Source organism: Oncorhynchus mykiss, chromosome 5 (assembly GCF_013265735.2).
Source record: "Oncorhynchus mykiss isolate Arlee chromosome 5, USDA_OmykA_1.1, whole genome shotgun sequence".
NCBI lineage: Eukaryota > Metazoa > Chordata > Actinopteri > Salmoniformes > Salmonidae > Oncorhynchus > Oncorhynchus mykiss.
This window is the reverse complement of record NC_048569.1, coordinates 74912345-75056523: the sequence shown is the minus strand read 5'-3', so window position 1 is coordinate 75056523 and position 144179 is coordinate 74912345. Positions and strand designations below refer to the sequence as shown.

The following is a 144179-nucleotide window of genomic DNA, read 5'->3' as shown; positions in this document are numbered from 1 at the left end:
TGACATGCTTACATACAAGCTCTTAACCAACAATACAGTTTTAAGAAAAATAAGTCTTAAGTAAAAAAATAGATAAATAAATAAGTGTAAATAAAAATAAATAAAGAGCAGCAATTAAATAACAGTAGCGAGCCTCTATCCAGGGACTACCGGTACAGAGTCAATGTGCGGTGGCACAGGTTAGTTGAGGTAATTGAGATAATACAGTGGGGAGAACAAGTATTTGAGACACTGCCAATTTTGCAGGTTTTCCTACTTACAAAGCATGTAGAGGTCTGTAATTTTTATCATAGGTACACTTCAACCGTGAGAGGCGGAATCTAAAACAAAAATCCAGAAAATCACATTGTATGATTTTTAAGTTATCAATTAGCATTTTATTGCATGACATAAGTATTTGATCACCTACCAACCAGTAAGAATTCCGGCTCTCACAGACCTGTTAGTTTTTCTTTAAGAAGCCCTCCTGTTCTCCACTCATTACCTGTATTAACTGCACCTGTTTGAACTCGTTACCTGTATAAAAGACACCTGTCCACACACTCAATCAAACAGACTCCAACCTCTCCACAATGGCCATGACCAGGGGGTAGTGTAAGGACATCAGGGATAAAATTGTAGACCTGCACAAGGCTGGGATGGGCTACAGGACAATAGGCAAGCAGCTTGGTGAGAAGGCAACAACTGTTGGCGCAATTATTAGAAAATGGAAGAAGTTGGGATGTTTACAGACCTCTACATGCTTTGTAAGTAGGAAAACCTGCAAAATCGGCAGTGTATCAAATACTTGTTCTCCCCACTGTATGTACACTACTGTTCAAAAGTTTGAGATCAATTAGAAATGTCCTTGTTTTTGAAAGAAAAGCACATTTTTGTCCATCAAAATAGCATCAAATTGATCAGAAATACAGTGTAGACATTGTTAATGTTGTAAATGACTATTGTAGCTGGAAGCAGCTGATTGTTTATGGAATATCTACATAGGTGTACAGAAGCCCATTAACAGCAACCATCACTCCTGTGTTCCAAAGACACGTTGTGTTAGCTAATCCAAGTTTATCATTTTAAAAGGCTAATTGATCATTAGAAAACCCTTTTGCAATTATGTTAACACAGCTGAAAACTGTTGTTCTGATTAAATAAGCAATAAACTGACCTTCTTTAGACTAGTTGAGTATCTGGAGCATCAGCTTTTGTTGTGCGACTGGCTTCCGGGTTAAGTGGGCATTGTGTCAAGAAGCAGTGCAGCTTGGTTTTGTTGTGTTTCGGAGGTCGCATGGCTCTCGACCTTCGCCTCTCCCGAGTCCGTACGGGAGTTTTAGCGGTGAGACAAGACTATACCTACCACTTGGATACCACAAAATTGAGGAGGAAAAGGAGTAAAAATAAATTCAAATGTAATTAAATAGAACTTGGATTAGCTAACACAACATGCCATTGGAACACAGGAGTGATGGTTGTTAATAATGGGCCTCTGTACGCCTATGTAGATTTTTCATAAAAAATCTGCCATTTCCAGCTACAATAGTCATTTACAACATTCACAATGTCTACCCTGCATTTCTGATACATTTAATGTTATTTTAATGGACAATTTAATGGACAATTTTCTTTCAAAAACAAGGACATTTCTAAGTGACCCCAAACTTTTGAACGATAGTGTACATGTAGGTAGAGTTAAACTATGCATAGATAATAAACAGAGTCTAGCCACAGCGTAAAAGAGGGGTAGGGGACAATGCAAATAGTCTGGGTAAGGACCAAAAAACTGACAGCTGTGCCATATAAATTGCCAAATAGTTGGGAAGAGATTTTCGATGTACCCATCCCATGGCACATGGTTTATGAATTGATACGCAAAACAACGCCGGATTCAAGACTTCGAATTTTTCAATATAAATTACTATACAAAATTCTTGCAACTAATAGAATGTTATATATATGGGGGATACAATCTTCCCAGCTCTGCAGATTCTGCTGTGAGGAGTCATTAGATCATTTATTTTGGTATTGTCCATATGTAGCTCATTTTTGGTCACAGGTCCAGGAATGGCTGAAGAATTGCAACATTTGCCTAGAACTAACGCTACAGATAGCAATACTGGGTGATTTGAAAAGCCATAGTCAATCAATCAATAATAAAATAATTATTTTAGCAAAAATGTTCATTTTTAATTTACAATCTGTAGAAGCTATGAGAATAGGAAGGTTCAATTATTTTGTGAAGCATCACAGCATCAGGCCACTGTTGTGTCGTCAGCAAACTTAATGATGGTGTTGGAGTCATGCTTGGCCATGCAGTCATGGGTGAAGAGGGAATACAGGAGGGGACTGAGCTCACACCCCTGAGGGGCCCCCGTGTTGAGGATCAGCATGGCAGATGTGTTGTTACTTACTCTTACCACCTGGGGGCAGCCCGTCAAGAAGTCCAGGATCCAATTGCAGAGGGAGGTGTTTAGTCCCAGGGTCCTTAGCTTGATGATGAGCTTTGAAGGCACTATGGTGTTGAAAGCTGTGCTGTAGTCAATGAATAGCATTCTCATGTTAGGTGTTCCTTTTGTCCAAGTGGGAAAAGGCAGTGTGGAGTGCAATAGAGATCGCATCATCTGTGGATCTGTTGGGGCGGAATGAAAATTGGAGTGGGGTCTAGGGTTTCTGGGATAATGGTGTTGATGTGAGCCATGAGCAGCCTTTCAAAGCACTTCATGCTACAGACATGAACGCTACAGGTCGGTAGTCATTTAGGCAGATTACCTTAGTGTTCTTGGGCACAGGGACTATGGTGGTCTGCTTGAAACCTGTTGGTATTCCATATTCAGTCAGAGACAATGTCAGTCGAAAATGTCAGTAAAGTCACTTGCCAGTTGGTCAGCGCATGCTCAGAGTACACGTCCTGGTAATCTGTCTTGCCCTACGGCCTTGTGAATGTTGACCTGTTTAAAGGTCTTAGTCACATTGGCTACGGAGACTGTGATCACACAGTCGTCCAGCACAGCTGATGCTCTCATGCATGCTTTAGTGTTGCTTGCCTCGAAGCAGGCATAGAAGTAATTTAGCTCGTCTGGTTGGCTCGTGTCACTGGGTAGCTCACGGCTGTGCTTCTCTTTCTAGTCTGTAATAGTTTGCAAGCCCTGACACATCCTACGAGCGTCGGAGCCGGTATAGTACAATTCAATCTTAGTCCTGTATTGATGTTTTGCTTGTTTGGTGGTTTGTCTGAGGGCATTGCGGGATTTCTTAAGGGTCCGGGTTAGCGTCCCACTACTTGAAAGCTGCAGCTCTACCCTTGAGCTCAGTGTAGATGTTGCCTGTAATCCATGGCTTCTGGTTGGGGTATGTACATACAGTCACTGTGGGGGGACGTCATCGATGCACTTATTGATGAAGCCAGTGACGGATGTGGTGTACTCCTCAATGCCATCGGAAGAATCCCGGAACATATTCCAGTCTGTGCTAGCAAAACAGTCCTGTAGCTTAGCATCTGCGTCATCTGTCACTTATTTATTGACGAGTCACTGGTGCTTCCTGCTTTAGTTTTTGCTTGTAAGCAGGAATCAGGAGAATAGAATTATGGTCAGATTGGCCAAATGGAGGGCGAGGAAGAGCTTTGTACACTTCTCTGTGTGTGGAGTAAAGGTGGTCTGGAGTTTTTTTTTCTTCTGGTTGCACATTTAACATGCTGGTAGAAATTAGGTAAAAAAGGATTTAAGTTTCCCTGCATTTAAGTCCCCGGGCACTTGGAGCACTGCCACTGGATGAGCATTTTCTTGTTTGCTTATGGCCTTATACAGCTCATTGAGTGCAGTCTTAGTGACCGCATCGGTTTGTTGGGGTAAATAGACAGCTACAAAAAATATAGATGAAAACTATCTAGGGAAATAGTGTGTCCTTCAAATATACAAAGACCGCCACCCCTTGTCTTACTGGAGGCAGCTGTTCTATCTTGCCGATGCAGCGTAAACATCGCCAGTTGTATATTATCCATGTCGTAGTTCAGCCACGACTCGATGGAACATAACATATTACAGTTTTTTATGTCCTGTTGGTAGGATATTCATGATCGTAGCTTGTCTATTTCATTATCCAATGGTTGTACGTTGGCTAATAGGACTGATGGTAGAGGCAGATAACCCATTCGCCGTCGGATCCTTACAAGGCACCGCGACCTACGTTGCGGATATTTCTGTCTCTTTCTCATGCGAATGACGGGGATTTGGGCCTTGTCGGGTGTCTGAAATAAATCCTTTGCGTCTGACTCGTTAAAGAAAAATCTTTGCCCAGTACGAGGTGAGTAATCGCTGTCCTGATATCCAGAAGCTCTTTTCGGTCATAAGAGTGGCAGAAACATTATGTTCAAAATAATGTGAAAAAAACACACACCATAGCACAATTGGTTAGGAGGCCATAAAACGGTAGCTATCTACTCCGGCGCCATTGTTCTATATAAACCAAGTGATTGTCTAGGTAGGTATTGCTCCTGAGCCACACTTCCAAACCACCTCTTCAGTTCTGAAGACATTGGCTCGAATCTAGGTTGTACCTTTAGAATTCAAGAAAATTAACAACTAAAGAATCATTTTTTACTTCTCAAACCCCAGGACCATAGGCCGTAAAAACAAAACACTGGTTTTCCAATGTCTGTGCATGGATATGAGATTTTGAAAAGTAGCCAATTCCTTGAACTAGATGCTAAATTTTTTCGGAAGGGCGGTATGGCGGAAGTTTCTGATGAATTACCAGATAGATACCAGTGCTGTAAACTTTTTGTGGTTTAGTGAGGTCCAGCCTATACTCTGGTGTTTGACACAATGGTGGGTGAGACACTTAGCATTAGCAATAAAAGAGCACATGATAAACTACGTCAAGATTGAACACATAATGTGGAGGTAGCAGCATGCATGCATACATAGTCACATCTGAAATTATTGGCACCCATGATAAAGATGAGCAAAAAAAACAGAGCTATAGTCGTTTTGTATGCAATTTTGTTGTGGGGAAATTCTATTATTTTATAGTGTAACAATTGCCCAGAGAAAAGCTTTATTTAACAAGCAAAAAAAAACAGGTGTCAAAATTATTTGTCAACCCTAATGATTCTTATAAATACAATTAACAAAAATGTACTCTGCATTAACATTCTACTTTTTAAAATTAATCTCAGTTTTAAGGAACTGTATTTTATTGGAACTTTGTGGGCTATACTCAGCCTTGTCTCAGGATGGTAAGTTGGTGGTTGAAGATATCCCTCTAGTGGTGTGGGGGCTGTGCTTTGGCAAAGTGGGTGGGGTTATATCCTTCCTGTTTGGCCCTGTCCGGGGGTGTCCTCGGATGGGGCCACAGTGTCTCCTGACCCCTCCTGTCTCAGCCTCCAGTATTTATGCTGCAGTAGTTTGTGTCGGGGGGCTAGGGTCAGTTTGTTATATCTGGAGTACTTCTCCTGTCCTATTCGGTGTCCTGTGTGAATCTAAGTGTGCGTTCTCTAATTCTCTCCTCTCTTCCTTTCTCTCTCTCGGAGGACCTGAGCCCTAGGACCATGCCCCAGGACTACCTGACATGATGACTCCTTGCTGTCCCCAGTCCACCTGACCGTGCTGCTGCTCCAGTTTCAACTGTTCTGCCTTATTATTATTCGACCATGCTGGTCATTTATGAACATTTGAACATCTTGGCCATGTTCTGTTATAATCTCCACCCGGCACAGCCAGAAGAGGACTGGCCACCCCACATAGCCTGGTTCCTCTCTAGGTTTCTTCCCAGATTTTGGCCTTTCTAGGGAGTTTTTCCTAGCCACCGTGCTTCTACACCTGCATTGCTTGCTGTTTGGGGTTTTAGGCTGGGTTTCTGTACAGCACTTTGAGATATCAGCTGATGTACAAAGGGCTATATAAATACATTTGATTTGATATTGTGGCCTTTCATGGCTTTCTGTTTCACTGGGATATAAAAATGAGGTAAAACATTTCAAATTTCTTAGTTCTAGCCAGGTCAGGTCATACACAGTTTAATTGTTCTCGCTATTTTCTTAGTCACACACACACACACATTTCTACTTGTCTCGACCAAACCTTATTAGACTGAAGTTTATCATTCTAATTCATTATACATGTTACAGAATCTAATAATTACTAATAGTTACGTTTGTCTAATTATTCTTTATATACCTTACATAATGTCATAATTACTTTTCAGGGTGGAATTCTTTAGTCATTACCTTTAAACTTATAAATTCCCTTATCAACATGTAAAATCCATTTGTCATCCATCACCATGGGGAAAAGCAAAGAACTCCAAAAATTAAGAGTCATATACCACTTACCACTACTATGGTAACAATTAGAACCACTGGAACAGTGAAAATTGCCTGGTAAAGAACCCAAGTGTATCTTGTATTTGTGTATAAATCAGTACTTGTATTATCTATTTTATAGTCTTATTTTCTATCTTTATTAAGGGTGCCAATAATTTCAGACGTGACTACAATACATTATATTGCCATAGTCAAATATGGGTAGGAAGTATTTCCTTAATGTATATGAGGGAAGGGTCAATGCCGCGTTGGTTCTACTTTTGGCAATACTTTTGGTTCTACTTTTGGCAATTTTTGTATTTAATTCCATTGTCCTCCAAGTGTTGCTGAATCTCCTCTGTACTTAATTTACTATTAGAAACAAGACCCCCCCCCCCCCAACAAAATAACAAAAAAATTAATTACGTTTCTTCAAGCAAGAAATTCAGTCACTTGAAAAAAAGTCACTGCCCAACTGCCACACAACTGAAAATAACTACCCAGTTGTCATAAACGTCACATTCAACTGAGATAAATGTCAAATTGCACTAACATCTTATAATATAAAGTGATTTCCACTTCCAAATGTATGTTTTATCTCAAATGGACCACCCCACATAGGTAACAACTGATGACAGTTAGATTGAATATGTAACCCTAATGTACAGCAGTCAAGTTCTGAAACTTTGGCAACAACTTGTTTTTCATCACAGAGTCAAATGATAATGAAGAACAGGAGATTATTTAATCCTTATCAGGACATGACAAGACTTCTTGTTTCTCAAGAATCTGATAAAAAGAGGAAGAATGTGATCTATATAAACCCAGTGATGTGTCTAGATAGAGGTATTGCTCCTGAATCACACTCTGAAACCCCTCTTCAGTTCATCACCTGATTTTGAATCCAACCAGGTGAGTAGTCTTCTTCTAATTGTCCAATTCATCCAGATGTGTTATCTTTATTAATCCTCTCTGTCCCATTTTCCTTCTCTATGCATATCTGCTTTTTACACTTGAATACTTGATTACAGTGGTTTAAAAGTGTCAGTTCACAGATCACAACAATCACATTTTTGTTAGTGTACTGTTCATCAAATAATTATTATGTTTCTCACAGCTGCAGCAATGGGAAATACAGGTACCCACATTGCCAATGCAACAGACGACAACATTAAGATTTTCTGCAAAAAGTCCAAGTTGGAACTCCAAGACACCACTGTTGACATTGGTGGAGAAATCAGTATAGGGCTCATGGACGTCCATGCCAAAGCTACAACAGCATCAACGTTGAACTTTGCTCGCAGTAAAGACGTTTCCATCCAATTCATCCCAGCGAGAGACTACATCGACTGCCCTGCCTTCGAGGTCATGTTTGTCACTGGAAAAACAGACAATGGATATCTCTTCGAAAACTACAAGGCGGTTAATTTAATTGAACAGCCTAGATCCTTCATCATCACCGCTAACAAAGCCATCAAGTATGCCAAGTCAGGAGAGATCTGGGTGGATGACCAGGGAAAAGATCACAAGCCTAAAACAACATTTGACGTTTTTACTCAAAGTAAACCAATAACAGAAGATAAGGCAGTACAGATGTCTGAAAAATAATCTTTTCTGCAATCCAAGCCAGAGATTTTCTCCAAAACCTAAATTTTTAAACATTTGTAAAATGTATTTTTCAGTTACATGTGTAATTTGGGAAAATACACTATCAAGATGATCTTGCATTCTTGATAGTGTCTGTGATATTGTCACCACTTGAAATTCTAGCTAATAAAAACATTTATGATAAATGTGTGTAAATGTGTTACTCTTAATAATGTATGTCCAACAGGAAATACAGTGCATTCGGGAATGTATTTAGACCCCTTGACTTTTTCCACGTTGTGTTACATTGCAGCCTTATTCCCCTCATCAATCTACACACAATACCCCATAATGACAAAGCAAAAAAAGGTTTTGACCCAGATGCAGACACAGGAGGCAGATGGTTCAGTTCTCAGATAATTTATTATAACACGGGGGCAGGCAAAGGACAGGCAGAGGTTTGTAACCAGGTCCGACAGGTACAGGACGGAAGACAGCTCAGGGTCAGGGCAGGCAGAAAGATAAGAACCAAAATGAAACAAGACGAAATGGCAACAGACAAACAGAAATCAGGAGACAAAGGGCTGTAAGACAGAAGTTTAATCCTAGACATGTGAAAGTTGGGATGTATACTGAGGGTGCGGGGCAACAGAAGACGAGCAGCAGAGGGGCTAAGAATCTTAGAGATTTGGAAAAGGCAGATAAAATGGGGGGAAAGTTTATGGGAATCCACCCGGAGTATACTGGACAGCCATAGCCTCTGCCCGAGACGATAGCGGAGTGCAGGGGTCCGGTGGCGGTCCGCCTGTCGCAGATACCTGGTGGTGGTCTTGAGAAGAGGGGTGGTGTTGCTATCTGATGGAGGGAGACCAGTAACGAAGTCCAGGGATATATAAAGACCAGGGGCATTGAGGAACAGGTGGCAGACGGAGCTTGCTGCAGTCTTATTCTGAGCACACACAGTGCTGACGGCGACGAACACGGAGACATCAGGAACTATGGTGGGCCACCAAAAACGTCATTAGAGGCCAGGGTCCGACAGGAGCCAGGATGGCAGGCAAGTCTGGAGGAACGAGCCCATTCCAGGACCAGGGAACAGGGCAGAGTCCAGGACAAACATCCGGTTAGCCGCCCCCCCCACCCAGGGAATGCTGCGCCTCACGGACCTGGTTCTCTATACCCCAGATGAGCGCAGCCGCTAGACAAGAGGTAGGGAGGGTGGTCTCTGGGTCCAACGGTGTAGCAGCGGGGCTATAGAGGCGTGAGAGCGCATCCGGCTTCACATTCTTGGACCCCGGACGGTAGGAGATGGAACAGTTGAACTGAGTGAATAGTGTCGTGGAAATAGTTCTTAAAAATATATTTGAGTTTGTGAGTTCAGAATAGGCTTTATTTCAAAAGTAACAAGCCGAGCTGTTCCGCGGGCAACTGCCGGTCCCAGACTCTGAGATGTCTTTATATACAGTGCCTTGCGAAAGTATTCGGCCCCCTTGAACTTTGCGACCTTTTGCCACATTTCAGGCTTCAAACATAAAGATATAAAACTGTATTTTTTTGTGAAGAATCAACAACAAGTGGGACACAATCATGAAGTGGAACAACATTTATTGGATATTTCAAACGTTTTTAACAAATCAAAAACTGAAAAATTGGGCGTGCAAAATTATTCAGCCCCTTTACTTTCAGTGCATCAAACTCTCTCCAGAAGTTCAGTGAGGATCTCTGAATGATCCAATGTTGACCTAAATGACTAATGATGATAAATACAATCCACCTGTGTGTAATCAAGTCTCCGTATAAATGCACCTGCACTGTGATAGTCTCAGAGGTCCGTTAAAAGCGCAGAGAGCATCATGAAGAACAAGGAACACACCAGGCAGGTCCGAGATACTGTTGTGAAGAAGTGTAAAGCCGGATTTGGATACAAAAAGAGTTCCCAAGCTTTAAACATCCCAAGGAGCACTGTGCAAGCGATAATATTGAAATGGAAGGAGTATCAGACCACTGCAAATCTACCAAGACCTGGCCGTCCCTCTAAACTTTCAGCTCATACAAGGAGAAGACTGATCAGAGATGCAGCCAAGAGGCCCATGATCACTCTGGATGAACTGCAGAGATCTACAGCTGAGGTGGGAGACTCTGTCCATAGGACAACAATCAGTCGTATATTGCACAAATCTGGCCTTTATGGAAGAGTGGCAAGAAGAAAGCCATTTCTTAAAGATTTCCATAAAAAGTGTTGTTTAAAGTTTGCCACAAGCCACCTGGGAAACACACCAAACATGTGGAAGAAGGTGCTCTGGTCAGATGAAACCAAAATTGAACTTTTTGGCAACAATGCAAAATGTTATGTTTGGCGTAAAAGCAACACAGCTGAACACACCATCCCAAGTCAAAGTCCAGACCGGAATCCAATCGAGAATCTTTGGAAAGAACTGAAAACTGCTGTTCACAAATGCTCTCCATCCAACCTCACTGAGCTCGAGCTGTTTTGCAAGGAGGAATGGGAAAAAAAATTCAGTCTCTCGATGTGCAAAACTGATAGAGACATACCCCAAGCGACTTACAGCTGTAATCGGAGCAAAAGGTGGCGCTACAAAGTATTAACTTAAGGGGGCTGAATAATTTTGCACGCCCAATTTTTCAGTTTTTGATTTGTTAAAAAAGTTTGAAATATCCAATAAATGTCGTTCCACTTCATGATTGTGTCCCACTTGTTGTTGATTCTTCACAAAAAAATACAGTTTTATATCTTTATGTTTGAAGCCTGAAATGTGGCAAAAGGTCGCAAAGTTCAAGGGGGCCGAATACTTTCGCAAGGCACTGTACAGTTTCAGTTTGACACATCATACATAGTCACTCCTCTTTATGTAAATGACCAAAACCTTTTGGCTTTCTGCCTCTATTGTTTCCTAGTCTTACTTCTAATTTATCTAAGCCCATCGTTTCTTGGCGTGACCATAGTAATGATTCAAAAAATAATACACATTTACACACATAATGCAGGTGCATGTGTGAGGATAATTATAAGATTATGTATTAGCTTCCCTTAAACCCATAATGATTCTGTTTACTACTTTAAGATTTCACAATACATGTACTGGAAAATTACCCATAATAGCAGGGCCCATCGAGCTTGCCTAGAGCCTCCACTCCTCCAACACCATTTTGACGCAAGTAGTTCTCGATTTCCCACGTCGTAGTTTCTCTCAGCGGGGTTAAGACAATGGGAAAGGAAAGCGCAGGGATGCAGCTTTTGGTCCAGGGCAGAACGCTGGGACAGGACGGCCCCCCCTCCGACGTCCGAGGTGTCAACCTCCATCACGGAAGCTAAGGTGCTGTAACCTGGGAGTAAGCGGCAGTAGAAATGAGCAAACCCCAGGAAACGTTGCAGCTGCACTCTCGAGGTGGGTTGAGACCAATCCCCCACCGCTCTCACCTTGTCAGAGTCCATTTTAATATTTCCAGCAGCAATGGCCTACCCTAGGAAGGAGATGGTGGAGTGATGGAATTCATAATTTTCTGCTTTAACAAAAAGCTGGTTCTCCAGGAGATGCTGAAGGACTTGTCTTACGTGGAGGACAAGTTCTTGAACTGAACGGGAAAAAACAAGGATGTCGTCAAGGTAGACAAACACGAACCTGTTCAACATGTCATGGAGCATGTTGTTGACTAGGGCCTAGACAACTGCGGGAGCATTGATCAGTCTGAATGGCATAACAAGGTACTCGTAGTGCCTGCTAGCCATGTTTAAAGCTGTCTTCCATTCGTCTCCTTCCTGTCCCTGAACCAGATGGTAGGTGTTCCGAAGGTCCAACTTTGAGAAGTATTTGCCCCCTGGAGAGGCACGAAAGCCGAGGAGATGAGTGGTAGAGGGTAACTTTTTTTTTAACCATGATGTCATTCAGGCCCAGGAGGTCGATACACGGGCGCAGGGTTTTGTCCTTCTCCACAAAGAAGAACCCTGTGCCGGTGGGGGAGGCAGATGGACGAATACTCCCTGCAGCAAGAGAGTCCTCAATGTACCTTTCCATGGTCTTGGTCTCCTGACCCGACAGGGAATAAAGCCGCCCCCGAGGAATGAGTAGTTTCCGGGAGAAGGTCCATAGCGCAGTCGTAGGGTCAATGCGGAGGGTGACATGTAGTGTGGGCCTTGTCAAAAACCTCCCGGAGGTCATGGTACTCTGCGGGAATGGCGGAGAGATCCGAGGAAGACGTCCCGGGGCAGGCTGCGCCGACTTCAGACCAGTAGCCCAGTCGATCAGAGGATTGTGCCTCTGGAGCCATGAAAACCCCCAAACTACGGGTGCGTGAGGGGATTCAATGAGCAGGAACTGCATAGACTCACTGTGATTACCTGACACTCTCAGGTTAATGGGAAACGTATTGTGAGTGACTCTGCCAATAGAGCGCCCATCCTGCGCTCTGATGTCCATGGGAATGGAGAGGGGTTGTGTGGGGATTCCCAGCTCGGACACCAGGGTAGCGTCTATAAAGCTCTCTTGTACCCCAGAGTCAATGGGCACCCGGAGAGATTTGGACTGGTCATCCCAAAACAGGATAGCATGGAGAGGGGTACGAGTAATGGAAGATGGGAATCTTCCCGTACGGCTCACCAGCGTACCTACTTGATGAGCCTGGTCTTTTAATAGATAGATTGATATGTCCTGTTGTCCACAATACAGACAGCTCTTGGTGTTCCGTCTGCGTAAGCGTTCAGCAGGAGACAATCTGGCCCTGCACAGTTAAATGGGCTCCGGAGGAAGAGATTCCAAAGCACCTTTGTTATTCCCAAGGGTACTCGGGTGACATCGGAATCTCCCGGGGACTTCTCAGATTCCTCGGAGGTGAGGTCGGCACAGTGGATGAGTGAGTGTGACCGGGAGCAGACCTCCTCTCCCTCCTATGTTCCCGTAGCAGCCCATCGATCTGTATGGTTAAGGCTATGAGAGAGTCGAGATCCATGGGAAGCTCCCAGGCTGCGATCTAGTCTTTAACCACCTCCGATAATCCATGCAGGAACATGTAGAACAGAGCTTCCGGGTTCCAGGTACTCTCGGCGGCCAAAGTGCATAAATCTACAGCGTAGTCTGCCATACTACAGGAGTCTTGACGCAGTAGCTTACGAGCAGCCTCTCTCCCGGACAACGAAGAATCAAACACCTTTCTAACCTCCACCACAAACTCCTCCAGACTGAGGCAAAGAGTGGATTGTCGTATCAAGTACGTTATCCTCAAGCGATCCGAGAGAAACAAAGAGGGCTGCAGCTCAAATATGAGAGAACACTGGGAGAGAAACGCATGGCAGGATCCTGGATCCCCAGCATAGTGCTCTGGAGGAGGTCAACAGGGTTCTCGGGAAGCCGGGGTAGATTGGGGAGAAGCGCCACTGGTAGCTGGGTAACTATTCATGAAAATCGCAAATGAAATGAAATAAATATGCTAGCTCTCAAGCTTAGCCTTTTGTTAACAACACTGTCATCTCAGATTTTCGAAATATGCTTCTCAACCATAGGAAAACAATCATTTGTGTAACAGTAGCTAGCTAGCGTAGCATTTAGAGTTAGCATTCAGCAGGCAACATTTTCACAAAAACCAGAAAAGCATTAAAATTAAATAATTTACCTTTGAAGAACTTCAGATGTTTTCAATGAGGAGACTCTGTTAGATAGCAAATGTTCAGTTTTTCCTGAAAGATTATTTGTTTAGGAGAAATCGCTCCGTTTGGTGCGTCACGTTTGGCTACCAAAAAAACCCGAAAATCCAGTCATCAAAACGCCTAACTTTTTTCCAAATTAACTCCATAATATCGACTGAAACATGACAAGTTCAAACCCCCGAGCTGACAAGGTACAAATCTATCGTTCTGCCCCTGAACAGGCAGTTAACCCACAGTTCCTAGGCCGTCAATGAAAATAACAATTTGTTCTTAACTGACTTGCCTAGTTAAATAAAGGTAAAATAAAAAAATATTTATTTTTCAATCCCTGAACTTGCTTCCTGACTCTGAGTACATCGTTATATTGCATTAACATTCTACTTTTTAAAATTAATCTTAGTTTAAGGAACTATATTGTGGCCTTTCATGGCTTCCTGTTTCACCATGGGGAAAGGCAAAGAACTCAAATGAAGAGACAAATGCCAATTACACACTGGCAACAATTAAAACCCGAACACCACTTGCCTGGTAGAGGACCCAAGTGTATAGATCAGTATTAACTATTTTATTGTATTAACTATTTTATACAGTATTTTGTTGTTTATCTTTATCAAGGGTGCCAATCATTTTGGATGTGTCTGTACAGTACATTGCCATATTTAATTATGGGTTGGAACCTTCCCAGCAAGTCAGTTCATCAAATTTCTGTCCTGCTAGAGCTGCCCAGGTAAACTATAACTACTGTTATTGTGAAGTGGAAACGTCTTGGAGGAGCAACAGCTCATCCGCAAAGTGGTAGGCCACACAAGCTCAGAACGGGACTACTGAAGCGAGTAAAAATCTTCCGTCCTCAGTTGCAACACTGACTACCGAGTTCCTGCCTCTGGAAGCAACGTCAGCAAAATAATTGTTAGTCGGGAGCTTCATGAATTGGGTTTCCATGGCCAAGCAGCCCCACACAAGCCTAAGATCGCCAAGCGTCAGCTGGAGCTGACATTGGACAAAATGTGTTCTCTGGAGTGATGAATCACACTTCACCATCTGGCAGTCCGACAGACAAATCTGGGTTTGGCAGATTACAGGAGAACACTACCTGCCCCAGTGCATAGTGGCAACTGTAAAGTTTGGTGGAGGACAAATAGTCTGTGGCTGTGAAATTCTAGACGATTCTGTGCTTCCAACATTGTGGCAATAGTTTGCGGCAGGCCCTTTCCTGTTTAAGCATGTCAATGCCCTGTGCACAAAGCGAGGTCCATACAGAAATGGTTTGTCGAGATTGGTGTAGAAGAACTTGACTGGCCTGCAGAGCCCTGACCTCAAAGCAATCGAACACCTTTGGGATGAATCGGAACGCCAACTGCAAGCCAGGCCTAATCGGCCAACATCAGTGCCCAACCTCACTAATACTCGTGGCTGAATGGAAGCAAGTCCCTGCAGCAATGTTCCAACATCTCGTGGAAAGCAATCCCAGAAGAATGGAGGCTGTTATAGCAGCAATGGTGGGAACCAACTCCATATTAATGACCATGATTTTGGAATTAGATGTTCGACAAGCAGGTGTCCACATACACTACATGACCAAAGGTATACTGTATATGAAATAGAAAACAGATGTTTATACACATTAATCACTTTATTAAGGGAATGATTAGAGAAATGTGTTGTAGGGCTGATTTTACATGGCAAATATTTCATTAGACATGACACAGCCAAGCAGTGATCCTTCACAATGCCCATCTTAGAGAGCTCTGGTAGGGTTTGGAATGGTACAGTACAGGTGGCTCCTTACAGGCTACAGGCCTGCAGCTTCTTGTCAGCCTGCTTCAGAGACAGCCAGGTGTTGAGCATGGAGGCCCGCAGTTTGGACCACACCAGGTGGTCACTGAGCCCAAAGATCTGAGCTGCAAACTGGGCTGCAGCGTCAGGGGAGAAGACTGTGGAGCAGCCAAGACCTTTGGGAGAGAGGAGCAGTCAGGGTTAGTGTAAACACACAGATTAATTTCAAGGAGAATAACCATACATTACTGTACACACACAGCAAGACAGACCACATGGAGGGATGTACTCACCGCTGGGCATGCGAAGAGATGACCAGATGTCCTGTGCCCCCCAGTCAGGGGTGATAGGAGGGCAATTGATGACTGGGTAGGCTGTGTTTCCTGACATCACTGGACCAAGGCCATTGCTTCTGCCCGCCACAGCCACAAACACAGTTGGTACTCCGTCTCCTGGGAAAATACTGCACATTAGCCCACCCATACAGAAGAGTAAAATGTATAATGTTTTATATTAGATAGGCATTATTTTAGCCAGTATACTGCACAGTTACTCCACATACCGAGCCATTATTCAAAATGTATGTACCACATAATCTTCCACTTTCAATAAACATAAGCAGGCAACGGCTTGTACAATACTTGAACAATCTATGTAGAGAGGGGTAGCTATGTTCTTGTTTTTTTGTCCACCCACACCAAACGCGATCAGGACACACAGGTTGAAATATCAAAACCAACTCAGAACCAATTATATTCATTTAGGGACAGGTCAAAAGGCATTAAACATTTAGGGCAATTTAGCTAGCTTGCTGTTGCTAACTAATTTGCCCTATTTAGCTAGCTAGCTAATTTGTCCTGAAATGCACAAGGTTCTCTACTCTGACAATTAGTCCACAGATAAAATGGTCAACCGAATTAATTTCTCGTCATCTCCCCTCCTTACTTCAGGCTTATTTTTCTTCTTTGGACTTTATATGGCGATTGGCAACCAACTTTAATAAGGTGCATTATCACAAGCGACCTCCGTTCATCTTTCAATCACCCACGTGCGTATATACTCCTAAATTCCAACGAGGAGATGGGAGGCAGGACTTGGAGCACATTGAGCGTCACAAATAGAACTAACTTCTATTTTAGCACCTGGCAATGCAGATGCTCGTTGGCACGCGCGAGCAGTGTGTGTGTAATGATCGAATATCATGTATGTGTACATTTATTTTGCAACGCTCGCACATGCAACACAAGTGGCATGGTCAGCATGTTAGGGGTTGCCAGTAAGGTTAGGGCTATAAGGCTGAGCTTAGCCCACCTTCATATTCAGCTTTGATGCGAAGAGTCTCGTCTGGTCCTTTGTGTGCAGAGGTGACTCGGAGGACACAGTGGATTCCGTAGGAGCCACAGGCCTTCCTGATCTTCTCACAGTGGGCTAGGTCAGAGGTGGAGCCCATCAGAACCACCACTCTGCCACAGGCCTTGGGCTCCAGCAGAAGCTAGGGACACACAGACACCCCGTCAGTCTCTACTGAATGCCAGACCTAAACTATTTCACTATGGGCTGTACATGTGTCATGTGACAGACTAAAACAAACTGGGTTAAATTGACAGACGTTGTGAGGGAGTATGCAAATCTGAGATTACTCGGGTTGATCAAAGACTGGTCACAAAAAGGTTGAGCTATTTTAAATGCTGGGATTCACGTGAGAATCGCATAATGTATAGGTTATAACACTGGAATGGACCTCAATTAACAGACAAGTTCATGTTAAACTACCTGGGCCCAGATTCACACATTTCTTAACTGCCATTTTTTCCTTAACAATAGATTTAAGTTACTATTCTTCAAAAAGGTTCTTAAGTATTTACATTTCGCCTTAGAAATTAGATTATTGAAAATAAAGTTATTGGAAATGTTGTTAATTCCAAGATAGCTAAACCCTTGTCTTAAACTCAGGGCAGTGAGATAAAAAGCTCATGAAAGCAATTGTTTAATTCACAAACTTAATCTGAAAGTTTCAGTATTGATCATTTTAAACCCAAGAACATGTTTTAGAACAGTAATCTCAGTAAGAAATAAGATAACATGATTGCCATTGCTAGCTAAAATAGTTGCATAGCAACACATCTTAAAGACATTTAAGAAGTTTGTATGAAAATCATTAATCCTTAAAATATTGAGGAATTGCACTTACGAAGTTCTTATTTTTTCTTCTTAAGAATCTTTAAGTTTTTGCATAAGAAGTGCTTTGTAAATCTGGGCCCTGATCCTCTATCATTACAGTATGTTGATTCAAAACAAAGTAGTGGCTGTCGTCCTGATAAGAGATACAGCTAGTCAGCTCCTGTTATTTTAGGCTAAAGGGCACCGGACTAGTGGGATACACAAAGCTAGCCTACCTTCACTCTTTCAGAGACCCACTCAAAGTTTTTCTTCACCATCTGCATGGCCTCAGGAGTCACCTCCTTCAGGTCCCGGTACACCTGCAGAGAAGAAGACACAGGTTTATACTACAGTTAACATGGTGCAACTCAAAATCTGAGGTGGTTAAATTATGGCAACATTAGCATTTTTCCATAAAGGGAAGGCAGGATAGCAGCATTGGACAGAGCTATGCAGCAGACCATCTCACCTGTTTGTCTTTCTGCTGACTCCGATCTCCCGCAGGCCACAGCCTCCAGGAATCATTGTCAATCACATCAGCAAGCACAATTTCTTTGGTGCGCACATTCACACCAAACTCAATCTGTCAAACAGTCAGAGAAATGCATGTTAATTAACGGGAAGACATTCAATTCAAAACTTCCAGAACTAACTAAGAGCAAAACAATGGTCCACTTCATTACCACCCCTGACCATCTGAGGGTGGTGCTGAGCCACATACCTTCATATCCACCAGTGTGCAGTTCTGGGTGGCCCAGGCCCTCTCCAGAACCTCAAAGATGGCAACAGTGCTGCGGTTCATGATGTCCACCTCACAGCGGCCGATGTTGAGCCCAGCCAGAGAGAACTTAGTCTCCAGCAGCTGCTCCTCCGACCACTGAGGGTCATTGTTGGCATCATCCTAAGACAAACAAATAGTAACCAAGATTTCAGATAACGATGTAAACTGTAGAACACGGAAATATTTGTATGAAGATTGATGATGGATGAAGCACCTAACTTGCAATGTTTTCACTTGAGCGGAAAATGAATGTGTGCAAATTAAGCAGGAAGATTGGATTATCAGAGAGACTTTCTCTGCTGGGCATGATTGGACAGATACAAATACACACAAACACCTTGAAGAACATCTCCATTTTCAGAGGGGAGAACCTGTAGCCCTCCTTGACGCCTGGGTTCCTCTTCAGGAAGGATCCAGTAGCCACCCGCCGGCAGACCCACTCAATGGGGATCATCTCACAGTGGGCTGCCACGAACGCAGTCTCCGACTGCTGCCTTACAAAGGCTGTCTTAATGCCTGAGGTATAAAAAGAACACGAGGACTTATTCAGCCATTGGTGATTAAACAGCACCACTACTACAGCTGTGAAGGAAGCCAATTATCAGTCATTCAGGGAAGCCATCGTCTTAGATGAAGGGGAGGAAAGGGGGCTGGGGTGGGTCACGTTCTGTTTGATTAACAGAAGCATGTTCCGAGTCACAAGGAATTCATTTCCACGGTTTAGCTTACATCATGAGGGACACACTGGATGCAATTACCCCCATTTCTTTTAAAATTGTTGTGATATGGAGAGTCATTTCTGAACAGAGAGTGTTTAATAATGGACTACTGTGATCTCAAGGTCAAAATACAGGAATGCAACATGACCTGGATACCCAGGACAGCCCCCACTGTGGTCAGTTACAGACAGAAAACTCACTAATCATAGCTGTTTGTTCGCATTCTAGCTTGCATTCTAGCCTGTGGAAAAATGCACTCATGAACGTTGGCACAGCCAGACACACATACATACATACATACATACATACATATATACATACATACATATATACATACATACATATATATATATATATATATATATATATATATATATATTCTCACATTACCATAAAGCTTTAAAATTGATTACAGAATATTATGAATATATGGAGGAGGGCACATCTAAACTAGTTATCACACTCACCGACACAACCAAACTAATCCGTAACATTAACAAACTACAATCATGAATGATAATTGAAAACACTGTAGCCAGAAGACTCACCCGCTTCCTGCAGTAGCTTGAAAACACAGCTCGTGGTTCTGTTTGCTATCGCGGCCTTACCCTCCATCTGGTCCTTCCTCACCGCATTCCCGGCCGTAATTTGGTCCTTGGACTGGACCAGAACATGGCCTGGCTCATCCACGAGCTCGAATATCTGCTTGGTCTTTCCCTCATTTAGTTTCTGTCCAAGTTTCAGCACTTTAACAGAAAGCAGAAAAACATCAGTACGAAATCGACGCTGCAACACTTATTTACGGAAACGCGGGTTTTACAATGGGAATCCAATTATATTGTCACTCCGACTTGATGCTGTTTGCAACTAAAGAAAAATATGTTGTACAAGTTTTATTTTACACGAAACCATACCTGATGCAGGTGCCATGTTGGTAGATAATCTGAAACCCTGAAAAATAAAGCAAGTAAAAAGTTAAATTAAATCAACAGTGTGGGAAATGTACACCAAAAATATCTTACTTTCATCTATAATTCTCGCCACTTTACCTGCAACTCGTGGATTCGGCGCAGAAAGAGAAATGTGCTGCAGGAGTCACGACTGATTTTCTGAATCCAGAAAAGCCAATTACAATTTAGTATTGATTCAGGAATAACCAATTATAGTAATGTAGGCCTCACCACGTGGGGAAAACTTTTTTCCTTCCGCTGCTCACCCCAACATATCAGATCATCCCAAACACTGACCTAGTTGTAAAATAGGTGTCTTTGATTTTGAATTTTTTTTTTTACTTACTATCTGTTGAATACTTTCAAATAATTCTAATAACTTTATCACCAAAAAACATAGGGGGAATGACTACATATCGGTTCTCAGTCAAAGTCCTAATCGATATGAGTTTGTATTACTTTCGCAATTTGACACGGAGTCAGGGACGTCAATGAAGTTCCCCATTTTGTATCCCTGTAGGTTGAGCCCGTTCGTTAAGCCGTAGCTCTGTTGTCAACACGTGGCCAGTGTTTGAAGCGTGGAGATAGATACACGCTGTGTGAAGTAGACAAGCACCGGAGGCCCAGGAACTTAAGAATGAGCGAGTTCGAAGAATCTGGCATCGGAGAAGAGTGCGGCGTTTTCGGCTGTGTTGCCGCAGGAGAATGGCCAACACAACTAGAAGTTGCCCAAGTGTTAACTTTGGGACTTGTCGCGCTACAACATAGGTGAGTTGATGTTTTCTAGGTAGCAAATTTAAATAGCGTCGTTAACTTTTTTATAGCCATCCGCTAATCACAAATTCCCACTATCTTGCCCATAATTGATTAGCTACACTGCTATAATGGTTACAACTTTCATCACTTAAAAAATGCATTGTAGTTCGCAATGTCTCAAAACAACGTGGTGTGGCGTCAACGTTCCACATTGCTTTTCAACTTTTTTATTTATTTAACTAGGCAAGTCAGTTAAGAACAAATTCTTATTTTCAATGACGGCCTGGGAACAGTGTGTTAACTGTCTGTCTGTTCAGGGGCAGAACGACAGATTTGTACCTTGTCAGCTCGGGGGTTTGAACTTTCAACCTTCCGGTTACTAGTCCAACGCTCAAACCACTAGGCTTCCCTGCCGCCCCAACTTTGTACATTGTGTTACGTTGTTTCCCGTTAAAGTATGGCGATCTCTGGACTTCTTTGGATTCCAGACTGCTACATTTCTCCAATGCAGACTCCACTCAAATCTTTCTTAAAGGTATTGTGTGCCACAACTTTCAGACACATTTACTCCTATTATATACAACAGTCAACTGGTTACAATGATAACATCATTTGTAACATTCGGACGTGATTAGGCCTACCTGTTTTTGTCGGACAGAGGCTGCCATTGAGTAGACTGAGTTGATCTCTGTAATGGGAATGTTTTGTTGTTCCTCCAATTTGCACTGGAAATCAATACTCTCAGCACAGCTGCTCCCAGTATCATTTTTCTTCACAATTCTACAGGTATCTAAAGAAAACAAGGATTCAAAAGGGCTAATACATGAGAGATTGAGTTGAGGGGTTAAATGCCTTCATCATTGATTCATCAATCACTTTTGTGTAGAAGTCTGATTCTTGACCTTGGTCCTCTCAAGTTGATTGTGATGATGTGTTCTAAGAAAACATTTCAAAATGTATACTAAAGAATGTGCAGATTGCAATCTTATTGTTCTGCGTTTTGAGCATATGGATACACTGAATTCAAATTGCAGTTTTGTAAAGAAGGCTAGTGTTTTTGCACATTCTCAGCAGTTTTGACTCCTCTCACCAGCCCACTCTCCCATGATTAGATCAGGACTCTTATTGGTAAGTCACAGGACTGACTCACAGTCACACGTCCATCATTATTCTGTTACTGAGCCTTTGGTCGCGAGTGGATTTAAAAATGAGATGAGACATAATTGTGGAAGGAGGAGGTACAATTTCAAACCTTGAATCAATGCTTTCCTTTTCAGTCCTCTTTTTGCAGTCAGATCCTGTCTTTTATCGGTATCAGAATTGTCTGGAAGGAACACAGAGGCATGCAACATCACTAATGCACAATTTCATAACTTATTTTCCCCAACCAGGTTCTACTGGCTCAAACTACCAGCATTGGGGCTGATGGGGTTTATTTTTGTTATGTTATAGTTTAGCTTGTTATAGGCAACAAAAGATGTGGGATATGTCTGAAGATGTAATGGCTTGCATTGGAGTGTGCTATTTTTTTTTTATGGTCACCACTAAACTACAGCTGTGAAGGAAGCCAATTATCAGTCAATCAGGGAAGCCATTGTCTTAGATCAAAGGGGGCTGGGGTGGGTCACGTTCTGTTTGATTAACAGAAGCATGTTCCGAGTCACAAGGAATTGATTTCCACGGTTTAGCTTACATCATGAGGGACACACTGGATGCAGTTACCCCCATTTCTTTTAAAATTGTTGTGATATGGAGAGTCATTTCTGAACAGAGAGTGTTTAATAATGGACTACTGTAATCTCAAGGTCAAAATACCGGAATGCAACATGACCTGGATACCCAGGACAGCCCCCACTGTGGTCAGTTACAGACAGGACACTCACTAATCATAGCTGTTTGTTTGCATTCTAGCCTGTGGACAAATGCATTTAGTGGTGACTTTTATATAGTCACCACTAAATGATTTGGAGTGACCTTAGGTTGCTCTACAAAGGAGTCACTTTCTTACCTGTGTGTCTTTGTTTGTCCTCATTCTTTGGGATAACCTCATAGCTTTGAGCTGTGTAAGAGTTAACTGGACAAGTCATGGCATCTGTGTCATCCTCATACCCCATCATGGCCCCAGCCAAAATGGTGCCAGCCTCTGCTTGTTCCTCATATCCCATAGCAGGTCCACTATCTGACCTGGTCAAAATGGCATCCACTTCATCATAGAACCTCATGAGACGGCGTGGGTCTGTGCTGTCAGCCCTGCCCCTCTGTAGGGAGCGATACAGGTACTTGAGGTTCTTGTATTTGGTGTGACACTGCTTCCAGTCGCGCTCCACCCCCTGCTGCAGTAGCCGGCAGGAGATCTGCACAAAGATATCCCTCTTCCTGGTGGAGCTCTCCAGCTGCCTGCACACACCCTCCTCCGACCACACCTGGATCAGAGCATGCACCTCCTGGTCACTCCAGTTCCGGCCTGTGTCAGACACCGTTACCACGTGGAACTGCTCGGAGCTAGATTGATCCAATGGTGATAGATAGACTCCTAGGATGGGAGACAGAATGTAGAATAGAGTGAGCATAAGCAATTATGCCAAGCCCATGTACTGCACATCATTTCAGAAGGCTTTTCTGCTATAGGTTATTTGATTATACATACCTGATTCCCTTTGGTTTTGGTCTGTGTCTAGCTCATAATCGTCACTGTTGTCATCTGAAAGATGCATTGTTCTAGAAATGTTAAAAGTAGGTCTAAGCAATGTATTCATTCAGTATCTCATCACCTGCTATAAACTTGTAGTATTATTTTTTTTGTTAAAATCTCACCATCGTCTATCTCAATGACCAGGTCTCCTTCAGGTTCTTTAGACTGAGTCTTGCCTTCCAGAGGGCCCAGCCTCCCAGCTCCCTGGTCCCCTTCAGGTCCTCCCTGCATATCCTGGCCCCCTTCAAATCCATTGTCCAGCACTATGGCCTCTACCTCATCAAAGAACTTCATGTACCTTCCTGGGCCACTTCCACTGCTGCCTGCAGCGTCCTGGGCACTCTTGGCTGTCTTGTACTCATACTTGAGGTTCTTGTATTTAGTGCGGCATTGTTTCCAGTTGCGCACCACTCCGAAGCCCCTCTGCATGCAGCGGGCCATCTCCTGGAAGATGGCCTTGTTGCGTAGCGTTCCTTTGAGGCGTTGGCGGACGTGGCGGTCAGACCAGACACAAAGCAGAGCTCGCACCTCCTCATCTGTCCAATGGCGGCCCCCCTCAGGGCCCACGTATTGGGCATAAGGGAGAGCCTCGTGAAGAATCTGACACAGGCCTCCTAAACAAACACACATGCATTTTTAAAGGAATGTCAATCAGGGGGTCCATTTTTTATATTGTCTGTTACTGATACTCTGGTTTATTTAGATTCAGTGTAACCCTTTTTCTTGGCTAATGGTATGTGACTCCAGTTATGTCTGAGTCAACATTTCTGTCATGAAGCGGCCTCTTTATCTAAATTAGGGATACCTCAAAGATTATGCTAATTAGACTGCTTTTGTGTATACTAAACATCTTCCGATTTTATTCTATTGTAAATTAGTCTATAAAAGTCCAGTGTGTCAGCATTATACTATTTTTTTCTCAGCCAGTACACTGTTCCAGTTTACCTTCCTGTATTATGACTGAGGAAGAGTGAGCCTCTTTCTCACTGGTAAGATCCTCCTTTTCCTCCCAGTCACTTTGGTTCATTTGGGTGTCCATCATGGCTGCTTTCCCCTGGCTGTAGTTAGTGGATGTGCTTGGCTGTTCAGCCTTCCTGCCCTGAAGTCCCAGCCTCCTGCACTGGGCCTGGCACTCCCTCCAGCCACGCAGCACGCTCAGCCTTTTCAGCTGCTCTGAGATGCATTCAAATGTGGCTCTACTGCATACACCTGAATTCTGAGCTGCTCCCAGCTCCCCCCACACTGACAGAAGAGCCAGCACCTCCGTTTCCCTCCACTGCCCTGCTGCACCTGTCTCCTCCAACTCTAGAATCTCCTCCTCTTCACCTCTTTGTCTCCCTGCTCCTTTCTCCATGTTTGAGCTGACCTGGAAATGCTTCTTTCTCTCCCAGCCCCCCTTCCTCTGGTGCCTGGTTCCCAAGGCAACCAGGCGGTTAAGCCGAGAGGAACGGCCTACCAAATCAAAGCAGCCTCACTACTGGCTTAAGCTGTGTGGTGTGGGGGAGGAACTGATGGACTGTAATCCGAGAAGCAGCTTGGCAAATTGGCTGAGGCTGCAGTGCAAGGCCATTCCATATAAGGCAACTCCACTGCAGATACACATACCCCATCATTTTTCCTCTGTTCTAAAACACTTCTCCTTTACCAAATCGGTTAAGTCTGCCCTAAGACAGTATACATACAGAAAAGCTAGCGTCAAACATGTTGCATTAAGCAAATTGTCTTAAGACTAGAACCTAAATGTTATTCAAGCAATTGATTTGTCTTTGTTTATTTAGGGGTCAGGAAAGTGCTGGAATCGTCACAAGTAATGGAGTCAACCCACCAACGTACAACACCCTCAAGGTAAAAATGTGTGACATACAGAACCATTCAGTACGAAAACATGAAAGAGAAACATGGCTATAATCACTCATTCCAGATAATGATGATAACTCAACATCCTTTCAGTGTCCTCAAACTAAGCACAATACCACCACTTTTCCCCCAAAACACATTAACATGTCAACTAAAGTCTCAGACAGGGAGGGAACCTGCTGTACAGAAATAAGACAACAGTTATGTCATCACGTTAAAGCTTTACTAAGCACATTTTGGCTACAATTTGTATTTATTTTTATGAATGCACAAGCTTTTAGTTCAGTATGTGTGTCCAAGATGTCTGCATGTGTTATTGTTCTGATTTGGTATGTCGCTTCCCTTCACAGGGGATGGGGTTAGTGAACAATGCCTTTCCACCTGAGGACCTTCTGAAGCTGCGCTATGGTAACCTGGGCATCGGGCACACACGCTACTCCACCACGGGCATCTCTGAGCTGCAGAACTGCCAGCCCTTTGTAGTGGACACACTGCACGGCAAGATAGCTGTGGCACACAACGGGGAGCTGGTCAATGCAGCCGCACTGCGTAAAAAGGTGGGCCATGCTGTCATATGACTGTGTGTGCATTTGTTTATATTGTAGTTGATTATTGTGTATTTGTGTATAAGCATACATAACTGTGTGTGTATGGCAGGTGATGCGTCACGGCGTGGGTCTCTCCACCAGCTCAGACAGTGAGCTCATCACCCAGCTGCTGGCTCTGACTCCGCCCATGGAGGAGCTGGATGCCCCTGACTGGGTGGCCAGGTCCATACTATGGCCTTCTAATCCATTCCAATAATACCCCATTTCTTTTATGCCCTGTAAAGATCATCTTGATTGATTGTTATTCTTTCTATTGCAGGATAAAGAACCTGATGCATGAGACCCCTACATCCTACTCACTGCTGGTGATGTACACAGATGTGATCTATGCTATCCGTGACCCGTACGGAAACAGACCGCTCAGCATCGGACGCCTCGTCCCCATTTCTAAACTCCACACTGCAGGTGTTTTTGGTGCTTCCTTAGCGCTGCATGGTATTTGTGTGTCTTTGTCGTGTGTATTTTTGATGTAACTCATCTACGAGCAGAGTTATTAATCTATGTACAGTTAGTCAAATATATTTTTTTGCACACCAAATTATGATTCAGTCATTTTTTGACTAAAGTGAAAATTCTAAATTGTTTTTTTTGGTCCTGTGCAATTTGTAAATCAAAAAAATACTTGTGTGAACACAAAGTTTAAAAAAATATATAAATAAGTCATATTGTTTTAGAAGAAATAGTGAGTCGTGCAAGTGTGCCAATATATTTGACCGCAGCTATATACAGCTCTGGGAAAAAAGAGACCACTGCAAAATTCAGTTTCTCTGCTTTTATTATTTATAGGTATGTGTTTGGGTAAAATGAACATTTTTGTTTTATTCTATAAACTACTGACAACATTTCTCCCAAATAAAAATATTGTAATTTAGAGCTTTAATTTTCAGAAAATAACAACTGGTCAAAATAACCAAAAAGATGCAGTGTTGTCAGACCTCGAATAATGCAAAGAAAATAAGTTCATATTCATTTTTAAACAACACAATACTAATGTTTTAACTTAGGAAGAGTTCACAAATCAATATTTGGTGGAATAACCCTGATTTTAAACAAAATAAATGTACCCCCTTTTTCTCCCCAATTTTTGTGGTATCCAACTCCAGCACGGACTCGGGAGAGGCGAAAGTCGAGAGCCATGCGTCCTCCGAAACACAACCCAAGCCGCACTGCTTCTTAACACAGCGCGCTTCCAACCCGGAAGCCAGCCGCACCAATGTGTCGGAGGAAACACCGCACACGTGGTCAGCGTGCACTGCGCCCGGCCCGCCACAGGAGTCGTTAGTGCGCCATGAGACAAGGATATCCCTGCCAGCCAAACCCTCCCTAACCCGGACAATGCTAGGCCAATTGTGCGTCGCCCTTGGGCCTCCCCGTCGCGGCTGGCTGCGACAGAGCCTGGATTCGAACCCAGCCACCCGGGAGACCCCATAACCCTGATTTTCAATCACAGCTTTCATGTGTCTTGGCATGCCCTCCACCAGTCTTTCACATTGATCAAATCACATTTATTTATATAGCCCTTCATACATCAGCTGATATCTCATAGTGCTGTACAGAAACCCAGCCTAAAACCCCATTGATGTTGGGTGACTTTATGCCACACCCGGCGCAAAAATTCAAGCAGCTCGGCTTTGATGGCTTGTGACCATCCATCTTCCTCTTGATCACATTCCAGAGGTTTTCAATGGGGTTCAGGTCTGGAGATTGGGCTGGCCATGACAGGGTCTTGATCTGGTGGTCCTCCATCCACACCTTGATTGACCTGGCTGTGTGGCAGGGAGCATTGTCCTGCTGGAAGCATTTTCCTGCTGGGAAAACCGATGTTAATTGAAATGCATTCCAGGTGACTACCTCATGAAGCTGGTTGATAGAATGCCAATAATGTGCAACGCTGCCATCAAGGCAAAGGGTGGCTACTTTGAAGAATCTCATGTGAAATGTTTTTATTTGTTTTAACATTTTTTTTTTGGTTACTACATGATTCCATATGTGTTATTAAAAATAGTTTAAAGAAAAAACCCTTGAATGGGTAGGTGTGTCCAAACTTTTGACTGGTACTGTATATAAAATTGAGAGGATGGATGATTGACAAGGCCATATTGTGTCCTCTGTCAGGTGCTGGCGAGAGAGACACAGAGGGTTGGGTGGTGTCATCAGAGTCCTGCAGCTTCCAGTCAATCGGTGCCAAGTGAGCTCTCATCACCAGTGACCAACCTCTTATTGCCATGGCAACATGTGGTCCTGTGGCTCACAAGCTTCTCTCTCTCTGTCTGTTCCTTAGGTACTACAGAGAGGTGATGCCTGGAGAGATAGTCCAGATCTCCAAACACGGTGTGAAGTCCCTAAGCATTGTCCCTCGCCCCGAGGGAGACCTCCCTGCCTTTTGCATCTTTGAATATGTTTACTTTGCCAGACCAGACTCCATATTTGAAGGTAGGCATAGATAGTAGTTGTCCTGGCTAATAACACAAAAACGTTTTAAGTTGTAGTACTGAGTCAGTGAGAGTAGTAAATAGTTTGGCTGGGAGGTTACAGCACATTACTTGCTTTTTAGCTGATGCCAGACTAGCTATAGTTTCCTCAGTGTTTCCACCTGGTGTTGCAGGTCAGATGGTGTACACAGTCAGGCAGCGCTGTGGACGGCAGCTAGCCATTGAGGCCCCTACAGAGGCAGACGTGGTCAGCACTGTGCCTGAGTCTGCTACTCCTGCTGCACTGGGATACGCAGAGCAGGTGAGTCGTGGCACCTATTGAATGTTGATAGCAATAGGGTGCATATTCTGACTCGTGCATATTCATACAATATTCTAGGCTTCAGTTTGTACTCTTCTGTTCCATCTCTGCAGTCGGGACTGCCGTACGTAGAGGTTCTGTGTAAGAATCGCTACGTTGGGAGGACATTTATTCAACCAAACACACGGCTCAGGCAGTTGGGGGTGGCCAAGAAGTTTGGTGCGCTGACAGACAACTTTGCAGGCAAGCGGGTGGTGCTTGTTGATGATTCCATCGTCAGGGGCAACACCATCGCCCCCATAATCAAGTTGTTGAAGGAAGCAGGAGCCACAGAAGTGAGTGGCCCAGAGTTGATCATTATCAGTCCTGCTCTTAATATAAATTATACTGCATGTTAGTCTCTCTCTCCTGTTTATAATGGTTGATTACTCAAGTTTCAGTTAAGTTTTATTAGTCTTATGTATGTGATACGCATGGTATACATGTCCAATGAAATTCTTACTTGCAGGTTCCTTCTCGACAATGAAAGACGACATCTGGTCTCACATTGTCTGTCTGTAATGACCACTCATTTTGGTTGCTGACCTCCCCTCCCATAGGTCCACATCCGCGTTGCCTCCCCACCCATCAGGTTCCCCTGCTACATGGGCATCAACATCCCCACAAAAGAGGAGCTCATTGCTAACAGGCCAGAGTTTAAGGACATTGCTGGCTACATTGGTGAGATCCGGAATACTTATTATTCGACGTGTGTGTGTGGTCCAGATCTTAAAACGATGTTCTGTAATTCTGTAATGTAGGTGCCACCAGCGTGCAGTATCTGTCAGTGGAGGGCCTGGTGTCAGCTGTGCAGGGGGGAATCCCCTCCCTCCAGAAGGATGAGCGGATCAGCACCAACACCAAGGCCAGCAGGAGAGTGGGCCACTGCACCGCCTGCCTCACAGGCAAATACCCTGTGGAACTGGAGTGGTGACCGCTGACCCCAACCTCAAACCACAACCACTATCTTGACCACACTACTGCTGTTATTGTACTTAACCTAATGTCTAAAGTGTGAACCTTAACCATACTCTAACCAAGGAAGTGCCTCTTGGAGCCTACTTGGTCACAGTATGGGTGCCTGAGGCACAGCCTCACCTTGACAAGTAAACACAGAATTGCTGTAGCTACTACATTTTTCTTGAAAGCTGTTACGGTTTGAGTGGTGCCTGGCCTGCTTTGGTCTGAAACCGTTGGGCCTTGATGCTTCCACTCTGGCAACACAACAACCTTATGCACGTCAATGTATTACATTTCAACCAGCCTTTTCATTCCACATAATATTCCATTGTTATTAAAAGCTAGCATTCTGACCCCTTTCTCTCATTGGAGAGCTTAGTTACAAGTGGCCTTATCAGCTGTAAGACGCACAACTTCAAACCAAAAACGTTATGTGAAAACAACTTGCTTCCATTTAATTTAGCCTTAAACCTCTACTAAATTGACCTGCAAATGTATTTTGCTTATATCCTGTTTACAAAGTGGTTGAATCCTGTTTCCCTACTTTCAGACTAATCACTGTCCCTCCTGTAAAGTGCATACTACACTGAACAAATATAAATGCAACAATTTCAAATATTTTACTGAGTTAGAGTTCATAAGGAAATCTTCAATTGGAATAAAATCATTAGGCCCAAATCTATGGATTTCACATGACTGGGAATACAGATATGCATCTGTTGGTCACAGATACCTATCCTTTGCATAGAGTTGATCAGGCTGTTGATTGAGGCCTGGCGAATGTTGTCCCACTCATCAATGACTGCAAAGTTGATGGGTATTGACAGGAACACGCTGTCGTACACATCGACCCAGAGCATCCCAAACATGCTCAATGGGTGACTTGTCTGGTGAGTATGGAGGCCATGGAATAATGTATAGGCCATTTTCAGCTTCCAGGAATTGTGTACAGATCCTTGCGACATGGGACTGTGCATTATCATGCTGAAACGGGTTGTTGGCAGCGGATGAATGGCACAACGGGCCTCAGGATCTCGTTCAAATTGTAATCGATAAAATGAAATCATGTTTGTTTTCTGTAGCTTATGCCTACCCATACCACAACCCCGGCCATGGGGAACTTAGTTCACAACGTTGACATCCGCAAACCGTTTGCCCACACTCCATACACTGCCATCGGCCCGGTACAATTGAAACCAGGATTAATCTGTGAAGAGCACACTTCTCCAGCATACCAGTGGCCATTGAAAGTGAGGATTTTCCCACGGAAGCCAGTTACGATGCCGAACTGCACTCACTTCAAGACCCTGGTGAGGACGCGCTTGCAGATGAGCTTCCCCGAAATGGTTTCTGACAGTTTGTGAGGACGTTTTTCAGTTGTGCAAACCCAGTTGCATCAGCTGTCCTGGTGGCTCATCTCCAACCATCCTGCAGGTGAAGAAGCCGGATGTGGAGGACTTGGGCTGGCATGGTTACACGTGGTCTGCAGTTGGATGTACTGCCAAAACCGCGGGAGGCAGCTTACGGTAGAGAAATTAACATTCAATTTCTGGGATCTTTTATTTCACCTCATAAAACATGGGAACAAAACTTTACATGTTGCATTTATATTTTTGTTCCATGTAGGTTGAAAGACTGAACATTTAATTTGTTAATTGTGCTTTCATTTTCCCCATCATGATAAACAATTCATGAATATGTAAGAAAACAAAAGCAATTAATATAAAATACTTTTGAAAACCTTGTATTTTTTTATTACAATTTAAGTCATTCAGTATGTATTATGCACTCAGTTATGAAACACCCATGGCAGTTATAACATCTATAGGAAATTCAATATACACTGCTCAAAAAAATAAAGGGAACACTTAACACAATGTAACTCCAAGTCAATCACACTTCTGTGAAATCAAACTGTCCACTTAGGAAGCAACACTGATAAACAATACATTTCACATGCTGTTGTGCAAATGGAATAGACAACAGGTGGAAATTATAGGCAATTAGCAAGACACCCCCAATAAAGGAGTGGTTCTGCAGGTGATAACCACAGACGACTTCAGTTCCTATGCTTCCTGGCTGATGTTTTGGTCACTTTTGAATGCTGGCGGTGCTTTCACTCTAGTGGTAGCATGAGGCGGAGTCTACAACCTACACAAGTGGCTCAGGTAGTGCAGCTCATCCAGGATGGCACATCAATGCGAGCTGTGGCAAGAAGGTTTGCTGTGTCTGTCAGCGTAGTGTCCAGAGCATGGAGTCGCTACCAGGAGACAGGCCAGTACATCAGGAGACGTGGAGGCCGTAGGAGGGCAACAACCCAGCAGCAGGACCGCTACCTCCGCCTTTGTGCAAGGAGGAGCACTGCCAGAGCCCTGCAAAATGACCTCCAGTAGGCCACAAATGTGCATGTGTCTGCTGAAACGGTCAGAAACAGACTCCATGAGGGTGGTATGAGGGCCCGACGTCCACAGGTGGGGGTTGTGCTTACAGCCCAACACCGTGCAGGACGTTTGGCATTTGAGAACACCAAGATTGGCAAATTCGCCACTGGCGCCCTGTGCTCTTCACAGATGAAAGCAGGTTCACACTGAGCACGTGACAGACGTTACGGAGTCTGGAGACGCCGTGGAGAACGTTCTGCTGCCTGCAACATCCTCCAGCATGACCAGTTTGGCGGTGGGTCAGTCATGGTGTGGGGTGGCATTTCTTTGGGGGGGCCTTTGTGCTCGCCAGAGGTAGCCTGACTGCCATTAGGTACCGAAATGAGATCCTCAGACCCCTTGTGAGACCATATGCTGGTGTGGTTGGCCCTGGGTTCCTCCTAATGCAAGACAATGCTAGACCTCATGTGGCTGGAGTGTGTCAGCAGTTCCTGCAAGAGGTAGGCATTGATGCTATGGACTGGCCCGCCCGTTCCCCAGACCTGAATCCAATTGAGTACATCATGTCTCGCTCCATCCACCAACGTTGACGTTGCACCACAGACTGTCCAGGAGTTGGCGGATGCTTTAGTCCAGGTCTGGGAGGAGATCCCTCAGGAGACCATCCGCCACCTCATCAGGAGCATGCCCAGGCGCTGTAGGGAGGTCATACAGGCACGTGGAGTCCACACACAGTACTGAGCCTCATTTTGACCTGTTTTAAGGACATTACATCAAAGTTGGATCAGCCTGTAGTGTGGTTTTCCACTTTAATTTTGAGTGTGACTCCAAATCCAGACCTCCGTGGGTTGATAAATTTGATTTCCATTGATAATTGTGTGATTTTGTTGTCAACACATTCAACTATGTAAAGAAAAAAGTATTTAATAAGAATATTTCATTCATTCAGATCTAGGATGTGTTATTTTAGTGTTCCCTTTATTTTTTGGAGCAGTGTATATACAGTACCAAACGTTTGGACACTACTCATTCCAGGGTTTTTATTTTTACTATTTTCTACATTTGGAGAATAGTAGTGAAGACATCCAAACTATGAAATAACACATATGGAATCATGTATTAACAAAAAGTGTGAAATAAAAATATTTTATATCAAATTAAATATATTCTTTCCTTAGTTATTTTAAGCCAGTCAGTGTTGAGAAGGATGGTATACAGAAAATAGCCCTATTTGGGCTCGAGCTGTTTTGCAAGGAGGAATGGGAAAAAATGTCAGTCTCTCGATGTGCAAAACTGATAGAGACATACCCCAAGCGACTTACAGCTGTAATCGCAGCAAAAGGTGGCGCTACAAAGTATTAACTTAAGGGGGCTGAATAATTTTGCACGCCCAATTTTTCAGGTTTTGATTTGTTAAAAAAGTTTGAAATATCCAATAAATGTCGTTCCACTTCATGATTGTGTCCCACTTGTTGTTGTTTCTTCACAAAAAAAATACAGTTTTATATCTTTATGTTTGAAGCCTGAAATGTGGCAAAAGGTCGCAAAGTTCAAGGGGGCCGAATACTTTCGCAAGGCACTGTATGTCGGTGCCGCCAGGCCTCTCCTACCTGGCTGACCATGCTGGGATACTGGTCCAGTAGAGTGCTACATTGACTGCTCAGAGAGCGCTCCAGCTCCTCTGGCGCACCCCACAGGCTACTCCTAGTCCCATTCAGTTTGGAATTATCCACCACTGATGGAGGCAATATAAAGACAATTTATTAAATGAGAAATGTGTAAATTAACATAAAAAATGTTGTTGTAATTGTATTTTATGTGTTTACTTTGACATGCTCAATATATACACTACCGCTCAAAAGTTTGGGTTCACTTAGAAATGTCCTTGTTTTTGAAAGAAAATCATTTTTTTTGTCCTTTAAAATAACATCAACTTGATCAGGAATACAGTGTAGACATTGTTAATGTTGTAAATGAGTATTGTAGCTGGAAACGGCTAATTTTTGATGGATTATCTACATAGGCGTACAGAGGCCCATTATCAGCAACCATCACTCCTGTGTCCCAATGGCACATTGTGTTAGCTAATCCAAGTTTATCGTTTTAAAAAGGCTAATTGATCATAAGAAAACCCTTTTGCAATTATGTTAGCACAGCTGAAAACTGTTGTCCTGATTTAAGAAACAATAAAACTTGCCATCTTTAGACTAATTGAGTATCTGGAGCATCAGCATTTGTGGGTTCGATTACAGGTTCAAAATGACCAGAAACAAAGAAAGTTATTTGTTTCTGGTCATTTAGAACCTCTGTACACCTATGTAGACATTCCATTAAAAATGAGCCATTTCCAGCTACAATAGTAATTTACAACATTAACAAGGTCTACACTTTATTTCTGATCAATTTGATGTTATTTTAAAGGACAACATTTTTGCTTTTCTTTCAAAAACATGGACATTTTTAAGTGGCCCCAAACTTTTGAACTGTAGTGTCCATAAGTCACTAGGGTTAATGTTCAAATAATTTACTTACAGTGGCTGTTCTCTGCAGCCTGCTGCATAACATAATCATTACTGTTGACAGGGCCAGCACCCTCATCTACACAATCATCGTTGGGATCATCCTGGTGGTATGAGATGTACTTCTCATGTTTTTTAACAGATGGACATAAGCTACAATTGGGTAGGTTACTTTCTAAATGTAATCCGCTAAAGTTACCTGTCCAAAATTGTAATCAGTAATGACATTTTTGGATTACAAACTCAGTAACAAGCCGATTACATTCAGTTACTTTTAGATTACAATCCCTTTAAGAGGCATTAGAAGAAGACAAAAATATGTGTTTCTAATTTAATGACATCTATCGCAGGATAAATCAATGTTAAAGTTTACATAGCTGGCCATATATGGATGCTCAATTTTACTTCATGGGTTGGTTATGTAGGCTTCTTCAATCTAACCAATCGCTTTCTACAACAATAAATTATATGTTTATATTAATATATTATTTATAAATCCAAAAATGGATGTAGCAACTACAGATTGCCCCTTTAAGTCTATAAAAAGTGTGCGAGTTTGAGCGTGTGTCCATCTGGCTAGCACGGTTAACGATAATTATTTAGGTAACTATCAGCACATTTTCCACATACCTTTTGAACTATTCGCTCCAAAGTGTTACTGTAAATCTTGGCATTGCTCTTAAGCTTATTTTTGACCACGTCATCCATGTCGTCAGACAACGTTTTATCAATTAAACATTACAATTCAAGCACTTTATTCCCCTCATTCGTTTGGTTCTCTTCGGGCCCAAAGCCGACGGACGTCTTACATTAGTCTCGAAAACCCGACGTTGGCAACAAGGATCGGGTTTTCGAGATTAACGGACGTCGACTGCGACGTGAAAAATGTTCACATTTGCCACAATAAAATACTAAATTATGATTGGATATTTCACGATGTGACGCAATATTTTCTACAGGCTGTCATCTTCATGCGACAGCACGTACTGTAATGAAGCAGGCAGGGAGCAAGTCTCAACCCTCGACCTTCTAGCCCGAAGTCCAGCGCGCTAACGACTTTGCCCCAAGAGCATGCTCAAGCGGAATAGTCGATATACGCGCTTATAAACCCAGGGTCGTTACACTACTCCCTCCTTTCAAACAGCGCGACCTCGCGCTAGCTTGCGATTCTACGTCTTTTAGGAACGCCCCGAAATACTTTGAAGTACTACTTAAGTTGTTTTTTGGGGTATCTGTACTTTACTATTTATATTTTTGACTACTTTTACTTTTACTTCACTACATTCCTAAATAAAATGACATACTCTTTACTCCATACATTTTCCCTGACACCCAAAAGTACTTGATTTTGAATACTAAATTTGAATACTTAGCAAGACAGAAAATGTTCAAATGTATATACCTATCAAGAGAACATCCATGGTCATCCCCACTGTCTCTGATCTGGCAGACTCACTAAACACAAATGCTTTATTTGTAAATTATGTCTGAGTGTTGGAATGTGACCCTTGTAATTGGTTAAAAAAAAAAAAAAAAAGTTTAATTGTTGTCTTGTTTGCTTAATAATATAAGGAATTTAAAATTATTTGTACATTTACTTCGATACTTAAGTATATTTTAGCAACTACATTTACTTTTGACACTTAAGTACAAACATACAAACAAGTCAGTATCCCTTTTACATCAAGAGTTTACATATTTATACATGTATATTTGTGTATGTCAGGAGACTTTATAGGTCAGGCGGAAGATGAAACCATCCAGGAGGACTCCAACTTCCTGTTTAGTGGAGGCGACTCACTGCAAGCCGTGCATCTCTGTGATGACGTCACCACCACCGTAGGAGTGACTTCATCTGGGCTTCTGGAGGCTATACTGGACGGATCCTTCGCAGACGTCCTGTACCATGTTGCCACAGAAACACTGACTCTCCAGTTAGAGCACAGCTGGACGTCCCATCCTGTGGACAAGAAACATCCAGCAGACCCTGTCTCCCCAGCACAGCCCAAGAGACCGCATACAGACCCTGCAGAGACACCACTGGGAGTTGTCATTTATTCTGTGAAGAGGGATTTAAGATGTACTGTGGTAAGGAGACCAGAGGAGGTTGTAGAGATGGGTCATTCAGACCCTTTGAGGACCAATGAAAACTCAGACTTAGAGGGACCAATCATAAGAACAAGAAATACACTCACATAGGAAAAAAGAGAGCACAGAATCCAGCCACTCCCAGACATTTGGGTCCAATAAGAGGACATAACACAACCATTCCTAGGCAGTGGATACCAATGAGCCCAGTGCTAGCAGTGTTATCCCTCTCCTTAGAGAGGCTGTGGGTCTGGAGATGAGGGTGAGCTTGCAGTCAGACAGAGAGGTGTGTGGATGCCTCTCCAGTCCTGCTGGTCCAGAGAGGAGGCCCCAGGGCCACAGTGTTCATTGGTTCCCATTCCCACATGATGCAGGCCCTGGACCTGTCACTGGGGGGCTGTTGTGTTATAGAGGGTCTCAGGACAGGATCGAGTCCTCTGCTGCTGTGTCCCGATGTGGAAGACTCATCGTGGTTGGTCAGCATCCACATAAAGCATCTGTTTTTTTGGTTATGTTTAATTTAGTCTTCTATTCTATTCTACAGTGTATATTGAGGATCTATGCTGTGTGTTATCTGTGTTTAATCTCAGGGTGCTATGATGGTTGTGTGTGTTAACTGTGTTTAATCTCAGGGTGCTAAGATGGTTGTGTGTGTTAACTGTGTTTAATCTCAGGGTGCTATGATGGTTGTGTGTGTTAACTGTGTTTAATCTCAGGGTGCTATGATGGTTGTGTGTGTTAACTGTGTTTAATCTCAGGGTGCTATGATGGTTGTGTGTGTTAACTGTGTTTAATCTCAGGGTGCTATGATGGTTGTGTGTGTTAACTGTGTTTAATCTCAGGGTGCTATGATGGTTGTGTGTGTTAACTGTGTTTAATCTCAGGGTGCTATGATGGTTGTGTGTGTTAACTGTGTGTGCAGTCTGGGGAGACAGTGGGTGTTTGAGACTGGAGATGCTGTGAAGAGCTGTCCTACTGTGGACCCCCTCGCAGGCTTGGTGATGGTGGGGTCGCAGGATGGCCACGTCTATGCCCTTGACCCACAGGTGTGTGTGTGTGTATGTGTGTGTGTGTGCGTGTGTGTGTGTGTCAAGTGTAAATCTTGAATCACATGCTCAGTACTGTATAATTGTGTTTTTGTGTGTATTCTAGGTTTGGCAGTGTGTGTGGACGCACCACTGTGGGAGTGGAGATGTGTTCTCCTCACCCTGTCTCCATCCCTCTCTGACAGCAGTGTGTCGCCACCCTTGGTGGAAACTTCCTCTGTCTCCATCCTGTGAGTGTCCATGCCTTCTTGCCTGCAAAAATCACAGATGCTTGTGTGTGAATGAGAAAAGATTCAAACTCTTTTTCTGTTTCAGGACACAGGTATTGTCCTGTAGATGTATTCCAGGAAGACTACATTTTTCTCCATCCCAAGCTGCTTCATTGGAAACCTAATCATCAGCTCTGTGGATGGAAACATCTGCTGCCTCAGACACACAGGGAAAATGGTGAGAGGAAGAACTGGCACTAAGATAATGTCCATTTTTAGTCTTTCTCCTTAACATCTTCATTTTCACCAAGTAACTATTGATATTGCTCACTTATGTGTTTCATCTTTAATACTGTGTTTTCTGCTGCTGTGGCAGTATGTGACCAAGGGAAGTCTTCTCATCCCCCTGCATCACACCAGACAAGCAGAGCATTGTGTGTGGGTCACATGGCGGGTGTGTGTACTGTCTAAATTGTGCTGACGGCTCATTGATGTGGCTCTACCAGAGGGTGTACTCCAGCCCCTGTGTGTTTGAGGGGTCACCCTGAGGTAATGAAGGTACATTAGTGGGCCTGGCCTCCACAGATGGGACCCTGTGTGTTCTGGATGGAGAGAATGGAACTCTGAGAGCCTCTCTCTGCCCAGGGAGCTCCTCTCCTGTGGTGTGTCAGCGCTCCTGGTGGTCGAATGACGCAATGACTTTGTGTACTGTGTGGAGCCGACAGATGAGCTCGAATAGTTTCCTGAGATGACATGTATGACATCATGTATTTTTGTACTATGTTATAATATTTAAAAGTAATATAGGAAACAAATGCAAACTATTGATACTAATTTGGAGGAGAAATATGACTTGAGGCTTTGAGTTCAGACATCAGTATTTAATTTATAATTCATAACATTTGCATCACTTTAAAGATGTTCTCATGAATACCTTTTTTAAGTGGGACAAAAAAGTGCAATTATTACCCCAATTATTTTTACATACAACACTTTGTATACTACACTATTGCACACGACCAAATGTAAAAAAAAGAATAGAAATAAATGACAAAGTGACTGACTGAGCCTTACAGGCTTTTTTTCTGACCAATGTCCTGGTAAAACCGCCTCTAACACACATCCATACTTACATCCATACATACAGATCATTACATTGAGTAGTGAGAGGAAGATAATGATGGAAGAAATATCCATACGCTGTCAGTCACCAACAAACAGCCCAGCAGAGGTTCTCACAGCAGGGCTGATTGGTTCAAATCACACTGAGGTAAATTAAGAGGATGTGATATAGTTTAACTTGTCCAATGATGGGATTCAGAGAATGTGACTTTCCAAATGCTGGAGGACCATGTAAAGGCCTTATGGATCATCACATTAGCAGTGACTTGAGCACATGGGATGTTACAGCAGGCAGGTAGTCTCATTCCATAGCAAAGCTAAATCCATGACACATTAGAATGGTGAGAATACTGTGCAATTCAACCACTTGAACCTTGGTCTTTAGTGCTGTGTTTCAGTGCAGTCGACGTTTGATTCTGACAGATTTTAGTGTTATTTTACAAACTGCGGTGATTTTCAAACAACTTTGTTAAGGGATTTTTTTTTTCTTTTTTTTTTCTTTTTTTTTTCTGCAATATAGTATCTTAGACAGCTGTCACAGTCATCACGGGCACAGTGAGAATAGTTATACTAAGTACTGCTTTTGAATACAAGTTTTAAAAAAAGAAGCTTTTGTACAACGCAGACAAGGCTCAGAGATTACAAATATATTGTTTCATCACTGTTAAAATCAGTGCTTGAAATAATACCCACGAGATAAGGTAACAGAAATATTGTGGTTCTAAGGGTGATACAACTGGGTGATCATCTGTCAGGTTGGTTTATTGGTTACTGGTAGCCCTTAAAACACTGTTCCCAAAGTACCCTTGAATGAAGAATCTATATCCCTTTTCAGACCTGTGGGATTGATCTTTTCAATACATAAGCTTTTTTATCTTGTATTATGTTATGCATGATCTATTTACAGCCGTGGTGCTTTGATTGGCTACTGTTGGGAAGTAAGGGTTGGGATTGGCTATTGCAAAGGCCAGCAGTGGCCATGATTGGCTACAGTAGGATCTTTTGACTTGTTGGAAGATATTATATAGTTGATAACATACAGCCAGGTAATCTTAAACTTTGTGTTTTCAGGTGTTTGTATAAGTGCATGCTTGTACTGAGTGTTCGTGTTTGTAAATGTGTGACTGTGTTTATATTATGAATGTGAAACACACTTTTAATCATACAAGTACATGGTTATGGTGAAATAGGGGGAGGCTTGGGTTGAGGTTAGAGTGCAGGGGCAGATCAGGGGCAGAGAGGAGAGGTCGGGAGGGTTTGGGACAGGGGTCATAGTTCATGGGCAGTGTGTGTACAGTACTGATGCAGTGTAGAGGTTAGAGAGGAGGTTATTTGATGATCTGAGGGCAGTCACTCCAGGCCTTGGCCTTGCGCTTGGCCAGAGCTAACCAGGCCGGCTCAGTGGACACCTGGGGAGAGTCAGTGGACGGGAAGCGCTTGGTCACCTCCTTCACTGCAGGGGGCGATGGTGTGGAGTCTGCAATCTCAACTGTAACACAAGACCCAGAGAGAAAGGGTTATAATGCATGCTGAGGACACCATAAAACTGTATAACCCAGTTTGATAACAGATTTGTTTGATTATGATGATCCAGATGTAATAGAATCATGTTTCATATGTGAGATATCCTAACTGTCTGATCTGATCTTGGGAAAGTGTGATGACAAACAGTTGTGAATATGAAAGCTCTTACCTGTGACTGTGCTGGGCAGAGTGTTGGCTTTCTTCAGGTGGTCCCGGCGCTCAAAGCAGCCCAGGAGGGTGTCTGGTCTCTTGGCCTCCTCCGGTGTCTGTGATTTGGGAGGGCTGGTGTTTCCACTCCCCTTACCCTCTGAAGGACTAACCAACACACACTGTGAAACACATGTACCTTTTAGCGGACTGTCCCAGTCTCTCCTACTGCCCTGAATGCATTTCTCTCTCTGCATAAGCATAATCATAATGGTATGAAGGTAAGGACAGGAATGTGTGTTAAAGTGCAGTATCATACGCTGTCTTTGTCCTTGGCCTGTTTCTCAGGCAGTTTGGCCTCTCTATTGCTGCGGCGCTCGTCTCGGCTCTGCTGGTGCTCTTTGAAGCCCTTTTGTTTCTGCAGCGCCAGAGTGATCCACGGAGGGCCCGCCTCCTTGTCCTGGACCCGTACGCTGTCTAACGAGTGCCTGCTCTGCAGCGATGGCTTCCCCTCTGTAAGTGGTGAGATGAGACAACCATCATACTTGACATCATACACACAAAATCACTCAAGTAATTAAAATGCAGGTGTGACATCCCTACTCGCTTTAAAAAAAACTATCCATAAAATCTCTGTCATGGAGATTGGAGCACTAGCAGTACATGCACTTCCCAAGATGACACTAACCTTTCCTGATGAGCTCCGTTTTCCTGTCAGCCTTCTCCCTCCAGGGCATACTGATGGAGGGGAAGAAGGTCCTCTTCTCCTTGGGCTCCTCCTCCCTCTGACCCCCCTGTCCCTGGCCGTTCCTGTGGAGCTGGGCCACAGCTGAGGTTTCTTCCCTCCTCTCATCTCGCTCCTCATGGCCAGCTGAATCAGCCCCCACCCTCGTCCTCTGGACCACTGCATCGCTTGAACCCCCTCTGCCCACCTTGGGGAGTGGAGAGGGGGGAGGGGTGGCAGGTTTAGGAGATGTGCTCGGTCTTTGGTAGAGTGAGGGTTTGGAAGGCTTCTCCTCCTCGCTGTGCATGGAAGGGGTGGGAGACTTGCCTGCCTTGGCCCGGGGCTTTGGAAGAGATACAACCATATGTCCAGGCTTTACCCCGGGAATGCTCTCTCTGAATGGAGACGCAGGGCTGGATCTATCAGAGAAAACTGAGGTGTCAGAGTCAGGGTCAATGGGGGTCAGAGGTGAGGGGACACCGTTGAAGCTGTCACCGGCGCTGTACCTCTTCTTCCTCTTATCTGTCGACTGATCACTGTGGAAGCGGAGGGAGTAGTTGGTCCTCCTCAGCTTGATCCCAAACGGAGAGGGCTGGCCCTGCTCCCTCCCTTCCTCCCGGCCGTCAGAGTCCTCTGATTCTCCTCCCAGGCTCACAGCGTCTGTCACTGACCCCTCAGGTCTGGGGGACCACTGGGAAGACCTGGGGACTATGAACGATGGGAGGTCTTTGGCAAACATGCACTCCCCTTTTCCGTCTGCGATCCGGACGGTCTTACCACCCCTGCTCTGGGCTTTGCTGCCTGGGGCTGGTGAGGCTGCAGAGGGAACAGAGGTGCTGGAGGAGGTGTTGGAGAGAGCAGAGGCTGGGCTTCCTCCTTCCTTCTCTTCCGGTTTCAACACCTCAGAGTTCCTGCTGGAGTCGGAAAACTTCTTCCTGGCCGGAGTGATGGAGAACTTGGCGCCGGCGGACATGGTCTTCCTGAGGTTGGTATGGGGGAACGGACTCTGGTCCTCACTGCTGGGTCGGCTTTGGCTATGGGGGTCTGGGTATTCCTCATACTTCCCCTCCTCTGCCCCCTTAAATATCTTGCAGCGGATACTGGCCCACTCTGCAAGAACGGCTGCACTGGACTGGTCTGTGGACTCACTGAGGGATTTGGTTTTTCCAGACTTACGTACTGGTGGGGTCTTGCTCTTGGTTGGTGGTGGGGTTCCCATGGCAGCTTTCTTTTCATCTGCCAGACCCAGGAGAGACTTACAAGCGATTTCGTTGATATGGTCCAGGTTGACAGCAGTCCCACATAGCTGGGAACCTGTCACCAGGATGGCTGTGTGGCGGACATACTGAGAAGACAGGAGGGTGGGGGAGTCAGCTCCTCCAAGCGATGAGGCCTTGGCTCTCTCTCTGTGTTCAGTCACAGCGCTCCCCTGCTGACTGGAGGCCGGTATAACAGGCGTTAGGTTGACCTTCTGGAACAGGATCTGCTTCTCCCCAGAGGACCCTTTGACGGTGAACGGCCTCTGTCTCTTCTCCATCTCTCTCCAGCGCACCTCCTCTGCCCTCCTCTTCCTCTCAGGGTCCGAGCTGCTCGCAGCCGCTTCTGCACACAGCCTCTTCTCCTCCTCCTCCTCCTCCTCATTTTTCTTCCTCTCCTCCTCTGCAAGCAGTTTTCTCTTTTTCTTCACCTGCTTTGTCATTCTCTCCTCCTCTTCTGCCTCTTTTAGTCTCTTTTCCTCATCTACACGAAGACACTCTGCCTCCAGTTCACACTGCTTCCTCTCCTCTTCTTCTTTCCTACTCCTTTCCTCTTCCTCTTTCTCCTCTTCCTCCAGTGTCCTCTCCTTCTCCTCTCGTTGCATAAGCTCCAAATCCTCTCTCATCCTTCTTTCTTCTTCTTTCTCTATCCTTTCCTCCTCTTCTTTCATCCTCCTCTCCATCTCCGCTCTCTGCCTCCTCTCCTCTTCTTCTTTCATCCTCCTCTCCATCTCCTCTCTCTGCCTCCTCTCCTCTTCTTCTTTCATCCTCCTCTCCATCTCCTCTCTCTGCCTCCTCTCCTCTTCTTCTTTCATCCTCCTCTCCATCTCCTCTCTCTGCCTCCTCTCTTCTTCTTCTTTCATCCTCCTCTCCATCTCCTCTCTCTGCCTCCTCTCCTCTTCTTCTTTCATCCTCCTCTCCATCTCCTCTCTCTGCCTCCTCTCCTCTTCTTCTTTCATCCTCCTCTCCATCTCCTCTCTCTGCCTCCTCTCTTCTTCTTTCATCCTCCTCTCCATCTCCTCTCTCTGCCTCCTCTCCTCTTCTTCTTTCATCCTCCTCTCCATCTCCTCTCTCTGCCTCCTCTCCTCTTCTTCTTTCATCCTCCTCTCCATATCCTCTCTCTGCCCCCTTTCCTCCTCCTTTTTAAGTATACGTCCCTCCTCTTGTTCGCAACATCGCTCCTCCTCTAACTCACACAGCCGCCACTCCTCTGCTTTCTTCTTCCTATCTTCCTCTTCCTCTCTGTGCCTCTGTTCCGCCAGTTCTCTCTTTCTCCTGGACTCCCATCTCTCCTCCTCCTGCAGTTTCTGCTTCTTGGTTTTCTCTGGGGGTGTCTCCTCCTCAGCGTTCCTGTGTTGGCTGTCTGCTGCATCTTTCTCCTCCTGCTGTATGCCAGGGATATCCACCTCTTGCAGATCCTGGAAAAAAATATGTATTTTGATTTCTATTGGTGAGCTTTATCTCACTATATTCAGTCTACATGACAATTCTATGTATGCACATTCAAACCAAAGAAAGACCACCAACTGTAAGGACCATGACCCCCTCTCACCTGTGTATACCGGTGGTGCTTGCGGGAGATCCTCTGGTTTTTGGGTTTGACAGACAGCTTATGCTTGGCAGCGGTGTTGTCCAGCCGAGGGACAGACTGTGAGACTTCATCCAGGTCGATGGACTCAATGGTGCCGATGGCTGGAAGAACTTGTTTGGACCTGGAAGATTTCACTGGAGTGCTGGGGACTTCAGCCTGGGGAGCTCCATGGCTCTCACCGGCCTCTTGGTCCTGACTGGCCCCCTGGTTGTCATGGAAACAGAACATTTTCATTCTCTTCCTATATTTCCAACAAAAATTATTTGTGTTAATACGGTATCATTATAAGCTAACAGTGAACCAAACATTATGCAATTAATGATCTGCTATTACCCTTGGCTCTGTGTCCACTGGCTCAGCCTCCACTTGGGCTAAGACCCTCAGAGGGCTATTGGGCACCTCCTCTTCATCCGAGCTGCCCTCGTCTCCCTCACTCTTCCTCAGAGAGGGGTGCTTCTGGCCAAACTTGATATTCTGTGCTATCTGCCGCTGCATTTTCCACACACACACAGACACACACAGACACACACACACACACACACACACACACACACACACACACACACACACACACACACACACACACACACACACACACACACACACTCACTGTTAACATTGAAGACAGCAGTAACGTTACAGTGTCTTGTTATCTGGGAGCAACAGTTGACTTTCGAGTACATGGTAATTAGAGTCATCAACCAAGACTGTGAACATACATCTGAATGTGTGTTTAAGGCCCACCTGCAAGTTCCTGACTTTATCGGAGACGTTTTCCTGGGACATGGTTTGTTCTGGGCTGAGCTCCTGTACTGCTTCTTCTGGGATAAACACACTGTCGTGGGAGAGGGCTTGAGACCCAATGGGGTTCAGCTCCCTGCAAAGACATAACGGGAGCTACAGTTATAGCATGCTATTACAGTCAGTCACTCATTAATTCCTGACAAGATGTAGTATCCCTGAGCAAATTCATTTGCACAAACAGAAACCATTTCACACACTCTAAACTCCACCAATTCAAATCTAAAAGTCAGTCAAGCAGTTTATAGACCACATTTCAACTGAACTGCACCCCTTTCTCACCAGACTGAGATTTAGTCGAATCTGCCGTCTCGAAAATAGATAACATTGCATGCCAAACAAGAAGCCACATGATAATATATGTGGGATCCACGTTGGGTCTTAGCGGAAATAGTATTGGGTGTGGCTTACTGGAAGGGATTAAAGACAATGTGCTCAAGTCCATGCAGTCTAAGTTATTGATAAGACCTGTGTTCAGAGCTTGTTTCATTTTGAGGTGGGGACCTGTACAAGCAATAGGGGGAAAACGGCAATGTAGAGCAACTCAACTGCATTGCATGTCCTCATGACAACATTATGAAGTGTATAAATGCAACCTGGACTACTGGAGTATTTCTCATAATATCAAACAGAATGCATGGATGTCCTGTTTACCTCAGATTTTGATTGGTCTCCTCATCATCTGAGATGACTCCGTTAGACACTTCCCCTGTGGAGAAGCTAGCCTTCAGCTCTGCTGTATTGAAGTCCAGCTCTGCTGCCTTCTTCTTCCTCTTCCCAAACACGCGTCTGAACGGCTGGAATTTGCCCTGTCGTCGCCTCTCTGCAGGCAGAAAGAGAAATGATAACCAAAGCTACACACTATCACCTTATCGCTCTTTATTATCACATCCGTGGTGGACTGTATAATCACATCTAAATGAGTGGCCCGTAGTGTGAGTGTGTGTGAATCTACACAAAAATAACTCCACAGCAGATGAGGTGAAGAGAAAACCTTGGATCGGTTGATAATACTTACCTTGAATAACAGAATGTGCTAAATAAAGTAGGAATAGTCATAAGGACATGGAGGAAAACCAACATTCGAATCATAAAAAGCCAGAATCATTCTGACCTGACTGGACCATTGGAAGTCATTCAGGAAATCACTCACTCATTGAACGACTGTCTCTCTTTCTCATTTGCAAACATACATTTGTTTCACTTGAACAGATACTCAAGGCTACACAGATACTCTTATCCAAAGCAATGTTAGACAGTTCAATACTGTTCATGTTATCTACACACCATGGTGTGCTGTGGACCTTTGAGGTTCCAGGTAGTCTAATGTGGACATAGATGTGATTTATCACTGACGTTTGCACATGCTCCTTCATCACATAAATACTCTTCTATCGTGGCTTGTGCCAAATTGATTCATAAATTGTCCCCAAGGAGAGTTATTATACCAACTTCACTATACCAACAGCTGGGTCGTTTGGAGTAGAGTATTCACCACCCCAATTACTCATTACAAATCAACCTTGAAAATCCCAGCTATGTAATCGCATAACCAGAAGTTTACTACAAACGCAGAAACAATGGCGGTGAAGCTCATCATGACTGCCTGCTTATCATGACTGTCCTGTCTCTTGTGACCTTGTCAGATGGTGTTTCATCTGAGCAGCAACTTAGCTGACCAACATATATCTTATTAAAGTGTAGGGAGCTCCTAATGTCAACAGTAAGGTTATTATATTTTTGTTTTTATTTCCATTCGTTTTTTTTGTTTTTTCTTTCCAAATCAGTTTAGTTTCAGTGAGTTTTCAGACCTGATTTTCTAGTTTTTATTTAGTTTAACTTAGTTTTTATATTATTTAGTTTCAGTTTTAGGTTTAGTGTTAGGGACAGAAAGCATGAGTGGGAACCTAGGAGGCATTTGGGTTATATTGTTTTTTGTTTGTTTTTGGGTTGTTACTTTATGCAACTGCACATAAGGTCAAAGACAGAAGAGAAAGCGAGACATCTCACTGACACATTTTTTTCTGGTCGGGCAGGTATGGCGACTAGGGAGAGGACACAAAGTAGACCAGAGCCAGCTGTTCCCTCTCTCCTGTGAGCATGTCAGATATTATGGAGGAACTGTGTGTCATGCCCTGATCTGTTTCACCTGTCCTTGTGATTGTCTCCACCCCCTCCCGGTGTCGCCTGTGTTTCCTGTCTCTCTGTGCCAGTTCATCTTGTATGTTAGTCAAGTCAACCAGCATGTTTTTCCCATACTCCTTTTGCTCTTCTCTTTTTGATAGTCGTCCTGGTTTTGACCTCTGCCTGACTCTGGACTCTGAACTGGTTTTGACCCCTGCCTGACTCTGGACTCTGAACTGGTTTTGACCTCTGCCTGACTCTGGACTCTGAACTGGTTTTGACCTCTGCCTGACTCTGGACTCTGAACTGGTTTTGACCTCTGCCTGACTCTGGACTCTGAACTGGTTTTGACCCCTGCCTGACTCTGGACTCTGAACTGGTTTTGACCCCTGCCTGACTCTGGACTCTGAACTGGTTTTGACCTCTGCCTGACTCTGGACTCTGAACTGGTTTTGACCCCTGCCTGACTCTGGACTCTGAACTGGTTTTGACCTCTGCCTGACTCTGGACTCTGAACTGGTTTTGACCCCTGCCTGACTCTGGACTCTGAACTGGTTTTGACCTCTGCCTGACTCTGGACTCTGAACTGGTTTTGACCTCTGCCTGACTCTGGACTCTGAACTGGTTTTGACCTCTGCCTGACTCTGGACTCTGAACTGGTTTTGACCCCTGCCTGACTCTGGACTCTGAACTGGTTTTGACCTCTGCCTGACTCTGGACTCTGAACTGGTTTTGACCTCTGCCTGACTCTGGACTCTGAACTGGTTTTGACCTCTGCCTGACTCTGGACTCTGAACTGGTTTTGACCTCTGCCTGACTCTGGACTCTGAACTGGTTTTGACCCCTGCCTGACTCTGGACTCTGAACTGGCTTTGACCCTTTTGCCTGTCCACGACCATTCTCTTGCCTTACCCTATTGGATTAATAAATATTGTAAGACCCCAACCATCTGCCTCCTGTGTCTGCATCTGGGTCTCGCCTTGTGTCATGATATCATGAGCTCATGCGGGAAAGCATGCTCACGCGAGAGAGGGAATGCCCACTTACACAGACGGAACCTTAAAAAACATTTAAATGGTAAATGGCCTGAGTAAACTATCTTATTTATCCACCATATTTGATAAGGTGATGGGTCAAGTCATCGGTTAGGTTAGCCCTTCTCATGACGCCAATGCTATATTGGAGTAATTCCACATCCCATTTGATTAGCTGAGGTGATTTTGTCAAGTGTGAAACGCTCTATCTAGAAACAATTGATCCTGGATTGCTATACGGTTTTGGAAACCCTGAACGCTCAACTTAATTATAATCCAAAATACCTTTACACTTGCTGTTTTACCACAGATTATTTTTTTGTGTAACACAGTTTTGAATTGACAGGTTTTTTAGTTCCCTCCCGAGTTTCCATTAGCTCAGGAAGTGCAACACAAAACACCTCTGTGGGAATCTGTGTTAAAACGGTGCACAGTAAGTGTATCTTTGTATTTGTCAAATTATTTTGGTGATATGAAAATAATTCCGAGTTTTCTAAAACTGCATTGAACACAGTGATTAACGGTTAATCAGAGTGTCGGGACTGTTGTACACATTGGCCCTGCTATGGTCAGTTCAAATGAAAACCATATGGCTGTGTAGCTTTGCGTAAGATGGGTTCTCGAGGGCTAAGGTTAGGTTCAAATCTTTAAGTCATTATCTGTGACTTGGATTTAAAAGGAATAGTGCGCCAATATGGTGGAAGGATTTTTTTGTACTTAAGTAGTACATGTAAGAAGAATCAAGTTAACTAACTAGACATTTTTCCGTGATAGCTAGTGATAGTGATGCACACGCTAGGACTATTTAAAACATGGCTATATACTAGCAGCATTTACCCTCCAGATTCAGTAGCTTGAAACCCCATTAGATTTTTGCCCAAAGTTGAGAAAAAAACTCAAACTGAACATAATTCATTAGGGTTATTATTTTAGTTTGTTTTGGAGTCAAAGATAATATTGTCAGTATCATTTTTGTTTATTTTCGTTTACTTTTCATGATTTGTTTTCGTTTACTATAATAACCTTGGTTCACAGAGCATTTCAGAGCTGCCATGTTGTAGAATGCTAGCACTCCAGGTAGCCCACAAAACAAACCTATATATCTACAGAATCCCCTGTAATAATATAGAGTGAAGCTCTACCACACAGGAAATTATATTAAGATCAATTTCCTGTTTATCTGAGTACAAAATGCGCTTCCCTGAGTAAAGAAGTTTATCTCTGGAAATGACAATGACAATGTGCACAAGGACACATCAGTGTCCATATAGTTTCTATCTCCACAAATTAATTGGAAAACCACACACACAAGATATTAACCTTATATTGCACAAATATTACTGCTATTTTAGTTACAGCTCTTATGAAGGAAGCTTGCTGTTAGTTTATCTACAAGGTGGTTGCTTACTGCTACTATAGCATAATGATTACATTACAAGAGCAAAATATAATTTTGTTAGTATTGGCTATGTGATTTATTGACCAATAACCGGGTGTGAAATATTGTATCATTAAATTACTGTCAAAAACATAAATCATAGCTACCTGCTACACAACCCTGGCCGATGCAACCCCCTTCACTAGCAGACACTGACAGGGCATGATTTCAGTTGGTAGTGATTGAGTCTTGAACCAAGCAGTTTCCATGCCACAGAGCTAAACTGAAGATAAGAGGACCTTTGCTTCCTATCTTTATTTCCTCATTATCTTTCCTTGCCAGTCAGTTATACACTCCCAGTCATATAAGATACACATTTCCGTGTCTAAAATAAAACGTCTGACAATACTGCCACTCCTATTTGCCACATCTTCAATTTATGCCTACTTGAAAGTGTGGGCCCTCAGGCCTCATTCCGCAACCCAAGAATAGTAAAGCCTCCTTTACTGGCTCAAATAGCCGACCAATCAGCCTGTTACCAACCCTAAACTTCTGGAAAAAATTGCGTTTGACCAGATACAATGCTATTTTACAGTAAACAAACTGACAACAGACTTTCAGCATGCTTATAGGAAAGGACACTCAACAAGCACAGACTTACACAAATTACTGATGATTGGCTGAGAGAAATTGATGATAAAATGATTGGGGGTGCTATCTTGTTAGACTTCAGTGCAGCTTTTGACATTATTGATCATAGTCTGCTGCTGGAAAAACGTATTTGTTATAGCTTTACACCCTCTGCTACAATATGGATAAAGAGTTACTTGTCTAACAGAACACAGAGGTTCTTTAATAGAAGCCTTTCAAACATAATCCAGGTAGAATAAGGAATTTCCCAAGGTAGCTGTTTAGGCCTCTTGCTTTTTTCAATTTTTACTAACGACATACCACTGACTTTGAGTAAAGCCAGAGTGTTTATCTATGTGGATGACTCAACACTATACTCGTCAGCTACTACAGCGACTGAAATGACTGCAACACTCAACAAAGATCTGCAGTTAGTTTCAGAGTGGGTGGCAAGGAACAAGTTATCCCTAAATATTTCTAAAACTAAAAACATTGTATTTGGGACAAAACATTCACTTAACCTCAACAAAATCTTGTAATAAATAATGTGGAAATTTAGCAAGTTGAGATGACTAAACTGCTTGGAGTAACTCTAGATTGTTAACTGTCATGGTCAAGACATATTGATACAATAGTAGCTAAGACAGGGAGAAGTCTGTCCATAATAAAGCGATGATAAAGCTTAACAACACTATCAACAAGGCAGGTCCTACAGGCCCTAGTTTTGTCGCACCTTGACTACTGTTCAGTTGTGTGGTCAGGTGCCACAAAAAAGGACTTAGGAAAATTGCAATTGGCTCAGAACAGGGCAGCACGGCTGGCGCTTAGATGTACACAGAGAGCTAATGTTAATAATATGCATGTCAATCTCTCCTGGCTCAAAGTGGAGGAGAGATTGACTTCAACACTACTTGTATTTATGAGAGGTATTGACATGTTGAATGCACCGAGCTGTCTGTCTAAACTACTGGCACACAGTTCGGACACCCATACATACACCACAAGACATGCAACCAGAGTAGAGGTCGACTGATTAATCGGAATCGCCAATAAATTAGGGCCGATTTCAAGTTTTCAATCGGAAATTGGTGTTTTTGGGTACCGATTTGCCGATTTAAATTTTTTTTTTTTTTTTGAAATTATTAATATTATTGTTATTATTGATTTTTTACACCTTTATTTAACTAGGCAAGTGTTACAACTTCTAACAATGGTGAGTGGAGGAGTCAAGCGCAGAGAGCAGGTAATTCTGTACGTGGACATTTTATTCCAAAGACTGTGGAGCCACGGACATGCAAAACACCAGGGAGCATGAAACAACCCGTCCCAAAATACAACGGACTAAAACTGTCCGGAAAAATATAGATAACACTCATACACCAGGTAACAGAGAACAAGCCCGCACAAATACCCAGCGGGCCTAGTGCCCTTAAATAGCCTGCAAACAAACACTAACTTAAAACCCAATTAGCAAACTTAAATACTTATTTTCCACCATAATTTGCAAATAAATTCATAAAAAAATCCTACAATGTGATTTTCTGGATATTTTTTCCTAATTTTGTCTGTCATTGTTGAAGTGTACCTATGATGAAAATTACAGGCCTCTCTCATATTTTTAAGTGGGAGAACTTGCACAATTGGTGGCTGACTAAATACTTTTTTGCCCCACTGTAAATAAAAAAATTGGCCAATTAATCGCTATCGGCTTTTTTGTTCCTCCTCGTTGAAAAATCATAATCTGTCGACCTCTACACCAGAGGTCTCTTCACAGTCTCCAAGTCCAGAACAGACTATGGGAGGCACACGGTACTACATAGAGCCATGACAACATGGAACTCTATTCCACATCAAGTAACTGATGCAAGCAGTAAAATTAGATTAAAACAACACATTATCAAACAGTGGGGACTGTGAAGCAACACATATATAGACACAGACAAATCATTCACACACACACGGCAACATACACACACGGATTTAATACTGTAGATATGTGGTAGTGGTGGAGTAGGGGCCTGAGGGCACATAGTGTGCTGTGAAATCTGTGAATGTATTGCAATGTTTTTAAAATGGTATAAACTGCCTTAATTTTGCTGGACCTCAGGAAGAGTAGCTGCTGTCTTGGGGATCCATAATAAATATAAATACAAAGTATGATGCCAAAAGCTTGGCACACCTGTATTTGGGGAGTTTTTCCCATTCTTCTCTGCGGATCCTCTCAAGCTCTGTCAGGTTGGACAAGGAGTGTCACTTCACAGCTATTTTCAGGTCTCTCCAGAGATGTTTGATTGGGTCCAAGTCAGGGCTCTGGCTGAGCCACTCAAGAACATTTAGAGACTTGTCCCGAAGCCAATCCTGCGCTGTCTTGGCTGTGTGCTTAGGGTCGTTGTCCTGTTGGAAGGTTAACGTTCACCCCAGTCTGAAGTCCTGAGTGCTCTGGAGCAGGTTTTCATCAAGGATCTCTCTGTACTTTGCTCTGTTCATCTTTCCTTCGATCCTGACTAGTCTCCCAGTCCCTGCGGCTGAAAACATTCCCACAGCATGATGCTGCCATCACCATGCTTCACCGTAGGGATGATGCCAGGTTTCCTCCAGATGTGAATCTTGGCATTCAGGCCAAAGAGTTCAATCTTGGTTTCATCAGACCAGAACATCTTGTTTCTCATGGTCTGAGAGTCTTTAGGTTCTTTTTGGCAAACTCCAAGCGGGCTGTCATGTGCCTTTTACTGAGGAGTGGCTTCTGTCTGGCCACTCTACCTCTACCAAGGCCTGATTGGTGGAGTGCTGCAGAGATGGTTCTCCCATTTCCACAGAGGAACTCTGGAGCTCTTTCAGAGTGACCATCGGATCTTGGTCACCTCCCTGACCAAGGCCTTTCCCCCAATTGCTCAGTTTGGCCGGGCAGCCAGCTCCAGGAAGAGACTTTGTAGTTCCAGACTTCTTCCATTTAAGAGTGATGGAGGCCACTGTGTTCTTGGGGACCTTCAATGCTGCAGAAATGTTTTGTCACCCTTCACCAGATCTGTGCCTCACCACAATCCTGTCTCAGAGCTCTACAGACAATTCCTTCAACCTCATGGTTTGGTTTTTGCTCTGACATGCACTGTCAACTGTGGAACCTTATATAGACAGGTGTGTGCCTTTCCAAATCATGTCTAATCAATTGAATTTACCACAGGTGGACTCCAATTAAGTTGTAGAAACATCTCAAGGATGATCAATGGAAACAGAATGCACCGGAGCTCAATTTTGAGCCTCACAGCAAAGGGTCTGAATAGTTATGTAAATAAGGTATATTTTTAAAATGTTTTAATACATTTGCAAAAACTTCAAAAAACTGTTTTTGCTTTGTCATTATGGGGTATTGTGTGTAAATTGAGAATTTTTTAATTTTCAAATTTCATTTTAGAATAAGGCTGCTACGTAACATAATGTGGAAAAATTCAAGGGGTCTGAATACTTTCCGAATGCACTGTATGTGCTCTCGGTCAGTGTTTTCCAGGATTACTTTATATGTTCATATGAGTATCTGTATGATCAGATGTGTGTAATGTATCTATGTCAGTATTTGTTTGTGTCTGAATGTTAGTGGGAGATCCTGTGGGAGAGGTTACCAGGCTACTCTGCACCACTGTGAAGACAAATGCTTTCTGGTTTCTCTGGGTATCCCTTTCAGGGCTATAAGTAGCAACCAGTGTGTGATTTCACTCTGTGTGTGTTGCTGCACAGGGGCATTGTGGAAAATTATACAGTAAACTAATTTCTACTCTCTGGTCACAAGCACAATCTCTCTGAGCTGTGTGAGTTTGAGTCAGTAGTGTTAAAAAGTTGCATCTGAATCCATCTATCCTTCATGATTAAAATACTATACTGTAGGTCGACTAACTCCTGACCATGTAAATCATATTGAATGTTCAATAGCCATCAATCCCCTCTACCAAGACCTCAGCTAAATCATAATCTGTACTCATCCAAACTACCATATCATCTGTGGTAGAATTCAATCATGTAATCAGTGTTACCTAATCATTTATTAACAATGGTGCAATTTAGAGAAACAAAGGCTTCAACAGAACAGTGTACCGGCAGTTTACCAACAGGTTGTCAACAGTGTGCCAGTCTGTTGACCCAGACTGCTGACTGAGCCAACCCTGAGAGACTATTGGGTTCAGCCTCTGTGTCTTAGTGTGTTATTGAGCAAACTGATGAGCTGCTCCAGCCTATCTCTCTCTGTCTGTCAGACTGTTTCTCCCTCTGGGGAAGTACTGAGTGTTGTACTGTGGATGATGTCCTATTTTTCCCAGCATTAGGGCCTGTCCTGCACTGCTTCTGCTCTGTTTCGCTGGCCGGCCAATACTGCACTCACTGCTCCTGGCGTGGTCACACACTCATGCATAGGGCGGCAGATAGCCTAGTGGTTAGAGCGTTGGTGTCATGCCCTGACCTTAGAGATCTTTATTTATTCTCTATGTTTGGTTAGGTCAGGGTGTGACTCGGGTGGGAGGATCTATGTTTTCTATTTCTTTGTTGTTTTTGCCTAGTGTGGTTCCCAATCAGATGCAGCTGTCTATCGTTGTCTCTGATTGGGGATCATTTTTAAGTTGTAATTTTTCGTTTGGGTTTTGTGGGTGTTGTTTTCTGTTTTGTATCTGTGCCTGACAGAACTGTTCACTTTCGTATTTGTATTTGTTATTTTTGTTTGAGTGATTCTTGACAATAAAGATCATGAACACTTTCCACGCTGCGCCTTGGTCTCCTTCTTCAACCCACGAGAGTCGTTACAGAACACCCCACCAAAAAAGGACCAAGCAGCGTGGCCAGGAGGAGCAGGGATCCTGGGCCCGGGAGAAAAGGGAGTGGAGGACATCCTGGACCTGGGAGGAGGTAATGGCAGGGGACAAGACCCATCCAAGGAAGCAGGCGGAGGCAGTGAAAGAGGAATGACGAAGATATGAGGAGTCAAGGCAATGACGGAAGCACGAGAGGCAGCCCCAAAACATTTTTTGGGGGGGACACGGGGAGATTGGCGGAGGTAGGGTTTAGACCTGAGCCAACTCCCGTGCTTACCGTGGGGAGCGTGTGACTGGTCAGGCACTGTGTTATGCAGTGATGCGCACGGTGTCTCCAGTACACATTCATAGCCTGGTGCGCTCTGTTCCAGCTCCCCGCAGTTGCCATGCTAGAGTGGGCATTCAGCCAGGACGGATTATGCAGCTCAGCGCTCCTGGCCTCCGGTGCGTCTCTTTGGTCCAGGATATCCTGCGCCAGCTCTACGCATGATATCCCCAGTTCGCCAGCACAGCCCAGTGCGGCCTGTTCCAGCTCCCCGCACTTGCCATGCTACAGGAGGGATTCAGCCAGGACGCGTTGTGCCAGCTCTGCCCTCCAGACCTCCAGTGCGCCTCCACGGCCCAGCATATCCTGCGCAGGCTCTACGCACTATGCCTCCAGTGTGCCTTCATAGCCCAGTATCCCTCAACATAACCAAGACTAAGGAGATGATTGTGGACAACAGGAAAAGAGCACCGAGCACGCCCCCATTCTCATCGACAGGGCTGTAATTGAGCAGGTTGAGAGCTTCAAGCTCCTTGGTGTTCACATAAACAACAAACTAGAATGGTCCAAACACACCAAGACAGTCATGAAGAGGGCACAACAAAGCCTATTCCCCCTCAGGAAACTAAAAAGATTTGGCATGGGTCCTGAGATCCTCAAAAGGTTCTACAGCTGCAACATCGAGAGCATCCTGACCGGTTGCATCACAGCCTGGTACTGCAATTGCTTGGCCTCCGACCGCAAGGCACTTCAGAGGGTAGTGCGTATGGCCCAGTACATCACTGGGGCAAAGCTGCCTGCCATTCAGGACCTCTACACCAGGCGGTGTCAGAGGAAGGCCCGACAGAGATGGCCGCCTCGCTTCGCGTTCCTAGGAAACTATGCAGTATTTTGTTTTTTTTACCTATTTCTCACATTGGTACCCCAGGTAATCTTAGGGTTCATTTACATACAGTCGGGAGGAACTACTGAATACTAGAGCAACGTCAACTCACCATCATTACGACCAGGAATATGACTTTCCCGAAGCGGATACTGTGTTTTGCCTTCCACCCAGGACAATGGATCGGATCCCAGCCGGCAACCCAAAACAACGAAGCTGTAAAAGGGGCAAACGAAGCGGTTTTCTGGTCATGCTCCAGAGATGGGCACATCGCGCACCACTCCCTAGCATACTACTCACCAATGTCCAGTCTCTTGACAACAAGGTTGATGAAATCTGAGCAAGGGTAGCATTCCAGAGAGACATCAGAGACTGTAACGTTCTTTGCTTCACGGAAACATGGCTCACTCGAGAGACGCAATCGGTGCAGCCAGCTGGTTTCTTCACGCATCGCGCCGACAGAAACAAGCATGTTTCTGGTAAGAAGAGGGGCGGGGGGGTATGCCTTATGATTAACGAGACGTGGTGTGATCATAATAACATACAGGAACTCAAGTCCTTCTGTTCACCTGACTTAGAATTCCTCACAATCAAATGTCGACCGCATTATCTACCAAGGGAATTATCTTCGATTATAATCACAGCCGTATACAGTGCCTTGCGAAAGTATTCGGCCCCCTTGAACTTTGCGACCTTTTGCCACATTTCAGGCTTCAAACATAAAGATATAAAACTGTATTTTTTTGTGAAGAATCAACAACAAGTGGGACACAATCATGAAGTGGAACGACATTTATTGGATATTTCAAACTTTTTTTAACAAATCAAAAACTGAAAAATTGGGCGTGCAAAATTATTCAGCCCCCTTAAGTTAATACTTTGTAGCGCCACCTTTTGCTGCGATTACAGCTGTAAGTCGCTTGGGGTATGTCTCTATCAGTTTTGCACATCGAGAGACTGAAATGTTTTCCCATTCCTCCTTGCAAAACAGCTCGAGCTCAGTGAGGTTGGATGGAGAGCATTTGTGAACAGCAGTTTTCAGTTCTTTCCACAGATTCTCGATTGGATTCAGGTCTGGACTTTGACTTGGCCATTCTAACACCTGGATATGTTTATTTTTGAACCATTCCATTGTAGATTTTGCTTTATGTTTTGGATCATTGTCTTGTTGGAAGACAAATCTCCGTCCCAGTCTCAGGTCTTTTGCAGACTACATCAGGTTTTCTTCCAGAATGGTCCTGTATTTGGCTCCATCCATCTTCCCATCAATTTTAACCATCTTCCCTGTCCCTGCTGAAGAAAAGCAGGCCCAAACCATGATGCTGCCACCACCATGTTTGACAGTGGGGATGGTGTGTTCAGCTGTGTTGCTTTTACGCCAAACATAACGTTTTGCATTGTTGCCAAAAAGTTCAATTTTGGTTTCATCTGACCAGAGCACCTTCTTCCACATGTTTGGTGTGTCTCCCAGGTGGCTTGTGGCAAACTTTAAACAACACTTTTTATGGATATCTTTAAGAAATGGCTTTCTTCTTGCCACTCTTCCATAAAGGCCAGATTTGTGCAATATACGACTGATTGTTGTCCTATGGACAGAGTCTCCCACCTCAGCTGTAGATCTCTGCAGTTCATCCAGAGTGATCATGGGCCTCTTGGCTGCATATCTGATCAGTCTTCTCCTTGTATGAGCTGAAAGTTTAGAGGGACGGCCAGGTCTTGGTAGATTTGCAGTGGTCTGATACTCCTTCCATTTCAATATTATCGCTTGCACAGTGCTCCTTGGGATGTTTAAAGTTTGGGAAATATTTTTGTATCCAAATCCGGCTTTAAACTTCTTCACAACAGTATCTCGGACCTGCCTGGTGTGTTCCTTGTTCTTCATGATGCTCTCTGCGCTTTTAACGGACCTCTGAGACTATCACAGTGCAGGTGCATTTATACGGAGACTTGATTACACACAGGTGGATTGTATTTATCATCATTAGTCATTTAGGTCAACATTGGATCATTCAGAGATCCTCACTGAACTTCTGGAGAGAGTTTGCTGCACTGAAAGTAAAGGGGCTGAATAATTTTGCACGCCCAATTTTTCAGTTTTTGATTTGTTAAAAAAGTTTGAAATATCCAATAAATGTCGTTCCACTTCATGATTGTGTCCCACTTGTTGTTGATTCTTCACAAAAAATACAGTTTTATATCTTTATGTTTGAAGCCTGAAATGTGGCAAAAGGTCGCAAAGTTCAAGGGGGCCGAATACTTTCGCAAGGCACTGTATATTCCCCCCCAAGCAGACACATCGATGGCCCTGAACAAACTTTATTTGACTCTATGTAAACTGGAAACCACATATCCCGAGGCTGCATTCATTGTAGCTTGGGGATTTTAACAAGGCTAATCTGAAAACAAGACTCCCTAAATTCTATCAGCATATCGATTGCGCAACCAGGGCTGGTAAAACCCTGGATCATTGTTATTCTAACTTCCGCGACGCATATAAGGCCCTCCCCCGCCCTCCTTCCGGAAAAGCTGACCACGACTCCATTTAGTTGCTTCCAGCCTACAGACAGAGACTAAAACAAGAAGCTCCCATGCTCAGGTCTGTTCAATGCTGGTCCGACCAATCTGATTCCACGCTTCAAGACTGCTTCAATCATGTGAATTGAGACATGTTCCGCATTGCGTCCAACAACAACATTGACAAATACGCTGATTCGGTGAGCGAGTTCTTTAGAAAGTGCATCGGCGATGTTATACCCACAGCAACGATTAAAACATTCCCAAACCAGAAACCGTGGATTGATGGCAGCATTCATGCGAAACTGAAAGTGCGAACCACTGCTTTTAACCAGGGCAGGATGACCGGAAACATGACCGAATACAAACAGTGTAGCTATTCCCTCCGCAAGGCAATCAAACAAGCTAAGCGTCAGTAAAGAGACAAAGTAGAGTCACAATTCAACGGCTCAGACACAAGAGGTATGTGGCAGGGTCTACAGTCAATCACAGATTACAAAAAGAAAACCAGCCCCGTCGCAGACCAGGATGTCTTGCTCCCAGACAGACTAAATAACTTCTTTGCTCGCTTTGAGGACAATACAGTGCCACTGACACGGCCCGCTACCAGAACCTGCGGACTCTCCTTCACTGCAGCCGACGTGAGTAAAACATTTAAACGTGTTAACCCTCGCAAGGCTGCAGGCCCAGACGGCATCCCCAGCCGCGTCCTCAGAGCATGCGCAGACCAGCTGGCTGGTGTGTTTATGGACATATTCAATCAATCCTTATCCCAGTCTGCTGTTCCCACATGCTTCAAGAGGGCCACCATTGTTCCTGTTCCCAAGAAAGCTAAGGTAACTGAGCTAAACGACTACCGCCCCGTAGCACTCACTTCCGTCATCATGAAGTGCTTTCAAAGACTAGTCAAGGACCATATCACCTCCACCCAACCTGACACCCTAGACCCACTCCAATATGCTTACCGCCCGAAAATGTCCACAGACGACGCAATCGCAACCACACTGCACACTGCCCTAACCCATCTGGACAAGAGGAATACCAATGTGAGAATGCCTGTTCATCAACTACAGCTCAGCATTTAACACCATAGTACCCTCCAAACTCGTCATCAAGCTCGAGACCCTGGGTCTCGACCCCGCCCTGTGAAATTGGGTACTGGACTTCCTGACGGGCCGCCCCAGGTGGTGAGGGTAGGTAACAACATCTCCACCCCGCTGATCCTCAACACTGGGGCCCCACAAGGGTGCGTTCTGAGCACTCTCCTGTACTCCCTGTTCACCCACGACTGCGTGGCCATGCACGCCTCCAACTCAATCATCAAGTTTGCGGACGACACTACAGTGGTAGGCTTGATTATCAACAACGACGAGACGGCCTACAGGGAGGAGGTGAGGGCCCTCGGAGTGTGGTGTCAGGAAAAGAACCTCACACTCAACGTCAACAAAACAAAGGAGATGATTGTGGACTTCAGGAAACAGCAGAGGGAGCACACCCCTATCCACATCGACGGGACAGTAGTGGAGAGGGTAGTAAGTTTTAAGTTCCTCAGCGTACACATCATGAACAAACTGAATTGGTCCACCCACACAGACAGCGTTGTGAAGAAGGCGCCGCAGCGCCTCTTCAACCTCAGGAAGCTGAAGAAATTTGGCTTGTCACCAAAAGCACTTACAAACTTCTACAGATGCACAATCGAGAGCATCCCGTCGGGCTGTATCACCGCCTGGTATGGCAACTGCTCCGCCCACAACCGTAAGGCTCTCCAGATGGTAGTGAGGTCTGCACAACGCATCACCGGAGGCAAACTACCTGCCCTCCAGGACACCTACACCACCCGATATCACAGGAAGGCCATAAAGATCATCAAGGACAACAACCACACGAGCCACTGCCTGTTCACCCCGCTATCATCCAGAAGGCGAGGTCAGTACAGGTGCATCGAAGCAGGGACCGAGAGACTGAAAAACAGCTTACATCTCAAGACCATCAGACTATTAAACAGCCACCACTAACATTGAGTTGCTGCTGCCAACATACTGACTCAACTCCAGCCACTTTAATAATGGAAATTGATGGAAATTGATGTAAAAAATGTATCACTAGCCACTTTAAACAATGCCACTTAATATAATGTTTACATACCCTACATTACTCATCTCATATATATATATACTGTACTCTATATCATCTACTGCATCTTGCCATCTTTATGTAATACATGCATCACTAGCCACTTTAAAATATGCCACTTAATATAATGTTTACATACCCTACATTACTCATCTCATATGTATATACTGTACTCGATACCATCTACTGCATCTTGCCTATGCCGTTCTGTACCATCACTCATTCATATATCTTTATGTACATATTCTTTATAGTAGTAGAGTAGTAGTTGTGGAATTGTTAGGTTAGATTACTCGTTGGTTATTACTGCATTATCAGAACTAGAAGCACAAGCATTTCGCTACACTCGCATTAATATCTGCTAACCATGTGTATGTGACAAATAAAATTGGATTTGATTTGAAAATGGTCAAAGACCCCAGCCACCCCAGTCATAGACTGTTCTCTCTACTGCCGCATGGCAAGCGGTACCGGAGTGCCAAGTCTAGGACAAAAAGGCTTCTCAACAGTTTTTACCCCCAAGCCATAAGACTCCTGAACAGGTAACCAGATGGTTACCCAGACTATTTGCATTGTGTGCCACCCCCCAACCCCTCTTTTACGCTGCTGCTACTCTCTGTTTATCATATATGCATAGTCACTTTAACTATACATTCATGTACATACTACCTCAATTGGCCCGACCAACCAGTGCTCCCGCACATTGGCTAACCGGGCTATCTTCATTGTGACCCACCTCCTGCCAACCCCTCTTTTTACGCTACTGTTACTCTCTGTTCATCATATATACATAGTCACTAACCATACAGTGCCTTGCGAAAGTATTCGGCCCCCTTGAACTTTGCGACCTTTTGCCACATTTCAGGCTTCAAACATAAAGATATAAAACTGTATTTTTTGTGAAGAATCAACAACAAGTGGGACATAATCATGAAGTGGAACGACATTTATTGGATATTTCAAACTTTTTTAACAAATCAAAAACAGAAAAATTGGGCGTGCAAAATTATTTAGCCCGTTTAAGTTAATAGTTTGTAGCGCCACCTTTTGCTGCGATTACAGCTGTAAGTCGCTTGGGGTATGTCTCTATCAGTTTTGCACATCGAGAGACCGAAATTTTTTCCCATTCCTCCTGCAAAACAGCTCGAGCTCAGTGAGGTTGGATGGAGAGCATTTGTGAACAGCAGTTTTCAGTTCTTTCCACAGATTCTCGATTGGATTCAGGTCTGGACTTTGACTTGGCCATTCTAACACCTGGATATGTTTATTTTTGAACCATTCCATTGTAGATTTTGCTTTATGTTTTGGATCATTGTCTTGTTGGAAGACAAATCTCCGTCCCAGTCTCAGGTCTTTTGCAGACTCCATCAGGTTTTCTTCCAGAATGGTCCTGTATTTGGCTCCATCCATTTTCCCATCAATTTTAACCATCTTCCCTGTCCCTGCTGAAGAAAAGCAGGCCCAAACCATGATGCTGCCACCACCATATTTGACAGTGGGGATGGTGTGTTCAGCTGTGTTGCTTTTACGCCAAACGTAACGTTTTTGCATTGTTGCCAAAAAGTTCAATTTTGGTTTCATCTGACCAGAGCACCTTCTTCCACATGTTTGGCGTGTCTCCCAGGTGGCTTGTGGCAAACTTTAAACGACACTTTTTATGGATATCTTTAAGAAATGGCTTTCTTCTTGCCACTCTTCCATAAAGGCCAGATTTGTGCAATATACGACTGATTGTTGTCCTATGGACAGAGTCTCCCACCTCAGCTGTAGATCTCTGCAGTTCATCCAGAGTGATCATGGGCCTCTTGGCTGCATCTCTGATCAGTCTTCTCCTTGTATGAGCTGAAAGTTTAGAGGGACGGCCAGGTCTTGGTAGATTTGCAGTGGTCTGATACTCCTTCCATTTCAATATTATCGCTTGCACAGTGCTCCTTGGGATGTTTAAAGCTTGGGAAATCGTTTTGTATCCAAATCCGGCTTTAAACTTCTTCACAACAGTATCTCGGACCTGCCTGGTGTGTTCCTTGTTCTTCATGATGCTCTCTGCGCTTTTAACGGACCTCTGAGACTATCACAGTGCAGGTGCATTTATACGGAGACTTGATTACACACAGGTGGATTGTATTTATCATCATTAGTCATTTAGGTCAACATTAGATCATTCAGAGATCCTCACTGAACTTCTGGAGAGAGTTTGCTGCACTGAAAGTAAAGGGGCTGAATAATTTTGCACGCCCAATTTTTCAGTTTTTGATTTGTTAAAAAAGTTTGAAATATCCAATAAATGTCGTTCCACTTCATGATTGTGTCCCACTTGTTGTTGATTCTTCACAAAAAAATACAGTTTTATATCTTTATGTTTGAAGCCTGAAATGTGGCAAAAGGTCGCAAAGTTCAAGGGGGCCTAATACTTTCGCAAGGCACTGTACCTACATGTACATACTACCTCAATAAGCCTGACTAACAGGTGTCTGTATATAGCCTTGCTACTGTTATTTTCAAATGTCTTTTTACTGTTGTTTAATTTCTTTACTTACCCCCGACACACACACACACACACACACACACACACACACACACACACACACACACACACACACACACACACACACACACACACACACACACACACACACACACACACACACACACACCTTTATTTCGCACAATTGGTTAGAGCCTGTAAGTAAGCATTTCACTGTAAGGTGTATTTGGCGCACGTGACAATAATAAACTTTGATTTGACTGTTTCTCCCTCTGGAGAAGTATTGAGTGTTCTACTGTGGATGATGGCCTATTCTTCCCAGCATTAGGGCCTGTCCTGCACTGCTTCTGCTCTGTTTCACTTGCTGGCCCATACTGCACTCACTGCCCCTGGCGTGCTCACACACTCATGCATGGGGCAGCAGATAGCCTAGTGGTTAGATTGTTGGGCCTGTAACCTAAAGGTTGCTAGATCGAAATAAAATCCGTTGTTCTGCCCCTGAACAAGGCAGTTAACCCACTGTTCCTAGGCTGTTGTAATTAAGAATTTGTTCTTAACTGTTAAATAAAGTTTAAAAAATTAAACCAGAAAGGACATGTTTTCAGCAGAGTAGAACAACCAGTAGCATTCCACACGTCTACTTTAGGGTTAAGTCTGAATGATCAGCATGAAACATAATCGACTACATAGTAAAGCTATTATTACTCTCTACTATCAACACAGACCTATATTTTGAACTATAGCCTAACATCACATCGGGCTGTCTGTAAATGCAGAAAGGAAATGCTTCAAGCCGAAGCCTAGAGTGAAGAGATATGGGCTCAGGCTGTGAATTGATTTATGTAAGTCCATATTCAGAGTTGTTAACTAAAACTATTCCACTGATCAATTTCAGTTATTTACTTTAGCTTGGATAATCAATAATCTACAGGGGTTTACTGCTCGCTGTCCTGATGCGTTGCTTTATTTCCTTTCGTTTTTGTCCTTTCAATTACATCCTTTCAGAATGTATTAATTCACCATAGGAAAGTAGATATCAATAGGTGATAAAAGTAGGTACAGAGTGCAGAAATCACACACAGGGTCACACAGAGGCCTTAAACCGTCACACAAGTCTAAGATAAGCCCTGTAAGCTTTTGATATCAGTTACTGTACAACCCATCACTGCATCACCACACCATGCATTTCTTAATGAGACAGTTAAAAAGAGGTATAAATATAAGCCAACAAAGGCCTCCTTGTATTCTCCCAATGTTATCATTAATTCTAGTCTGAGTCCAATCTTTTTAAGGCCTTGTCTAAAATCACTTAAAAAAAATATATATATATATATATATATTTACCTGGGCTTTTGGATAAATGAGTGTCAGGCTTAGTTTCCCTGGCGTCCTTAGCAATGGTAACGACACACATGTCTGTGGTTAGAAAAAAGAGCAGGAACACAGGGGTTGTTGTCGTCTTTAGTGTGAGAGTGTGAGTCCTGTCCCGCGTAAGGAAGGAGAAAAGGAGATGACAGAGCAGCACTCACTGAGTGAAGGGAGAAACATGAGAGTTCATGCAAAGTGTGCAGTTTGAATAGCACACTTGTCCCTTGCCCTCCTCTCTCTCCCTAGGCCTCTTATCCTCAGCCTGGCAATGACAATTCTACCTGGCAATTTCAGGCTGTATCACATCCGGTTGTGATTGGGAGTCCCATAGGGTGGCGCACAATTGGCCCAGCATTGTCCAGGTTTGGCTGTCATTGTAATTAAGAATTTGTTCTTAACTGACTTGTCTAGTTAGATAAAGGTAACAAAAAATAATATATATATATATCAAATTATTGCTTAGATAGCCAAACAAACACCTTACATAGCTCAGAAAAGGGTTGCAATTAAATTCAAGTGTTAATGAGAATTACACATCTTTCAAATCAAGATAATCCTAACTGAGCAAATCACAGAATACTCACAGTACTCTCTCTCTACTTCCCTCTCTCAACTATCTCCTTCTCTCACTGCAGCTGTGGATAACATGTTAGCCCAGCAGGGAAGTCCTTTGTTCCTCCAGACCTGCATTCGATTAGAGATCCTCCACCTAATCACAATGTGAATAACACCCATCACACATGACTGCAGTGTAACTTCTGAACAAAACCACATGGTTCACCATGTTCACCACTAACAGAGACAATTTAAGAAACATCATGTTGTAAAAAATAGATTCAAATGAAAGATGCTGTTTTTATCTCACCAACCAATTGTCTCAACACCTCAATCACACACACAGCCCTCTGGCTGCAACACCTCTCATCAGTCTCTGCACTTTGTAGGCGACAACACCTCAATCACACACACCGCCCTCTGGCTGCAACACCTCTCATCAGTCTCTGCACTTTGTAGGCTACAACACCTCAATCACACACACGGCCCTCTGGCTACAACACCTCAATCACACACACAGCCCTCTGGCTGCAACACCTCTCATCAGTCTCTGCACTTTGTAGGCTACAACACCTCAATCACACACACCGCCCTCTGGCTGCAACACCTCTCATCAGTCTCTGCACTTTGTAGGCTACAACACCTCAATCACACACACCGCCCTTTGGCTGCAACACCTCAATCACACACACAGCCCTCTGGCTGCAACACCTCTCATCAGTCTCTGCACTTTGTAGGCTACAACACCTCAATCACACACACCGCCCTCTGGCTGCAACACCTCTCATCAGTCTCTGCACTTTGTAGGCTACAACACCTCAATCACACACACCGCCCTTTGGCTGCAACACCTCTCATCAGTCTCTGCACTTTGTAGGCTACAACACCTCAATCACACACACAGCCCTCTGGCTACAACACCTCAATCACACACACAGCCCTCTGGCTGCAACACCTCTCATCAGTCTCTGCACTTTGTAGGCTACAACACCTCAATCACACACACCGCCCTCTGGCTGCAACACCTCTCATCAGTCTCTGCACTTTGTAGGCTACAACACCTCAATCACACACACCGCCCTTTGGCTGCAACACCTCTCATCAGTCTCTGCACTTTGTAGGCTACAACACCTCAATCACACACACGGCCCTCTGGCTACAACACCTCAATCACACACACAGCCCTCTGGCTGCAACACCTCTCATCAGTCTCTGCACTTTGTAGGCGACAACACCTCAATCACACACACCGCCCTCTGGCTGCAACACCTCTCATCAGTCTCTGCACTTTGTAGGCTACAACACTTCAATCACACACACAGCCCTCTGGCTGCAACACCTCTCATCAGTCTATGCACTTTGTAGGCTACAACACCTCAATCACACACACGGCCCTCTGGCTACAACACCTCAATCACACACACAGCCCTCTGGCTGCAACACCTCTCATCAGTCTCTGCACTTTGTAGGCTACAACACCTCAATCACACACACCGCCCTTTGGCTGCAACACCTCTCATCAGTCTCTGCACTTTGTAGGCTACAACACCTCAATCACACACACGGCCCTCTGGCTACAACACCTCAATCACACACACAGCCCTCTGGCTGCAACACCTCTCATCAGTCTCTGCACTTTGTAGGCGACAACACCTCAATCACACACACCGCCCTCTGGCTGCAACACCTCTCATCAGTCTCTGCACTTTGTAGGCTACAACACTTCAATCACACACACAGCCCTCTGGCTGCAACACCTCTCATCAGTCTATGCACTTTGTAGGCTACAACACCTCAATCACACACACGGCCCTCTGGCTACAACACCTCAATCACACACACAGCCCTCTGGCTGCAACACCTCTCATCAGTCTCTACACTTTGTAGGCTACAACACCTCAATCACACACACAGCCCTCTGGCTACAACACCTCAATCACACACACAGCCCTCTGGCTGCAACACCTCTCATCAGTCTCTGCACTTTGTAGGCTACAACACCTCAATCACACACACAGCCCTCTGGCTACAACACCTCAATCACACACACAGCCCTCTGGCTACAACACCTCAATCACACACACAGCCCTCTGGCTACAACACCTCAATCACACACACAGCCCTCTGGCTGCAACACCTCTCATCAGTCTCTGCACTTTGTTGGCTGCAACACCTCTCATCAGTCTCTGCACTTTGTAGGCTGCAACACCTCTCATCAGTCTCTGCACTTTGTAGGCTGCAACACCTCTCATCAGTCTCTGCACTTTGTAGGCGGCAACACCTCTCATCAGTCTCTGCACTTTGTAGGCTGCAACACCTCTCATCAGTCTCTGCACTTTGTTGGCTGCAACACCTCTCATCAGTCTCTGCACTTTGTTGGCTGCAACACCTCTCATCAGTCTCTGCACTTTGTAGGCTGCAACACCTCTCATCAGTCTCTGCACTTTGTTGGCTGCAACACCTCTCATCAGTCTCTGCACTTTGTTGGCTGCAACACATCTCATCAGTCTCTGCACTTTGTTGGCTGCAACACATCTCATCAGTCTCTGCACTTTGTTGGCTGCAACACATCTCATCAGTCTCTGCACTTTGTTGGCTGCAACACCTCTCATCAGTCTCTGCACTTTGTTGGCTGCAACACCTCTCATCAGTCTCTGCACTTTGTTGGCTGCAACACATCTCATCAGTCTCTGCACTTTGTTGGCTGCAACACATCTCATCAGTCTCTGCACTTTGTTGGCTGCAACACCTCTCATCAGTCTCTGCACTTTGTTGAGCCACCGGCTTTCACATGTACAGTGGAAACACATGGTGTGTAAATCCCAATCCCTTGGGCCAGAAGCCTGGCATGTGTGAGACAGTATTGAGAAAGAGAGGGGGGGAAGACAGAGATAGAGAGAGAGGGGTAGAGGGAAAGACAGAGAGAGAGAGGGGGTAGAGGGAAAGACAGAGAGATAGAGGGGGTAGAGGGAAAGACAGAGAGATAGAGGGGGTAGAGGGAAAGACAGAGAGAGAGAGGGGTAGAGGGAAAGACAGAGAGAGAGAGGGGGTAGAGGGAAAGAGAGAGAGAGAGGGGTAGAGGGAAAGACAGAGAGAGAGGGGGGTAGAGGGAAAGACAGAGAGAGAGAGGGGGTAGAGGGAAAGACAGAGAGAGAGGGGGGTAGAGGGAAAGACAGAGAGAGAGGGGGGTAGAGGGAAAGACAGAGAGGGGGGGGGGTAGAGGGAGAGATGGATAGAGAGAGATAAAGAGAGGGATAGAGACATGGCGAAAGAGTGAGAGAGACAGACAGAGAAAATGATCCCGTCCCCAGAAGGATCAGCAACGTGCTGTACTCCCTCTGCTCAATGCTTCTCCTTCCTGAGGGTGACAGAGCCTCTCAGAAATGCCTCACTCAGAATGGCTCTTTCTACTGACTGACTCTAGTTAGCACAGAACAAGGAGATGTAAGAGAGGGAATGTGTTGGAGTATACTGTGTGTATTGATGTGTGAGAGAGAGATTGTGTTATTGATTGTAATGACGTGTGTTAGTGTACTGTATATGTATGTGAATGGTGTGAAAGCGTGTACAGTATGTGTGTTCAGTATGTTTGTGTACAGTATGTGCGTGTTCAGTATGTTTGTGTACAGTATGTGTGTGTACAGTATGTTTGTGTACAGTATGTGTGTGTTCAGTATGTTTGTGTGCAGTATGTGTGTGTTCAGTATGTTTGTGTACAGTATGTGTGTGTACAGTATGTTTGTGTACAGTATGTGTGTGTTCAGTATGTTTGTGTACAGTATGTGTGTGTTCAGTATGTTTGTGTACAGTATGTGTGTGTTCAGTATGTTTGTGTACAGTATGTGTGTGGATATGGACGTGTATATGCGGTGTGTGAGTATAATAGCTTTAGCTGAACTGACCACATGAGAGTGTATGTTGAGCAGGTGTCTACGTGGCAATGAGACCGTGTGTGTGTCTGTGTGTGTGTGTCTGTGTGTGTGCGTGCGTTTGTCTGCATGTGTGTGTCTGTGTGTGTGTGTGTGTGTGCGTGCGTGTATGCGAGTGTGTACATGCGTGTGGGTGTCTGTGTGCGTGTGTGCGTGCGCTGGCACGCAGTAGACAGACTTGAGAGCAGAGCTGCAGATAGGATGAGAGAAGCACGAGGAGCGGCTATGTGCTCTGCAGAAGCAGAGAGAGAGAGATGCCTTTGACAAGGGTACAGCTGCAACACAGAGTGGCAGTGGTATAGCATCACACTGCTGTGTAGCCACCCAACAGCTCCACATCCCTCCTCTGTGACACAGCCCTACACCATGGCTTCATAGCACTGGTTATAGCCATAAGCATAGTGGGACAGCTAACAGCCATAGCTCAATAGCATAACTCAGTGCCATGATAGCGCAATGGGTCGGCTAAAGTGCCGTATAGCTTTTCAGCGTAAACAGCTTGTTGTCATTGTCGAAGCGCATGGATGCGATGCAGCAGTGTAACCCTTTACCTATTTCAACGGCACAATTCGACAGGGCTGCGCACCACTGCAGTAAAATCTTAGGGAACATCGATCTGCCCTTCTGCACAATGTCTGTCTCTTTTACCCAGACCAGGCCAGCGGCGCTGCTGCTGTTGCCTCCTCTCTCTGGGGCTTTGGGAGAAACAAAGGGAAATACAAACAGAAAGGTAAACAGCAGCCTTGGGGTTGTTATTACAGTTATTAGGGTTGCTTAAGGCACTCTATTGAGAGTTAGGGATATAGGATGGAGAAAAGGTATGACATCAAGGCAACTAAAGTAATTGAAGGTATGAATGAGGAAGAAGTCTGAGTCAGTAGTACTACATGTACTGTAGCATGGTGGGTGCGGGGGACAAGAGGGACATAGAATCCATAGATTCAGGTAAGGGCCTCTTCTTGGTTACAGAATATCAGTTGTTATTGACCAATAATGTCTGCAATGCTTCACAATACATGACAACAGGGTTGTTAGTGTAACATTTATCCCTCTCTTTGCTGCCCTCTCTCTTCTCTCCATACACTGATGAAAAATATCTGAAGTTTAGCAACCTCCGGTTTCCATGGTAAAATCCTCTTGGCAAATCAGTAATGAAGGAGACACCATAGACATCAAGAGGCTTGTCCAGACGAGTTTCAGAAGAAAGTTCTTTGTTTCTGGCCATTTTGAGCCTGAAATCGAACCCACAAATGCTGATGCTCCAGATACTCAACTAGTCTAAAGAAGACCAGCTTTATTGCTTCTTTAATCAGAACAACAGTTTTCAGATGTGCTAACATAATTGTAAAAGGGTTTTCTAATGATCAATTAGCCTTTTAAAATGATAAACTTCGATTAGCTAACACAACGTGCCATTGGAACACAGGAGTGATGGTTTCTGATAATGGGCCTATGTACGCCTATGTAGATATTCCGTTAAAAGCCAGCCGTTTCCAACTACAATAGTCATTTACAACATTAACAATGTCTACACTGTATTTCTGATCAATTTAGGTTATTTTAATGGACAAAAAATGTGCTTTTCTTTCAAAAACAAGGACATTTCTAAGTGAACCCAAACGTTTGAACGGTAGTGTACATACACTGAAGTATGATGGTCAAATGATGCGGTCTGTCACCATACTGCAAGTATTTTCATTTTTTAATTTTAAGGGGTGGATCAGCTTAATATTTAGCAAGTCTTACCATATGCACGTATATATGATCTATAAAACCGAGAGCGACAACATCAGCTTTAATATAACAGTTGGAGTGAAAAAGATAAAAGGATAGGCTAGAGAAAGAAAGATAGAAGGGATGAAAAAATAACATGAAGTTGAAGTCTAGATGTGAAGAGTAGCAGAAGAGAGATGGTTGGATTGTGGGACAGAGCATGAGACACACAACGCAGCAGTCACATGACCAGCAGGGTTATCGTTACCCTACTGACCACTAGTGAGGTAATAGGCTTCCATCGTGTGCCATGCAATGACAACGAAAACAAACAAATAGGCTTTTTTTCTCTCACTGGACATCTCACAATGGCACAGTGATGTGAGGCTGACACTTCATGTGGAAACCGGTTTTCATGTTACCTACTGCAGCACACCACCCTGCATTCTACTGCTGGCTTGCCTCTGAAGTTAAGGCCAGTTGGTCCCTGGATGGGACACCAGATGATGCAGAACATGGTGTTGGAGGACCAGTAGTAGGCACTCTTTGCTCTGGTCTAAAAAATATCCCAATGCCCTAGGGCAGTGTTTGGGGATGTTGCCCTGTGTCGGGTGCTGTCCATCGGATGGGACATTAAACGGGTGTTCTGATTCTCTGTGGTCACTAAAGATTCCGTGGTGCTTATAGTAAGAGTAGGAGTGTTAACCCCGGTGTTCTGGCTAAATTCCCCAGCTGGCGTCATACCATCATGGCCACCTAATCATCCCCAGCTTCTAATTGGCTCATTCATCCCCTGTAACTATTCCCCAGGTCGTTGCTGTAAATGAGAATGTGTTCTCTGTCAATTTACCTGGTAAATTATTTTCATCCTATGAACTTGGAGGATACAGTATACAGTATTACATTATCTATTTACCAGGAAGAAATGTAAAATGCAGTTTTGTTCAAATATGATTTCATGTTTTTGTTTTGAGAGCATTATACGATCCTGCTATTTGTTGATTAGAGTCAAGAGCAAGCTAACAGTGCTTCTATCATTGTGTACTGTGCATACATTAATGTTAATTAGTGTTAGATGATCTTGAATGATGTTTAAAGAGCAATAATGTCCGTTTCTGTGCATAAGAATGCAGTCTTACCTTGCTGCTGTCGTATCTGTGTGCAAAGATATCTCTATGTGAGTGGTGTGTATGTGTGGCTGTTCCACCCTCCTGCTGTGTCACAGTAACACCATCCCTACCATGATGCATGCTGGTGGAAGCATCATGCTATTGGTATGCTTTTCAGCGACAGGGACTGGGAGACAGGTAAGGATAGAGGGAACAATGAATAGGGCCAAATACAGGCAAATCATTGATGAAAACCAGCTTCAGAGTGCAACAAAACGTAGACTGGGGCGAAGATTTACATTCCAACAGTAAAAATGACCCCAGAGCATACAGCCAAAGCAATGCTGGAATGACTTCAGAACAAGAATGTGAAAGTCCTTGAGTGGCACAGCCAAAGCCCAGACTTGAATCCAATTACAAATCTGTGGAAAGACTTGAAGATTGCTGCTCACTGCAGTGTCCCATCTAACTTAACAGCTGCTTGAGAATATCTGCAAGGAAGAATGGGAGAAAATCCCCAAATCCAGATGTGCAAATCTGAAACAGTCATACCTAAGACGACTCAAAGCTGTAATCGGATCCAAAGCTGTATCTACAAAGTATTGACTCAGGAGTTTGAATAGTTATGTAAATGAGATATTTCTGAGTTTCATTTTCAATAAATTTGCTAACATTTCTAAAAACATGTTTTCACTTTGTCATTATGTGTAGACATGTGAGAGAGAAAAAAATGATTGAATTCAGGTTGTAACACAACAAAATGTGGAATAAGTCAAGGGGTATGAATACTTTCTGAAGGCACTGTAAATGTGTGAGTGGGCAGGAGAAAGTGTCTCTGAGGAGAGGGAGGGGTGGTCTTTTGGCCTGTGACAGGCTAGATGCCGTGTGTTCTGCTGTGTCTGTTGCTGAAGAGGCACAAAGTGATACTTTGTTTCTTAGCCAGATCAGCCAGTGCAGGGTGAGAACAATATTTGCTACATGTAGCCTGCCTCACCATAGATGCCAAGGGTTACAGACCCACATGTATAAATAAACAACATAGCAATACTATATGTCTTTGACAAATTATGTTTCTGTCTAGCAAGAGACGACTTGACTGTACAATCTGAGAAACAACAAGCACTTTGGTCAAAGGCAGAGGACCTTACACCTTCGCAAGGTAGTTACTGGAACTTTGGTTTTCCTTGATATTTGCTTTAAAGCAGTATCCAAATCCATAGGATGTAGTGATCACCAAAAAAAACAAAGTTCCAAAGACTGGGCCTAATATAGTGTATAAGAGGTCATACAAGAAGTTCTGTAGTGATTCATATGTTGATGATGTAAAGAATATTTGCTGGTCTTTGGTGTGTAATGAGGAGCAACCAGATGCTACACTTGACGCATTTATGAAACTACTTATTCCAGCTACTAATAAGCATGCACCCATTAAGAAAATGACTGTAAAAACTGTTAAATCCCCTTGGATTGATGAGGAATTTAAAAATTGTATGGTTGAGAGGGATGAGGCAAAAGGAATGGCAAATAAGTCTGGCAGCCCAACTGATTGGCAAACGTACTGCAAATTAAGAAATCATGTGACTAAGCTAAATAAAAATTAAAATAAACTACACTATGAATCAAAGATAAATTATACAAAGAATTATAGTAAAATGCTTTGGGGCCAACTTGGCTCCTTTATTTATTGAATCAGATGGCTCATTCATCACAAAGCCCACTGATATTGCAAACTACTTTAATGACTTTTTCATTGGCAAGATAAGCAAACTTAGGGATGACATGCCAGCAACAAACGCTGACACTACACATCCAAGTATATCGGACCAAATTATGAAAGACAAGAATTGTACTTTTGAATTCTGTAAAGTCAGTGTGGAAGAGGTGAAAAAATTGTTGTTGTCTATCAACAATGACCATCTAGATAGAAAATGACTGAGGATAATAGCAGACGATATTGCCAAACCTATTTGCCACATCTTCAATTTAAGCCTACTAGGGAGCGTGTGCTCTCAGGCCTGGAGGGAAGCTAAAGTCATTCCGCTACCCAAGAATAGTAAAGCCCCCTTTACTGGCTCAAATAGCCGACCAATCAGCCTGTTACCAACCCTTAGTAAACTTCTGGGAAAAAATGTGTTTGACCAGATACAATGCTATTTTACAGTAAACAAATCGAAAACCGATTTTCAGCATGCTTATAGGAAAGGACACTCAACAAGCACAGACTTACACAAATTACTGATGATTGGCTGAGAGAAATTGATGATAAAATGATTGGGGGTGCTATCTTGTTAGACTTCAGTGCAGCTTTTGACATTATTGATCATAGTCTGCTGCTGGAAAAATGTATGTGTTATAGCTTTACACCCTGTGCTACAATGTGGATAAAGAGTTACTTGTCTAACAGAACACAGAGGGTGTTCTTTAATGGAAGCCTATCAAATATAATCCATTTAGAATCAGGAATTCCCCAGGGTAGCTGTTTAGAACCCTTGCTCTTTTCAATTTTTACTAACTTTCATGCCACTCACTTTTAGTAAAGCCAGAGTGTCTATCTATGGGGATAACTCAACACTACACTCGTCAATTACTACAGCGACTGAAATGACTGCAACACTCAACAAAGAGCTGCAGTTAGTTTCAGAGTGGGTGGCAAGGAATAAGTTAGCCCTAAATATTTCTAAAACTAAACGCATTGTATTTGGAACAGAACACTCACTAAACCCTAAACTTCAACTAAATCTTGTAAGAAATAATGTGGAAATTGAGCAAGATGAGATGACTAAACTGCTTAAGTAACTCTAGATTGTTGACTGTCATGGTCAAGACATATTGATGCAGTAGTAGTTAAGATGGGGAGAAGTCTGTCTATAATAAAGCGATGCTCTGCCTTCTTAACAACACTATCAACCAGGCAGGTCGTACAGGCCCTAGTTTTGTCGCACCTTGACTACTGTTCAGTCGTGTGGTCAGGTGCCACAAAAAAGGACTTAGGAAAATTGTATGGATGTACACAAAGAGCTAATATTAATAATATGCATGTCAATCTCTCCTGGCTCAAAGTGGAGGAGAGATTGACTTCATCACTACTTTTATTAATGAGAGGTATTGACATGTTGAATGCACCGAGTTGTCTGTCTAAACAACTGGCACACAGCTCGGACACCCATGCATACCCCACAAGACATGCCACAAGAGGCCTCTTCACTGTCATGTACTGTCATGTTGTCTTGTCTCTGTCCTTTCCCTTCACCCTGTCTCCCTCTGCTGGTCGTGTCAGGTTACCTTTTCTCCCCCGCTTTCCCCCAGCTGTCCCTTGTCTCCTCTAACTACCCAGTCACCCCGTTCCCCACCTGTTCCCTTTTTCCCTCTGATTAGGTCCCTATATCTCTCTCTGTTTCTGCTCCTGTCCTTGTCGGATTCTTGTTTGTTTGTTTGTGTCATTCATGCCTGAACCAGACCATCGTCGTGTTCCTGTAACCTTGTCCTGTCCTGTCGGAATCTGCCTGTCCGTCTGAGCCTACGTTTTGTTTTGTAATTAAAGATACTCTGTTTTGTTAATTCGCTTTTGGGTCCTCATTCACGCACCGTAACAGAAGAATCCGACCAAGAATGGACCCAGCGACTTCGGATCCTCTCCACTCAGCCGTCGAGATCCAGGGAGCGATGCTAGGCAGACACGAGCAGGAATTGTCTGCTGCTCGACATGCCGTTGAGACCCTGGCCACCCAAGTCTCCAACCTCACAGAACAGGTTCACCATCTCCGCCTCGATCCACCGGCCACTTCCAGGGCTTTCGAATCTCCGGAGCCCAGAATCAATAACCCGCCGTGTTACTCTGGGGAGCCCACTGAATGCCGCTCGTTCCTCACCCAGTGTGATATTGTGTTTTCTCTCCAGCCCAACACTTACGCCAGGAGCACTGCTCGTGTCGCCTACGTCATATCTCTCCTTACTGGACGGGCTCGTGAGTGGGGCACGGCAATCTGGGAGGCAAGGGCTGAGTGTACTAACCAGTATCAGGACTTTAAGGAGGAGATGATACGGGTTTTTGATCGATCTGTTTTTGGGGAGGAGGCTTCCAGGGCCCTGTCTTCCCTATGTCAAGGCAATCGATCCATAACAGACTACTCTATTGAGTTTCGCACTCTTGCTGCCTCCAGTGGCTGGAACGAGCCGGCTTTGCTCGCTCGTCTTCTGGAGGGTCTCCGCGCAGAGGTAAAGGATGAGATTCTCTCCCGGGAGGTTCCTTCCAGCGTGGATTCCTTGATTGAACTCGCTATTCGCATTGAGCGACGGGTTGATCTTCGTCACCGAGCTCGTGGAAAGGAGCTCGCGTTCTCCGTTGCCCCCCTCTCCGCATCACTACCATCTTCCTCTGCCGGCTCGGGAGCTGAGCCTATGCAGCTGGGAGGTATCCGCATCTCGACTAAGGAGAGGGAACGGAGAATCACCAACCGCCTCTGTCTCTATTGCGGTTCTGCTGGTCATTTTGTCACTTCATGTCCAGTAAAAGCCAGAGCTCATCAGTAAGCGGAGGGCTACTGGTGAGCGCTACTACTCCTGTCTCTCCTTCAAGATCCTGCACTACCTTGTCGGTCCATCTACGCTGGACCGGTTCGTCAGCTTCCTGCAGTGCCTTAATAGACTCTGGGGCGGAGGGCTGTTTTATGGACGAGACCTGGGCTCGGGAACATGACATTCCTCTCAGACAGTTAAGGGAGTCCACGGCCTTGTTCGCCCTGGATGGTAGTCCTCTCCCCAGGATTCAGCGTGAGACGCTACCTTTAACCCTCACTGTTTCTGGTAATCATAGCGAAACCATTTCTTTTTTGATTTTTCGTTCACCTTTTACACCTGTTGTTTTGGGCCATCCCTGGCTAGTTTGTCATAATCCTTCCATTAATTGGTCTAGTAATTCTATCCTCTCCTGGAACGTCTCTTGTCATGTGAAATGTTTAATGTCTGCTATCCCTCCTGTTTCCTCTGTTTCTTCTTCACAGGAGGAGCCTGGTGATTTGACAGGGGTGCCGGAGGAATATCACGATCTGCGCACGGTGTTCAGTCGGTCCAGGGCCACCTCTCTTCCTCCACACCGGTCGTATGATTGTAGTATTGATCTCCTTCCGGGAACCACTCCCCCCCGGGGTAGACTATACTCTCTGTCGGCTCCCGAACGTAAGGCTCTCGAGGATTATTTGTCTGTAGCTCTTGACGCCGGTACCATAGTCCCCTCCTCCTCTCCCGCCGGAGCGGGGTTTTTTTTTGTCAAGAAGAAGGACGGGTCTCTGCGCCCCTGCATAGATTATCGAGGGCTGAATGACATAACAGTTAAGAATCGTTATCCGCTTCCTCTTATGTCTTCAGCCTTCGAGATCCTGCAGGGAGCCAGGTTTTTCACTAAGTTGGACCTTCGTAACGCTTACCATCTCGTGCGCATCAGGGAGGGGGACGAGTGGAAGACGGCGTTTAACACTCCGTTAGGGCACTTTGAATACCGGGTTCTTCCTTTCGGCCTCGCTAACGCTCCAGCTGTCTTTCAGGCATTAGTCAATGATGTCCTGAGAGACATGCTGAACATCTTTGTTTTCGTTTACCTTGACGATATCCTGATTTTTTCACCGTCACTCCAGATTCATCTTCAGCACGTTCGACGTGTCCTCCAGCGCCTTTTAGAGAATTGTCTTTTTGTGAAGGCTGAGAAGTGCACTTTTCATGCCTCCTCCGTCACATTTCTCGGTTCTGTTATTTCCGCTGAAGGCATTAAGATGGATCCCGCTAAGGTCCAAGCTGTCATTGATTGGCCCGCTCCTAAGTCACGCGTCGAGCTGCAGCGCTTTCTCGGCTTCGCGAACTTCTATCGTCGTTTCATCCGAAATTTCGGTCAGGTGGCAGCTCCTCTCACAGCCCTTACTTCTGTCAAGACGTGCTTTAAGTGGTCCGTTTCCGCCCAGGGAGCTTTTGATCTCCTCAAGAATCGTTTTACATCCGCTCCTATCCTTGTTACACCTGACGTCTCTAGACAGTTCGTTGTCGAGGTTGACGCGTCAGAGGTGGGCGTGGGAGCCATTCTTTCTCAGCGCTCCCTCTCTGACGACAAGGTCCACCCATGCGCGTATTTTTCTCATCGCCTGTCCCCGTCGGAACGTAACTATGATGTGGGAAACCGCGAACTGCTCGCCATCCGGTTAGCCCTAGGCGAATGGCGACAGTGGTTGGAGGGGGCGACCGTTCCTTTTGTCGTTTGGACTGACCATAGGAACCTTGAGTACATCCGTTCTGCCAAACGACTTAATGCGCGTCAGGCGCGTTGGGCGCTGTTTTTCGCTCGTTTCGAGTTCGTGATTTCTTATCGTCCGGGCTCTAAGAACACCAAGCCTGATGCTTTATCTCGTCTCTTCAGTTCTTCAGTAGCCTCCACTGACCCCGAGGGGATTCTCCCTGAGGGGCGTGTTGTCGGGTTGACTGTCTGGGGAATTGAGAGGCAGGTAAAGCAAGCGCTCACTCACACTCCGTCGCCGCGCGCTTGTCCTAGGAACCTTCTTTTCGTTCCCGTTCCTACTCGTCTGGCCGTTCTTCAGTGGGCTCACTCTGCCAAGTTAGCCGGCCACCCTGGCGTTCGGGGTACGCTTGCTTCCATTCGCCAGCGTTTTTGGTGGCCCACCCGGGAGCATGACACGCGTCGTTTCGTGGCTGCTTGTTCGGTCTGCGCGCAGACTAAGTCCGGTAACTCCCCTCCTGCCGGCCGTCTCAGGCCGCTTCCCATTCCCTCTCGACCGTGGTCTCACATCGCCTTAGATTTTGTCACCGGACTGCCTTCGTCAGCGGGGAAGACTGTTATTCTTACGGTTGTCGATAGGTTCTCTAAGGCGGCTCATTTCATTCCCCTTGCTAAGCTTCCTTCTGCTAAAGAGACGGCACAAATCATCATCGAGAATGTTTTCAGAATTCATGGCCTTCCGTCAGACGTCGTTTCGGACAGAGGTCCGCAATTCACGTCTCAATTTTGGAGGGAGTTTTGCCGTTTGATTGGGGCTTCCGTCAGTCTCTCTCCCGGCTTTCACCCCCAGTCTAACGGTCAAGCAGAACGGGCCAATCAGACTATTGGTCGCATCTTACGCAGTCTTTCTTTTCGCAACCCTGCGTCTTGGTCAGAACAGCTCCCCTGGGCAGAATACGCCCACAACTCGCTTCCTTCGTCTGCAACCGGGCTATCTCCTTTTCAGAGTAGCCTCGGGTACCAGCCTCCGCTGTTCTCATCTCAGTTCGCCGAGTCCAGCGTCCCCTCCGCTCAGGCTTTTGTCCAACGTTGCGAGCGCACCTGGAAGAGGGTCAGGTCTGCACTTTGCCGTTATAGGACGCAGACTGTGAGGGCTGCTAATAAGCGTAGAACTAAGAGTCCTAGATATTGTCGCGGTCAGAGAGTTTGGCTCTCCACTCAGAACCTTCCCCTTAAGACGGCGTCTCGCAAGTTGACCCCGCGGTTCATTGGTCCGTTCCGTATTTCTCGGGTCATTAATCCTGTCGCAGTTCGACTTCTTCTTCCGCGATACCTTCGTCGCGTCCACCCGGTCTTCCATGTCTCTTGTGTTAAGCCCGTTCTTCGCGCCCCCGCTCGTCTTCCCCCCCCCCCCCCCCATCCTTGTCGAGGGCGCACCCATCTACAGGGTCCGCAGGATTTTGGACATGCGTCCTCGGGGCCGTGGTCACCAGTACCTTGTTGATTGGGAGGGGTACGGTCCGGAGGAGAGGAGTTGGGTTCCCTCTCGGGACGTGCTGGACCGTGCGCTGATCGAGGATTTCCTCCGTTGCCGCCAGGTTTCCTCCTCGAGTGCGCCAGGAGGCGCTCGGTGAGTGGGGGGGTACTGTCATGTACTGTCATGTTGTCTTGTCTCTGTCCTTTCCCTTCACCCTGTCTCCCTCTGCTGGTCGTGTCAGGTTACCTTTTCTCCCCCGCTTTCCCCCAGCTGTCCCTTGTCTCCTCTAACTACCCAGTCACCCCGTTCCCCACCTGTTCCCTTTTTCCCTCTGATTAGGTCCCTATATCTCTCTCTGTTTCTGCTCCTGTCCTTGTCGGATTCTTGTTTGTTTGTTTGTGTCATTCATGCCTGAACCAGACCATCGTCGTGTTCCTGTAACCTTGTCCTGTCCTGTCGGAATCTGCCTGTCCGTCTGAGCCTACGTTTTGTTTTGTAATTAAAGATACTCTGTTTTGTTAATTCGCTTTTGGGTCCTCATTCACGCACCGTAACATTCACAGTCCCCAGAACAGACTATGGGAGGCACACAGTACTACATAGAGCCATGACTACATGGAACTCTATTCCACATTAAGTAACTGACGCAAGCAGTAAAATTGGATTTAAAAACAAATTAAAAAAACACCTTATGGAACAGGGGGGACTGTGAAGCAACACAAACATTAGCACAAACACATGCATACACACACACGCACTATACATACACATGAATTTAGCACTGTAGATATGTGGTAGTGGTGGAGTAGGGGCCTGACGGCACATAGTCTGTTGTGAAATCTGTGAATGTATTGTAATGTTTTTAAAATTGTATAAACTGCCTTAATTTTGCTGGACCCCAGGAAGAGTAGCTGCTGGGGATCCATAATAAATACAAATACAATTGATCAACTACCTACCCAACCATCCATCCAAGCAGGGATATAATTATTCTTGCCAAAGCACTTTGGTCTTATTTAAGACATGGACCTAGGCACTCTAAGGTCATTTAGGGTTCGATGTACACTACCGTTCAAATGTTTGGGGTCACTTAGAAATGTCTTGGTTTTTGAAAGAAAAGCACATTTTTTGTCCATTAAAATAACATTAAATTGATCAAAAATATAGAGTAAACAATGTTAATGTTGTAAATGACTCTTGTAGCTGGAAACGGCTGATTTTTAATGGAATATCTACATAGGCGTGCAGAGACCCATTATCAGCAACCATCACTCCTGTGTTCCAATGGCACATTGTGTTAGCTAATCCAAGTTTATAATTTTAAAAGGCTAATTGACCATTAGAAAACCCTTTTGCAATTATGTTAGCACAGCTGAAAACTGTTGTTCTGATTAAAGAAGCACTAAACCTGGCCTTTAGACTAGTTGAGTATCTGGAGCGTCAGCACTTGTCGGTTCGATTACAGGCTCAAAATTGCCAGAAACAAATGACTTTCTTCTGAAACTCGTCAGTCTATACTTGTTCTGAGAAATGATGGCTATTCCATGCAATAAATTGCTAAGAAACTGAAGATCTTTCACAACCGTGTGTACTACTCCCTTCACAGAACAGCGCAAACTGGTTCTAACCAGAATAGAAAGAGTGGGAAGCCCCGTTGCACAACTGAGCAAGAGGACAAGTACATTAGATGTCTAGTTTGAGAAACAGACGCCTCACAAGTCCTCAACTAGCAGCTTCATTAAATAATACCCGCAAAACACCAGTCTCAACGTCAACAGTGAAGAGGCAACTCCGGGATGCTGGCCTTCTAGGCAGAGTTGCAAAGAAAAATACATATCTCAGACTGGCCAATAAAAAGAAAAGATTAAGATGGGCAAAATAACACAGACACTGGACAGAGGAACTCTGCCTAGAAGGACAACATTCATTTCTCAGAGCAAGAACAGACAAACAAGTCTCAGAAGAAAGTTATTTGTTTCTGGCCATTTTGAGCCTGTAATCGAACCCATAAGTACTGATGCTCCAGATACTCAACTAGTATAAAGAAGGCCAGATGTATTGCTTCTTCAATCAGCACAACGGTTTTCAGCTGTGCTAACGTGATTGCAAAAGGGTTTTCTAATGATCAATTAGCCTTTTAAAATTATAAATATAGTATTTGGTAGCATTGCCTTTAAATTGTTTAACTTGGGTCAAAAGTTTCAGGTAGCCTTCCACAACCTTCCCACAATAAGCTGGGTGAATTTTGGCCCATTCCTCCTGACAGAGCTGGTGTAACTGGGTCAGGTTTGTAGGCCTCCTTGCTCACACACGCCTTTTCAGTTCTGCCCACAAATTTTCTATAGGATTGAGGTCAGGGCTTTGTGATGGCCACTCCAATACCTTGACTTCGTTGTCCTTTGGAAGTATGCTTTTGGGATCATTATCCATTTGGAAGACCCATTTGCGACCAAGCTTAAAACTTCCTGACTAATGTCTTGAGATGTTGCTTCAATATATCCACATAATTTTCCATCCTCATGATGCCATCTATTTTGTGAAGTGCACCAGTCCCTCCTGCACCAAAGCACCACAACATGATGCTGCCACCCCCGTGCTTCACGGTTGGGATAATGTTTTTCAGCTTGCAAGCCTCCCCCTTTTTCCTCCAAACATAACAATGGTCATTATGGCCAAAGAGTTCTATTTTTGTTTCATCAGATCAGAGGACATTTCTCCAAAAAGTACGATCTTTGTCCCCATGTGCAGTTGCAAACCGTAGTCTGGCTTTTTATGGCGGTTTTGGAGCAGTAGCTTCTTCCTTGCTGAGTGGCATTTCAGGTTATGTCGATATAGGACTCATTTTACTGTGGATATAGATACTTTTGTAACTGTTTCCTCCAGCGTCTTCACAAGGTCCTTTGCTGTTGTTCTGGGATTGATTTGCACTTTTCGCACCAAAGTACATTCATCTCTAGGAGACAGAACGTGTCTCGTTCCTGAGCGGTATGATGGCTGTGTGGTCCCATGGTGTTTATACTGTGCGTACTATTGTTTGTACAGATGAGCGTGGTACCTTCAGGCGTTTGGAAATTGCTCCCAAGGATGAACCAAACTTGTGGAGGTCTACAATTGTTTTTCTGAGGTCTTGGTTGATTTCTTTTGATTTTCCCATGATGTCAAGCAAAGAGGCACTGAGTTTGAAGGTAGGCCTTAAAATTGATCCACAGATACACCTCCAATTGACTCAAATGATGTCAGTTGGCCTATCAGAAGCTCCTAAAGCCATGACATAATTTTCTGGAATTTTCCAAGCTGTTTAAAGGCACAGTCAATTTAGTGTATGAAATAATCTGTCTGTAAACAATTGTTCGAAAAATGACTTGTGTCATGCACAAAGTAGATGTCCTAACCGACTTGCCAAAACGATAGTTTGTTAACAAGAACTTTGTGGAGTAGTTGAGAAACGTGTTTTAATGAATCCAACCTAAGTGTTTGTAAACTTCTGACTTCAACTGTATGTAGACATTCCATAAAAAACTGCCGTTTCCAGCTACAATAGTGATTTACAACATTAACATTAACAATGTCTACACTGTATTTCTGATAAATTGTATGTTATTTTAATGGACATTTTTTTTTTGCTTTTATTTAAAAAACAAGGACATTTCTAAGTGACCCCAAACTTTTGAAAGGTAGTATATGTGCTATGAGATATGAAACTCTCTCAGAGGCCTAATGTCAACATGCTCCCCTCCCTGGCTTGGATACATAAACATGGCTGGCCATTTAAAATTATGTTTTTCTACAGGCTACATCACACATAAAGGTATGGGGCCTTACTGGATCATCATATTGCTTACTCTGCAATGTGTAAGCTAATGAGTTACTCAAAATAAGCCAACCATAACTGATAGGAACACAACTCGGCATTACCCAACCGAGATACAGTGTATTTACTGCAGATAACAGCTCTGAATGTCAATTTCTGGCTAAATTAAATTATTCATGTTCTCTATATTAAGATCAAAAGAAAAATTGCAATTTATAACGGTACATGCTGCATTGAAGAAATCGAGGCCAAAACCATTGGCTGAAACTCAACAAACCTGCGTTTATGCGCCTTCCGTGTTACAAGGTTTGAGACAATGATTTCTGTTTTCAGACATTCCATCTGATATCTGGGGATACGAGTAGAAACAATATTGCGTGAAAAGCATAATGCCATCTCTCTGGTCCATGACACAATAGGATATGGCACAGCACAGGTAGCCTACAAAGAGATGCAGGGATATAACATAAGGGTTTATAATATAACGTAGGAGCTGCAATCCTGGTTATACATTGATACAAAAAGGCTGTCTTAAGCATACGGAGATCAAAGCATCTGTCGTTTATTTCATATTTTATCACAAATATGCCTTCTGTAAATTGAGACAGTAGCCAACATAAACGAAAGCTGTAGGGTGAACGTGTTCCAATTGCAATATAAAATAATATAATGAAAATGCCAAATAGCCAATGATCTCCACAATTCGAGCCATGCCAAATATATTTACGCATTTATAATCAAATGAAACGACACTGTCCTTTTCCAGTGCACACACATCTCTGAAGATGGAGCAATCGTCAGCAGGTCAATGAAAACGAAAGGCTGTGACAAGGTCAGCAGCTTATTGAAAATAAAGACACCATTTATGACTAAGAAAATATGCAAGAGTAAAGGACAAGCTCCCACCACCTTATAAGTGATCTTGTTTGCCCGCAAATCGGTCTTGAAGTTGCCCACCGCGCCTTGTATCTCCCATCCACAGCTCTTCGACGCTCTTTGTGTTACTGATGCTGCGGGTGCTCGCACCGACACGCACGCACGGCAAAGCGCACAGACAATCGAACAGAAACCTGCAAGCACATGAGGCGGGAGGGTGGGGCTGGCGGAGGCTGTGCTTGGCACAAAAATCACCTAACGCCCACAACCGATCTCCGCTGCGATGCGGCTCATCTGTTGGTCGAAAATGGTTGCCTGTATATAGCATATCTTCACACAAATAGCTTTGGCTATTGATCTTGTATAGGCCTAATGTATGAATAGGCCTAGTATTTTATTCGGAGTGGAGGTGCTTGTTTGTCTCAGTCTGTCACGGTGCAGTGGCTATCATATTTCTGTCTTGTATAATTAGTATTGCACCAATCAAAATGTCCCTTCCGTCAGCAGCTGCGCAATGGATCTCAAAATATTATGAAAAAAATGATATGTGAAGAATGTGCGCTTTCTCAATTAATTTATGAGGCATAACGTATTCACATCGTTATTGTTCTCTGATCAAGACTGGCATGACTGACTTCTTTGTACTGTGCATCTTGAGCCAACCCTGGCAAAAGGAACCAGATTAATTACTATTTTTACTTGCAATGGGAGTGGGTGCTTTAATAATTCCTAAAGCATAAAGGCCTCCATAGTTTGGGACCATTTCAGTGATTTAACACCACCCTGATAGTTCTAGGCTTAAAGTCATGAAAAAAATGTAGGCAACCTTTTATCAGATCAATGTGCAAAAATGCTGCTGGAAGGGCATTCATAAACTTATGCAGTCAGAAACTGAAAACAGCTGCTTGCAGCTGTAGGTAGGCTGGTCTTCCAGTAGGAGTCGGGATAGGATCAATTATTTATATATACACAAGTCCTTCTCTTCCTCTGTCAGCTCCCAGACTCAGGGAGAATATCAATACATTTCCTTGATTCCTCATGTCCTCTCTCCTTGCCTTGTTCTCAAAACCCATTGGATGAGAAGGTCAGAGGGCCCTCCCTCTGTGGCAGGTAGCCACGGCCTGTTCTCCCTGCTTCCATCACTCAGACCTGGACAGTACAGGAGTGTCATGGCAAAAACTGTCAGACTGGCTAATAGCTTCTATCCCCAGGCCATCAAGCTGCTGAATAGCCACTAGGCAGCTATCTGCTCCCCCTTTCTCCCTCCTGCCCCCGTGACTTCCTACCCCCCAACAAACATTTACCCTGCCCACACCCCACAATGGACATTGTTACAGTTGTAAATGTATATATTATTATAATTTGCATTATTGTCTCATTGACTTCACACTTCACTCCCGGGCTGCTCCCCCTATGGGCATTCTACACCCCCAACAGACACTTCCCCTGCCCCCACCCCCCAATGGACATTTATCATTGCTACAGTTGTAAATGTGTATATTATTTTTTAAATGATTATTTTCTCATTCATTTATCTTTTTTTGTACCCTGCTGTGCATGTGACTAATAAACAAATCTAAATAAAATCTAATTGTTTTCGTCACTTGCTTTGGTAACAGGAGTAGACTAACAGTGAAATGTTTACTTTCGGCCCTTCCCAACAATGCAGAGGAAAAAAAGATAAATCATTTTAAAGAATAACATGAGGAATAAATACAAAATGAGTAACAATAACTTGGCTATATACACGGAGTACCAGTACTGAGTCGATTTGCAGGGGTACGAGGTAATTGAGGTAGATATGTACATACTGTATAGGTAGGGATAACGTGACTAGGCAACAGGATAGATAATAAGCAGTAACAGCAGCGTATGTGATGAGTCAAAAGAGTTAGTGCAAAAAGGGGTCAATGCAGATAGTTAAATAGTTAACCAATAGCTACCCAGACTACCTATTTAGCAGTCTTATGGCTTGGGGGTAGCAGAGAGAACAGTCTATGACTTGGATGGCTGTAGTCTTTGACAATTTTTAGGGCCCTCCTCTGACACCGCCTGGTATAGAGGTCCTGGATGGCAGGGAGCTTGGCTCCAGTGTTGTACTAGGCTGTACGCACTACCCTCTGTAGTGCTTTGCAGTCAGATGCCAAGCAGTTGCCATACCAAGCGGTAATGCAACCAGTCAAGATGCTCTCAATGGTGCAGCTGTATAACGTTTTAGGATCTGAGGGCCCATGCTAAATCTTTTCAGTCTACTGAGGGGAAAGATGCATTGTCAAGCCCTCTTCATGACTGTGTTGGTGTGTGTGGACCATTCTAGTGGTTAAGAGAGTTGAACCAGTGCCCGAAAGGTCACTCAGTGGTTCCTCTAGTATCTTTTTCAGCAGTGGTGGCAAGGGTAAGGGGGTGCATTGCTTCCAGTGTCCGTGCAATGACATGCTAGCTGTTCCCATATACCTCCAGCCATTGAGCCAACAACTATTTGAAAGAGCATCCTTGCTGAAATATATATATAACAAAGAAAATAAATTAAACGGTGGCAACCATTCAAATCACATTTTATTGGTCACATACACACGGTTAGCAGATGTTAATGCGAGTGTAGCGAAATACTTGTGCTTCTAGTTCTGACCGTGCAGTAATATCTAACATCTAACTGGGGCGGCAGGGTAGCCTAGTGGTTAGAGCGTTGGACTAGTAACCGAAAGGTTGCAAGTTTAAATCCCTGAGCTGACAAGGTACAAATCTGTCATTCTGCCCCTGAACAGGCAGTTAACCCACTGTTCCCGGTAGGCCGTCATTGAAAATAAGAATTTGTTCTCAACTGACTTGCCTAGTTAAATAAAGATTTTAAAAATAATCTAACCATTTCACAACTACCTTATACACACAAGTGTAAATTAATGAATAAGAATATGTACATATAAATATGATGCAGTAGATGGTATAGAGTACAGCATATACATATGGTATGTAAACATTATAAAGTGGCATTGTTTAAAGTTACTAGTGATACATTTATTGCATCCAATATTAAAATATTAATGTGGCTAGAGATTTGAGTCCGTATGTTGGCAGCAGCCACTCAATGTTAGTGATGACTGTTTAACAGTCTGATGGCCTTGAGATATAAGCTGTTTTTCAGTCTCTCGGTCCCAGCTTTGATGCACCTGTACTGAGCTCGCCTTCTGGATGATAGCGGGGTGAACAGGCAGTGGCTCGGGTGGTTGTCCTTGATGATCTTTTTGGCCTTCCTGTGACATCGGGTGGTGTAGGTGTCCTAGAGGGCAGGTAGTTTGCCCCCGGTGTTGCATTGTGCAGACCTCACTACGCTCTGGAGAGCCTCACGGTTGTGGGTGGAGCAGTTGCCGTACCAGGCGGTGATACAGCCCGATACAAGCTCTCGATTGTGCATCTGTAAAAGTTTGTGAGTGTTTTTGGTGACAAGCCAAAATTCTTCAGCCTCCTGAGGTTGAAGAGGCGCTGCTGCCTTCTTCACCACGCTGTCTGTGTGGGTGGACCATTTCAGTTTGTCTGTGATGTGTACAGAGGAACTTAAAACTTCCCACCTTCTCCACTACTGTCCCGTCGATGTGGATAGGGGGGTGCTCCCTCTACTGTTTCCTAAAGTCCACAATCATCTCCTTTGTTTTGTTGACGTTGAGTGTGAGGTTATTTTCCTGACACCACACTCCGAGGGCCCTCACCTCCTCCCTGTAGGCCGTCTCGTTGTTGTTGGTAATCAAGCCCACTCCTGTAGTGTTGTCTGCAAACTTGATGATTGACTTGGAGGAGTGCATGGTCACGCAGTCATGGGTGAACAGGGAATACAGGAGAGGGCTGAGAACACATCCTTGTGGGGCCCCAGTGTTGAGGATCAGCGGGGAGGAGATGTGGTTTCCTACCCTCACCACTGGGGGTGGCCCGAAGGTTTTGGTGGCGGGCCGTGTCAGTGGCACTGTATTGTCCTCAAAGTGAGCAAAGGAGTTGTTTAGTTTGTCTGGGAGCAAGACATCGGTGTCCGCGACGGGGCTGGTTTTCTTTTTGTTGTCCGTGATTGACTGTAGACCCTGCCACATACCTCATGTCTGAGCCGTTGAATTGCGACTCTACTTTGTCTCTATGCTGACGCTTAGCTTGTTTGATTGACTTGCGGGGGGAATAGCTACACTGTTTGTATTCGTCATGTTTCCGGTCGCCTTGCCCTGATTAAAAGCAGTGTTTCACGCTTTCAGTTTTGCGTGAATGCTGCCATTAATCCACGGTTTCTGGTTGGGGAAGGTTTTAATAGTCGCCGTGGGTACAACATCACCGATGCACTTGCTAACAAACTCGCTCACCGAATCAGGGTATACATCAATGTTGTTGTTCAACGCTATCCGGAACATATCCCAGTCCACGCGATCAAAGCAATCTTGAAGCGTGGAATCAGATTGGTCAGACCAGTGTTGAACAGACCTGAGCACGGGCGTTTCCTGTTTTACTTTCTGTCTATAGGCTGGGAGCAATAAAATAGTAATGGTCAGATGTGCCGAAAGGAGGGCGAGGGAGGGCTTTGTATGCATCGCGGAAGTTAGAGTAACAATGAACCAGAATTTTGCCTGCCCGGGTCGCACATTCGATATGCTGATAAAATTTAGGGAGCCTTGTTTTCAGATTTGCCTTGTTAAAATCCCCAGCTACAATAAATGCAGCCTCAGGATATGTGGTTTCCAGTTTACATAAGAGTCCAATGAAGTTCTTTCAGGGCCGTCGATGTGTCTGCTTGGGGTGTGATATACACGACTGTGATTATGATCGAAGAGAATTCTCTTGGTAGATAATGTGGTCAGCATTTGATTGTAAGGAATTCTAGGTCCAGTGAACAAAAGGACTTGAGTTCCTGTATGTTGTCATAAGGCATACACCCCCGCCCTTCTTCTTACCAGAGAGATGTTTGTTTCTGTCGGCGCGATGCGTGACTAAACCAGGTGGCTGTACCGACTCTGATAACATATCCTGAGTGAGCCATGTTTCCGTGAAACAGAGAATTCAGATGAATATAGGGGAAATACTGTCACTGATTCGAAGACCCTATTAGGTGAGAGAAAATAAACAGTGGATGTGCCCTCGAGCAAGGAACTTACCCCTAATTGAGCCAGTAAGTCACACTGGATCAGAGCGCATGCTAAATTACGAAAATGTTAATGTGAGAGAGGAAGCGAGGAATCAAAGAAATACCATTGAGTCACCCCCATTGGGACGATATTTAGTTCAAAACTACAACTCCTACAATCCCCTCTGATTTCGTATTTTTGGTTGTCGTGGCCTACTGCAGTCAGAAGTTATGGTACGTGGTAGTTCAAACTTTTTTCTCCTCATAGAAACAAAACAATAACATAGGCTACCCAACAGATATCATTCAGCGACCAATGAGACCTCCAGTGAAATCAGGATTTCGGAATGAAAAGCTCTGGAGGGGCCAGGAGCGGGTACGTGATAAACTTCAGACGAACAGTGAACTCTTGCTCTTTGGGTAGATCCGCTGTCGGTGCTGACGTTCGCTGTCATCGTGGCATCTGGGGGGCTTCTGTTCATGATAGAGAAAGGAATGCTGAATAGTATGGAGACACCTCCACATCGGGAAGCAGCAAGGTCATACTACCTCAGACAAGCTCGTCATCCTGATCCATCTGTGGACGCAGAATCTCAGGTAAACGGAAGACTTTTAAAACCATTATGATTTCCAGCAGTAGCCCACTTGAGGTACTCCTGTTACTCCTATTTTAAATTGTCTACTTTACCAATTTCTCATAATCAGCTGTATTTTTCATCATTCTATAAACATTTAGGATATTCTTGGTTGGTAATTTTTAAACATACTTCCATGTCGCCTTAATCAACAAACTACATCATACCTAAAAACACTTGGATTCTAAACATAAAAATGTTAGCATGAACAGACTGTCACATGGAATGTACATCACGATTATCAGCCGAAGAGACTTCTTCTTCGATGAGGTTTACTGGCGGTTGGCATACAATAAATGTTGCATTACCGCCACCTACTAGACCGGAGTACAACTCCCTTATACATTGCTTGAAAAAATAAACCTAGCATCTAACACTACACTCACAAAAAAATAAAAAATAATACCACCCTACACCACTATTTAAATATATTTAGTCCTACCTCAGTTCAACAACCTGAAAGGATGGGACACCACCACTTAACACACCCTGTAACTCGCACACTCAAAAACCTCTGCAGCTGTCACCACAACAATTTTCTGCGACTTGCATTCCTGCAGTACAGTTGATAACCATTGCTATAAATGCTAAAACTCCTACTGAAATCCTACTCACTTGTTGGCCTATCCCTCTGTACTGGTACATATCTACTACTCACACCACTCCTCTCAGGATCCCTCCCCCTTGACCCATCTTTCTCTACTTTCTTCACTGCCTCAACATATGACAACTTCTGCACTACTCTAACCCTGGAAACCTCAACCTTCCTCTCTTGCACGGGACATTTCTGATCCCCAGCCCCATGGGCACCCCTACAATTAACACATACCACTACTTTCCCCAATGCAACACATTCCTTTGTCTCATTCCATTCTGAACACTTCTCACACCTAGGAACATCCCTCCTACACACTGTTGCCACATGCCCATAAACTTGACATCTAACAGTGTATTGTATTCGGCACAAAAGCTTGTTTTTGTTTCACCACTCACGCCACCCTGTTTGCGTCGCACCACTGCCAAAGAGACGATTCCAACTGACTTTCTTAACTAGCTAACCTTGCTTTTAAAATAACAAAAAGCTGTGGCGTGCCGTTTTGTTTGAAAAATAGTAGGCGAAAAAGACCACCAAATTAAGTTTGATCAACTGCCCAAGTACCAAGTTAGACGAACCTCATGATTTCAGGCTATTACTCCGCGATGCACTTCATTACTGGTAAGTCGCCAGTACTTGTTTGTATCTAACTAGCAATGTGTATTGCGTAAAGCTTGCTAGTTAGCTTGTAGTAAGGACTAGTGAGCTATATCCATCCAAATAACAGCTATACTATTCTTCTGCACGTGGAGATTTATGGAAATCTGGGAGATTCCACCAAGTAGGTGTAGATAGTTAACTATTTGGTAGGATTTTCTCCCCAGCTGGTCTCCGGCAAATTGAAAGGACATAGGCAAGCCAACAATAATACATTTTTCTAAATAGCCCTTGACCGTTCAATTTGCAAAGACTGCAAGTAGTTAGGCAACTTATCAAAGACTAGCGAATTAGATCTAGATTGACTGGCTAGCGAGAGAAGTTCGCTAACTGGGGGTGAAAAAAACTAGGGGTAAACAAACAGTGACGTAAGTATGATACGACAGTTTTACTGTTAGTGTCAGCAGGTCGGGTAACAAATTAGTGGCAGAACAAGTATCATGCAAATCATTTGTTGTTGTGACAGCCACGTATGTTAACACGTGAGGCTGCTGAAAACATTTATTGAAACGACAAAAGAAAGTGTCAGTTTGCTTAGGATGCCAGCAAAAGTTAGGCTAATTACAATGGAGAAATAGGAGTACCCTACGCGGGGTCAAGTTAAGCCACGCCTCGCCATGTATCTATAGTAGAATACAGGTGCAATTTCTAAATTTGGTTGTGCATCCGCAGTTTCTGTTATGTCAGTCACTCAATTAGATGAGTTGCCTAGTTAAATAAAAAGTCAGAAAACACATTTTTAGATTGGTCTTACCAGCTATCTAAACTTGTAGTAATCATGGTCAAATTACCTCACTCCATTGATTTTGTTAATCAGTCTCACTCAGATATCATATTCAAAACTGCAAACATTTCTCTCCGCTCCATGGCAAAATGTTTAGAATTGCAGCAAACTTTCTTTAAACCTGCAACATTTTCTCTGTGCCCCATGGCAAGATGTGTAGAATTGGGCTATTGCCGGGTGTGATGATTCGGAAGCAGGTGGAACATTTTAATAAAACCAAGAACATGACACTAACATAAGGCAGTATGCCAATACACAAGAACAATACTAGTGAGTGAACATGGGAGAGTGACCTATAAAGGGGAGGAAATGAAGGTAATGGAGTCCAGGTGTGAATCATAATGATTCACAGGTGCGCGTAATGATGACTGCCAGGTGTGCGTAATGATGAATCTCAGGACCGGTGGTTAGTACTCTGGTCATGTCATACGCCGGAGGGGAGGAGCAGGAGCAGACGTGACACCGGCTGACTGCATGTGTGGGTACGCAGACCCATGAGCCACTGTTGCCCCTCATGAGTTCAGATTTGTTGCGGCTCCCACCCCATCAAAGTTGCCCCTCCCTGGGCTATATCATGAAAATGTCATGATGCATTTGCTACATTGTTTACATTTTGTTAGTTGTCCACTCTTTGATGGAATGCATATCATAACATGTTGTGTAGGTATTATATTGACGTGAGTGATATTGTATTATACATGCATTATTATTTTGTGTAACTCTTACATAATAATAGTTATATGTCAAAACATTTTCATCTCCCCAATCAGATTCTCCAGGAGATCCGTAACTGAACCATATGTGGTCAGAAGAATATGCCTCACAGTGTGAGGTCCCTGACCCCCTGCAGAGGAAAACCCTGCTGCAGCACGTCCTGGTGAACGACGAGCACTGCTTCCTCTGCTGCTACGTCCCCAAGGTGGCCTGCTCCAACTGGAAGAGGGTTCTGAAGGTCCTGAGTGGGACTCTGGAGAACGTGGACGTCAGCATCAAGATGGACCACAAGAGTGACCTACTATTCCTGTCCTCCCTGAAGTCCGAGGAGATCCGCTACAGGCTAAAACACTACTTCAAGTTCATGTTTGTGCGGGAGCCCATGGAGCGCCTGCTCTCCGCCTACAAGTTTGGGGAGATCAAGGCCTACCAGGAGAAGTACGGTGCTGAGATCATCAGGCCCTACAAAAAGTGCCATTCCAAGGATACAGCAGTGGCTGGGGATGATGTGACGTTTTCAGAGTTTGTGCGCTATCTGCTGGACGAAGATGTGGAGCACAAGAACGAGCACTGGATGCCCATCTACAACCTGTGCCAGCCATGTGCCGTGTCCTATGACTTCATTGGCTCCTATGAGCATCTGGAGAATGATGCTGCCTATATGCTACAGCGTATTGGTGCACCTCCACACATCCACTTCCCTGAGAGACAGATGTGGTACAAGCCTGTCACCACGGAGATGCTGCACTATAACCTGTGCAGTCTGCCACTGAAGCTCCTCAGGGAACTCCTACCCAAGTACATTCTAGACTTTTTCCTGTTTACTTACCCCCCCCCCTCAACACCACCACTGAATACTGCAGACATTAACTGCAAGATTGAATCTTATAACTGGAAATTATGTGTATACAGTATCTTGTTACACATTTGCCATGTCTTTTTATTCCTAAGGAACCAGCAGTATTTTGATATGTTACTTCTTACATTAGATTTGTTACAGCATAGGGAAATATGAATGTGTTGGAGTAATATGTATAAAACCACTAAAACTGGAAAGGAATTGAATTTTAGAAGCCTTCCTTGATGCAAAGTCATCAATTACATCATCATAGGAAATCTGCCCAGCAATTGCATGGTTAATACTGATGACAGCAAGACCACTAAGGAGTTCCTGTGGCATGGTGGACCTCAGGTAGAATTTGATGAGTTTCAGCTTTGAAAAGCTCCTCTCTGCTTCAGCTACGGTCACTGGAAGAGTAAGACCAATTCTGAGAGCAGTCCATAAATGTGGATGCATTTCTGAGAGCTCCCTTTCGTGAATAAATATCAGCAGCGCAAGCAGGGTCATGGTCTTCAATGGCAAGTCAGGCAAATTCTTCAGTTCCTGTGCAAGCTCTCTGCCATCCAAGTCTGAGTGTTCTTCATAGTGCAGTGTCATACTAAGGGCCTCACATTGTTCTGTCAGCTCCTCATTTGAGAGACTTTGGAAGGTTGACAGCACTCCAAACTTCTCTCCCACATTTTCCAATGTGTAAAATCTTTCCTGAAGGGCTGAGGTTGCAGCATCAACAACAACATTGAAAAATGTCACCTCCAGCTTCTTCAGGGCATCACTCAAAGGCTCAACAAATGATTTGTATGAAAAGTGCCGCTTTGTGGACCTCAGCCTTTTTTGTTGTAGAATATCCTTGTGCTGTCATAAAGCCTGTTGCCCTGTAGTTTCTGAGACCTCTCTTTGTCTTTCTGAGAAGACTGACTGTAACATCCACATGTATACTGGGAGACTGCATCAGCTTGCTCACATGTTGGATCTGGTTCAAAATGTCATACCACACCACTGTACAGATGCTGAAGCGGTATGATCCCACCTCCTCTGATAAGGACTGGCCCTCAATCTTTATCACAGGGTCTTTGGTATGATCAGTGCCTCTCAGCGCTGCTGCCTGATACCTCAGTGGCTCAACACTCTTAACTTTACACTCCCACCTTATCTCAGTCCACATCTTCAAAGTGATGTCCACATGTTTTTTCAGGATGGCCCATCGCTGTGTGGAGGCTGAGGACAAGGTGTACAGTTTGTGTAAGATGCCAAAGTAACCTGTGGCATCGACAGAACTTTTAGCAGCATCAGCCACAACCAGGTTCAATATGTGAGCCCCACATGGCACACATAGAGCTCTTGGATTCATTTCCAGGAGTCTGGCTTGGACACTTTTGTTTTTGCCGCTCATGTTGGCCCCATTATCATAAGACGGTCCTCTACAGTCCTCAAAATGAATGTTTAGCTCCTCTAATCTTTTGAGAATCAGGGATGCCAAATGTTGGCCCGTGGACTCCTCTGCCTCCAACAACCCCATAAAATGTTCCTTTATGTGGGGCTCCTCCCTGAGTGACACAATTCTAATCACAACTGACAACTGTTCAGTGTGGCTGACATCTGAGGTGCAATCTAGAATGATAGAGAAGTATTTTGCCAGCTTGATGTCACTCACCATTATTGAAATGACCTTGCTGCTCAACAAATCAATGAGTTCATTCTGTATTTGGTGGCCCAGGTAGCTGGTGCTGTGACTCCAGGACCCTTTTTGGTCTCGGTTAAAGTGCTCCTTCATGACTGGATCAAATTGTGCCATCAGTTTAACCTCTTTGAGGAAATGTCCATTTGATGGAGAGTACAGTGTTTCTGTGTGTCCCCTTAGTTCCAGATTTCCAATTGCCAGACTGCACAATTGCAGTCAGACATGTCAATACCTCTCTCCATCTTATCCTCCATAAGTGCCATCTTATGTTTATCAATTGTTTCCCCTTTTTTGATCCTCATTGCCAGTTCATTCCATGTTTTCATGCAGTTTTGGTGTCCTGGACTGCTGTCGTGTGAAGTCAGCAAAGAACTTGTATGTTTCCAGTCTGTCAGTTCTGAGTTTGCTAAATTCATTTTCTTCTTAAAAAAGAATTTGTAGCAGAAGCAGAAGAGGCTGTTGTTTCTTTCAGAAAACACCAACCAACTTCTAGGGATTGTTTCACCACTCACCAAGGTCTTCCTGAAATACTGGTGGTGACAACTTCTTCCATCACTCTCATTCCTTGGGAAAACAAAGTTAGGTGGTACCTCACTTGGTCCTCTGCAAACTAGTTGTGTCTGAATTCTGTCAGTCAGAACTGAAGGCCAGTCAGCAGGGTCATTAGACAGTGGTTCCTCCTCAGCAACAGGATGGTTCATCCTCAGCAGCAGGGTCTGTAGACAGTGGTTCATCCTCAGCAGCAGGGTCTGTAGACTGGTTCATCCTCAGCAGCAGGGTCTGTAGACAGGGGTTCATCCTCAGCAGCAGGGTCTGTAGACAGTGATTCATCCTCAGCAGCAGGGTCTGTAGAAAGTGGTTCATCCTCAGCAGCAGGGTCTGTAGACAGTGGTTCATCCTCAGCAGCAGGGTCTGTAGACAGTGGTTCATCCTCAGCAGCAGGGTCTGTAGACAGTGGTTCATCCTCAGCAGCAGGGTCTGTAGACAGTGGTTCATCCTCAGCAGCAGGGTCTGTAGACAGGGGTTCATCCTCAGCAGCAGGGTCTGTAGACAGGGGTTCATCCTCAGCAGCAGGGTCTGTAGACAGGGTCTGTAGACAGGGGTTCATCCTCAGCAGCAGGGTCTGTAGACAGTGGTTCATCCTCAGCAGCAGGGTCTGTAGACAGGGGTTCATCCTCAGCAGCAGGGTCTGTAGACAGGGGTTCATCCTCAGCAGCAGGGTCTGTAGACAGGGTCTGTAGACAGGGGTTCATCCTCAGCAGCAGGGTCTGTAGACAGGGGTTCATCCTCAGCAGCAGGGTCTGTAGACAGGGTCTGTAGAAAGTGGTTCATCCTCAGCAGCAGGGTCTGTAGACAGTGATTCATCCTCAGCAGCAGGGTCTGTAGACAGTGGTTCATCCTCAGCAGCAGGGTCTGTAGAAAGTGGTTCATCCTCGGCAGCAGGGTCTGTAGACAGTGGTTCATCCTCAGCAGTAGGGTCTGTAGTCAGGGGTTCATCCTCAGCAGCAGGGTCTGTAGACAGTGGTTCATCCTCAGCAGCAGGGTCTGTAGACAGGGGTTCATCCTCAGCAGCAGGATTTGGTGGGATGCTGCTACAAGCATTTCTAATGGAGAGCACACTGGAATTAGTTTACACACATTATTCACAGCATTTATAGTGGTGGAACATCCCACATACATACCCAGTAATAATAAAATCAGCATTGTTACCTACAATATGGAAACTTAAAACTTTGCAAAAGGGATATTATTTATTGTTTATGTTATGCAGGGATGCACACAAACGCATGTGCGTGTACCCACAAACACACCTGAAGAATCCTACTGGGGAGAAGTGGAAGCAAACAGGTGTTCATCCTCATCCTCAGGCTCAGACAACATGTGTGAAGACACCTGTGTGGCTGAGGAGGTGGATGGGTCCTCATCCTGAGGCTCCGAGATCATTTCTGAAGAGGCCTGTGTGGCTGAAGAGGCTCCTCATCCTGGCCAGTGCCAGAGGGTGCTCCAAAATATTTCAGAAGTGCCCCTGAATTGGCATTGAAATACAGTATATGAGTCTGACACCCTAAATACATTTGCTGCACAATTAAATATACATGTCATTATGCACAATTTATCAAACTTTCAGAATAGGAACCAAATGAACCATACAATCTCCTTGGCTAATTTTAGGCAAAAGACACCCCAAAAGACTACATATATCACAAAATATACAAAATATCAGCATAATATCAATGTCTTTTAAGTTAGCCTACAGCATTGTAAATTCTCCTTACTGAGCTCAAGACCTAGTCAATACAATCACAGAAAACCTTTGATGTTACCTCAATGAAAGTTAACCGAATCAATAATGTGTTATTTAGGTTGTAATCGTTTTGCTGCAGGCTACACACATTATCATGATGAAACTGTGTGAAATTATATCCATTGTTATGTAAGGTAGTTGGACAGAAAATGGAAAATTGTCACCCTATGTGCAGGTAGCCTAGTGGTTAGAATGTTGGGCCATTAACCAAAAGGTTGCTGGATCAAATCCCTAAACTGACAATGTAAAAATCTGTCATTCTGCACCTGAACAAGGCACAAGGCCAGTGCTTCAAAAATTTTTGAAAGTGCCCCTGAATTTGCATTGAAATACGGTATATGAGTTTGACACCCTAAATACATTTGTTGCACAATTAAATATGCATGTCATTATGCACAATTTATCAAACTTTCACTGTTCCCCGGTAAATAAGAATATGTTCTTAACTGACTTGCCTGGTAAAATAAAGGTTAAAAAATGGGCCATATGTATAGCAACATAGGCTAACAAACATAAGTGTTATACTAGCCAATTTCAATACATGCATAATATTATACTCATAAAGAGATGACATAGCTGCATATCTTTATCTTTTTCTCCTCTTCTTCTTTCCTCTTTTTCCTAAACTGGGCACCTGATGTCTTAATACTTTTCTTATCCATTTGTGTTGATTTGGCACTCGAGCATCTAATACCTTACCCATCCCCCAACACTGTCAACCAAGAGTCAAGACTAAACCAGTTCACCTTGGTGGTGTGCAGACTGGTTTTATATTATTCTTAACAACTTCACATAAACCAGGACAAAAATGCAAAAGTATGTCTGTGAAACTATATATTCACAGTATTATGAATGAATTGTGGTTTATTTGGTAGCATTTCATAGTGTGACTGATTTGACTAATTGCATTAGTACTGTACAAAGTTAGCGGTGCGCTATTTGATAGATTCCCTTGCTCCCCCTACCTCGGGCTTCCAGTGGGGAGACCTGAGGTCAACCTACCCCCGCCATCTCGTACTTCTGAGAGGGAGACCTTCCCAGGCCTGCCTAGCTCAGAAACTAGAATCAGGACGCCCACTCCGTCAAGGTTAATTGACCCTCAGTCCCACATGGTGACATGATATCATTGACTTGACGTGCAAATGAGCGATAGAAAACCGATAGTGCAAATGTCACCATTCTGAAAAATGTTGTGCGGGTGCCCATACCTAATTCCGCTAAGGTTTGTAGGTCAGTATCAGCTTCCTCTCACTCTTTAACCTCAGGACCTCAGTTCACAGCTCTGATCCTCTCTGGCTCTGCCTCAGCTCTTTCTGAACCTACACACACAACCAATGTCAAAGACGGATGATAAAAACTCCCAATTAGTGATACACTTCGATTGAGTTATGTCTTATTATTATTTTTTATTTTTTATTTTTCACCCCTTTTTTCTCCCCCATTTTCGTGGTATCCAATTGGTAGTAGTTACAGTCTTGTCTCATTGCTGCAACTCCCATACGGACGCGGGAGAGGCGAAGGTCGAGAGTCAAGCGTCCTCTGAAACACAACCAACCCGGAAGCCAACCGCACCAATGCGTCAGAGGAAACACCGTACACCTGGCTACCGTGTCAGCGTGCACTGCCCCCGGCCCACCACAGGAGTCGCTAGTGTGCGATGAGACAAGGATATCCCTGCCGGCCAAACCCTCCATAACCCGGACAACACTTAACTCACACATACACAAAATAAAACAAAATCCTATTAGGTGGTACATGTATAAGATGACAGCATATAGTCATTACAAGCAGTGCAGTTAAGCCAAAAATTAAAAAAATTGAGTGGAGTACAGCACAGAGTAGCAGCAGATCATCAACCCAGTTATGAACCTTGACTAGACCATTTATCCAGTATCGGCTGCCATATTTTGTAAAACAATGGACTTCTATTGGAGGTATTGTATCGAATCTTTTCCATATGTATTACATTCCCTGAATCCCGTAACCACATTTCAAAGGTAGGTACAGTCTCCAATTTCCAAAATTGCAATATGAGCCTTTTGGCTAATAGAGTACAAAGAGAAACAGCCTCCCCTCCTGGTTATTCCCATCAATTGTACTAAACAGAGCGATCAATGGGTCTGGGGCTAGAATTCTATTGAAGGCATTAGATAAGTAATCAAAAATGAGAGCCCAGTAAGCATGTAACTTAGGACATGTCCAAAATAAGTGGGTCAACATCCCCTCACACAGTGGAATATTTTATGCAATTCTACTTTTGAGTAATGTAACCTGTGTATAACCTTAAACTGAACAAGGTTGTGCCTGGCATTCACTGAACTATGGTTTATATTCCTGAGAGCTTCTACCCAGTCCTCATCTGAGATTTCTGAACCAAGTTCTTGTTCCCAAGCCCTTTTAATAGTGTCTGTGGATACCTCTATGTGGGCCTGTAGCACATCATACAGTCTAGAGACTGACCCTTTTGAATGGGGTTTGAGAAGGATCAGGCTATCTACTGTAGGACTATTTGGCTTAATGCCATACTGTGGATAATGCCATCCTTATCCTACTCCTCCTCTGTTCCTCTGGCGATGTAGAGGTTAATCCAGGCCCTGCAGTGTCTACCTCCACTCCCATCTCCCAGGCTCTCTCATTTGTGGACTTCTGCAACCGTAAAAGCCTTGGTTTCATGCATGTTAACATTAGAAGCCTCCTACCTAAGTTTGTTTTATTCACTGCCCTAGCACACTCCACCAATCCGGATGTCCTAGCCGTGTCTGAATCCTGGTTTAGGAAGACCACCAAAATCCTTGAAATGTCCATTCCTAACTATAACATTTTCCGACAAGATAGAACACTACTCTGGACGGCTCTGACTTAGAATACGTGGATAACTACAAATACCTAGGTGTCTGGCTAGACTGTAAACTCTCCTTCCAGACTCACATTAAACATCTCCAATCAAAAATGTAATCTAGAATCGGCTTCATATTTCGCAACAAAGCTTCCTTCACTCATGCTGCCAAACATACCCTCGTAAAACTGACCATCCTATCGATCCTTGACTTCAGCAATGTCATCTATAAAATAACCTCCAACACTCTACTCAGCAAACTGGATGTAGTCTATCACAGTGCCACCCGTTTTGTCACCAAAGTCCCATATACTACCCACCACTGCGACCTGTACGCTCTCGTTAGCTGGCCCTCGCTTCATACTCATCGCCAAACCCACTGGCTACAGGTTATCTACAAGTCTCTGCTAGGTAAAGCCCCACCCTATCTCAGCTCGCTGCTCACCATAGCAGCACCCACTCGTAGCACACGCTCCAGCAGGTATATCTCACTGGTCACCCCCAAAGCCAACTCCTCCTTTGGTCGCTGCCACTGACTGGAACGAACTGCAAAAATCACTGGAGCTGGAGATTCTCATCTCCCTCACTAGCTTTAAGGACCAGCTGTCAGAGCAGCTCACAGATCACTGCACCTGTTCATAGCCCATCTGTATACAGCCCATCTATCTACCTCATCCCCATACTGTATTTATTTATTTTTCTCCTTTTGCACCACAGTATCTCTACTTGCACATCCATCTTTTGCACATCTACCATTCCAGTGCTTAATTGCCATATTGTATTTACTTCGCCACCATGGCCTATTTATTGCCTTAGCTCCCTTATTTGACCTAATTTGCACTCACTGTATATAGACTTTGTTTTCTTTTTTTCTACTGTATTATTGATCGTATGTTTTGTTCATTCCATGTGTAACTCTGTGTTGTTGTATGTGTCGAACTGCTATGCTTTATCTTGGCCATGTTGCAGTTGCAAATTAGAACTTGTTCTCAACTAGCTTACCTGGTTAAATAAAGGTGGAAAAAAAGATGTGTCCTGAAGAAATTCCTGATTTGGAGGTATCTGAAAAAATGTGTTGTTGGCATGTTAAACTTACCCTGTAATTGTTGAAATGAAGCTAACTGACCATCTATGTATAAGTTACCAATTGTTTTGAGCCCCTTCTCCCTCCACTGTGAAAACACCACATCATCCAATGCAGGGTGGAAAGCATGATTCAGGCAAATCGGGCTGTCAGTGTATACAGTGGGTATGTTAAGAAAATAACTCATCTGTTTCCAGATCCTAAGATTATGACAAATGACTGGATTAGAGTCATAAGTGGCTTTTTTTCACATATGCTGGACTATTAACAAGTGCAGCTAGTGAGAAACGTTGACAGGAGGCCTGTTCAATCAAAAGCCATGAAGAGATATCATGTCGCATACCAGGTCAACTTTCCCTTCAGAAAGACACAATGTTCAGATTAGCAGCCCAATAATACAGTTTAAAGTGAGGAAGGCCAAAGCCCCCCTCTATATTGTACTTGCATAAATGCTTCTTTGTATTTCTGACTGCCTTGTTATCCCATAAAAATGGAGTTACTATTGAATCCAGTTTCTTGAAATAGCTTTGTGGTATGAAATTGGGTAGACATTGGAAGAGGTAAAGAAACCTCGGTTGACAACCATTTTAACTGCGTTTATACGACCATTTAAGCTGATAAATGTTCATATCCCAATTCGCTTTCAATAGCTGATCATGGTCTCTTGTCACTACAATGCCAAGGCTTGTGAACTTGTCCATCACTGTTCTAAATGGGGTAGATTGCAGAAATTGCATATCCACAGGAAGTGATATCGGCATCAATTAGCTTTTTTGACAGTTTATCTTGGAGCCAGAGAAGGCGCCGAATGTATATATCAAGTTAAGTAAGGGGGGAATGGAAGTTTTAGGCTGGGATAAAAACAAAAGAACATCGTCTGCATATAGAGAAATTTTGTGCTTGCGTGTCTTTTATTTTAACCGGAGCAATATCTGCACATGCCCGAATGCGAGTAGCAAGGGATTCCATAGCTATAACGAAGAGAGCAGGCGAAATAGGGCACCCCTGTCGGCAGCCCTTGAACAGGCGGAATGACTGCGACATTTCCTGATTGGTTACCACGGACGCCATTGGGTGTGCATAAATAATTCTTATCCAATTAAAACATTCCTTTCCAAACCCGAAATGCTCCAGAACCGATATCATATACTTCCACTCAATCTGATCAAATGCATTCTCTGCGTCAAGAGCTATTACCACTGCCTCAACCTTATGATCATGATACATTACGTTGAAAATACGTCTCAAATTGTAGTATATATGTCGGCCCGGGATAAAACATGTCTGGTCAGGGTGTATGATGTCAGAAATATATTTTTTTCAATAGGTTTGTCAATATCTTTGTCAACGCCTTATTTTCTATGGGGAGTAACGACACAGGGCGATAAGACGACATCTCCATGGAATCTCTCTTTTTTTCAAGATCAGTGCTATTGTAGCCTCATACAGTGTTTGCGGGAGTTTGGCATTTTCTTTGGCTTGTTTAAACATTCGCAACATAAGTGGAGCTAGACTGGTGCAGTACTTCTTATATAATTATATTACATATCCATCGGGCCCATGGGCCTTGCTGTTTGGAAATTGTGCTATCGCTGTGTTAATTTCCTCCAAAGTTATCCCTGCATCAAGTGCATCAGCTGCCCCCCTGTCTAGTTTAGGAAGTTCACATTCAGTGAGAAAGCGTTCCGTAGTTTGTGGATCAGTAGCATCGCATTTGGATTGGTATAGCTCTGAGTAAAACTGCGCAAAGCACTTATTAATATCCTGCGGATCTGTTACTATTTCACCCTTCTTGTCTTTTATTTTGTGAATAGCTCTAGATGCCTGTACATGCCTTAGCCGTCTTGCTAATAATGTGGTTTGTCACCCAGTTCAAAATAACTTTGTTGCGTTCCAGCAAGTAAAGAGCCCACCCGTTTCGAAAGGAATGGTATTGTATTCATATTTCAACTTTGTGATTTTCTCGACGACTGCATTCGAGGAATTCGTCCTAAAAACGTTCTCCTGTTCCCCTAACTCTCTTTCAATTTCTCTCAGCCTATTCCTCTCTGATGTGTATGAAATAATGTAACCTCCAATCACAGCCTTTAGGGATTCCCAAAGGGTGGAGTCGTCAACATCCCCCGTGTCGTTAGCTCCGAGGAAAAAGGCAATCTGCTCCTTTAAATACTGACAAAAGTATAATCTTTCAACAGGTATGCGTCTAAGCGCCACCGTAGCCGACCTGTAGACATATTGTCGAGTTTCAGCACCATGGACAGAGGAGAGTGGTCCGTAATTAGAATTGGGTGATAGGTAACCGATGCAGCTGCTGAAATTAGTTTGGAGTACAACAAAAAATGGTCAATTCTGGAACATGATTTATGAACTGACGAAAAGAAAGAATAATCCCTATCTGTTGGGTGTGTCAGTCTCCAAATATCGACAATGTTAAGGTTTGTTATCAACGTATTTAGACAGACACTGGCATTTGATTGTTGAAGTGACCTTGATAGCTGTTTATCTAAAAGAGGATCTAACGTACAATTAAAGTCACCTCCAAGAATAACACTTGTATCCGAGATATTTGGTATGGTCTTAAATGCCATTTGAAAAAATAATGGATCATCGAAGTTGGGTCCATATAAATTGACCAAGGTTACTGGTTTCGAATTCAGTGTACCAGCCACAATAATATACCGACCATTAGGATCTGAAATCGAGGATGAGTAAATAAAATACATGTTTTTCCTTATCAGGATTGCTAACCCTCTCGCTTTTGTATCAAAGTTAGACTGGTATATCTGACCGATCCAGCCGACTCGTAGCTTGGCCTGAGCGGAGCGTTTAATATGAGTTTCTTGAAGAAGCACTATGTCAGCGCCCAGTGATTTAAGATTAAGATGAGAAAAAAACCTTAGCTCGTTTCATGACATACCCTAAGCCATTATAGTTCCAGCTGACTATCTTTATTCCACCAGGTCTACTCTGTGCTAGGTCACTATGTGGCATTACTTATTTTAGAGCAAATTGTTGCTGTCATACAAAGCCCAAAAGAAAAACGTCCCGCCCTGCTGGAGCTTGTCATGCCACCTGTATTAATAAATGTGAACATAAAACAGACCCCACCGCCCCTGCCGTTCCATTACACGAAAGAAGAACTCCTTGACTAACACACAAACCTTAGGGTGTCTAGACATACAGCTTGAACTAACTCGTCATCTATAGATGCTCCGCATATAAACTAATATTAAATAACACTTACCTCTCACGTTAGGGGGTGAGTGGCGCTAAAACATGATAGGCTAAACAATGCTATATAAGCCATAAGATCTCACCCATCATATACAGTGGGGCAAAAACGTATTTAGTCAGCCACCAATTGTGCAAGTTCTCCCACTTAAAAAGATGAGAGAGGCCTGTAATTTTCATCATAGGCACACTTCAACTATGACAGACAAAATGAGAAAAAAAATCCAGAAAATCACATTGTAGGATTTTTAATGAATTTATTTGCAAATTATGGTGGAAAGTAAGTATTTGGTCAATAACAAAAGTTTATCTCAATACTTTGTTATATACCCTTTGTTTGCAATGACAGAGGTCAAATGTTTTCTGTAAGTCTTCACAAGGTTTTCACACACTGTTGCTGGTATTTTGGCCCATTCCTCCATGCAGATCTCCTCTAGAGCAGTGATGTTTTGGGGCTGTTGCTGGGCAACACAGACTTTCAACTCCCTCCAAAGATTTTCTATGGGGTTGAGATCTGGAGACTGGCTAGGCCACTCCAGGACCTTGAAATGCTTCTTACGAAGCCACTCCTTCGTTGCCCGGGCAGTGTGTTTGGGATCATTGTCATGCTGAAAGACCCAGCCATGTTTCATCTTCAATGCCCTTGCTGATGGAAGGAGGTTTTCACTCAAAATCTCACGATACATGGCCCCATTCATGCTTTCCTTTACACGGATCAGTCGTCCTGGTCCCTTTGCAGAAAAACAGCCCCAAAGCATGATATTTCCACCCTTATGCTTCACAGTAGGTATGGTGTTCTTTGGATGCAACTCAGCATTATTTGTCCTCCAAACACGACGAGTTGAGTTTTTCCCAAAAAGTTATATTTTGGTTTCATCTGACCATATGACATTCTCCCAATCTTCTTCTGGATCATCCAAATGCTCTCTAGCAAACTTCAGACGGGCCTGGACATGTACTGGCTTAAGCAGGGGGACACGTCTGGCACTGCAGGATTTGAGTCCCTGGCGGCGGTGTGTTACTGATGGTAGGCTTTGTTACTTTGGTCCCAGCTCTCTGCAGGTCACTCACCAGGTCCCCTTGTGTGGTTCTGGGATTTTTGCTCACCGTTCTTGTGATCATTCTGACCCCACGGGGTGAGATCTTGCGTGGAGCCCCAGATCGAGGGAGATTATCAGTGGTCTTGTATGTCTTCCATTTCCTAATAATTGCTCCCACAGTTGATTTCTTCAAACCAAGCTGCTTACCTATTGCAGATTCAGTCTTCCCAGCCTGGTGCAGGTATACAATTTTGTTTCTGGTGTCCTTTGACAGCTCTTTGGTCTTGGCCATAGAGGAGTTTGGAGTGTGACTGTTTGAGGTTGTGGACAGGTGTCTTTTTTATACTGATAACAAGTTCAAACAGGTGCCATTAATACAGGTAACGAGTGGAGGACAGAGGAGCCTCTTAAAGAAGAAGTTACAGGTCTGTGAGAGCCAGAAATCTTGCTTGTTTGTAGGTGACCAAATACTTATTTTCCACCATAATTTGCAAATAAATTCATAAATAATCCTACAATGTGATTTTCTGGATTTTTTTCCTCATTTTGTCTGTCATAGTTGAAGTGTACCTATGATGAAAATTATAGGCCTCTTTCATCTTTTTAAGTGGGAGAACTTGCACAATTGGTGGCTCACTAAATATTTTTTTGCCCCACTGTAAATGTGCCTTGAATTCTAAATAAATCACCCACAGTGTCACCCGCAAAGCACCCCCACACCTCTTCCTCCGTGCTTCCCGGTGGGAACCACACATGCGGAGATCATCCGTTCACCTACTCTGCGTCTCATAAAGACACAGCAGTTGGAACCAAAAGTCTCAGATTTGGACTCCAGACCAAAGGACAGATTTCCACCGGTCTAATGACGGCCCAAGCACAAGTCTCTTCTTATTATTTTTGTCCTTTAGTACAGTAGTGGTTTCTTTGTAGCAATTAGACCATGAAGGCCTGATTTGCGCAGTCTCCTCTGAACAGTTGAAGTTGAGATGTGTCTGTAACTTGAACTCTGTGAAGCATTTATTTGGGCTGCAATTTCTGAGAATGGTAACTCTAATGAACTTATCCTATGCAGCAGAGGTAACTCTGGGTCTTCCTTTCCTGTCCTCAGGAGAGCCAATTTCATCATAGCGCTTGATGGTTTTTACGACTGCACTTGAAGAAACTTTCAAAGTTCTTGACATTTTACAGATTGACTACCCTTCATGTCTTAAAGTAATGATGGACTGTAATTTCTCTTTGTTAATTTGAGCTGTTCTTGCCATAATATGGACTTGGTCTTTTACCAAATAGGACTACCTTCTGTAATCCCACCCCTACCTTGTCACAACACAACTGATTGGCTCAAATGCATTAAAAAGGAAAGAAATTCCACAAATGAACTCTTAACAAAGCACACCTGTTAATTAATTGTAATGCATTCCAGGTGACTACCTCATGAAGCTGGTTGAAAGAATGCCAAGGCTGTGCAAAGCTGTCATCAAGGCAAAGGGTGGCTACTTTGAAGAATCTGAATATAAAATCTATTTTGATTTGTTTGACACTTTTTTGTTACTACGTGATTCCATGTGTTATTTCAGTTTTGATGTCTTCACTATTATTCTACAATGAATGAGCAGGTGTGTCCAAACTTTTGACTGGTTCTGTATATATACATATATATGTGGTTATAACTAGTTTGTTAGCTGACTATTGTTTATTGACTAGATAGCTAGCCTGCAATAAAACACCCAATACTATTGGTTTAGCCAAATATGGGCTGTTAATGCACTGAGAGTCAATGAAATGGCCTTCTATTGGACCAGAGCAAGTAGTTTACATGTCAAGCTGGAGCTAGCTACTGTAGCATGGCTAGATAAGTTAGCTTGTTCAGGCCAGGTAAAGTTGAGGCAACAGGGAAAACAGGATTTCACTGACACAGTCTAGCTATATAACATCATAATAGCTATATATTATTGTCAGTAAACTTTAACTAGTAAGTTTTACTGTACTCAGAAATCCACGGCACGGTTAGCTACTGTTAGACAGCTAGCGTTAGCTCGTCAGCCTGTGATTCTTGACATGACTTCTGTAGCTATAGAAAGTTGTCGAACCAACAAGGCTGAATAGATTGCACAAGACTGAGGCTCTTTCGCGTATGTGGAATGCCTTTAAGGGGTTTGCGATGGTGGTCTCTTTTGTGGTCAGTGCATGGATTTTTCATGAATGCAAAGATCTCATTCGACTCGTCCTGACCTGAACTAGCTTTTTGTTTGACTTTGTCCGCGGTAAAGTAGTTTGAAAATGGCGCCGAAGCACACAGCCCACGTCTCTTTACTTTATCCATGGAAACGAGACACGTGAACCTTGGTCAGTACTATCTAGTATCCTTGGGACGTCCCTACCTTAACACTAATACGAAATTGTACCATTATGTCAACTTCAATGGGTTAGGGATGTCCCAAGTACAGATCGTACAATGATGGTTTAGTTATGCAAATCTTCGTAGAATGATGGTTTAGTTATGCAAATCTTTGTCCCAAGGACAGGGTCCCGGATAGCACGGACCCCATGAACCTGCGCCAGTGAAAAGCTCCAACAAATGGTAAACTCGTGAGAAAATGCACTGTCTTGCAGTTCTAGTTCTTATTTTAGAAAGTGAATGAGCTCAGGGCTAATGCCAAATCTAATCGGTCCTCATCCCCTTTTACAAAAGAGGACAACTGTGACTGTCTATATTATTCATAGGCTGTAGTACTATCATCAAGTATAAAATAAAAGTTTAAAAAATGGACATACAAAAAAGAAATGTATTTGGCAATGTGGCATTCTGTTGAAAGTCACATTTGGGATGAAGATTCCAGTAGATTATATTCTGTGACTCTACAAAGTTAAAGACATCAGTGATCACAGAGGGTTTAAGATTTTTTGAGCAGTGATATACAAGCCAACATTTTAACCTCTTAATTTTGAATAGTTTGTTGTGTATAGGTGATTAGTGTTATAAAAAAGGAAGAAAAATCACACAATTACAATTTAATGAGAAATCAGTAACATGTGAAAATATGAACACACACACAGAAGTCATTTAGCAAACACTTACCCAGAGCGACTTACAGGCGCAATTAAAGTGCTTTGCTCAAGGGACATCGGCAGATTGTTCTCCTAGTTGGCTCTGGGATTTGAACCAGCAACCTTTCGGTTACTGGCCCAATGCTCTTAGCTACTAGGCTACCTGACAGACGCACACACACTACCTTTTGACAACTGTTCATTCATTCATTCCCTTCCAGACAATTTCAAGTGCAGTTCAATCAGTTTCATTCAATCTACTTTATATTGGCCACACACACAGCAACGCCGGATTGATTCCAGTAAATAACGTTTATTTTGTGTGAAGCACTATGACGCAACAAAGAGCATGTGTAATGTTATACTGAACAAACTTATAAATGCAACATGTAAAGTCCTGTTCCTATGTTTCGTGAGCTGAAATAAAAGATCCCAGAAATGTTCTATATGCACAAAAAGCTTACTTCTCTAAAGTGCACACATTTGTTTATATCCCCGTTAGTGAGCATTTCTCCATTGCCAAGATAATCCATCCAGCTGACAGGTGTAGCATATCAAGAAGCTGTTTATACAGCATGCTCATTACATAGGTGCACCTTGTGCTTGAGGACAATAAGGCTCCTTTTAAATGTGCAGTTTTGTCACACAATGCTACAGATGTCTCAAGTTTTGAGGGAGTGTGCAATTGGCATGCTGACTGCAGGATGGCATGCTGACTCCACTAGAGCTGTTGCAAGAAATTGAATGTTAATTTCTCTACCATAAGCCACCTCCAACATTGTTTTAAAGAATTTTGCAGTACGTCCAACTGGCTTCCCAAACGCAGACCACGTGTAACCACACCAGCCCAGGACCTCCACATCCGGCTTCTTCACCTGCGGGACCATCTGCATGCTCATTGTCCTCACCAGGGTCGTAACCAACTTCAGTGGGCAAATGCTCACCTTTGATGGCCATTGGCACGCTGGAGAAGTGTGCTCCCTAGATTTATCACAGTTTCAACTGTACCAGGCAGATGGCAGCGGTGTGGACGAGCGGTTTGCTGATGTCAACGTGAACAGAGTGCCCCATGGTGGCAGTGGGGTTATGGTATGGGTAGGCATAAGCTAAGTACAACGAACACAATTGCATTTTATTGATGGCAATATCCATGCACAGAGATATCGTGACAAGATCCTGAGGAGCATGGTCGTGCCGTTCATCCACCGCCATCACCTCATGTTTCAGGGTGATGCACAGCCCCATGTCGCCCCTCTGTACAGAATTCCTGGAAGCTGAAAATGTCCCAGTTCTTCCATGGCCTGCATACTCACCAGACATGTCACCCATTGAGCATGTTTGGGATGCTCTGGATCAACGTCTACGACAGCGTGTTCCAGCAACTTCGCACAGCAATTGAAGAGGAGTTGGACAACCTTCCACAGGCCACAATCAACAGCCTGATCAACTCTATGCACAGGAGGTATGTCGCACTGCATGAGACACATGGTTGTCACACCAGATACTGACTGGTTTTCTGATCCATGCCCCAACTTTTATTTTATTTTTTAAACGTATCTAACCAACAGATGCATATTTGTATTCCCAGTCATATGGAATCCATAGATTAGGGCCTAATTTATTTATTTAAATTGACTGATTTCCTAATATGAACTGTAACTCAGTAAAGTCTTTGAAATGGTTGCATTTATATTTTTGTTCAGCACGTACGCGCGCGCACACACACACACACACACACACACACACACACACTTAATGTGATTGAGCAATGCTTGAGAAGTACTCCAACATGTCTCCAATGGTAAACTCCATAGTAATTCCAGACCCAGGGTAGCAACGGCCAATCAAGCCTTCAAAGTGCTTGTACTGACGGATGAACTCATCCTGCATGGAATGCCACACCACCTAGTGGAGAAAATGGGGAATTCATTCAACTGTTGTACAAAGAACTTGGATCAACCATTAAAACACATTTACATAACCAGCTGTTAAACTGAACAGAATATATGTATTATAAACTGCTAGATTGTCTGTCACCTGTAACAGGCTCTCTTCCTCACACAGATGCTTGTCCACCTTCTTGTACAGGTTGTCCAGTCCCTTCTTTACCTCCTTGCCGGGGTACTCCTTTATCACTTTACGCAGCTCCTGTTTGTTGAACGCCAGCTGGTAGCTCACCTCATCCTCACGTACGCCCTGGGCCACACGTGCCTCCACTCCCTCAAAGAAGTGCTGCAAAGCATAGAGGGGCATAACTGATTACGTTTTGAGTATGTCTGAAATATCTGATAGTTCGAATGAGTTATATTTATCATACAATGTATAGATTAAATACAACCATGAAACAAATTCAATTCAGTTTCTACACCCATGGCGCACTCCCTCACAACACTTTAACATTGCCAAGTATAAACTCTCTCTCTCACATTGAGTTTCTCTAGGGGCTGTCCCAGGGAGTTGATGACATAGGACTGCAGGTGGTCTGTGTACTTGTGTTTGGCCTCTCGCCTCTCTGTCTCCAGGCAGGAGATCTTAAGGTGGGACAGTGTGGAGAAGATGTGGTGGAAGTTCTCCATCATCACCACGTCACGGGGCGTCTTCTGACTCTCATTGGCCACTTTCTCCACTGGAAACACCCCACAGCAAGACCAACACCAATCAGAGCACTGCTTCCCAACCACATGACTCTATTTAACTTGTCCACCAAATCATAATCAAATATTAGACCCACCATTCATGAAGACAGCTCTGATGAGTTTGACATATGCCTTGTCCAGATCTCCTCTGCGCTCTGCATTACGGAAGATGGTTTCAGCCAGCTCAGCAAACTCCTCAAACCCAGCGACAAAGGGCAGGATGCCCACCTTGCTCTTCTTAGAGATCTTAACCTCCTCCATCTGTCTGATCTGACCCGACTGAGACGGAAAAATAACTGGTTCACACACAGCTAATAGTCTAACAGCACTAGATACACAGATTCCTTTAAAAAAAATTGACGTGAGCACTACTCACAATGCACTTGTCAAAGTTCCTTTTGACGGTGACCAGCACGTTGCCGAGGGTGGTGCTGAGGTAGGAGGCAGGGTCCACATTCTCTGCCGTCCACACGTGATGACTCATCTTCACCAACATGTACAGGGAGTGGAAGGTGTCAATCTTGTCTCCCAGAGTGATGAGGCTGTTAAGTTCTGTCTCAATGCTCTGGAAGACCTTGTTCATCATCAACCGCACCATGTCCTTCCTGAGGAGGCCCAGACAGGTGATAAGACAGAAGGAAAGAGAATATGGGAAGAGTGAAGAGGATAGCAGAGAGGTGGACCATGAAAGATGACACATGGACTTGTCATATTTGTTGCATGTTTAGTGCCCCTAGTGCTATTGATGGACATTAAGGGCATACAGTAAATGTCAGTAAGAAATGAGAAGCTAGCTACTCACTCAGTCGATGATATGAAGTGTCTGTACTCCCCTGGAGGTGGCTGTCTGGAGGGCACCCCCCCATCCGATTCCTCCACTTCTCCCTGATAGAAAAAAACTGTGGTTAATTGAAAATTGTTTATAATCTCACTTGCAAACACTCAGCCAGTCAGATTAGCATGTCATTTACCTGAGCCAGGGTGGGGTGCTGCTGTAGCTTGAAGAACTTGCTGATGAAGTCTTGTTCTGCTAGACAGAGAGGCTCCAGCTCACTTAGAACCTGCTCAAAGATCTACAGAGAGACACCTAAATCAATTGATCAATATAAATAAAAAACACACAAAACTAATTACGCATCTAAAATGAGAAAGAGATGAACAAAAACCCACAGGTAGTATCTGCACGATAAAGACTGTAGTATGGTGGCTATGGTCCTCTCAGTGACTATCACCTTGTCAAACTTGGTCCTGTCGGCCACATCCAGGTCTGAGGCAGACATGTTGCCCATGTCCAGCAGTGAGGAGGACTGGGAGCGCCTGCTGCTGGAGCTCTGCACTGCCAGCTTATTCAGACTGGAGGTGGAGCCTGTAAGCTTCCCGGAGCTGCCATGCAGGCCTGGGGCACGAGAGAGGTAACAGTTGAAAACATGTTCAAACCACAGGCTAAATACTAGTCTCTGGAACACTGCCCTATCTATAGCCCCTGAGACCAAAGCTGCATTCACATTGACTTATTTTAAAAGCAGAGCAACTGTGCTGTTGAAAATAAATAACTGTGGCATCTGAAAGTGTGCCACAAAGCACATGTGAATATGCATCTTTTTTTTTTAAAATGGTTTAGCAGTAATTACACATAACATGAACAGCTGAAGACAATTGAGAGAGAAGAAAATATGAAACATTTAAATGTGTGCTTGGTAATAAAGACCATTTGTAAGAGTTCAAATTAATCTTATTATGGATGTTGGACATTCATTATCAGAGAAACTCGCTGGATATGTTGACCTCAAGGTATCATTTTGTATTGTGAATGAGTAGTATCCTATGCCACAAATACAGAATGTACATGCTTATTGTTTTTGTCTGATAAATTAACATCTATGTGCTCTATAAATGGAAGGTTGGGTGTACTCTAGGCAGAATAAGTCTGTTGAGGAGGAGGGTTCTGAGCAGGGGGAAGGGGGTCCTGGCTGTGCTGCAGTATCAGGGACATAGTAGTGGGGAGCAGGTGGGTAGGGGTGTGGGCAGGTTACAGATGTGGGACTGCGTGAACCACATGGGATACTTACTTTCCGTTTCCTGTTTGAAAGCACTCTCTTTCCGCGGAAGCGTGGCTGGCGAACGGTTAGAAAGGCAGGCATCAGAGACAAAGACATGTTAGGCTCATGACATGCAGCATGGGGGCACGTTTAGAGGTCAAAGGTAACAGACTGACATACGCTACAAAGTCTGTAATTGTCCTGAAGACAACCTTTTGGAAAACAAACATTTTGTTCATTTTGTTCAGTAGAAGAAAAAACTGAAATTCTGAATTTGGAAGGCAGAGCCTTGTACTCCTGCCAAACCAAAGCTCTCTAAATGAAAAGGTTGTTTTTCAGAGCATTGAAATATAAATAGTGGCTTGCGAAAGTATTCACCCTCTTGGCATATTTCCTATTTTGTTGCCTTACAACCTGGATTAAAATGGATTTTGTTGGGGGTATGTATAATTTGATTTACACGACATCTCTACCACTTTGAAGATGCAAAATATTTTGTGTGTGTGAAACAAACAAGAAATAAGACAAAAAAACTGAAAACTTGAGCGCGCATAACTATTCACCCCCCCCCCCCCCCCCCCCCCCCAAAGTCAATACTTTGTAGAGTCACGTTTTTCAGCAAATACAGCTGCAAGTCTCTTGGGGTATGTCTCTATAAGCTTGCCAAATCTAGTCACTGGGATTTTTGCCCATTCTTCAAGGCAAAACTGTTTCAGGTCCTTCAAGTTGGATGGGTTCCGCTGTTGTGCAGCAATCTTTAAGTCATACCACAAATACTCAATTGGATTGAGGTCTGGGCTTTGACTAGGCCATTCCAAGACATTTAAATATTTCCCCTTAAATCACTCGAGTGTAGCTTTAGCAGTATGCTTAGGGTCATTGTCCTGCTGGAAGGTGAACCTCCGTCCCAGTCTCAGATCTCTGGAAGACTGAAACAGGTCAAGAATTTCCCTGTATTTAGCGACCACCCATACTTCCTTCAATTCTGACCAGTTTCCCAGTCCTTGCCGATGAAAAACATCCCCACAGCATGATGCTGCCACCACCATGCTTCACTGTGGGAATGGTATTCTCGGGGTGATGAGAGGTGTAGGGTTTGCGCCAGACATAGAGTTCTCCTTGATGGCCAAAAAGCTACATTTTAGTCTCATCTGACCAGAGTACCTTCTTCCATATGTTTGGGGAGTCGCCCACATGCCTTTGTCGAACCCCAAACGTGTTTGCTTATTTTTTTCTTTAAGCAATAGCTTTCTTCTGGACACTCTTCTGTAAAGCCCAGCTCTGTTGAGTGCGGCTTAAAGTGGTCCTATGGACAGATACTCCAATCTCAGCTGTGGAGCTTTGCAGCTCCTTCAGGGTTATCTTTGGTTAGTTTGTTGCCTCTGATTAATGCATTCCTTGCCTGGTCTGTGAGTTTTGGTGGGCAGCACTCTCTTGGCAGGTTTGTTGTGGTGCCATATTCTTTCCATTTTTTAATAATGGATATAATGGTGCTCTGTGGGATGTTCAAAGTTTCAGATATTTTTTATAACCAACTCTGATCTGTACTTCTCTACAACTTTGTCCATGACCTGTTTGGAGAGCTCCTTGATCTTCATGGTGCTGCTTGCTTGGTGGTGCCCCTTGCTTAGTGGTGTTGCAGAATCTGGGGCCTTTCAGAACAGGTGTTCAGTCGTGGCCAAATGTTTTGAGAATTACACAAATATTAATTTTCACAAAGTCTGCTGCCTCAGTTTGTATGATGGCAATTTGCATATACACCAGAATGCTATGAAGAGTGATCAGATGAATTGCAATTAATTGCAAAGTCCCTCTTTGCCATGCAAATGAACTGAATCCCAAAAAGCACAATTCCACTGCATTTCAGCCCTGCCACAAAAGGACCAGCTGACATCATGTCAGTGATTCTCTCTTTAACACAGGTGTGAGTGTTGACAAGGACAAGGCTGGAGATCACTCTGTCATGCTGATTGAGTTCGAACAGACTGGAAGCTTCAAAAAGGAGGGTGGTGCTTGGAATCGTTGTTCTTCCTCTGTCAATCATGGTTACATGCAAGGAAACATGTGCCATCATCATTGCTTTGCACAAAAAGGGCTTCCCAGGCAAGGATATTGCTGCCAGTAAGATTGCACCTAAATCAACCATTTATCGGATCATCAAGAACTTCAAGGAGAGCGGTTCAATTGTTGTGAAGAAGGCTTCAGGGCACCCAAGAAAGTCCAGCAAGCGCCAGGACCGTCTCCTAAAGTTGATTCAGCTGCTTTTGGAGGATGGCCTGGTGTCTAGAAGGGCAGCAAAGAAGCCACTTCTCTCCAGGAAAAACATCAAGGACAGACTGATATTCTGCAAAAGGAACAGGGATTGGACTGCCGAGGACTGGGGTAAAGTAATTTTCTCTGATGAATCCCCTTTCCGATTGTTTGAGGCATCCAGAAAAAAGCTTGTCTGGAGAAGACAAGGTGAGCGCTATCATCAGTCCTGTGTCATGCCAACAGTAAAGCATCCTGAGACCATTCATGTGTGGGGTTGCTTTTCCGCCAAGGGAGTGGGTTCACCCACAATTTTGCCTAAGAACACAGCCATGAATAAAGAATGGTACCAACACATCCTCCGAGAGCAACTTCTCCCAACCATCCAGGAACAGTTTGGTAACGAACAACATCTTTTCCAGCATTATGGAGCACCTTGCCTGAAAGGCAAAAGTGATAACTAAGTGGTTCGTGGATCAAAACGTTGATATTTTGGGTCCATGGCCAGGAAACTCCCCAGACCTTAATCCCATTGAGAACTTGAGGTCAATCCTCAAGAGGCAAACAAAAGCCCACAAATTTTGACAAACTCCAAGCATTGATTATGCAAGAATGGGCTGCCATCAGTCAGGATGTGGCCCAGAAGGTAATTGACAGCATGCCAGGGCGGATTGCAAAGGTCTTGAAAAAGAAGGGTTAACACTGCAAATATTGACTCTTTGCATCAACTTCATGTAATTGTCAATCAAAGCCTTTGACACTTATGAAATGCTTGTAATTATACTTCAATATTCCATAGTAACACCTGACAAAATATCTAAAGACACTGAAGCAGCAAACTTTGTGGAAATTAATATTTGTGTCATTCTCAAAACCTTTGGCCACGACTAATTAATATATATATATATATATATATATATATATATATACACACACACGTGACAGACAGATCATGTGACACAGATTGCACACAGGTGGACTTTATTTAACTAATTATGTGACTTCTGAAGGTAATTGGTTGTACCAGGTCTTATTTAGGGGCTTCATAGCAAAGGGGGTGGATACATATGCACTTTTCAAATGTTTTTTTTTTTTTTGAATTTTTTGAAACAAGTAATGTTTTTCATTTAACTTCACCAATTTGGACTACTACTAAACGCCAAGGGAGATTAATACTTTTGCAAGGCACTGTAAATTGATTGAGTGCTGATTCAATTCGTATTGCAAAACATTAGCGTTATAGCGTGATTGACATTTAAAGGCAATGTTTCCGCGTTCGTAGAGACTGCATTCACGGTAAATGCTGCATGTCGGCTAAAACAGAACTTGCATTGAAATTTCAACCGTGCTACATCGCAGATCTTCCGCGCTAGGGATTGACTCGAGCCCTTACTTTAATATATATCAGTTTACTTTACAGGAAAATGTAAATTCGTGTTTTCATTCTTCTTGTAATGTTTAGGATCTCCAGTTGGTCTTAAAACACTCAAATAGTGAAGTCATACTCTGAAGTCAGAATGAGTAGTAGGGATAATATCAGGCTTTGGTTTATGTCATGGCTTCATACAGTAAACAGCCAAATAGGGAAATAACATTGAGTAAAACACCAGCTAGCAACACTGAGCAGGACAATGACATGACACAGGGGCATTTCCTAGGCAGTGAAAGGCTACGAAAGAGGAGGCAGTATGACCAGGTAAGTACATGTTTGCTGAATTGAACCATGCAGAAAAAGCTGGTCAAATATTGAACAAATATACACACACACTTACCTGAAAATCAAACCACATACAGTACACACACACCACAAATACAAACCATACTCAAGAACCCAAGGGAAAAAGAACAACTAATTGGCTAAACACCTCAAACAAACAACACAGCAAACTACAAGGCTACACAGAGAAAAGAAAAGAAACAATCACACACACACATTCCACATTTAAAAAAAAACCACTCAAGGTCTTACCAAACTTATTTCCCTTCCCCTCCTTGGCTGTGCCCGCCATTTTGATCTTCGCCACCTCAAAGAAATCTTTGATTTCTCGTTCATATAATCTGGTCATGTAATCAACATAAGTCTGAAAATTGAGAAAAAAAATCAAATATATTGTTTAATTGTCATGAAATGCAATAAGACGTTATCGTTGTGCTGCTGGTGATGATGATATAAATAGAGATGTAATGGTGTTGCTCATCATAATAATGATGATACCTGATAGTGGTACTGATTATACCTGATAGAGGCACTGATGATACCAGATAGTGGTAATGATGATGACAAAGCCACTCACCCTGGACAGGCCTTCGTACTTCTCTCTCTGGGTGTTCTTGAGCCACTCCATGAGCTTGGCGTAATGTAACAGGTCCCTGTGTAGGGGGCTATGTTTAGGCAGGGTCAGCTCTGCCATGTGCTGGGACAGCACAGAGCTTTGGTCATGGCCCTGGACGTAGGCAGCACAGGGAATTAACAAGGGATCGACAAATAGAGAAACACAAACTCTCAGTTTCACACACAGGCAGACAGAGACTGACTTTGACTCTCTTGGACCATTTAGGGACATCCCCTGCAATCATGAGATTGGGGACAAATGTATGGCCTAATACACCATTAAAACTGGTGTTAGTAGAAGATTAACCATTTAATAAAAACTCAGCAAAAAAATAAACATCCTCTCACTGTCAACGCCATTCATTTTCAGCAAACTTAACATGTGTAAATATTTGTATGAACATATCAAGATTCAACAACTGAGACATAAACTGAACAAGTTCCACAGACATGTGACTAACAGAAATGGAATAATGTGTCCTTAAACAAAGGGGGGGTCAAAATCAAAAGTAACAGTCAGTATATGGTGTGGCCACCAGCTGCATTAAGTACTGCAGTCCATCTCCTCATGGACTGTACCAGATTTGCCAGTTCTTGCTGTTAGATATTACCCCACTCTTCCACCAACAAGTTCCCGATCATTTCTGGGGAGAATGGCCCTAGCCCTCACCCTCCGATCCAACAGGTCCCAGACGTGCTCAATGGGATTGAGATACAGGCTCGTTGCTGGCCATGGCAGAACACTGACATTCCTGTCTCGCAGGAAGTCACGCACAGAACGAGCAGTATGGCTGGTGGCATTGTCATGCTGGAGGGTCATGTCAGGATGAGCCTGCAGGAAGGGTACCACATGAGGGAGGAGGATGTCTTCCCTGTAACGCACAGCGTTGAGATTGCCTGCAATGACAACAAGCTCAGTCCGATGATGCTGTGACACACCGCCCCAGACCATGACGGACAGGTCTCGGTGTAACGCACATTCCTTCGAAGATAAACACAAATCCGACCATCACCCCTGGTGAGACAAAACCGCAACTTGTCTGTGAAGAGCACTTTTTGCCAGTCCTGTCTGGTCCAGCGACGGTGGGTTTGTGCCCATAGGCAACCTTGTTGCTGGTGATGTCTGGTGAAGACATGCCTTACAACAGGCCTACAAGCCCTCAGTCCCGCCTCTCTCAGCCTATTGCGGACAGTCTGAGCACTGATGGAGGGATTGTGCGTTCCTGGTGTAACTCGGACAGTTGTTGTTGCCATCCTGTACCTGTCCCGCAGATGTGATGTTTGGATGTACCAATCCTGTGCAGGTGTTGTTACACATGGTCTGCCACTGCGAGGACGATCAGCTTTCCGTCCTGTCTCCCTGTAGTGCCGTCTTAGGCATCTCACAGTACGGACATTACAATTCATTGCCCTGACCACATCTGCAGTCCTCATGCCTCCTTGCATCATGCCTAATGCATGATGAGCAGGGACCCTTGGCATCTTTCTTTTGGTGTTTTACAGAGTCAGTAGAAAGGCCTCTTTAGTGTCCTAGGTTTTCATAACTGTGACCTTAATTGCCTACCGTCTGTAAGCCGTTAGTGTCTTAACGACCGTTCCACAGGTGCATGCTCATTCATTATTTATGGTTCATTGAACAAGCATTGGAAACAGTGTTTAAACCCTTTACATTGAACATTAGTGAAGTTATTTTTTGTTGTTGTGGAGTTTACTCTTAAGTCCATATCCCAGACCTTAGCATTCAAAATCAAATAACTTCATTGCCAATAACACGTGTTTCATTTGCTGCTAAAATTCCCATATCAGTGGGTTTCCTCATATTCTACCATTCTCAGTCTATTTACTTGCCATTGGTGCTGCAACCAAGCATGCAGGCAGAGCAGACAGGCAGAGGTACAATGACTTGGCACCCCAGCACAGCACACTGACAGTCAGGACAAGAAGAACCAAGGCCTTCAATGAACGAGGAAAGTCTGAGGCACTTCTGAGGCTTTTAGACCCATTGAGATGAAAGAGGAAGGTTAGCAGTGTAGTCACAAGCAGCACAACAAAACACGAGTGTGTAGATAAGTAAGAAAGGCCGTAGTTTAGAGTGGATTGTCAAGGGGGGTGCTGTGAGGGTACTACTCACTGGAAGTGACATACAGGAGGACCTATAGAACTGAGGGATGGTCATTTTGAAGTGACTGAAGTGGTTGAACTGACAAGTACAGGGACAGAGAGCAGAGAGATCAAAGTGGGGTGGTTTAGAGTGAGGCAGAGAGTGAAGAATAGGATGACCAGAGCAGTACTGGAAGAAAACAGGATAGAGACAGGAAAAGACAGGATCAGAGGAGTTAGAACTTAACCAAGAAGTGGATGAGGACAGAAAGAGCTACCTGCCAAAATGAGGAAAGACTAAAATACTGTAACAAGAAACACAAATATGGTGCACTGTTATGCCTGGTATCTAGTCATGAATGCTGTTCAGGTGTCTTTGTTTTTAATTTAAATCAGAATAAAAATCTTGAGACCATTGTGGATTAGCAAAGTGTTACCGTGGTGTGTAGATTACCTGGTGGACGAACACGTTGTTGAGGTGGTTGGTGAGGCGCCGGGAAAAGGTATCTCTGAGCTCAGTGAACAGGTGCTGCTGCTGCTTCACAGACATCAGTTTCTCATGACCTGGTCTGAGTGGCACATTCATGCACTGCAGTAGAGCTTCAGAGGCATTGATACAGGCCTCAATGCCTTTGGAGGAGGAGAGGTCTCCTTCCTGCAGGGCCCTGATGTGTCCCTTCGACAGGTCCATGTAGTTCTGAGAGACAGGCATTCATCATTCAACGCCATCTCAAAAAACCAAACCAACTGAAACATGAAACCCTATCCTCACCACCAGGAACTGGATCTCGTCCAGGAGCTTGCCGTTGTTGTTGTTGCTGATCTGGATGAGGCGGTTGCTCTGGGAGATCTGGTCCATTTGCTCCTTGACGCTCTGCAGCATCTCCTCATAGCTGCTCATCTTGCCCTCGATGGTGTCCACCTCTGACAGAGCCTCGTCCAGCAGCTGCATCAGGATGTTCACCTGCTTCTCAGATGCCATGATGGAGTGGATGTTGGCCTGGGATTAGGGGGATTATGGAAGATAAATAGGACTCATCTTTACATCTGTGCCACTTTAGCATCTGTGACAGCATGGGCGGCGCCACTGTGGCTACAACCAATAGGAATCCCCACCCAGTTAACTACTTTAAAATGGCGGATGCTTAGTGGAAGCCCTCAATGGCGCTGACCATGCTAAGATGGCCTTTTGGCCACTAGAGGCCTCTATCATTCTCTATGGCCTCTATCATTCTCTAAACCACACTAATGTGCTCAACCACAGATAAACCATAGTACAATGGTCAGTGTAGTCTGTATATGTCAGCCAACTCAAGTCTATGTTGTAGCTCTGTATCAAGAAGACCCAAGGCTCCATGGCTGTCTACTCACCCCATCCAGAACCTGTAGCTCTTTGGAGAGTTTCTCAGCAAAGGCCTCAGCATTAGAGATGGCGTACTCGCACACCTCCATCATGCCCTCGATGTCTTGCTCCTCACGGGCATTCAGCTCCTGGTAGTCATCCAGAGCATCCTCGTCACCCCCGGCAACACTTTGACTCTCACCACTGGGGACTGACTCTAAACCAGGGATGGACAGGATGGTTTAACATTGTGCTATGCGCATACAGCACAGTTCACACAAATGAACACAAACAAACAAACATCACCCTGCTATTCATTCAACTATATAATCAAAAAAACACATATACACTACATAATACAACAAACTAAACAAAAAGCAGAACAGACAATTATTATTCATACAGTAGCACCCATTCAACAGCCACTCACTTAATAGCCAAAGGCAGCAAACAATCGCAACAGCTTTCAAAGATGTGTGCGTCCACTATGAGAATGGTTACTCATCACAGTGAAATCCCAATGGAGAGGAAATGGGAAAAGAAGTTCAGTGCTACCAACCTTCTGCTTTAGGAAGCTCTGGCCAGTGAGAGTTTAAGAGAGAAGAGTAAGAATAAAGACGTGTTAAGCCACACCAAGGTCAACTCACATCTTACATAGACACTTCAGGTTGACTTCAGGAGATTGGAAACAGGCAAGAAAGAAGAGTCTCATAGATGCAAGGCACAGGGGACAGCGAGAGTCACTAGAAAACACACAAGCTTGTGATCCTCCCCCATAGTTAGAGAGCCGTCATACCTTCCAGCAGCTGGGAACTGACATTCACAAACTCCACCTTCTTCCGCAGGTAACGCTGATTCAGCTTCCAGATGCAGGAGATGAAGGAATTCTTCTCAGCTGTGCTGCTGGCCACCCATCGATACACCTTCTCAAAATGGAGGTCAAACTCTGGGTTCTCCTGAATGACAAGAACAGCAGCGATGCCAAATGTCAATATCAAATAAATTAGCAGGAGGACAAAGCATAAGAGGAAAGGAAGACAAATAAGAATGGCCATAGGGAGTGGAAGAGGAGGAGAGAAAGACAAAGTTATGAGAAATTACATTCAGGCAGTGAGAGGAAGATGAGAAAAAGCAGTCTTTCCCTGACCTTGCTGGCATCTTTTGCATCCACTTCAGCCAGATCCCTCAGTTCCCAGGCCATCTGTCGCTTGTAGAAATCCCCTTTGTCTGACTTCTTCACCTTCACCACCCTCACCTGCACAGGCCTCTCTGTGGTGACTGGGGTAGAAACATCAAACAGTTATAATACTGGGGTGTGAGTGAGCTGTGGATCCATTGATAACTAGTATTTTCAGTGAAATCACTGTTCAGAGACATTTGATTCTGATAAATCTCTGACAGTGGTTTTCATGTTTTGAATGTGTACATTATTTCACACTGATATGGTGAAATTAGCTGATTTATGTCAGACTTTAAAGGCATTTATGCTCTACCTGTGGCACACAGGAAGCAGTTCTTCTTCTTCTTCCCCGCCTTGCAGACGTTGACAATGCTGAGGAGACGCTCATCGTTGGGCGTAAAGATGTCCCTCTGGAGGGCGTGCTTGATGGCTGTCATTGTGGTGACTGTAAAATATAAATCAGACGGACTTATGCTGCTTTCAAAACAGCTTCAGTGTGTTCAAGGCAACTGGGAACTTGGTAAAAAATGGAATATCATGTCGGGAAATCGGGCCTCTTTTTAGAGTTCTGACATTCTGACCTGAAGATCACTGACGTCATGATTTGACCTCGTTTTTTACCCTTGAGTTCCCAATTGTTGCACCATTACTGCAATCATAACCTTTATGTGAAAGCAACTAACGTTAAACATATTACATTTTTGCTGCAGGAAAACACCATTGTACTCCTCCCAGTGGGGCACAGCCTATGACACTATAATTTACAAGTACAACTAGTTAAGTACCATATTCAAGATTTGTACCATAACATTTTCCGACCTTCCTAAAATATATATATTACCAAGAACGTCTGCACCATTGACATCACATTATTGCTGATCAATGGTGCAGTCAACTAAAGCAACAAAGATTGGCTAGCATGTAGCTATTAAGCGAACTAACATGGTTCTGGGCGTGTCTAGTTACTAAACACGCGTCACATCACGATGCGAGGCCAGACAGCTTTTGTACACAAGTGCAATTACGTTAGCTACATATCTCGTTCTGTAGTGAAGACAGTGCCCTTCTTCAGGTATATAACGTTAGCTGTCTAGAAACGTATGAACACCACGCTAGCTTTATGTCTTATCTTATTATTTAACTTGGCCAGTCAGTTAAGAACTAATTCTTATTTTCAATGACGGCCTACCGGGGTTAAATAATAAGGGTTAACTGCCTTGTTCAGGGGCAGAACAACAGATTTTTACGTTGTCAGCTCGGGGTTTCGATTCAGCAACATGTCAGTTACTGACCTAATACTCCAACCACTAGGCTACCTCGGGGCGGCAGGTGGTTAGAGTGTTGGACTAGTAACCGAAAGGTTGCAAGCTCAAATCCCCGAGCTGACAAGGTAAACATCTGTCGTTCTGCCCCTGAACAAGGCAGTTAACCTGTTCCCCGGTAGGTCGTCATAATAAGAATTTGCTCTTAACTGACTTGCCAAGTTAAATAAAATTAAAACCTCCCGCCCCAAGTTTTATACACTTACCTCAAATGGGATGTGAATAGAAAAAGTAATGCACAAGACATTTAATCACTGTTTATTTTCATTTAATTGTGTTATTTTTCCAATCGCTAATAAAGGAAAATGGTAAACAGTCTTCTTCGGCCACTGCCCTGCTGTTTTCTGTTTCCGGGATGGGCTGGACCAGTCACGTGACGCACTACTGATGACGAGTCACATCACAACCTGCCTCTTTCAGTCTGGTCCTTGGTGAAGACTTTTCCATCATTCATGAAGAAACGTAGCTAGTTTTTAAATAAATGTAAACATGTTTTTGTTGTGTATAGGCAGTATGTTTTCTGTAGGTTGAACACACAGGCTTATGTAGTTTTCAGACACCAAGGTGAGACTCAATCCCCAGAATATCTCATCCAAATGCGAATTGAGGCCTACTGTAATCAATTTATCTAAATAAGTGGGAATTGTCTACTTTTCTAAGTTATTAGTGAAGAATCACATTAAATTGGCACAAACTCAAACAACACTGATGTCACTCAGTGAAAGCACAAAATGTGTGTGTCTTTACTGAGTATGGTTGTGTGTGACTGTTCCTGACTCTATTTTGGTGACTGCATGGACAATGTGCTTGCTTGTTTGATTTCTGCTGAAAGTGTTAGAATTACCTTTTCAGGACCAAATGGACACCACTTCTCACTTTTACAGCCTAGCTAGTCCCTGTGGACATGACACAACACATCGCTCTCTCCTCTCTGCCTACACCTCTGGTGAGACTCACACCAGGACCCAATTTCAATCAAAGAACATCAGATGGCAACATTCATCTGTTTCCTTACTCACAGCTTTATGTAACATATAGATAACTATTTATGATAACAATTGTCTTGTTAATTATCTATAATTTCAAATAGCTGGATAAGAATACTGAAATGTCTCAAAAACATTATTTTGTCTCACTGTCCTGGATACACTAGATGAGCATCATTATACCAAATTAAGTGGGTGCTCTAGATCATCTTTACTTTTGGGAGGATCTGTAAACCCCATCCACATACTGTACAGGTCCCTCAGAGACATCTCGTGATTCAATCAATTGTGTGGGTTGGTCAGATAATAGAGATAGTGTAATATAGTGAGGCAGTCGAAAGAGGTTGGGTTCCACAATTATGTTTTGTTTTCAACAAATACATATTTGTGTCTTGTCTCTGTCATTGTTGTCACATGTGCTCCCTTTCCGGTCTCTAGGTCACCAGGCTGTTCATGATGGCGCATGATCACCATCGTTACGCGCACCTGCGCGTCATCACTCACCTGGACTCCATCACTTCCCTGATTACCTTCCCTATATATGTCACTCCCTTTGGTTCCTTCCCCAGGAGTTATTGTTTCTGTTTCTGTGTCATGGCTGTGTGTTGTCTGTGTTTCTTAGTTTGACTTATGTTGTGTTTATTTATTATAACACTCACTCCCTGACCTTGCGTCCAAACTAGCAGTGCAAATCGTTACAATTGTATCATCGGTTCCCATTATCAATATTCACAATAACTAAGGTGGTTTATTGTGTTCATTTAGTTTTTTTGGGGGGGTCATTTTGAAATTTTCTGTAATGCTGATATTAGTGTGTCTTTTTGATCTTCCACAGTAATTGGTTTAAAGGTTAATTTAACATGTCCTAACCAAAACATACATGTGTGTCCTTATAGCCCCCCGACTGTGATCTAATTATTTGCAGTTCTCACATGTTGACCCAGAAGGATATGTTTAATATGACTAATATGAAATAGGAGATAATAGGAGACTAATATGAAATAGGAGATAACAAGATTATAGTCCCAGAGGTCTGAAGCAGATTCAATGAGGTGAGTAACTCAGAAGTGTGTGAAAGAGGTCAAGACTCTGGGGTAAGGGGTTTTAAAGGGTACAACCACACTTTAAGCAGCAGTTGTTAGTGCCTGTGTGTTTCTCGCCAATGGTTGGCATGGTTTGGGCCCAAGGGTACCCATGGCTCTCCTGGAGTCTTAAGAATGGTGGGGAACTACTGGCCAAGCATGGCTCTTCGAGATAACTGGATGTTGGAGTTGGCGGTGTTGGATATCTGATTATAGGAGTGCACTAAGACGTACTGAGCTTCTCACATCGCACAATAAGACTTTGAACACAGTTATTGCTTTAATATGAAAATAAATGTTTAGTGTGATATTACATTTTGTTTTTAGAGAAGTGAAGTAGAGCAGTGTTTATACAGTAGCCTATATGCATTATCATTTGACACATTGAATAAAATACTGGTACACAATCACTTATTGTCCAAATTAATCTCCTAATAAGGTCAAAGAGATGGCAATAATTCCATAAAGGAATTGTGCATGCGTCAAATGAGCAGCTGAATAGGAGCGTCTTAAATCAGGGGTTTTCAAACTGGGTTCCGTGGCTCCCTAGGGGTTCTCAGAGGTACTGCAAGGGTCTGCGATAAGAAATATATATAATCTGAAAAAAGAAAAATTGGGATTTTTTTCAAAGTATTTAATGAATATTGCTGGCTACAACATAATACAATTGTAAAAAAATGTTAAAAAATCTTGAAAGATCTGGATGAAAATTACAGTCATTGAAGCTATACTGAACAAAAATAAAAATGCAACATGCAACAATTTCAAAGATTACAGTTCATATAAGGAAATCAGTCAATTTAAATAAATCTATTAGGCCCTAATCTATGAATTTCCCATGACTGGGAATCAGTGGAGGCTGCTGAGGGGAGGACGGCTCATAATAATGTCTGAAAAAGAGCTAATTAAATGGCATCAAACACATGTATTTGAAACCATTCCACTCCAGCCATTACCGCTAGCCCGTTCTCCCCAATTAATGTGTCACCAACCTCCTGTGCTTGGAATACAGATATGCATCTGTTGGTCACAGATACCTTAAAAAATGGGCCTCACAATGGGTTTCAGGATCTTGTCACATTACCTCTGTGCATTAAAATTGCAATTGATACAATGCAATTGTGTTTGTTGTCCGCAGTTTATGCCTGCCCATTCCATAACCCCACCCCCACCATGGGGCACTCTGTACACAACGTTGATCAGCAAACCGCTCGCCACACAACGCCATACACGTGATCTGTGATTGTGAGGTCGGTTGGACGTACTGCCAAATTCTCAAAAAAAATGTTGGAGGTGGCTTATGGTAGAGAAATTAACATTCAATTATCTGGCAACAGCTCTGGTGGACATTCCTGCAGTCAGCATGCTAATTGCACGCTCCCTCAAAACTTGAGACATCTGTGACATTGTGTTTGTTGTGTGACAAAACTGCACATTTTAGAGTGGCCTTTTATTGTCCCCAGCACAAGGTGAAATGATCATGCTCTTTAATCAAGAGAATCTGCTAGATGGCTAAAATGTCAAATGTAAATATTTTAACTCATAACTGTAGTGATTCATTTAAAAATAAAACAGGTTTATATTGATGTCACAAATGCATAATTCGTACAGTTCTTCATTTAAAAAAATGCTATTTGTTACATTTGACTGTGTAAAACCTAGCAGTACTACTTACAGTGCCTTGCGAAAGTATTCGGCCCCCTTGAACTTTGCGACCTTTTGCCACATTTCAGGCTTCAAACAAAGATATAAAACTGTATTTTTTTGTGAAGAATCAACAACAAGTGGGACACAATCATGAAGTGGAACGACATTTATTGGATATTTCAAACTTTTTTTAACATATCAAAAACTGAAAAATTGGGCGTGCAAAATTATTCAGCCCCTTTACTTTCAGTGCAGCAAACTCTCTCCAGAAGTTCAGTGAGGATCTCTGAATGATCCAATGTTGACCTAAATGACTAATGATGATAAATACAATCCACCTGTGTGTAATCAAGTCTCCGTATAAATGCACCTGCACTGTGATAGTCTCAGAGGTCCGTTAAAAGCGCAGAGAGCATCATGAAGAACAAGGAACACACCAGGCAGGTCCGAGATACTGTTGTGAAGAAGTTTAAAGCCGGATTTGGATACAAAAGGATTTCCCAAGCTTTAAACATCTCAAGGAGCACTGTGCAAGCTATAATATTGAAATGGAAGGAGTATCAGACCACTGCAAATCTACCAAGACCTGGCCGTCCCTCTAAACTTTCAGCTCATACAAGGAGAAGACTGATCAGAGATGCAGCCAAGAGGCCCATGATCACTCTGGATGAACTGCAGAGATCTACAGCTGAGGTGGGAGGCTCTGTCCATAGGACAACAATCAGTCGTATATTGCACAAATCTGGCCTTTATGGTAGAGTGGCAAGAAGAAAGCCATTTCTTAAAGATATCCATAAAAAGTGTCATTTAAAGTTTGCCACAAGCCACCTGGGAGACACACCAAACATGTGGAAGAAGGTGCTCTGGTCAGATGAAACCAAAATTGAACTTTTTGGCAACAATGCAAAACGTTATGTTTGGCGTAAAAGCAACCCTGAACACACCATCCCCACTGTCAAACATGGTGGTGGCAGCATCATGGTTTGGGCCTGCTTTTCTTCAGCAGGGACAGGGAAGATGGTTAAAATTGATGGGAAGATGGATGGAGCCAAATACAGGACCATTCTGGAAGAAAACCTGATGGAGTCTGCAAAAGACCTGAGACTGGGACGGAGATTTGTCTTCCAACAAGACAATGATCCAAAACATAAAGCAAAATCTACAATGGAATGGTTCATAAATAAACATATCCAGGTGTTAGAATGGCCAAGTCAAAGACCTGAATCCAATCGAGAATCTGTGGAAAGAACTGAAAACTGCTGTTCACAAATGCTCTCCATCCAACCTCACTGAGCTCGAGCTGTTTTGCAAGGAGGAATGGGAAAAAATGTCAGTCTCTCGATGTGCAAAACTGATAGAGACATACCCCAAGCGACTTACAGCTGTAATCGCAGCAAAAGGTGTCGCTACAAAGTATTAACTTAAGGGGGCTGAATAATTTTGCACGCCCAATTTTTCAGGTTTTGATTTGTTAAAAAAGTTTGAAATATCCAATAAATGTCGTTCCACTTCATGATTGTGTCCCACTTGTTGTTGATTCTTCACAAAAAAATACAGTTTTATATCTTTATGTTTGAAGCCTGAAATGTGGCAAAAGGTTGCAAAGTTCAAGGGGGCCGACTACTTTCGCAAGGCACTGTATTTCTCTGAGAGTGAGGAGGATATATAGCGTTTTATAACAAAACATGATTATTTGTCTCTCTGAAATGAAACCATTAACTGATGGATTTCAAACAAATACATGTCTGTCACTGAACCCAATTCCATGATTAGATGGTGACAAAGCACACCAATATCTTTCATAAGTTCTTTAAACAATGAAATGAAAATTTACCAACATTTCAGTAAAAGGATATATAGCATTTTGGAATAAACTCTTAATTTGGTGGTGACACTTTACATTGACTTCTGCCAGAAAACTTCTCACAATAGTCCTGAGTAGTTCAATGTGACATGCTGATGCGTGTGTTTGGTTCAGTGCGTTCGAGGAAAAGGAGCCTGTTTTAGCCCAACATGTTTAATGTATATCCTGTGGTTCTGACAGCCCACATACATACACAGCCATTAGCTTTTACCAACACACATTTATTTTATGCCACAAGCTCTGCTTGCCATGGTCGTGATTCACACGCTGGTCCTGCTATTTTTGTGCTTGATCTCACTGTCCACATATTTATATATTTTGAAAATGTCAAAGTAAGATGTCAGTGCCCACGTAGACATTCTGTCGATAGAAGTGTTGACACAAAACAATAACCTCTAGCGACTTTGATTGCAATCACTGCATATGACCAGCAAGCTCTTTGGCAAAGTGTGAATGCAATTTAGGACAAGTGTTAAAACCTGCCCGGCCACTCCACTTTTCCCATCTTGTAAGCTCGACCGCCACGCCTCCAGAGACAAGAAGTGTCTCTTGTAAATGAACCTAGCAGGAGTGTAGCCTACTACGGTGCTGTGGGAACCCCTTACAGCAAATAACATGCAAATGTGACCTGCAAACAAAAGTTTTTTTCACACCGGAACTGCAGCGTGGAGGGAGACTGATGGAATCTGTGTGTACATTCAAACTGGTGATGAAAACATTGACAGCCTTTCTATCTTTGATTAATAATCAGAAAGGTATCTAAATAAGCATTTTATGATGAGTTGATATCAGGTGAACATTTTGTGTGGCCCTGTATTAGCATGTTCAAATGGTCATATCTGTGTTTCATCCATGTCTTGTTCTATTGCCAGGAATAACATAGAGGGTAGTTAAGCAAATTATATGAATGATTATAATTAATAATACTGAATAATATGAGTACTCTTGGCTACTATACTGCAAACCTAAAATAAGATTGTATACAATTGTTCAAGGCGATCAGCAAAATATGAATTTGGTATGTGAAAGCTGTTGAAAACATGTACTTTTTGTGTAGGAAATGAATATGAGTATCCTGCACCCTATTTTCTTTCAAGGGTCCTCCAATATTATTGACCTTGTGTTGGTATCCGCTGCACCGTTGAAGTGTGTATTACTGCTGTGTTGTTGTTGTGACCTTCCTCTCCACATGTCATCTAAACCAATGTGGCAGAGTAGTGTCATCTGCCTCCCCTGTAATACTGAGCCCTATGTCCAAGCACTCATGAACAGGGCTCACTAGGGCTCACATATTCTCAACAGGAAACAGGTTTGTTGACTGCATACCCAACTTCGTAACCTCATCTTACGTGGATAGTCCTCGTCGTCATTAGCAAATTGCACTTAAACATAAAGATACTGATGGTCTTCCCAACTGAAGTACAGTATGCTCAAAAGCTGTGGCAATTTTACTAAGCAGTAGTCTCTTTCAAGTTTCAAGTTAAGTTTGAATGTTACATGCACAACTGTGTCTTTCTTGCAAGCTCTGAACCCAACAATGAAGTAATCAATAACAACGTAATACTAAAAATAACATAAGGTAGAACAAAAACACAACAGAAATCAAATATATTTTGAAACCAAAATATAAACACAGCATGTTTCATGAGCTGAAATAAAAGACCCCAGAAATGTTCCATACACACAAAAAGCATATTTCTCTCAAATTTTGTGTACAAATTTGTTTACATCCCTGTTCGTGAGCGTTGCTACTTTGCCAAGATAATCCATTCACCTGACAGTGTGACATATCAAGAAGCTGATTAAACAGCATGACATTAAACTTCTAATGATTATACACCTGCAATGCTTGCTGTTTGGGGTTTTAGGCTGGGTTTCTGTATTTGATTTGATTTGATTACATGGTGCACCTTGTGCTGGGGACAATAAAAGGCAATGTCATTTTAGAGAACTTGACAGTACATCCAACCGGCCTCACAACCGCAGACCACGTGTAACCACACCATCCCAGGTCCTCCACATCCAGCTTCTTCACCTGCAGGATTGTGTGAGACCAGCCACCCGGACAGCTGATGAAATTGAGGAGTATTTCTGTCTGTAATAAAGCCATTTTGTGGTGAAAAACTCATTCTGATTGGCTGCGCCTGGCTTCCCAGTGGGTGGGCCTGGCTTCCAAGTGGGTGGGCCTATGCCCTCCTAGACCCACCCATGGCTGTGCCCCTGCCCAGTCATGTAAAATCCAAAGATTAGGGCCTAATACATTTATTTCAATTGACTGATTTCTTTATATGACTGTAACTCAGTAAAATCATTGAAATTGTTGTATGTTGTGTTTATATTTTTGTTCAGTATATACAGTGAGGGAAAAAAGTATTTGATCCCCTGCTGATTTTGTACATTTGCACACTGACAAAGAAATGATCAGTCTATAATTTTAATAGTAGGTTTATTTGAACAGTGAGAGACAGAATAACAACAAAAAAATCAAGAAAAACCGGTGTTAAAAATTGTATAAATTGATTTGTATTTTAATGAGGGAAATAAGTATTTGACCCCCTCTCAATCAGAAAGTTTTCGGGCTTCCAGGTGTCTTTTATACAAGTAACGAGCTGAGATTAGGAGCACACTCTTAAAGGGAGTGCTCCTAATCTCAATTTGTTACCTGTATAAAAGACACCTGTCCACAGAAGCAATAAATCAATCAGATTCCAAACTCTCCACCATGGCCAAGACCAAAAAGCTCTCCAAGGATGTCAGGGACAAGATTGTAGACCTGCACAAGGCTGGAATAGGCTACAAGACCATCGCCAAGCAGCTTGGTGAGAAGGTGACAACATTTGGTGTGATTATTCGCAAATGGAAGAAATATAAAAGAACTGTCAATCTCCCTCGGCCTGGGGCTCCGTGCAAGATCTCACCTCGTGGAGTTGCAATGATCATGAGAACTGTGAGGAATCAGCCCAGAACTACATGGGAGGATCTTGTCAATGATCTCAAGGCAGCTGCGACCATAGTCACCAAGAAAACAATTGGTAACACACTACACCGTGAAGGACTGAAATCCTGCAGCGCCCGCAAAGTCCCCCTGCTCAAAAAAGCACATATACATACCCGTCTGAAGTTTGCCAATGAACATCTGAATGATTCAGAGGACAACTGGGTGAAAGTGTTGTGGTCAGATGAGACCAAAATGGAGCTCTTTGGCTTCAACTCAACTCGGCGTGTTTGAAGGAGGAGGAATGCTACCTATGACCCCAAGAACACCATCCCCACCGTCAAACATGGAGGTGGAAACATTATGATTTGGGGGTGGTTTTCTGCTAAGGGGACAGGACAACTTCACCGCATCAAAGGGACGATGGACAGGGCCATGTACCATCAAATCTTGGGTGAGAACCTCTTTCCCTTAGCCAGGGCATTGAAAATGGGTCGTGGATGGGTATTCCAGCATGACAATGACCCAAAACACACGGCCAAGGCAACAAGGGAGTGGCTCAAGAAGAAGCACATTAAGGTCCTGGAGTGGCCTAGCCAGTCTCCAGACCTTAATCCAATATAAAATCTGTGGAGGGAGCTGAAGGTTTGAGTTGCCAAACGTCAGCCTCGAAACCTTAATGACTTGGAGAAAATCTGCAAAAAGGAGTGGGACAAAATCCCTCCTGAGATGTGTGCAAATCTGGTGGCCAACTATAAGAAACGTCTGACCTCTGTGATTGCCAACAAGGGTTTTGCCACCAAGTACTAAGTCATGTTTTGCAGAGGGGTCAAATACTTATTGCTCTCATTAAAATGCAAATCCATTTATAACATTTTTGACATGCGTTTTTCTGGATTTTTTTGTTGTTATTCTGTCTCTCACTGTTCAAATAAACCTACCTTTAAAATTATAGACTGATAATTTATTTGTCAGTGGGCAAACGTACAAAATCAGCAGGGGATGAAATACTTTTTTCCCTCACTGTATACAGAGTCAGTCATTTCTAGTACCATATTTACAATGTGCAGGGATACTGGAATGATAGGAGTAAGATTACTAGGCATTAGGATATAAATAGAGTAGCAGCAGTGTATATGATGATTCGTATGTGAGTGGGTGTGCGTGTGTGTAGAGTCAGTATAAATGTATGTGCATATTATGTGAGTGTGTGCAAATGATGGAGTGTTTGTGTGTGTGTTAAGGAGTGCCAGTGTGCGTGAGTGTGTAGGGCCCTGTGAGTGTGCATAGAGACAGTGCAATTTTTTAAAATAAAATACATGGATCAACTCAGATAGTCCTTGTAGCCATTTTGTTAGCTATTTAGTACTCTTATGGCTTGCGGATAGTAGCTGTTCAGGAGCCTGTTGGTGCCATACTTGATGCACCGGTACCGATTGCAGTGTGAAAGCAGAGAGAACAGTCTATGGCTGCAACTCCCGTATGGACTCAGGAGAGGTGAAAGTCGAGAACCATGCGTCCCCTAAACACGACTCTGTCAAGCCGCACTGCTTCTTGACACACTGCTCACTTAATCCAGAAGCCAGCCACACCATTGTTTTGGAGGAAATACCGTACTGGCAACCGAAGTCAGCTTTCAGGCACCTGGCCCGCCACAAGGAGTCGCTAGAGCGTGATGGGACAAGAACATCCCGACCGGCCAAATCTTCCCCTAACCCGGACAACACTGGGCCAATTGTGCGCCACCTCACGGGTCTCCCAGTCACAGCCGGCTGTGACACAGCCTGGGATCGAACCCAGGTCAGTAGTGACGTCTCAAGCACTGCGACGCAGTACCCTAGACCGCTGCGCCTGGAGTCTTGAACGTATTTCCAGGCCTTCCTTTCACCGGGCCTGATATAGAGGTCCTGGATGAGTAGAGCTCAATGGTTGTCATGATAGGTGGTGTGTGAGATTGTGTTATATTTAACCATGTAACTCGGCATCTTGTACAAGGATGGGTAGGGGGCAGTACTTTCACCTCCGGATGAAACACGTTCCCAAAGTAAACTGCCTGTTACTCAGGCCCAGAAGCTAGGATATGCATATAGATTGGTAGATTTGGATAGAAAACACTCTAAAGTTTCTAAAACTGTTTAAATAATGTCTGTGAGTATAACAGAATTGATATGGCAAGCGAAACCCAGAGGACAAACCATCCAGGGAAAAAATGTTGAGGTCATAGGATTTTCCATTTGTTTTCTATGGGATACCCTTATTGTTAGGAGCCTGGTTGCAGTTCTATGGCTTCCACTAGATGTCAACAGTCTTTAGAAATTGTTCTATGTTTTTCTTTTGAGAAATTAATAAGTAGTGCTATTCATGATAAGTGTCACTCCAGGGGTACTCTATTGTTTTGATGCGCGTGAACTGGAGCATGCTTCATGTTTTTTTAATCCGATATTGGAAACAGTTTATTCCATCTTAAATTGTATTTTTGTATGTATGTATGTTTTAGGGTACCTGAGGTTGGATTAGGAACGTTGTTTGAAATGTTTGGGCCAAGTTTACAAGTAACTTATTAAATACTTTGTAGGCAAGTTGGGCGAGTTGAAACCGGTGTATTTCTGAATCAAATAAATTGACATTTTTGGGACATAAAGAAGGACATTATCGAACAAAAGGACCATTTGTGATGTTTCTGGGACATTTTGGTGTGCCAACAGAAGAAGATCTTCAAAGGTAAGGCATGAATTATATCGCTATTTCTGCCTGGTTGAAATATGATTTTCATGTGTTTGTATGCGGGGCGCTGTCCTCAGATAATCGCATGGTTTGCTTTCGTCATAAAGCCTTTTTGAAATCTGACACAGCGGCTGGATTAACAAGAAGTTAAGCGTTATTTTGATGCATAACACATATATTTTCAAGAATGTTAAATATTTGAATTTGGTATTTTTGAATTTCACGCTCTGCAACGCTACCGTCCCATCTGCCCATAAAAATAGAAATAATAATAAATCATTATTTAAATATTTGGAGAAATGTTACAAAGCAGAGACAGTTTGAGATGGTGGTGGTGGTAGGGAGGGGGTAGGGTGTGTATCTGTGGGACATTTTTAAAATTAATACAAAAAGATGATGATAAGCAATTAGTTGAGCATACAATCTGATTTAAAAAATAATTACACAATATGAAAGCAAGTGTAATTACCATTGGTGCCTGTGGCCTTAGCAGGTGATTTAAGATCTCTACTTCACATTCTGTAGTGTGCTCTGGCAGATATAATAGAGGACTTTTAACTCCTCTCCTCGTTTATATAGAAACTGTTGCTTCTCAAACAAAATGTTCTGTAAGGGTTTGTTTGTGGTCCACAACCCTCTGTTCAATGTTCAGAATTACATTAGTGTGGTCAGTTTTTGACCTGACTGAGGGTTGAAAAACATGCATGCTACTTTTGCTGCTCTGCTGACCATTATTGTTATAATAATATAATTACTCATTATGTAAAGTGAGACCAAGGTAAAGGATATTAGTTTGACCATGATTTCAAGAGCATGGATTTCTCTATCATGGAGTCACGAATGACCTAGATGGAAAACCTTAGAGCTAAAATAATATTTAGGGTATAGTATACACTCGTGTTAGTAGGATGAACTAGCAAATTGTGATCAGTGGGCAAAGTATGAACCACAGAACTAGAATGTGTGATTTCATTTATATGACATTAACTAGTGTGGATATCTTATTAGTGACAATATTCAATCATATTCTATGATAGTGTCAACCGGTCTTCGCGTCGCTCTATTGAGATTCCTCACCAGACAAATGGATCTTGATAACTGCCTGCTCTTCTCAGAGACACAATTATCATTGTTGCACATCAGTGTTTACTGCTTCCAGAGGGGCTTTTCCACAGCTCACTAAAGATGGAAAAACACAGGATAATTGTAGACACTCACAGGACACTGGTATATGAGTTGTGTACAGCTGTTTTCTAATCATAAATTTCCCCAAGAAATGCAATATTGTCAGTGACTTGCCATATTGATAAGGTTAATCTTATTTATTTATAGGAAGACAATACCTGTCTGTGAGTGATTTTTCTGGGCAGTTTGTAAACAATAGGACAGGAAAAATTATTTGAGAATGGAATAATCTCCATCCAAAATCATCCTAAATAAATAAAATGATAGACTGAATAAGAGGACATTTTGTCTTTGAATGTAAAAACCTTTATGGACATGATGTATGCTAGGCTTCTATAAGCAACATGTCTGGATAGGAAATATATTGATTCACTTCATGACACTTTCTCTACAGGCAGTACTGAGGAAAACAGTACTGAGGAAAACAGTGCTATGATCAGAGAAGTTGAGGTGAGCATGGCTAAATGTAATTTCTCCAGTGATACGTCACAGAGAAAGTAACCTTCCCACAATACCTCTGGTCCCGTCTCAAACAAGCCAATTAGAGCTGGGCATACAAATGCCAATCTAGACCTCATACCCATCTCCAAACTCCAGACTGCAGCGTGATCTAGAACTCGCAAAAGGTTTTTACATTTCACCACATTTCAGCCAAAGGCATCTGTTTCATTGAAGAACAAGAGGATTTAGCAGTCAGGTTTGGAAGGAAACAAAAACTGTACATATCACGACCACATACAGTGTAAAGAAGGCTATGCTCATCGTACCCAATTTGTGCCGCTGTGTGGTACTGTATGTTTATTGGGGAATTTAGTTAAGACTCTTGAGAAGTGAAATCTCCCTGAGTACTAATGAGTCCCAAAAGCTGCATCTTGTTTTCAAATCCTTGTTTCCTCCATACTTGTTTCCTCCAATTCCTCACCCCTTTCAAAGCGCATTGGACAAGAGGATCAAAGGCTCCTCCCCTGGAACTAGTATGGTCTTCAGATACAGCCATTGTGTTTCGCATTTCATGAGCTACTATTTGGTAGTAATACTTACTAATCAGGAAAATGACAATCACAATGACCTCCACAGATGAACCCATCTTACAGTAATCAAGCAAGAAGGAGGGAGTTTGAGTTAGAGAGAGACAGTTACAGATTAGCGTAGGAAGTGCAGAAGGGTGTGGATGAGTCAAGTGTAAACACTGACAGGAAATAGTACTGGTTCATTACTGCACTCCTCCACGCCTTTGAGCTAAGGGTCGGTCTCAGGTTAATATGGTAAAAGATAATGTAACAGCTGGACCCAAAAGAGGATACATTTTTGGATGGATGCTCTAGTAATCTAATGGCACATCCAAGTATTAGTGTAATACACTCAGGTGGGCTGTTGCTCTCATTTTGATTCACGTTCTATAGATATGACTTCTGGGCTTGAGCGCTGAATGATTGCAGAATTATATTTTGTTTTGAGTGCTTCTACAGGCCAGTGGGAAAGGTAGATCTTTAGGAGTCATTGGTTGAAAAGAAATAAATAAATCCTAATCATATTTGTCCTTGATTTTCTTTAACTGCCTCTTATTCAACTTCCTCAATGTCTCCATCCTCTTCCTCATCAGTTATAAATGCAAATCTGTATTCCATTTGAACAACTATATCATCAATGTGACCAATTACAGCTCAAGCAATAACCCTCTTGTAAGGGATCTTCTCATATTTATTCATTCATCTGATATTTGCGGTATATTTCCCAATGGCGCTGAACATATTGTGTGTATCAGATATTGTTCCCACATGTGCATCAGTTACTGTATAACTGGAGTGAAACAGTGAAAACACACACATAAAGGTTAGAGAATCATCCAACACATTTTTGTATTAGTCACCTGAGATGTTTATGAAATAGAGCTAATGTGGATAGCATTGATGAGTTGTGGTTTAGCTTTACATATGACACGCATATGCATTAGGTTTCTCTAGCCTACTATGACCCCAACATCCAGAAGAGATCCTACTATTGTAACTCGTAACATGTCATATGTTTTGCAAATTCGTAACATATTGTACATTTAGAAAATGTATAACATAAAATACAAAATGTAATTCGTAACATATCATATGAAATGGGTGATGGACATCCACAAATTAATACATACCATATGAAATGTAACATATACCGAATGGAGTGTCTTGGATTTGCATATAGAATACGGAATGCTCTGAGACCAGGTTGAAGAAGGAAACAGAAAAGGAATTCACTCAATAACCAGGTTTCCAGTAAAGTACATGTCAGATAAGAAATGTCATGACAGGCCTGAATGTCAGTGGAAACACTATTTTTTTTGCCCCATTTTTCTTCTCATTTTCATCATATCCAATTGCTAGTTATGATATTTTATTATCCTGCAACTCCTCAACGGGCTCAGGTGAGGCGAAGGTCAAAACATGACCCGCCAAACTGTGCTGCTTCTTAACACACTGCTCGCTTAACCCAGAAGCACCAATGTGCCAGAGTAAACACATTTGACTGACAATCAAAGTCAGTTTGCAGGTGCCGGACCGCCACAAGGAGACGCTAGAGCATGATGAGCCACGTTGTGTGGTCCCCTAACCCAATTGGGGTGGTTGTGACACAGCCTGGGATCGAACCCCAGCCTGTAGTGCAATGCAGTGACTTAGACCACTGCGCCACTGATATAATAACCATCCTATCAAAGTAAACTTGAAGTCATGCGATGACACGTTGTGTGGTCCTCCCACACAACGTTAGGCTACAGATGAAATAAGTTAGGATGAACTTCACAGGGTGGTGAAAGTGCAAGGTGATGCGCTTGCTGCTCCTTTCCAATAAATATTGAGGGTCTTATTCTGGTGACATACGATACCGCCGGACAGGGCCAAACAGGCAGGGGCAACCCGGACAGGAAGATCACATCAGTGACTCAACCCACTCAAGTGACGCACCCCTCCTTGGGATGGCATGGAAGAGCACCAGTAAGCCAGTGACTCAGTCCCTGTAATAGGGTTTTGAGGCAGAGAATCCCAGTGGAGAGAGTGGAACCGGCCAGGCCGAGACAGCAAGGGCAGTTCGTTGTTCCAGTGCCTTTCCGTTCACCTTCACACGCCTGGGCCAGAATACACTCAATCATAGGACCTACTGAAGAGATGAGTCTTCAATAAAGACTTAAAGGTTGAGACCGAGTCTGCGTCTCTCACATGGATAGGCAGACCATTCTATAAAAATGGAGCTCTATAGGAGAAAGCCCTGCCTCCAGCTGTTTGCTTGGAAATTCTAGTGACATTTAGGAGGCCTGCGTCTTGTGACCGTAGCGTACGTGTAGGTATGTACGGCAGGACCAAATTTGAAAGATAGGTAGGAGCAGGCCCATGTAATCCTTTGTAGGTTAGCAGTAAAACCTTGAAATCATCCCTTGCCTTAACAGGAAGCCAGTGTAGAGAGGCTAGCACTGGAGTAATATGATCAAATCGATGAGTTTATTAACACACCATATAAGCGCAGGGAATATTATACAAGAGAAGGGACTCCCATTTACAGTATTTGAAAACTCCCGAAGAAGGGATCTAATTTTGCACTAGACACGATTTGAGACGCCATCATAGTGTTTAGGAGCTTTAGAGAGGAAACGACACCAAAAGAGAAGGGATCTAATTCTGCTCTACACAGGGCTCTAACACCATAATAGTGTTTCCAAGAGTTGCACAACTCTTGATTATGTGATGTTACAACACACCATGTCATGTTTCAGAACACCTCCGGATTAATGTATCAGTACACATTAAATCTGTCCCAATACACTCACAACCATGTTTCAATACTCCAGCCAAGTTAAGGTTTTGGCTCCTTTAAGGTGATGGCAGCTCATTTGCTACTAGATTTAGTGTTACAAAGCACTTAATTTTAACAGTGTAGTATACTATTCAGTTGAAGCCATATTCAACACAGCAGGCGTAGAATATGGGTTAACTGATGTTGACATGATGGACCGTTGGCCATTTAGTACAGATAGTAATGACAAACTTGATTACAGTTTTATAGATATCAATTGAAGAATACAGATGCACATTGCCGTGGTCTAATTGTGTGAACTTACTGAGAAAAGGCTGGCTTTGAGAGAACTGGGGTCACACTACTGCTACATAAATAGTACATTTGAGAAGATGGAAACAGAGAACTGACAGGTTGAATAAAATGGTTGACTGGCTCAGCATCTATGTGGTTGCTGAACCAATCTGTGATGGTGTTAATTTGTTATGTACAACTTTGATAAATAGTGAAGTTTAACAGATGTTTAATCGTTCTAATGGGTTTACTGTGCAACAGTATTTTTTATTCTGAAACAGGGTACACATACAGTCACAATTGCTCTGGACATAAATTAAAAAGTCTCAGATGACAATGTCAACCTGAGCTTGGTATGAAGTAATGTGTGCTTTGTTTCTATATAATTCAGTGTCTGATTATGTCATAAGGCTCTCTCATAAGGCTTTTGTTTGTATAAAGTTGTCTTATATAGGTCAACCATAACTTCTCACAGTAGTCTACAATACATGGCTCTGTTCTGGTGACCCTTGGGTGGTGGTGCGTGAGTGCTAATGTGTATTAGTTTATCCACATCAAGTTTGATATTCTTCTGCCTGCCTTCTTATTGTTCTATTTTGGGGTGAAGTTCGATTCGCTGACCCGCTGTGCAGGCTGGGGGCCTCAAATCTTCTATTCCAGACTACATTGTTTGAAAGACTGTAAAATGGCCCTTCCATTTCTTATATGAGTGGGGTGGAAAAACAGCAGTCACATACAAGGCAGTCGTGGTGTTTCATAGGACCTCTTGACATAAAGGCACTCGCCTGATTATGCAATTTCCTGCCTCCATAATACCCTTAATGGATGAGTGCTGCCTCACTGGAGGATCTTCCACATACCAGAAAGACACGTTTTCTCTTCTCCAACAGAGTTGATGAATTCCAATGAATCACTATCAAATTTGCAAACTTTAAGTTGTTTTTTAAAACATATAAGCTGAATATTTATTTTAACAGTAGGTCTGAATAGACTACTGTTCAATTCCCACAGTCTAAAATAGTAAAGTTTTGATCTTTGATATTTTATTTATTTATTTTATTTAACCAGGAAGGGCTCATTGAGATTAAAATCTCTTTTTCAAGAGTGCCCTGGCCAAGGTAGGCAGCACCAAGTCATTACAAAAAAATGACAGACAGACAACATGAAAAACTACAAGTCATCTAGTAAAAACCATTGAATTCACAAGAATATAAAACAGCAAAATAAAAACATTGACAGGTCAGGGAATCAGCCTCAAAATCCTTCATCAGTGATTTAAAAACACCAATCGGGACAAGTTCTTCCAGTTTAAAAGTATTTTGTAAGGTGTTCCAAGAAGATGGCGCAGAGTACATAGAAGCACTTTTACCAAATTCAGTTCGGACATTTGGAACAGTTAGCAGGATAAAGTCCAGTGAATGAAGAGAGTACCCACCACATTTCTGAACAATAAAAATGCACAAATAAAAAGGTAGTAAACCCAAAATGGCTTTGTAAATTAAAGTATACCAGTGACTGAGCCTACGAGTGACTAGAGAAGGCCAGCCAACCCTGGTATACAAAGTGCAGTGGTGCGTAAGGGTTTTGCAGTTTAAAATAAATCTCAAAGTGCCATGGTAAAGAGTGTCAATTGATCTCAGACACTGAGCGGAAGCATTCATATATAAAATATCCCCATAGTCTAGTAAAGGCATAAATGTAGCTGATACTAGCCTCTTTCTGGCTTAAAAAAAACCCCCGGCCTTATTCCTAAAATAAAATCCCAATTTCAGCTTAAATTTTTTTGTAAGTTGTTGAATATGCAATTTAAAAGAGAGGCCGTCATCAATTAAAATTCCAAGATATTTATATGAGGTTACAACCTCAATCTCCTTGCCCTGACAGGTAGTAATAGGTGAAAGGTTCAGAGGTCTATTTCTTGCATTAGAAAACACCATTAGTTTAGTTGTCAGTATTGAGGATAAGCTTCAATTGACACAAGTTATGTTGAACAGTATAAAAAGCAGTTTGCATATTCTGGAAAGCTTTTGTAAGAGACGAGGCACAACAGTAAATAACAGTGTCATCAGCATAAATATGAAGTTGTGCATTTTGGAATTTTTTTGTCTAAATAATTTATATAAATAGTGAATAAGAGAGGACCAAGTACAGAGCCATGGCGCACACCATTCAAGACAGACAATTTAACAGACGTAAGCCCATCAAATTGAGTGCACTGAGTTCTATCAGACAGATAGTTAGCAAACCATGCAACTGCATGCTCCGAAAGACCTACACTCGACAATCTCTGCCTTAGTATAGCATGATCAACTGTATCAAAAGCCTTAGAGAGATCAATAAAAAGTGAGACACAGACTTTTTTGTCAATGGCTTCAGTGATATCATTTAAAACCTTTATGGCTGTTGTAATTGTGCGATGCTTCTTCCCAAAGCCCAATTGGTACATTGATAAAATAGAGTTAGTAAATAAAAACTATTTTAGCTGTTCACTTACAAGGGTTTCAAGTATTTTCACCAGGGGTGACAGCTTTGAGATTGGCCTATAATTATTTAAAACACTTTTAAAAGTGTTAGGACAAATGCTAATTTCCAGATCTTTGGAATTTCATTACATTCCTGGGTTAGATTGAACAGAGATGTAAGTGGTTCAGCTATGAAATCAGCTGCCAGATTTAAAAAGCAGGGATCCAAAAGATCAGGACCTGCAGGCTTTCTCTGATCTAAGGATTTCAGGGCTTTATGTACCACCTGTACTGAGAATGGCAAAAAGCTAAAAGTTTGACCAGCTCTCACTGGTTCATCCACACAGGTTTGTACAGAGACAGAGGACACTGAATCAAACAGCCTACCAGATGATACAAAGTGCTCATTGAAACAATTCAGCATTTCAGTTGTCATATATAGCAACAGAGTCCTTCAAAACACATGACGGTAATTCATTAACATTACTGTTACCAGACATAGACTTAATAGCCTTCCAAAACTTTCTAGGGTCATTCAGGTTATCAGTGGTAACAGACATAACATATTCAGACTTGGCCTTTTTGAGAAGAAAAGAACACTTGTTTCGTAACTGCCTAAAAATAAGCCAATCAGCATCAGAACATGATTTCCTTGCTTTAGCCCAGGCTAGATTACGGTCGTGAATAATACATGACAGCTCAGAAGAAAACCATGGATTATCCCGCCCTTTAACCCTGAACCTGCTGAATGGAGCATGTTTGTTTACTATTTGGGAAAAACCATAATGAAAGAATTTACCAGGCAGTTTCCACATCAGGGATAAGCTCAATCTTGCTCCAGTCAAAATAAAACAAATCATGAAAGAAAGCCTGCTCATTAAAACACTTCAAATTTCTCTTACGAATAAAACGTGGGTTTGTCTTAGGAACCTTAGTATTTCTAACAGCAACAATAGCACAATGGTCACTTGGTCACAATGGTCACTAAATCATTACAAAAAACACCAACCGCAGAATATTTATTACATTTATCAATATCAAATCAATCCGGGTAGATTTATCTGGGCATTTAAGATTTGGGCGAGTGGGTCAGTTAATCAACCGGGTAAGATTCATAGAATTACATTTTTTTTATTTTATCATCAGACCACCGGCTTTAACCAACACCAGTTGAGATCACCAATCAAGATCATTTCACTGTAAAGAAGTTTAGACATAAGGGG

The 144179-nt window shown here is 43.4% G+C and overlaps 4 protein-coding genes, 1 long non-coding RNA gene and 1 pseudogene across 14 annotated transcripts; 3 read left to right on the top strand and 3 right to left on the bottom strand.

The window, feature by feature from the left end:
* Nucleotides 1-7098: 7098 nt before the first annotated feature.
* On the top strand, nt 7099-8079 carry LOC110524566. The gene is made up of 2 exons (XR_002473612.2): nt 7099-7198; nt 7404-8079. It is a non-coding gene; the product is annotated as an uncharacterized LOC110524566 (long non-coding RNA).
* Nucleotides 8080-15146: 7067 nt separating this feature from the next.
* On the bottom strand, nt 15147-24735 carry LOC110524564 (multifunctional protein ADE2). 5 transcript variants are annotated; one of them, XM_021604354.2, is made up of 16 exons: nt 24312-24735; nt 23489-23980; nt 23322-23375; nt 22683-23207; nt 21927-21998; nt 21316-21464; nt 20018-20077; nt 19883-19919; nt 19517-19714; nt 18587-18765; nt 18190-18369; nt 17938-18051; nt 17705-17788; nt 16620-16800; nt 15602-15760; nt 15147-15484 (listed from the first exon to the last, which is right to left on the bottom strand). In XM_021604354.2, the coding sequence occupies exons 1-16, from the start codon at nt 24718-24720 to the stop codon at nt 15318-15320; spliced, it is 3060 nt and encodes a 1019-aa protein (XP_021460029.2). In that variant the 5' UTR covers nt 24721-24735; the 3' UTR covers nt 15147-15317. The 5 variants fall into 5 exon arrangements, with proteins under 5 accessions (XP_021460029.2, XP_036834296.1, XP_021460032.2 ...); XM_036978401.1 differs by having other exon boundaries at nt 15151-15484; nt 19577-19714; XM_021604357.2 differs by lacking the exons at nt 21316-21464; nt 21927-21998; nt 22683-23207; ... (1 more) ...; nt 23489-23980; nt 24312-24735 and adding an exon at nt 20378-20515 and having other exon boundaries at nt 15151-15484.
* On the top strand, nt 20423-29916 carry LOC110524565 (amidophosphoribosyltransferase). The gene is made up of 11 exons (XM_021604358.2): nt 20423-20686; nt 25145-25211; nt 25574-25780; nt 25881-25993; nt 26091-26236; nt 27947-28019; nt 28113-28264; nt 28437-28564; nt 28678-28899; nt 29164-29284; nt 29365-29916. The coding sequence occupies exons 1-11, from the start codon at nt 20556-20558 to the stop codon at nt 29535-29537; spliced, it is 1533 nt and encodes a 510-aa protein (XP_021460033.1). The 5' UTR covers nt 20423-20555; the 3' UTR covers nt 29538-29916.
* Nucleotides 29917-38672: 8756 nt separating this feature from the next.
* Nucleotides 38673-84461, bottom strand: LOC110523005 (capping protein inhibiting regulator of actin dynamics). The gene is made up of 10 exons (XM_036979060.1): nt 84299-84461; nt 45626-45794; nt 44915-45047; nt 44504-44659; nt 44132-44374; nt 43584-43997; nt 41288-43253; nt 40919-41112; nt 40622-40781; nt 38673-40417 (listed from the first exon to the last, which is right to left on the bottom strand). The coding sequence occupies exons 3-10, from the start codon at nt 44954-44956 to the stop codon at nt 40257-40259; spliced, it is 3336 nt and encodes a 1111-aa protein (XP_036834955.1). The 5' UTR covers nt 44957-45047; nt 45626-45794; nt 84299-84461; the 3' UTR covers nt 38673-40256.
* Nucleotides 84462-88039: 3578 nt separating this feature from the next.
* Nucleotides 88040-95147, top strand: LOC110523004 (annotated as a pseudogene).
* A 15306-nt stretch (nt 95148-110453) lies between these two features.
* On the bottom strand, nt 110454-124374 carry LOC110524562 (exocyst complex component 1). 6 transcript variants are annotated; one of them, XM_021604347.2, is made up of 20 exons: nt 124213-124374; nt 122998-123129; nt 122652-122782; nt 122301-122460; nt 122064-122081; nt 121534-121721; nt 120935-121162; nt 120617-120859; nt 120194-120262; nt 118025-118174; nt 117700-117811; nt 113511-113555; nt 112674-112837; nt 112413-112514; nt 112244-112326; nt 111818-112046; nt 111537-111720; nt 111232-111431; nt 110843-111037; nt 110454-110710 (listed from the first exon to the last, which is right to left on the bottom strand). In XM_021604347.2, the coding sequence occupies exons 2-20, from the start codon at nt 123119-123121 to the stop codon at nt 110558-110560; spliced, it is 2778 nt and encodes a 925-aa protein (XP_021460022.2). In that variant the 5' UTR covers nt 123122-123129; nt 124213-124374; the 3' UTR covers nt 110454-110557. The 6 variants fall into 6 exon arrangements, with proteins under 6 accessions (XP_021460022.2, XP_021460024.2, XP_021460023.2 ...); XM_021604349.2 differs by lacking the exon at nt 113511-113555; XM_021604348.2 differs by lacking the exon at nt 122064-122081.
* Between the last annotated feature and the right edge of the window lie 19805 nt (nt 124375-144179).

What these genes read in the sequence shown, in the direction of transcription:
- LOC110523005 (XM_036979060.1), bottom strand. Translation starts at nt 44,956, where the DNA reads ATGTCCCAGGAAAACGTCTCCGATAAAGTCAGGAACTTGCAG. An exon ending in ATAAAGTCAGGAACTTGCAG is followed by an intron (nt 44,660 to 44,914) that starts GTGGGCCTTAAA and finishes TGGAAAATGCAG; the next exon opens with CGGCAGATAGCACAGAATAT. An exon ending in CAGTGGACACAGAGCCAAGG is followed by an intron (nt 44,375 to 44,503) that starts GTAATAGCAGAT and finishes CATGACAACCAG; the next exon opens with GGGGCCAGTCAGGACCAAGA.
- LOC110524564 (XM_021604354.2), bottom strand. Translation starts at nt 24,720, where the DNA reads ATGGAGAAAGGAGCAGGGAGACAAAGAGGTGAAGAGGAGGAGATTCTA. An exon ending in CCAAAACCAAAGGGAATCAG is followed by an intron (nt 23,208 to 23,321) that starts GTATGTATAATC and finishes CTCCCATCCTAG; the next exon opens with GAGTCTATCTATCACCATTG. An exon ending in GGACAAACAAAGACACACAG is followed by an intron (nt 21,999 to 22,682) that starts GTAAGAAAGTGA and finishes TGTTCCTTCCAG; the next exon opens with ACAATTCTGATACCGATAAA.
- LOC110524565 (XM_021604358.2), top strand. Translation starts at nt 20,556, where the DNA reads ATGAGCGAGTTCGAAGAATCTGGCATCGGAGAAGAGTGCGGCGTTTTC. An exon ending in CTTGTCGCGCTACAACATAG is followed by an intron (nt 20,687 to 25,144) that starts GTGAGTTGATGT and finishes TTGTTTATTTAG; the next exon opens with GGGTCAGGAAAGTGCTGGAA. An exon ending in GCCCCTGACTGGGTGGCCAG is followed by an intron (nt 25,994 to 26,090) that starts GTCCATACTATG and finishes TTTCTATTGCAG; the next exon opens with GATAAAGAACCTGATGCATG.
- LOC110524562 (XM_021604347.2), bottom strand. Translation starts at nt 123,121, where the DNA reads ATGACAGCCATCAAGCACGCCCTCCAGAGGGACATCTTTACGCCCAAC. An exon ending in AGCTACAGGTTCTGGATGGG is followed by an intron (nt 121,163 to 121,533) that starts GTGAGTAGACAG and finishes CCCTAATCCCAG; the next exon opens with GCCAACATCCACTCCATCAT. An exon ending in GGGGAAGGGAAATAAGTTTG is followed by an intron (nt 113,556 to 117,699) that starts GTAAGACCTTGA and finishes ACCGTTCGCCAG; the next exon opens with CCACGCTTCCGCGGAAAGAG.